Genomic DNA, 144179 nt, shown 5'->3' on the forward strand with positions numbered 1-144179 from the left:
ATGGGGAATGTACCAACTGTATTCCAAGCTTCTTCAGCCAATGCATTTAAACCTACTGCGTAGGTACTCCAGTTTTAGCTCCTCGCAGTGACAAAGACCTATCCTGCCACAGGGTGTTGCTGCAGATCCTTTTCACCCCCAGTTGTAGTTTAAATGTTCCAAAACAAAAGACAATCTGAACAGTCATGAGAATAAAGAAAAAAAAGGCACACACAGCTTCGTTTCACAGGAGGTTCAAGGAATTACGGGATGTTTAATTAGATCCAGAAGTGACTATTTACAGTTAAAAAGAAAACTGTCAGCTCACACGATTTCCACATTCAATTAAAAATGAACTTAGTTTTACACACAAAAACCAAGAAACAAACAAAAAAAACGTACACTTTCATGGTCCCATTCTTGTAGCATTTAATCATAAACTGATATTCTGTACTTAAAAAAATAGCAACCTATAATACCTTTATAATTAAAGTTTCATTTTCAAACGAAAGGAAGACAAGATATACAGAAGCATCAGTTAAACCTATATGAACCTGTACACAGCATAAAGAACCCTGTAAGCTACTGGCCAGACAACAATACAAGATAAAACACTTCTGTAGTTCCAAAAAGGCTTCAGCCAAAATGACTCCCTGTTGACCGTTTATACATTTTCTGTGTTTTTTTGATAAATCCCTGATCTACGCTCACAGCAACATACATGTATCTCTTAGTATACACACCATCAGCACAACCTTATTCAAAATGGCTACAGAATGCATTGCATGTTCGTTCTTTAAAGGGAAGTACAAAAACTCATAAAAAAGTATAAATGAAGAGAGATCATCCAGATCCAATGGCACTGGATTTCGCGTTGGCTCATGCCGTGGGTTGCAGAAAAAACGGTATCCTAAAGTCCTTCAGGCATCGGTTGACATGGCACACATAAAATCACCAACGACCTCCTGACCTGCATCTTATCTCTGTAAGTAGACGGACGCTTAAATGGCCACCTCACATCACAACCACAAATGCAGGCAAAGCCAAGTTTTTAAAAATAATAATGATAATAAAACAAACAAAAACAAAAAAAGCCCAAATAAAAGCGGTCACTACTCATGTGATCAAAATTACAATATAAAATATCTTGTGCATTACAGAATATTTTTGCCATTAGATCTTTCCCAGTTTCATTCTACGGTATGATAGCATTCTGTACAGAGTTAATATAAAACACACTATCCCAGAGATGTCCAGTCCTAAAGCAGAGTATCCCAGTCTTCACCCTCCAGTCCACTCTCGATGCAGCAGTTTGCTTCTATTATCTATTATTACTGTGTATTTTAGGTCATCGTTATCACCATTTTTATTTTATGCTATTACATTAACAAGGTGAGTTAGCGTTTCCATATTACAGTAAAGATGAAAAAAAAAAAAAAGAAGGCAACACATAATGAGGCTCAAGATTGTAACTAGATCCGAGTCCCTGAGGGGTACCACACAGCAGCAGAGTGAGAGTACGCCCCGCACTGTCGGTCCTCTGCCACCTCTCCACTTCATTGGCACGTTGTTCCCCCTGTCGTCCGGGAGAAATACTGCATCTGGTCCTCACCCATCACCACCACCTCAGTTCAGCGAAAGCAATGTAGTGTGAAGGCGATGGAGGGCAAGCGACAAGCATTCTTCTTCTGCGTCAGTTCCCTGATAAACAGTTCAGAGCATTCAGGAAACGTAAAAAGCTGATCTTGTCTGCGTACGGAGCAGCTTCTTTTCACAGAGATCATTAAGTGCTTCATTACCCGAGAGCATGGACGTTAAGGCCGATGAAACCTGAAAAACAGAAATAACTCATGAGACATGAAAATACATTCATTATCCTTTGATAGCCTTCAAAACACACGGTTATTTCTTTCCTTATATCTCACTAACAACTTCCTCGCAGTTTATGGTTCACTACCTCCCCCCAATGACAGAGAAGTCATTAAATATCAATTAGGTTTAATGCATCCATATACAAGTTTAATAGTCCAACACTTCAAATTGGAGTCTCACAGAGGTTTAAGGAGCACATCTGTTGCATTTTTAGACAATTTACCCAATGTTATGGGCTTCAAACAGTTAAAGAAAAAATATATAGATATATGTTTATGTTTATGCATTTAGCAGATGCTTTTATCCAAAGCGACTTACATATGAAGATATAACATTACAGCTAACATCGAAGCTAACAATAAGCTACATATAAGGAAACAACAAGTCAGACTGTCAGAGGTGACAGTGCAGAGATAGAGTGCAGACATAGAGGGAGGTACAGGGTAAGTGCTGGGATAGATAGATATATATATTTAAGCTGGACATGGAGAGAAATGCCTCTTTGGTGGAATAACTCATTGTCAAATCAAAAAGGGAGAGAAAGTCGAATGAGGAAAACGATTTAAACAGCTAAATAGATCAAAGTGACTGTGAGCTGAAAGAAGGATTAAATGTATACCTTGTGTAAATTCTGCTTTCTTCATGAACCTCCATTTCAGTGCTCTTATAATCATTGAGCTCCTTCCGGATGGCTGCCTAGATGGATCAACACTCACAGTTAAAAGTGAAACTTCAAAGGAAAACATGTCAAACATCCCATCTAGAACTAATCTGATGTGAAACACAGTCCACTTCATGAGTATTTGTTGGAAGCCTTTTTTTTTTACATAAAGTAACGACAGCTCTCAAATTGGACTGAATACCTTGTCGGCAGGAGTCAGCTTGGTCCACGGCTTGTCTGCCCTCCTGTCATAGTCTTGGGCATCTGTGACTTCCACATACTCGTGGAAACGCAAGATTTTTCTCGCCTGTAGCTCTGCAACCGTGGGTCTTTGACTCAGCTACAACAAACGCAGAGTTTTATTTATTTATTTATTTTTTTTTTCAGTGAAAAATCCGGCAAATCCACAATATGACACTTGGGTGTTTGTTGTCGATGCTTCACCTTTCTGGTCAGCCGCCGCTTGATCTCTCGAACCTCGGCTTGTCTGTCAGCCTGATTTTTGGCTGAAGAAAGAACAAAGACGAGGGAAGAGCGACAGAGCTTAAATTAGACTTCGACATGAAAGCTCGGTTTGACGGCAGGAAAGGCAAAGAAAAAAAAAAAGGCAGTTTCCAAAATTAGATATCAAGTGTTATTGTTTCAAATAACCTTTTAAAATGCTATTTTTTCCCCCAAACAAGGTCTTTTTTTAACGAAAGATGAAATGGAAAGAAAGAGTTAATACTGACGCTGAAGGATGTTCCTTTGTTCGAGTTCTTCAGCAGTGGGTCTCTGGCTGAGTCGCCTAAATGCAAAAAACCCCCACAGTTTTTACAGTTTCACCACTATGTCAGGTAGGCAGCAAGTAGGACATAGATCCAAGCAACTATCAGTTCAATCAACTGAGAAAAAGACAAACGGATTTTACCGTGAGAGTGCGGTGCCGATCTGTGTGCGAATGGCCTCCCACTGCTCCCTGCTCTGCCAGGTGAGGCCCGTCTGTCCTGGAGGGTGATCGTCTCTGCTGCTCCTGTCCTGGGCGAAGCGGTCCCTGTCGGGGGCGCAGGGACGGCAGCTCAGCTTCAGAGCCAGCGTGTCCTTCCTCTTGACCCTGCTGGCCAGGGCACCTGGAAGAAAGTCAAGCCGAGAGAGAGAAACAAGATGCAGCGGGATGAGACGGAGCACCAGAGCACGGCGCCAAAGAAAACACACTGCAGGATATTTGAAATTATTTTTCCATTCAAAAGTGGCCGCGCTTACTCAGTGGGGGCTCATCCTCCTCATCCTCATCCTCATCCGAGTCTTCCTCTTTATGAATCACCGGACCGTCTGAGTCACTGTCCTCCCCGTGGATGTCACGCTCTTCCTCTTCATCATCATCATCTTCTTCCTCCTCCTCCTCCTCACTGCTATTTCCCCCTGGGATGACACAGATGCCAGCGTCACCAACCAGACACCGCCGACTCCGGGGCTCCAGCTCGGGCTGGGGGATCTCCCCGTCATACTCCTCCTCTTCCTCGTCATCTTCCTCCTCCGAGTAGTCATCTTCAGATCTAACGGAAAGGGGAATATAAGCAGACACATAAACATACTGAAGAGGCATTTGTTGTTATCTAACTCCTTAAAAAAACAAAACATTTTTAAACAAAATTTTTACAGTTTTAAACTAGTTTGATAAAAACAAAATGTATCAAAACATAACCACCCATCCTTTAAGAGTATTGTGCAAAAGGCTGTATAATCTGTCACAAGAGTGTTCTCTTTACTCTCATTATCATCTCATTTTCTGCAGATGTAACTACAGAAATGTGAAATTACATGTCCTTGCAACAGGCCACAAGTAGCCACAACACTCGTTTATTCCTGGAGTCGGGCGATTCATAGTTCAGTTGTAAGTGGCTTAACAAACAAACAAAAAAGCCACACATTCCACTGAAAATGTTCATGGACAAGGGCTGCACTGAAAATGTGTGAAAAAGCAGCCAAAGTCCAAAGAAAACCTTTGAAAGACCTTTAGAAAGCCAACTATTGCTCAAGACAGCTGTAGAAGACTGGCTCCTTGGAAGCAAAATATAAAGAAATGTGGAGCGGCTCAAGACTTTTGTAGAGAACCGTAGCTGTAACTGACTTTAATGGTAAGATTTTCTCCAGCGTTACTCAGGTCAGGCAAACTTTATAAATCTCAGAAGCTATTCATGGACACATGTGAAGCTGGATCCCTGCAGACCAAAAAGACCAAATATTTACACAGCTTTCCCCTTTGTCGTGCAACACGCTTTTGCTCACACTGATATGTGATTCAATCTCGATATAGTGGCTTGTTTTACAAGGTTTTTAAATAAAGCAGGAAACTCACAGTTTCAGCGGTTGGATGCTGACCGGCAGAGGCCGACCCCGATCTCCTTGGTACTCCGGTGGGGTCTCGAAAAGCAGAGTGTGCGCCCGCTGTACCCCGTCTGGATGCGGCTGAGCTGGGCCGGGACTGGACAGGGCTCGCTGGATCATGATGTGCAGGGGGACAGGGGCTGGGCGCTGTGGAGAGTCATTCGTCGGGCTCGGCGGGTCGAACAACATCGGTATTGGTTGGGGCAGTGGGTGGGGGTAGGAGTGCTGATGGTGAAGGTGGTGGGTGTGTATGTGCTGACGGGGTGGAGAGGGTGGTCTGTGAGTTGGCAGAGGTGGAGAAGGAGGAGGAGGGGGAAGCTGGAAGCCAACAGGGAGGCTGCTGTGCTCCTCCATAGAGACAGCGGAGGGGTTGATGGGATGGCTCGAAGAAGAAGAGTCCTCTGTGTTGCGTTTGGTGACTGGGGTGGTCCTCTTCGGAGGCATCGGAGGGGAGGGCTTGGCTGGAACAAGACTGGCACCTCCTGGGGCTTGGGTGAAGTCCCCTGAAAATGGGAGAAAAAAAAAAAAAATGAATCCCAATATTTCCAACAAAGCAGGAAAGCTGTAGCTTTTACAAGTGAGCGAGCGAATAGCAAGTGGGTTTTTTTTCCCGGTGCGGTTTGCCACTGAGACATGAGAGCACAAACATCAGTCATACATGTATGACTGAATACACATGAACAAATAATAGGATCACATGTCTGACTGAGCATTACTGCACACATACAGTAGGTTGGATCACATGACTGAGGCATAAATGCACACACTGCCCTCCCTGATAGAGCAGTGTGCAGCATGTGCCCCGAGTCACAGAGACAAAGAAGATGCGTACAGCCTACATGCTCTTCACAGCCAGATTGTAAACTTGTCATCAAAGCACGCATAATTAGCCTCATGTGGCGCAAAAGCTCCTACACAAAGAAGTCAAATGCACATTTTCTGCTTAACTGCATGCACATTTCTATATATGCTATATAGTCCTTAAAACCCTGCAGAACGGCTGTAAAGCAACACTGATGCTAAAAGCATAGCCGTGCTGCGAAGGCACAGTAAGAGAAGGTTCTGACAGAGTTACAACATGCAGTTTACTATACAGTGATGGAGTATGTCGTCCTTTCAACATTAATTCAAGCTCTTATCTTAGAATGCTTTTGCGCCCACCCCCCATTCATTCATGTCCACCCATCCGGAGCAGAAGCTGACTGGATTAGTGCTATTAAAAAGAGATGCATTGCAGTCCACAGCTGGAACTTGCTGAAGGCTCTCCCTCATTCTCATGTACAGCTTTGAAAACAGTCAACTGCACTCACACAGAGGTTCTCTCTCAAGCACACAAAGCCCGCTCATTATACGCATGCGGCTCCTTATATTACACATCCAGAAAAGCATTTGAGGCCAGTCAATATGTTAAAGGCAGCGTGGGAGAAACATGGTGGCAGCTGGAAAGGACGCGACACGATAACGCAGACTCTGAAGGAGGCATTCCAGACACTGGCACCCTGGTCAAAGAGATACCAGGAGCATCCTTTTACCTGAGCGCAGGCCTCCGGCCCGCCGGCACAGGTAGACAGGCAGGGAGAGGTAGACGTCATAGTCGCATTCTCTCTTCCAGCAGGACCAGTAGAGTGGAAGCTGAGCGTTTTCTCCCCCCTGCAGGGCGGAGACTAACAGGGAGGAGACGGAGGCCTTCAGCTGGAGTGTTTAATGAATGCAGCTACATCAATCTACTGTAGAAACTGTTCATTAGATAATCATAAAGATAGAGTGCACTAAACCAAGTGGTTATTTTAGTTCTACCCTATCAAAACAACATACATTCCCTTATTTATTTTCTTGATAAGAGTTAAAAAAAGAAGATTGTTTGCATCTTTATTTTTTATAAATCGGATGCTTGAATGCAAAAGGAAATGTGAAAGCATTCCGCTTGCTCTGTTTAAATATGACAAGCGTACCAGCACCTCCACAGCTCCACAAATCTGAGCCATCAAAACAAAAAAAAAGGTTGTCTAATTTTCTTGCTTTATCTTTAATAAATAAAAATAAAAAACAACAACCAGGCCTTTAGAACACAGATGGTTGGTTGCTTTGACTTCACTGACAGCCTCAGTAAACTGTCAACAAGAGCATCAAGGACCAGAGGTGCACACATTTATGAAGGGAACCAAATCACCAGATGTGCTGTTAAGATAAAACAAAAAAATCAAAGTAGACAGCTTTCCCCAGGTGGGAATATAAACAAGATCCCCGATGAGACTGATGCACGGTAAACAACAAGAACCGCTTCTGAAGCAGCGACCCACAGCCACAACAATAACCTGCTGGAAATGTTGCTGCTAAAGTAGTTCCGGCATAATAAGTAACTAGCTGGGGAGAAGCTGCTCAAGCTGTTCATGTAACATCATTACCAGGATGTCTGAATGTGTGTGTGTGCGTGTGTGCAGTGTCTCGTGTCCAAGACGTCTTTTCCATCAATTGAGCACCGACATGTAAATGTGCACATTTCCTGTGGGAACACTACAAAGAGATTTTGCTGTAAGTGTGTTCAAAGTGAGCAGACATTTGAGTCTTCATAGTGCACGTTTATGGCTGCTGGTGTAGGCTGCGGGGGAAGAAGTGTCTCCCCTGTATCATCTATTCAGCAGGACTTACCCAGCATGGCGGCATTGTTCCTGTTCACAGGTTTGGGTGGAGGCAGAGGGGGCTGCTTGGTTGTCTGAGAGGTGGAGGTCAGGGCGGTAGCTGTACTTTGCTGAGTGCTGGCACCCGCAGAAGACACGGACCGAACCGGTTTTGACGTCAAAGCCGATGGAGAGGAGTACTGGCTCGTGGGGTGGTTGGATGGCGTCCGAGACGGACCCTCGTTGCCAGGTTCAGGGGTGGAGCTCATGAGCCACTTTGGAGGCATGACCGAATGTTTAGGTGGCAGAGGCTCACGCAGCGTGTCCTGCAGGGCCTCTGAGTCGGGGGCAAAATGGCTGTCTGACTCTGAAAACAAAGTATCACAAGAATATGTGATCAAAGTTAAATACAAAGTTGCACTTTGTACTTTGGGAACATTCCTGTGGTTTTAAAAAAGTTTGCTTTATTATACAAGGCTGCGGTCAGGTTTCCATTCACTACTGAATGTAAACTATCTGAAGTGATATTTTTAAAAGCCACAAAAAAAGAAACGTGAATCGGACACTTTTCCATTGACGGGATTGTGTAGTTTCTCCAGCAGGTGGCGGTAAAGACTATGTTGTGAGTGGTTGTAATTAAGTTGAGGAAGCAAACCCTGAGGAGGTTAAAAAAAAAAAAATTAAAAACAACTGCGGTGAACATCCACAAGAGAAAAGCAGAGAAAGTTGTTTTAATCTCTGTGAATATTTGGTTCATTCATATCTGGGATCTGAATTTACTGAGTGCCGGTTCATTCAGAAACAACTTTGCCAGGCAAAAGTTGTCTTCATTCCTCATACTGCGCATCAAGTCTTCTTTCTAAGTAGGTAATACAGTGTGCAACTCTTTTCACGTTTTAATGAAAGTTTCGTTCCATTATTACCGTTTCCATTCAACTTTTCCTATTCACAAAGGCAAAAGGCTTTTTTTGCTAGTTGCGACAATATTTACAACGATTAATCACCAACTAAAAGTGCACTAACGGGGTGGTCGGGGGCGTAGTGGGTTAAGCAGCCGCCCCATGTACAGAGGCTATAGTCCTCGCTGCAGCTGGCCCCGGTTCGAGTCCCGCACCGGACGGCCCTTTGCTGCATGTCTTCCCCCTCTCTCTGCCCCCTGCTTCCTGTCTCTCTCCAACTGTCCTATCCATTAAAGGCATAAAAAGCCCCAAAAAATATATATATAAAAAAAAAAAAGTGCACTAACGCGACAGACAGAGGCAGGAACAGATGCACTTTCATCTACAATCAAGAAGATATTCATTCATGCTACCTTGTAAAACACCTCTCTGCACTGCTATAAATGTTACAGCTCAGCTCTGAGCAGAGCCATCCTCTGCTGTTCCACCACTCGAAGCGCTCACTTGTTTGAGAATTGCATTATCTAGGGATCAGCTGTGAGGATAAACAGAGTAGGCGGCTGCAATTACCACCAAACCCCCCCACCCCATCCCCATCCCGCACCCCTGAGCGGCCCCCGTGCTCCTGCTGCTCCCACGCCATTCCTCGGAACTCCAGCTCTGAAGTTCAGGGATGTTTATTTACAGATGGACCTTTATCACAGTGACGTCATGCGGCAAATGAGGAAATAATCCAGAGGAAAGCAGGAAGTGAGAATGGAGCACAGAGAGGTGAGAGAGAAAGAAAAGGAGGACAGAAAGCAGGAGACGTGATATAAGTAGAAAGAGAGTGGGAGAGAAAGCAGCATCTGAGAGAGGAAAAAACAAGGTGAGATGGAATTTGGCAGCACAAAGATTTCTCAGTTCTAATGGCCGTTCATTTGTCATTTCATGATGATGCTTTACAACTACTATCCGAGTCGTTCAGAGTACTTCTCGTCTCACTGACACACAGTCAAGTACAGACTTAAGTTAAAAAATAAGTGCAGGTGTCAGATGATGAGTGAGTTATAACTGCACAAAGTGAAGTTTTAAGCGGCACAATTATTTTTCAATCTATATTTTTCAGAGCAATCTATTAGTTGAGGCTCTAAACAATTATCACCGAGCTGACAGTGTGAGCTTTGAGGGGCAATAAATGGGTGTAGTGATCGTGACACATTAATTAGAAGACGAGAAGAGAGGACGAGCTATTCCCTCATGCTCCTGAATAAGAAGCGTAGCTGGAGCAGGACTCCTGGGAGCCGACAGGAGCCTGTCTATATCTGGGAATGAGATATAGAAGAATGAGGGAGAAAAATACACACAGACTGAAAAATCACCTGCAGTCCTCAAACATGTACGAGGTCAACACTGAAGATGTGCTATTTATCTTTGACTTTCTCGCAGAGCCTCACCTCTGCGGGCTCTTCCCTCCTCTGCGGAAGCGTGTCGAGGAAGCGTGGGCTTCCAGTCCGCTTCTGCAGGCCGACTCCTCCTGCCGTCTTCTGATGGGGCCTTCTGCAGCCCGGGCCTCCTCGCTCCGTCCTCAGGGTGGAGTCTGCCACCACGTCTGCCCTCCTCCATCTGGCCGTGGAACTGGCCCTGCCAGGCCAGGTTAGATTTCCACTCACCCTCCCCATGTGCACGTCCCCCCATCCCTCCGCTTCTCCGCCCGTCTTCGTGCAGCCCTGTGCCCCTGGAGCCCAAAGCTCCACGGCGGTCCAGGTCCGAGGGAGAGCGCCCCTTGCGGTCATCTGACTGGGTGAGCCACGCAGGGTTCATCCTAAAGTCTGACTCTGAGGGGAGTGTGCCGTGGTTGCAGGGGCTCCTTCCACTGCTGATGACTCCTCCTCCTCCTCCTCCGAGCGGAAGAGTGTGGCCATTCTTCACGTAGGACTGTTTCACATTCTGTGCATCTCCGTCTGAAAGTGTCACCCAAAAAAAATTTAAATAAAAACAAGTTATAGGTTAAAACACAACTCATAAACGAAAGGAACTGATCCAGCAATCTAGAGAAAATAAGGGAGGTAAGATCTAGTACGCACCCTGATTCTAAACTGCTAAATTATTCAAAATGTTATTATGTACTGATGGTGTCTTGAAATACAAAATAAGTGATCATTAGGCCATCGATTCATTAAATTACCAAACATTTGCTCTTTCCAGCTTCTCAAATGTCATAATTTCATCTTCTAAATGGTTTGCATTTAAAATTGTATTATTTTTTATTATTATTTTAAGGACTACAATTGGAAGAAAAAGGAAGATGCCATCAGCTGTAGCTCCACAGACAAGTGAGGTGCGTTAGCGTGATGAAGGAGCAGCTGTACGTTTAATAAATGGGCTTCCGCAACAGCGGAGCCAGCAGAAAGCCTGTACACACCCCTCCCGAAGCCATTTCGCTGCTGGGCATGATTCGTTCTACTTTTCCTCAGCCCTGGAGAGTGCCGTGTTATTTTAAAGAGATATTGCATTACTATGAAAAACAGCAAGTAAATGTGCCTTCTTTTAACATGTCTCAGACACCTGCTGGATGTTGTCGCTGCCATTGCGCGCTGATGACCTAACTGTAGAGTCTGTATGTGGGTGTGACCGCCTCAGGGCCGCTGCTGTCAGAAACAGGCACTGCTGTGCAAAGACATCAGATGGATCACAGAACTCTTACCGCTGTCTGGGACCTCCTTCAGCACGCCCTGCTCTATGAGCTCCTGCCGCGTGCGCCTGGTCGACATCTTTCTCTCCAACTCTGGCGTCAACAAAAACAGAACTTGCGCTTAGTTGTTTGTCATCTCTGCGACGAAATAAAAACGCAGTGACTTCACGGAGATGTTTTCACTTACAGGCCCTGAAAATATTAGAAGCGCTAAAGTGGATGGTAACGTTTTGGGCAGAAACAAAGACAGTGAGGAATTCTGAAAAAAGAATGAATATAGCTGATAAAGGAGGGGAGGTTCCCGCTCACACTACAAACACAATGAGTGTACAACACAAACCTTCGGAAGTTTCCTTGAACCTCTCGCTGCTTTTCTTCTTCCTCCACTTCCAGGGTTTGAAGATCTTGCCAAGGGTAGAAAACTTGCCTTTTCGCTTCGGGGGAGGGGTGCTGTCCCCCGTGCTGCCCCCCTCTCCCACCATTGTGCTGTGGTGCTGCTCAGTTTCATCATCTAAAAGCAAGAACAGTAATTTGCCATCAGTCCAACAGTTTTACGGCATTAGATTCGTTCTTTCATTAGATTATTTGCAACTTAAAAACACGACACCGGGACCTGGAACAGAAGAGCATAGCTCCATTAGCAGGCGTCACATTCTCAGCAGGTTTCTATACCAACTGAGCTCTGCTAGCTTTGTAAAAGCTGCCTGGTACATTAAGACTGGTATTATCTTTAGCTGCTTGTTCTCACGGACTGAGTGTGCTTTGGTAGGGTGATGCTGAGAGCTCACGGACTCCTCCACACAGCCACAGTTAACAGCAGAGGTCTGACGCTGGCATTTAGCCAGGGTTTCTCAGTGTCAAGTGCTCACATTCCTTAGCTGGATGGAGACTAGTGCCTTATCAGCCTTTCAGCCGTCTCTGTTGAGAAGAGGGGCACAGTAGGATGCAGTTGGAAGTAGCAGAAAAAGGCTGTCAGTCAGGATACATATACACGGCTAACAGCCAGGAAGTGAGGCCTTTTTAACGAACGCTGATCATTACGAGATGCCACTGAGGCTTGAAGTACTCCATTAAATGGCATTCTGCAGCAACGGCTAAATATCCTGGGACGCTTGATTGACAGGCCGATTGACAGAGTGCTGAGCTTGGAGAGAGTTTCGAACATTAGCTCTCTGTACAGGCTGCAGCTGCTGTATTCAGCAGACATAATATTTGCCACTGGAACGAGAACAGCGTCTGATTTAAAACATCCAGACTCAGGCACACACAGGATGTCTTGGCGTCAGCAGTGCCTTGCAGTCTGATTCCCACAACAATATGCTCTCACACAATACTGATGAAGTTTACTTAGCAGGCCAATAAAAAACACAGGAGCACAATAACGATGAGATTATTTTTCTTAGAAAATGACTCCTCGTTTTCACTCCCACACAGCAAGTCGGGGTTAGCCAGGACCCCTGGGGCTGGCAGGGTTTCGGTGTCTTGCGAGGGGACATTTAAGCATGGCTGCTGACACAGGATTCGAGCCCATTTTTATAGCTGAAGGACTCTTTAACCGCTACTCCACACTGCTGGCGGGGTAAAATTTTAACTGAACGCTTACACGGTGTTTAGTTTAGAGGCCTGACTGACTGTACAACCAGAATTCTCCTTATTCATTCCCAAATGCCAGTTCAAAAACTCATTTTATGACAAGTCCTTCAACAAACAGATACTAATCTACCTGGAAGAGGGTTGTTAAGAGTCCAGCTTCCATAGTGGCGGGACCTGAAACAGCATGCCATGGGGAAGCAGGGAGCATTCAGCAAACTTCAACTTTCCTGCTTTTATCCCAGGGGGTCAAATCACAGAGGAAGGAAATCCAGATGACCGAGTTCGAAAGAGAGAAACTTCCAAGAAGATCCGGGTTCGAGGAGACAAGTCCGCACCATGAAAATCCAGCTTATTTTAGCGAGGTGGAAATCTGAGGATTCAGACCTGAATAACATCCAGATTAAGCATTGCTTAAGGCAGCTTCTCTGTGATCTAGAACTGAGGTTCTCAAACACAGCAGATTGCTCTGTCAGAAACGATACAGTGGCTCAGCTGAGCCAGTGAAGCAGAGTAAGAGCTGGCGGTGCCAGGCCTGGAGACACACACACACACACAGCAATGCGGAGATGACGATCAGACGAGTCAGCCCATGCAGCAGGCATCCATTTGAGAGGGATGCCTGATCCTATCCTTAGAATACTTGAATGTTAGCAAAAGAAGCCTGATCATGAAATGTGTCAATCCGGCCTCATGAAAAAAAAAAAAGTACAGGATGTTAAATCATCACTTTCAAGAAGCTGTCGATCCACTCAAAATTATTCCTGACAGTTACAGAGAAAAACATTCAGGCATGTCATTGTCTCTTCGCTAGTGAGAAGAGGTCTGGTGTGTGGTGGCACTACAGCTGTGTGTTTGGGAATGGGAGCACAAAAAAAAAGAGCTACAAAGGGAGAAAAAGTACAGACGTTATATGGGGGGGGGGGGGGGGAACTGGAAACGCAGTCACACAATCAGGGTGGAGTGCAACTTCCTCCCTAAAACAAAGACAGCCTCTTCCCCTCATACTCAATAACACAGTCCACCGTGAGGATCACAGAAACACGGGACTAAAAGGTGCGGCGACACCGGTTAAACTAGCAAACCATGATATGAAGCTTTTCCTCATTCATAACAAGGCCAAAAACAGAATTCCACTCTGTGATCAGAAGCTCTGCTGGGATAAGGCATACCAGTCAGGAAACTAGGAGGTGTGTCATTGTACGAGTGTTCCCTCTGACATAGCCATGTCCTCCTGAAGCCACACCTACAACTCTCTCTAACCCTCTAACCTCATGACTCATTCAGTCACACGAGCCTTGCTCAAGTGAGCTTTTGGACCCCTGACTTTAGAAAGTCTGCAAGCAAAGGCATCATCATCACTTACATATGAGCTCTTGTACACCTAGCTGACGATCGGAATCATCTCGAGCACCTGGGAACATCTGCCTCTGTTGTCTTTTCAGGCCTGTGAAGCACGTCCCGACTGGAAGTTGGACGTAGTCTTTGCAATGAATCAAGTGTCTTTTTTGCCTCCCCCCCACCAACTTGGTGTATAAGAGGACTAAGATACCAGCCTCCACTTGAACAGCTCTCCAACAGTTGGGAAATACCTCTAACCTCATTAGAACCCTCGAGCTTGCCAGGGCAGATTATTAAATTTAATCTACTTAATTGAGCACAGTGGTTATAATCGCTGTGACTGTTTCTTGGCCCGTGTCCCCCCCCTAAATCATTCATCATTTAGCAGTAACAGCGAGTCAAACAAATACCATTAGAGTACGGTGTTTCATTTCGTAATATACTTCTCTGCTCTACTAATTCATTACTCGCTTCTTTGGTGAACCCAAATATAACCTTTAATAACCTCTGGGATTCAAAATTATGCAAAACAACAATGCTGATCTAATTTAACTGAGAAAACAATTTCACAGGACAGGCATGAGTGTGTAAAAAACAAAGTTAAGATTCATCCACGTGATCCAAGTGATTTAACATTCCTTGTGGTCGTGAAAGTGAAGGAGGGGAGGAGAAAGAGAGCAGACTGTGCAAAGTTGATTGCACAATCTCCAGCTCTCCTCTCTCGTAGATGCTTTAGGTCTTGAAACGCTGTCAAATATTTGGATAGTTTTAAGCTGTGCATGTTGGGCATGAAGGAAAAGCCCAAATATGTTAAGCACACCAGGTCTGCTTAAGTGAGTCCAGAAACTCACCGCCATTGTTGTGCTGTTGTGGGTCCTCAGCTGGGATCGCTACACGAAGGCTCTGTCCCATGATCCAGCCCCTGAGGGGCCCCTACCTGTCCTGCACCCAGAAATATGTGCACCTCACTGAACAGCGCAGTTGCTGTTCCTGCTGCCCTCCTTTAAAAAAAAGCTCCCAGAGTTCTCAGATCTTTTCTTCTTTTCCGTCTTTCTCTCGTGAAAGAGAGAAAGACCCCGCCGTCCCTCCCTCTCACAATCTCCTTAAGACCATCCCTCTCTCGCTCCAGGAGCTGGACTCCTTTCTCCCCCTCACTCAGTGACACTCCCTCCTTGGCTCACAGCACCGGTCAGCATTCACTGAAGGATGCCTACCATTCCTGGGAGAAAGACGAGTTATGTTTTCAATTTGATGTGTGCTGCGGTGCGGATCCAGTAATACATGTGTAATGTAAAGAATGTAGTGAATCAAAAAAAAGAAAGAAAAAAAAGAAAGAAAAAGAAAGAAATGCAGAGAAATAATCAACTTGAAACTGCCACACTCAGACCACGATCTCTGTCCATAAAACAGGCAGAGTGTAAAAGAGTCTGTATGTGTGCCTTCCTGGAGCAGAGATGACAGAGTGTGGCGAAGATAGCAACTGTATGAGCATTCCTAAATTAGAAATGCATCTGACCTGACATGCAAAAACCCTCAATTTGTCTGGGTGTGACTGATGGAGGAGGCAGAAACGCAGGAATTTCAGTCAATGCCCTCATTGAGGGGAGACGATGACTTACTGTGTCCCATTGGTTTTAGCAGGACACACAAATCCCAGCAGTATGAGTATACCCAATATCTTTCCAATAGCTTTTGTTTCTGCAATTACTCAGAACTATGGGAGGGTGTTTGTCATGCTGCTCAACACTCCTTACGTCTCTGGACACCTTTTTCATACACATCTCCAAATCTCTTATCGCTATTTCAACAGACCTGGAGGCATTAGCATGACTTTGAAACACACTTGCTCAGAAGAGCCTTCCTGTTAAGGGGGCTTGAATATAGAGAAGCAAAAGAAGCAAGAAAAAGACACCGCTTTCTAAACTAGAATAAAGAAACGAGTGCGAACGGACCCCTTGAATTAGCGCTCTAATTTGTTTTGAGGTTTGAGTGTCTTCAGAAAACCTTGTCCAACTGTGCCTCAGAGGAGTCCAGTGCACCGAGCTGTGTCATTATGCCTGGATAGATCAGAGTTTTCAGAGCGTTTGGCTGCACCTCGAGCTGCTTCTAAAGATGGAGAGCGAGTGTGTTCGGCAGCGTTCCTTTTCTCTCCCCGTGCCCCACATACAGCCTCCACACCGGGCAGGCTTCCAAAGAGAACTGAGCCAATCCACATGAGCCCAGAACCTGTTGGCCTGACCTGGATAGCAGACTGGGACAGGCGACTTCAGCAGGCGGGCAGACTGAGTCAGGTACGGACATATGTACAAATATTTACCAATATGTGCTACATGGGGTGAGTGTGAAACATGCCAGAAAGGACAGCGCTCTAAAGCTCTGTGCTCTTTGCTGAGAAGGTTAAGTGCGTGGTCTTAGAAAACCACTGAGTGTCGCACTAGAGCAGCAGATTCCAACTCCCAAAATAAACTGAGCCAAAACCAAAAGTGAAGCTTAGCCCTAAAAAGATAGCTCATAGGTCCTTGCGTCTATGTATAACACAACTCAGATGGTGTCCCTCTCCTTGTGAAAGTCTTTATAATCAAAGAATGGGCATTATTTGGAGAAGGGAAAGCTAGAAATTGGCTTGAAATTTGAAGCTCAAAATATTGTAAATTGGAACTTAGCACGCTGGGTGCGTTTCCGGCTGGTAGTGCCGCTCCCTGTTTTTGAAATCCATCATGTTCTGCAGGGATGTCATGTTTGAAAAACAGCGAGAACGAGGGAAGAGTGCTAACAATCTGTGGACCCCATCGAAACCCAAGAAGGGAAAAATCTTTGCAAATGTTACAAAAACAATCAACATCCTTGAAAAGTAAAGCAAATAATCTGAAATCACGGAACCACATTTGTGCATTAAATGTAAAATGACATTCATGAGATGAATTAATATGAGCTTCAGTTGCTACAATCCAGGTTTCACCTCTGTTAATCTCTAACTTCTTACATTAAATATTTAAGACTTGTTCTGGTGTAAAATATCTGCCCCTGGTCTTCTTTACATTAAAAAAGCACCATTACAGCAATCAAATGAGTAAAGGCAACAAAAGACCCTAACAACAACAACAAAAAAAGATACATCAAAAGAATAAATCAGATTTTAGAGGGGCTTCAAAGTGGGATGCCATTTTCACAAATCAGCTACGGCTTATCGGTAAAAAAAAATGTAAAAGATGTAACCCACTGCTGTTCCTCTTTGGTAATTCACACGTCAGCCAGAAAGCGGATCAGCCCCACATCAGCGTGTGCTTACAAACATCAAGCCACAATCGCAGAATCAGCCGAGGGGCGACAGCGCTGCAGGTTAGTGGGGGGAGTTTTGCAATGTCGGTTTGCTCTTACACACAAAGTCCGTTTAGCCTCTGTTGCCATTTCCCTTGCCGGTTCAGAGGCAATCAACTTTGACCCCCTCTGTACTTTCAAACATGACACTGATGCACAATGAAGGCGCATCAGTCTCAGCTGAGGACAGATGTTTCAGTAAAGTTATAAACTATTTGAGTTCAATTTATGCTGTAGATTTTTTATTTATTTATTAGGTAGAGTTTTATATTTTAAAGACAGTTAGGTAAATAACCTATCTTATACATAAAGAGGAATATTCTGTAATTCTTTCTCAATTGGATTCTATTTGTACAAGCACCAAAGTCCTGACCAGGATCACCTAGATTTTGAGTGACAGTAAAAAGAACAAGGCCATCTAACTTGGTGCAAATTTGAACAAAAATTGCTGCTGGTGAATCAACACAGGGCTCATTACCTGCTCATTGTATGACACAGCAATGGATTTTTACACAGTTTGAGGATGTGCAGATCAATTAGGCACTGATCATCATCATCAGGTTGTAATCAGTTCGACTGGTAGCCTCTTTAAGGCCCCACCCGATTTTTGTAAAGAAGAACGGACTCCACCCCAACTCCTAAGAGAGTAACGTCACATTATTCTTGCACAAGGCATGCTTCATATCCAGGTCTTTGCACACATGTGATCAAAGCGTCAAAATAAGACACTTCATGGCAGTCCCTACATGCGTGTGTAAGACCCATCAAAATGTTACGAAAAACATCAAAAACAGCTTAAGAGTTAAACAGAGAAGCTGAAACAACGTCGTTACGAGTTCACTCACTCCTTTCAGTGATATCACCTCGTTGCACAGCAGTGCCAAACAGACATATACGCACATTTTTATATAAAGCATTTTATTAAAAACACTTACTTCCATTACTTTTAGTAAGAGTTGAATGAATTATACCAGTTAATACCAGGCTCACAGAATAACTGAGGCATAAAGTCAACTGAGGCAATTAAATATTTCATCGCAGTTACATGTTACGATATTAACAACTGTCTTCTAAAATGTCTCGACTGGAGTTGATGACAACTAATTAGTGAGTGTCAAATAGAAGTCTCCCAACAAGTGTAGATTTGTCCAAAACCAGAGATGGCCAGCCTCAAAATCTGAAAGGTCAGGCAAAAATATCATCCAAACAGAATCTGGCAAAGTGACCAGGATGTGAGAAACTGTGCTTCTGATGGCAGAGAAGCTTGTTGTGAAAATGCTGCCATTTTAAAGGTAGAGGAGTAATAATTGTTATCATAAAAAAATATTCAAAAAGGGCTGAAAATGATCAACTGTAATAACTTTTTTTTAAAGATTTACCTCATTACACATGACAACAGAATCGATTTGGCTTTTCCCAACAGTAAAACGAAGGCAGCTATGGGTTAAGTCGTGTCTCTAGGAGAGAGAGAATGACGCATCTTACGCTGAAATAAACACTTGTTGGTCATCTTAATTCCAATCCATATTATGCAGTGTACTTGGGAATAGTTACATGAATCACAGGATGGGAAGAGGGCAGATGACAGAAAATGATGGAAGGCACGGTGTCAAACTAGTTCCTCTACACAAAATTAACATTTTGTGGGAAAGACTTTCATTTTGAAACGCTCCAGAGATTGTTGAGCTCATCTATAGATGTTGAACCTTTTGGGAAGGTTAGTGTTTATAAAAGGGGGAACAGGTTTTCAATTGTGAATCAACAACCGCCAGCGCACAATATCAACTTCCTTTTCCCCGCACAGTTGCTATGGTTATCAGATGGGGAAGGGTCAGTGTTTCCACATGAGTGTATGAAAGCAGTAAACACAGGGGGATAAAATCAACTCACTCTCATATTCTGAAAGATAAAACTTGGAAAAAAAAACATAAATGTGAATTTGGCACAATGCTGATTAACAGAATCTGACTCTCACGCGGAGAAATATGCAAACCAGGGAAAGCCCTGAGAAACCAATCTTTGGGAGGGGAAGCTGATTCTCAGCCATGTCGAGAGGATGTATGGCTCTAGTCCCGAGTGGCTCATAAAATGTGGAGACACTAGACAAACCCCATAAACACAGTGGATGCACAGCGAGATGAGAGGATCTACGGCTTTCTCCACTGCACTTAACAAACCACAACGAGTCACTCGGTACTCACCGCGATTTTCCATTACAGAGTTCGAGGCACGCCAATCACAGGTTCCTGAAAAACACAAGATTGAGTATCATTCCCAGTTTAAGATTTGAGCCCAAACCGTGTAGTTATCTTCTTCCTCCTTAAATGTCTGGTATCAGAAATCCAAAGCATTCGGCACCGTTCAACTTCAATAAACCCACTGATCAAAATCAAATCACACCCACAACCAAAAACAGTATTGAGTCCCTTCCCTCTGGTTAAATTACAGTCTAATTATTATGTATAGATGTCTTTATTAGAACTAGTCTTTAAATATTTCAGCACCACTTTTAGAAAAGACAAAAAAAACAAAAAACAAAACTGAGTTCTAAACTTCGTTTTTTCCTTTTTGATGAGACAAAATGGGGTTGTTTGACCCTGCGATTTACTTTAGAAGAATAAACTAATAAAAAGACTTACAGTAGAGAAAGTCATGGGTGGGTGGGTGGGTGGTGGTGGGGTGTTTGAGGTCCTCAGCAGGTCGTATTTCTCAAGTCTCCTGCATGCTGATGATGACAGCTCCACCCATCTTCACCCCACTGACAGGAGGAAAACAAAAAAGATCACATCACAGTTAGTCATAAACACAAAAATACAGCCCAGTTGGGGTAAAATGAAAAAGTTTACAAGGCATCACTGGTTCCTGGTCAAACCGCTGTTTGACCACAATGTTCGACCTGAGAATAAAGGCGGCGCAACCTTGTTCCCAAAATGTTTGGACAGCGGATAATCTAAGCAAAAAAAGAATGACTAACATTTCAAATCCAGTTCACAGTTTGCAAGCTCAGACCGAAAACTGTTGGTGAACCACGACACTTTCATCCTTGCCAGGTCAGATCGATTCGCAAAGTTGTTTACATTCCCCTTAACGTGCATCAAACAGCTCAAATTGACCTCAGCCAAGCACATTTTTAGAATTTTTTTTTACATTCTGCCATTCAGCTTTCCTTATTCAAAACAATCTAAACGCATGGTGATGTCAACCAGAAATTAAACACAACAAGAATCAGCAACGTAAAGCGGGGGTCTTTGTGTGTTACATTAGTGGAGGGAGAGCAGTGTCCGGACATAAACTCAGACTTCTGGTTCCTGCTCTATTCACATGTAATTAAACACTGGATGCTTCATAACTTCAGACAAACTCTTAAATGTACCTGAAGTGGGTGACTTATGTACAATGGAAAAAAAATATTTGTCCGTCGATCAAAGCAAATACTAAACAAGTAACATCAGCGTGGGGTATCAGAAATATTCCCTGCTCACGGGCTCCACCCTAATCCAAGCTGCTCCAGCGTACTGCATCTCAATCCAAATGGTGGTTGTCTCGTTCAGCTCTGGCAACCCAGTCAATGCTGGCTGACTTTAAACACGTCGCTACCAATAAACTTGAAATGAAAATAATAATGAGTTGCGGGGTTAGACAGAATGGGATCGATACAGCCTTTCAAAATCTTTGCAAGAAGATAGCTGAAATGTTCTGGAAAATGTTCTGGAGTCCACCCAGACCAAAACTCTTACCGAGGGTGAATTCCTTCAGTGTTTCTCCCAACATTACCGCTGAATTTCACTGCTACACATCCTGCTGGTGAGTCCAGTGTTGCTCCATATCTTCTTACATTTGAGTGAGTTACTGGTCTAACCAAACTGCAGCCTCACTGCCTTGTGGGATAATGTTATTTCACATACCAAGATAGGACAAATGACTTCTTCGACTGAGTCCGGCCCGGTGGCTCTTTGACGAGACTCTTAATCTAATCACTGATCAATGTCTGACCATGAAGTGAAGCTCCATCTCCATCAGGAGCGCCTGTTATCCCGCAGAAGAAAAACCAAACTGGCAAACTCTAAAACTGTCCCCATCTATAGACATTTATTCTGGATGTTTCGGCATCCCTCTCTATTCCTCTTTCGAGGCAATATAACGGCAAGATCAAAGGTGAACTTCCCTATCAAAAGAAGAAGTTAGGCTGGCGATACTGAGACATCAAACAGGCATGTGCGATTGCCTGAAATGACAAAGTGCTGTGATACAAAGTATTGTAGCTGTCATAGCTGTACGAACAAAATGGAGAAGTGCCTTGACACTGTTGGGACGAGGCAGATGCATTCATGGATCGAGATGGATTTTTTTTGTTTTGTTTTTACACTCCCGTCCAGTGCCCGCCACGGCTTTGGCTGTATGACTCAAAATAATCGAGCAGAGTTGTGAATGTTCCACAGAAAGAGAAAATATCTCTGCAGCCTGAGAGTAAAGGCAGTGAGGGGGTAGAACTACAAAAAGGCTTTTTTTGTAGACTTTTCTGACAATTCAGACTCGTATCATACACATACAAACAGAAAAGACTTTAAAGAAGCAAGCAGAGAGATTCTATGATTAAACATTACTCGGCTTTACTTGCTTTTCTCTGTCACGCTCACAGCCAGTAACAGAATGTGCCCATGAAAAAAGGATGTTGATGTCCTAGTTCCCTTTTGAGTCGTTAACCCTATCCCTGCCCTCTGTTATGAGGAGCAGATCAATATGAAAGTCGTGACGCTGCCCAAACTGACCGGGACCTCTGTCACTGAGTCTTCTCCATCATAACCGGCACATTCTCAGAGGACTCCGAAAGCCACCGCAAGTTTGTCTTTAGGGTCGGGGCACACAGATCGAAGTGGACGTGACGCACACAACCGGTCCATGACACCAACTCCCAATTAGAGCCTAATTATTCCGACAGAGCAGAGAAATGAGCCAACCTCGCCTCGTAAATCACCATTTGCGCTACGCTCGACGACAACTCTATAAAACCGGGATGAAGCACCTTGTTTGAAAACTTACATCACCATCCTTCACGTGGATGACACAAGCCGGGATTTTCTCCTCTTCCAAGCTTCCACAAATGCCCTGATGAGGAGCAGGAGGCACCGACTCAGGTAAAGTAGCCGTTTCAGACCGCTGAGAGGTCCTGACTGTGTAATCTTCTGCGGAGAGCACACACCCTCCCTGGCGCGTTCTACTAGCTCTGATTCAATTACGAAGGGAGCGGAAATGGCAGCAGCTGGCTGGGTTATGCCATCTTTAAATAGCAGATTGCTTCTCACTCCGGGGCTCGGGTTTTGGGCGCAAAAAAGCTGCCAAATCAGTGGAAGATGCTCATTAACTCCACACTTGATGACCTATGTCAACTTCCTGACATGAGACCTTCTCACAAACAATAAAAAAAAAAAAGAAGAAGGTACATAACCAATTAAATACCCGTTAGTAACTGTGACAGGAGGACTGAGCCGAAGCATACTTACAGGCCCAGCCAACGACAGGCATCAGTGATACGTTTGTGGACCATATAAAGAGTCCACTAGGTCAGAGCTGCAGTCCTTATCTGCAGAATGTGTGCGAGCTCTGAAACGGATGGACGAGGGCGTCTGTTCCAAATCCGGGCTGGGTGAGCGTCACCACTGAGCCTGCCCCAGAAAAGCACCACTCACCACAGGGACCAGTGGCCCACTTTTACAAGGAGCCCAAAATGCTCCTCGCCTTTGCTAAACTTTTCCTCCTCAGTGTCCCTCCAACTTGTGTGTTGACTGCACTGCAGGGGAGCAGAATGTAACTCGTCACCATATAACGCCAAGCTGAGGTCAACCGATCACGCGCAGCCAACGTTAACATGGTACACGTGTGTGACTTTACGTTCTTTGGGCCTGAAGCCAGGCTGTCCATCTCGGCCTGTGGCTGCTGGCTAAGGAGGGTGGGGGTGGATCGGAGACATTTAGCAGAGTGCAACGAAGGAATCTCAAGCACAGGTCGGCCTCATCTGTGGTCTAACTGAATCAATCAGGCCCAGGTGACAGCTTAACCATCATGGTTGCCTCTTAATGGCCCATTAAAGAGAGGACTTCCAATGGGAAGTGGGATGAGCAGCAACGCAAAGCAGCATTTTTTTTTCTTTCTTTCTTTTCTTGGAAGAGCAAATTAAGTTCAGGAGCTATTAAGCTACAGTCAGATGAAACCAGAGGAAATGCTGCCTGGTGCACAGGAGAGGAGGCACCTGACCAGACCAGTAGCATGGCCCCAAGAGGTCTCATGTCATATGTGATAAATATGTGATATGTATGTGATATACGTCTATCAGTTTCACACTGGAATTAATTCAGTAACAGAGAGGCACACAATAAAAACGCAATTATCAACGCACACCTACACACTATTTCTAGGTTTTCTTAGAAGTGTGCTCACCTGCTCGTGCACTCGGGTTTGTAACATGAACAATGTACTGTATGGTCCTCACAGCTATATCTTGTCCTTGAAGGGAAAAAAGAAAAAGCTCTGCTGGGTTCACAGCAGACTGCGAGAAATTAATATCGACACAGCCTTTCCAGACTGCAAATTCTCGATTACACTACAATATTAAGAGTCACAGAAGCGCAGCTTTCGATGTAAAGATGATGGACCAAGTGCATCTCGTCTTCCATCTTTGCCCTAACGATCTCCTAATCAGAAGGGAAGGGAGCGCAGATTTTTTAATTGTATCCCCGAGCTTACACAAATGTTTGACCGTTTTTTACTTCCTGAGGCAAAGCACACATTACCTTGGAGGCTGGCACGGTCTACCGCGGGGAAAGCGACAAATTGAACCGCTGTAACTCCCGGAGGAACGAGGAGAGGGACACGGAGCCGCGTTTGCTTCCAGGCTTCCAGCACCGATCCTTCCTCGCGCTCCCCGTCCGCGAGCGGATCTCGCGCCGGTGGACTGAAGATGCTGCTGAGCGAGCTCGAGACCAGAGTGAAGCCCACCAAAACGAGTCCCGACGTTTCCGGTCAAACACTTCAAAACAAAAGGACTGTCAGCGAAAGCACTCCGCGACGTTTTGTACAAAACACCAAATGAACCCGTCATACAGACAGATAAGCTACATAGAAACTTAGGCTATAGTTCTTCCAAATATTTCAAACGTGGGCTGTTTACAAAAGCACGAACACAACCCCCGATGTACGCAGCAATATAACTGTAACCACGTCTGAGGGCGCTTACTTTATAAGTTCAAAAGGCAACTGAAATTAGAGCGAAACGAATTTTTTAAACATTTTTTTTCAGTCAGTACAGGGAGACTCTACAGGAGAGGCATTTTCAGAGGCCTAAAGAAATTCTAACATGACAAGATGATGATGATGATGATGCCACACACAGCATCTACATCCTGCTGATCACACGCATCCTTTGTTGAGCATGGACGCCTGAGCAGCGCATCAGTGAAAATGGAGTTTCAGGTGGTGAAACGGCGGAACCGATTCCAGCGGGGACGCGAGCGGGGAAACAATGGCTCTGTCTTTGGCACCCGGTGGTCTGCAGCAGACCAACTCATTTCTGCGCGGCATCCCACTGCAAACGCGCATTTCACTCCCGACATCGGCTTGTTTCGTTTCGGCCAAGTTGCAGCGCAACTTGCAGGTTATTGTCTGCGGAGAACTCTTCAAACCAAAAACAAACCTCACCCAGCTCATTTGCTCCTCCAGGGCCAGCGCTCGTTCATCCCTCCTGACTCACTCCCCTCCTCCGCCGCCTCCTCCTTTGAAATCAGTTACAACCGGTACAAAAATAGCCGCCCAGTCATTTCCTCGCTTCACACTTTCCCCCTTCTTCCAGCACCCGGTCCAAACATTTTTACGCACTTACCGGAAACCATCCCGAGCCGGGCATCTCGGTAGTGGTAGTTCTCAGTGGGAGCCGGAGCCCCAAACACGACCCCACTTTGTGTTGTGAAGACTGCAGTACCCACCAGGCACTGCAGTGCATTGATCTGGGGAGGGGGTGAAGGAGCAGCATGCCGTTATGTTGTCCAGCTTCTCAGTGTGTGGGGAAAGAATAAATAACCTATAAACTCTTTCTCCCCTGTACGTTACGAATTAAACATTTAGACCCCTACATGCAACTTTATCGTGCTCACACCTTTAGTTGGCCAATGCCGCTTTATAAGCTGTGATAATGTAACAAAAAGTACAGTTGATATCTATCACTCAAAGTCGATATAGGAATGTGACGTCTTTTATGACTGCACTCTGAGAATATCATCTTATCAATAATTCCACTTCCTCATTTAATCTCAACACACAACCAGTTTATCTTAAGTGTAAATTAACTATCAATGATATGAAAGTGAAGCACTGTTAAATTTTTTCAGACCACAAACTGCAAGTGTGAAATCATTTATGTTCTCATCTCTTTTTATCCGGCAGGTTTTCGCTCTACAGTTTGAAAATTATTCATGTGAGATTGTGTGTGTGTATATGTAATTGTCAGTTTCCAATCCTTTTACTTTTTGTAAAAAAACGTTTTTTTTTTTTTAAATGGATGAAACTCAAACCACAAGTGAAATGAGACACCTGCTTGCAGGTCATGTGTCATGTAAACTGAAGATGTTCTGATCCACAGATAATTGGACATGCCAAAAGCTTCAGTGGTGTTTGTGTTGCCTCGTTATTGAGGCTTATTTAGAGATCTACTTTGGATTATTTCTCTTATTACAGAAACCGGCTTCTTCTCAGTTTCAGGTATTCATCTGACTTAGCCGATGATTGGTGGAATCTGTTCTTTTCTTTTATCTGTTGATTGTTTTCCCTGCAGAAACTGTCCACCTGCAAAAAAAGATTTTGATCAAATGCTGCTCATCTTCATATGTTTGCCAACTGTGACTTAGTTTGAACATATTTACAAAACGTGTGGAAAAAACTATGCCTATCCAGATGTTAGCTTTGCTGATGAGGTCCCAGGTAAAGTGTCCCTTTCCCCTGTTTGTGCTTCAGAGCTGCGCTGTGAACCAGTGCACCCTCCTGTGGCAGCTTCTCCGCTGCAGCTGGACAGACGTTTCTCCTTTTTTTCCAATTAAATTTTCACTTTTTATCTCTTTGGTATCAACATCTTTTCTTGGCTTTCACTTATCTTCATTACTGTTCAGCGACCTTTGAGATAACTGAAATTGTATCTATCGATTGTCAGCAATCTGCCCTGAGGGGGCATCTGGTTGTTGAGCCTTACCACAGGGTGTGAGGATTCAGAACTTATCCTCACCGGAACTTTCAACAGCTGCAGATTCTCAGTAACGTCAAGGTCTTTATCATAAAGCTTAAGGCATCCATTAAGCCTGATACATTCTGGGAGTCTTTATACAGGAGTATAGACACTAAAACCACTGTCCATTTGTTGGGTGATATCTCATTAGTATAACTGTCTTGTCTACACAAATTCTATCATATAGTAAGAGTAAAATACATTCTCTCTTTTGCATTTGCTATGCCTATAACGGTTTCTTAGTAGATCTATGAGTAAGAGCAGGAAGTCTTGAATCGGAGAATATTTATGTGATCTTATTCCACGCTGAGTATACAGCTTCTAGAGGCCATCTGCTGGCTGACTGTAGTGACCACATGCTTCTCCAGTTATTTGGAAGAGCAGATTCACCCCTCAAACAATAAATCCAGGAGTTATACTTTAGCTTAAGAACATTTGGTGTCTGTGCATGCAGTTATAAAACACGGCTGTTATTTGTGGGAGTGTGCTTGTGAAAGCACACAAAGAATGTACTCACACAATGATATCATGGCATAAAGCCTCAGTGAACACCGCAGCACAAATACAAGGAAGCATCTGGGTCCAAGGGGAAAAACCTAAATTCATGAATTCTCCCCTTCTTTTTTTTTTTTACCTTGTGTGTGAATATTTTATGATGCATTGTACAGCAGCTGTTCCTGGTTCAATAGTTTATCTGCATATTGTCCATAATGTTTGAGAAAATAAATGATTTAAGATAAGATCTTATTGCACTCTATGATACAGTTATTTTTGTTACGTGGATGATACTTTTCAGACCTAAAAAGATTTTTTAGCAGAATTTCAGGCTATTGAAGTAAAGCACCAGACCGAAAGAAAAAAACCCCAAAACATTTGTGATGGAACAATTTCACACAGAGAAGTTACACTATAAGACTACAGCTGTAGTTATACTTATAGTGGCTGATGACTTTCCTCATTGTCATTCAGGTGAGTCAGCTTTGAAGGAAGTTTAGCATTAAGATAGAAAAGCAATCTGCATGAGCAAACTGTTTTCTTGGTCAACTTATCACCACCACACTGGCACCAATTCCCAGAAGGACAAAGTACAACGTCAGTGCTTAAAGTTCATTTTCATCAATGGTGAGACTAAGTAGAAAATACACATGATAGATTACTAATCAATAAATCCGCCCATTGTAAATGAAGAGGAAAATATAGGTAGATACTCTAGATACTAGATCACTTCAATATCCGGTTACCTAGAATACAAGAATATGCTGATAAAATAATTTAACGTAGTTCAGGGGTGAGCAATTTCTTTTTTTCCAGGAGGGCTATAAGTAGTTAAAGTCACAGAAAGGCTGCACACCAGACAACTGAGTTGGAACATGGGTTTATGTTCCTCACCCATGTCATGCACTCCTTCAAAAAAATTCTCCGTCACAGAAAGCCTTGGTCTGTTTCGCAAGCTTGTAGACTACGGCGATTTGTGGATTTTTGACTGCTATGTAAAGGTAATCTGGTGCTTTTTCGTCTTTTTCCTGTAATGACAAGTGTGTAGTTTAGATAGCAAGCTTAGTTGAAAAGCTCCTTCTGATGCTGTGCACTGAAGACAGCAATAATCTGTTGGTAAATCAAACATTTTGTCCTTTAGCTGACACGTGAAAAGCATGCGGGATGCCTGCTCTTGGTTTGAAAGGTAACATATGTAGTCGATATCCCTCTTTGTTGAAGTAATCCTACTCTTGTTTCTGCCTTCACCGCTGCTGACATCACTGACCTGCCACTGGCAGAGTCAACTTGAGATTCATTTTTGGTCCAATTTGAATTGAGATTAAAACTTTTGTATATATTTTTTTTTTTTTATTGAATTCTTATGAAATTAACTGAGACATTAATTCTACTTTTATGGAGTTGTGCATTCACCTGTGAGGTCAAAGTTAGTTGTATTGTATTGGACGGCATTTTAGTGGGTTTGGTTGTCGTGTTTCAACTTTTATTTGCTGTTCTCTTCCTTCAAATCAATATGTACGAGGTGTTCAAAATAATTGTATCACCTCTCAGTATATTACAGTTCAATAAAAACCCTCTGCTGACTACGACCTTAATGATAAACCATACTGATTGAATGACGGTACGACGTCACCAGATAAAGCCGAACAGTATAGACATCCCACAAGTGGATCTTAACGGATGTTCCTCACCAAGAGCGAACGTTTATATCTACAATAGAAAAAGCCTTCAACATTAGCACAATTAAATGCGGCATGGTGCATTGTCAGAGGACTGAAGAGAGAATAAAGCGTTGCACTGTTTATCCAGATCAGCTGTTACTGCTGAGGTCAGATAGGTGTCTCTCAGTGAAATGGATGCCATTGATAAGCTGACCATAAATTAATAATGGAAGCACTTTCTCTCGAACCGCCCTGCAGAATATATAGGAGGTTTTATGACTCTTACTCAAGAGAGTGACAATCTGCTATAACTAATCATGTATAAGATAAGATCCCTCCCTCAGATGGGAGTCATTTTGTCTGGTGTCCTCTTTTCGTCATTGCATTTTTGAGTCAAGTTGAACAAACGGCAAAGGTGGCAACCACATAGTGTTGCGCTGTAAGCATGCTTGCTGCATGGGTTAAGTAGGTTCGATGTTGATGTGAACAGGACAGGCAGCTGTCGCAGCCTCCATTGGGAAACATGATCCTGTGCCCAAAAGATAAAAAAAATCAATGCAACGCACAGTGGATGGTAAAGCACACATAGGGGTTAGTTTAGATTTTTGACTCAAAGATCTGCAATGCAGTCTTTTTGGGAAACAGCTCTAATAGTAAATCTCCAGCAAAACAGGTGTTTGTATGTGTGTACGTCTATTCCTGTGTGTGTGTGTGTGTGTTTGCACTGTTGATGGACAGGAATCTAGGCTTTTGCAGCGCTGTGCATTTTTTTCGGAACAGCTGTGGAATGTTTGAGCATGTCACAGGGACGTTTGAGAGCAGATCTCTTCTTTGACACATTCCTTACGGGTTCCTTTATTGTAACAAATACAGTGTCTGGCCTCCTCTGACATGAAATGAACAAATGGAAAACTAAGTGCTGTTTACAAGCACATTATTTTCAAATTTTTTTTCTCAAATTAAAGATTTTAAGTAATTTTTTTTGGAGAATTATTAAGTGAACTTGATTTTTTTTTTTCAATTCCTTCCAGAGGTCTTAACCTGCTCATTCAGCTGAAAAGATGAATGATACAACACGCCATTTTAGGAGGGGGACATGCTGTTACCCATCATGATCAATGCCAGTTGGCTGTGACCTCAAAATAAGCATTTGGAGCACATCTGATCGCAACATACATGATGGGTAACACCTTTGAAGAATGTTTACTAATCGGTATGAGTCATATCTTTTTTGATGAGCTCATTCAAAACCAAATATTTGGTGGATTCATCGCTCTTCAACTATGCCATGCTCAGAATATCAGTGAATGAGACAATGCAGGCTAAAGCGTATGAGCCCTCCTCCGTCACACTCGAATTCACTGGAATTATAGGGAACAGATGTCAATCAGACCGTGGTTTCTTCCCCTCAGTGATAGATAATGCACGCAGGTGGGTGTCTGGGTTCACTGAGAAAACATCTCTTGTGTTACACATGCATTCGCCCAACCACATTGAACACACGTCTATCAGTTATGTAAAGGATGACAGCTGAAAACACAACGTGCTTTTTTAACATGTAAGTTATAGTAGCAGAAGTACACAGTGTGACCCAGTACAGTGATAGACTTGACCTATATTCCATCAGTGTTATTTACAGAATGAATAACATTTATTAATTAATAAGTAATTAAATACTTATTAAGAAACATTTAAAAGCCAGAGTGTGAAGAGCAAGTGGGAAAAAATAGTAATGTCTCTACAACCCGGACAGGTCACCAGTCCATCACAGGGTCAACACAGAGACAAATAACGAACCATGTATACCCACACTCACTCCTAACATGTATATTTTTGGACTGTGGGAGGACACAGGAGTGCCCTGAGAAACAGGAAGAACATGCAAAGTCGACAGAGGAACCTTCTTGTTGCAAAGCTTCATGGCTAACCACCACATCCACCTGCAGCGCATCTCTGAATCAGTATGTGTTGAAATGTTTGACCTTTCTGGATTCCAAACTCAATTGCTTACAGCAGGAATGGCTGGTCCCTGGCTGGTTGAAAAATCGTTTGAGGAACAGTGACCAAAGTCACGAAAGTCATACAGAAAAAGGGCAAAACTAACTGTGGGAAGTGTAACTCAGGAATATAAAAGATAAAACTCAGTGACAGAGATTATCATTTAATCACAGAAGTGCAGCTACAAAAGTGATTGCAGAACTAAACCACCTGTGGTGACTACTTTCATTTACTCAGTTACTCAGCTGGGTGAGGGATATAGTCTGCTTTTGATGTGTTTCAAATAATGTTCAGAAATCTTCTTGTCTTTTGGGAGAAATCCCCATTTATTCCAACATTCAATGCATAATTTGAAGGATTAGTCCCACCTTGAATGCACTGCTGTCTGCTTAGTTCTGTCTGATTCATAGAGGTTAAAAAGTGCAAATAAACCTACATCCCAACAACTAAACATAGAAGAGTCTCATTTGATGTTGTCACTGTCATTACAGCTCCAGAAAGAGAAGCTGCACACTCGGGGGTGAGGTCTCTGTAGGGTCGTCTCTGCAATTGCATGTTTTAAAACAGTTACGTGATCATTTTTACATTGTCATTGGATATCTTAGATTAGTGTAAGTTTTTCTGAAAAAAAAAGTTGCCAAAGAGTTGCTGGAAACCATCAGACTTCTTCCATCTGTGTTGGCAGTGAACAGTGAGGTGCCATTCCAGCACCATGGACAGAGCTTTTCCACTGAAACGGTATGTCGTCATGTTTTATCGTATCAGTTAATCATTAATCCAAATTTTTTTATTTCTTTATGAGGGTTATCTTCTTTTTTCTTTATCTCTTTTGATGTTTTACAACATAGTCATTGCTTTTGATTCTTTATCATCGTTAGTTCCTCTGGGATGAAGGGATGAATTGCCTCAAATCAAAATGAGCCACAACACTCAACGTCAACCTCCTAACGACTATATAAAGACCTCCTACTATTTCTAGGATCTAAAAAAGTAAATAAACAATACAAGTGATGTGGATTGTCATGGCTGACTGAAGTATTGCAGAGCAGGCTGTTTGTGATGCAGTGTGAAGTCGGCCCGTGGCTGTGCTCAAGCCTGTTTGAAAAAGATGCCTGCAGGGGGTATGTAAGACAAGAATGAAATGAAATGCAGTCAAGCAGGAAAACTGCTTCTTAAATTAGAAGGCACATTAGCACTTGTTGTTTTTGTTCCTCAGTGCTACTTGACAGTAAAAGCAGCTCAGTTCGCCGCAGCTTAATTCATTTGAAGACCAATGAACCATCTCCCACAACTGTTGTCTTTGGTTCCAGCTCTCATCGACCTTCTTGCATATTCAGGTGTGCTTGAACGGTATGTGCAGTGCAAGCAACGGGAGAGGAACAAGGGGTGACAGGGTATTTTGTGCCTCTCTTGCAGCCCCCGACTTACAAAACGCTGCATTCTTTCCACAGATCCTTATGACAACACGGGCTGTGCTGCCTTTGAATAGCAGGTAAACTTATTATTGATGTGAAGCCACAAAATTCCTCAACCATTCAACCATGTCAGGCCTCCTTTTGAACTCAGTTATGTGTTTGTTAGTCACACAATTGAATCACACATGTTGCTTAACATGATTTCTGTTCCCTCGAATGCTTCTTCTCATGTGGCTTATTCAAATAAGCTACTCTATTTAAATCCCTAAAGCAAGCAAAGACGGTTATAAATCAGAAGGGACATAAAAACCAGATTAGGGTCAGAATTTTTGTTTTCATTTCAATCACAACAGAAACTTTTACGGATTGAAAGATTCTTTTATTTTTTTTTTAGCCGATACAGAAATACAATTAACAATGATCCATTCAATTGAATTGAACTGAAGAAATATAATGAACTATTCTAGAAACAACGTCAAACGACTTTAGCTATACCATGATTCAGGCAATTTTGCACGAATCAGATCATGTCAGTGTTTATCCATTAAATACAGGAGAATAATTGTACAAAAGCCAAACGAGCAACAACATTGTGTGCATGTCAGAAATTCTTGTACTTGCATTTATACTATACATGCATCTCTTTCTCCCAGACCTGGCCTGTGTAACACAGTGACGCACAGACAGTCGTTTAAGCTCTTACAGACTAAACAGTCAGAGTCAAACATTAAATGGTATCATATCTTATCAACTCTGGCTTTCCTCCTCTGTTTCCATCATGTGCCTGCAGACCTTTGTCACGTTTTTCACCCTCTAATCGCGGGTACAAACAGACATCTTTGTGGCACTCTGGCCTTCCTCGGTCAGACCCATCTTTCAGCCATCCTTTGTTTCCCTCCTCTCTTTCAAAGGAGTGTCATTTGTTCAGGTGCTCGCTGGCCTCTCTCTTTCTTTGTCACTCTCACTGCTTCAGCAGCCGTTTTGCCCATCAAGCGTTCTTCCTCTGAGCCCTTGAAGATTCCTCCCTGCTTGAAAGGCGCACATCCCGAGCTCTCTGTGACCTGCCAGCAGCAGCAGCAGCTCTGTGGGGCAGACAGTCAGTTAGGAACTCCAAGTATGATCTTTTTCTTAATCTGTTTTATGTTTTCCAAAGCTCACCTCAGGATGCTGACGAGTTGAGCACTTTTCACAGACTTGATTTCAGAGCTGCACACATGAAATAATAAAGTAAGCAAAAATGACCAACAAATAACCTGAACATTGTGCTTCTAACTTTAAATGTTAAATCTATCGAGACTACATAAAGCATCTCATGCTATTTCTATTTGTAAAATGACGTTAGAATCTCTTTACTAACACACTGAATGTTTTATGTCAGATCAAAACAGTCAACCAGTCAGTGTTTTTCTGTCAATGCTTCAGAATGTCACTGTTCAGACTTGCCTTGTCTGCCTTATGTGTTTCCTGTATCTAGCCTGTTGCTCACTGTCTCCTGTTACTAGGTGGTGACGGTACATACTTATCTGCCATTTCTAAGGAAGGTGAATTCTTGGATAAATGTTTCACTCCCTCCACCAGCCTCCTACACACCTCACAAATAAAAAAAACAACCTGTGTGGACTTTGTGCACTTAAATTGTCCTATTCCCTCAGGCCTCGACTGGATTGTTTTGACGTTCACACCCTCGGACAAGTAAGACTTGTGATACACATTTAGGGTAAGAATAGCACGAGCCATTCCCTCACACCTTACCACTCCCTGTCCTCCTTAAAGAGTAATAATACCTGCCAGTACAAAGAGAAGCTCTTCGCTAATGAGAGCCTTTAACTAATGCTTGTAAGTGTGGATGCTCAGCCCTCGACTTACCGGCGATGGCAGAAACTGGAGCAGGTTTGATCCCCAAGGTTGGTGCAGGTGCAGCGGTCGGTGGACCGTTTGCGTCGCAACGAGGCACCTCCCAGACCATAAACCGTCATTTTACTGCAGAGGGACAGACAAACTCAGTGCCATGCTCATGACATAAACAGTCCGCAGACTTTGCTCTTTGGTACTTTGCAGCTGCCCATTTAATGATACAGAGCAGCAATGATAGCAGGGTAAGTCAGCTGTTTCTAGGCTCAAAGTGAGAGGCACTAAACTTTGTGCTGTTATTCGAGTCATTCTGACCGAGAAGTCCTCTTAAGCTCACCTTGGTGTGTTGACCCAGATGATATCCAGGTGGCAGAAGTAATGGCACTCAGAGTCCAGCAGATTACTACAGGCACAGCGTCTGGTCCTCACTTTGTGTGTTTGGACACCCTCACTGGCCTCCACCTCCAGCTGCTTCACAACCGGAAGACCCAAACCTACGGTATTCAGAAACAAAGAGACACTCTGAATCAGCAAAGAAACACAGCATCAACTCCAGCCAAACCAAACAACTTAACAGTAGTGCTGCCTTTATTCCCCCCCCCCCCGAAATGGCTTTCTAAATTAATTATACATCACTGGTCTTCGAGGAGCAGAATTCTAGATTCAACCATATTTTTGTACATTTTTTAAAGATTTGATTTTCTTTCCACAAAAGTTTACTTTTTGCAGTGAACAAATTTAAATGGGTGGCAATATGAATGCTAGATTGAAATCCCAAAGTTTCATAGACTGGTAAAAAAAAAGAAGAAGAAAAAAGAAGAACAATGACACTGATTTCCAGTTACAAAATGTTTGCAGAAAGAAAACAGATCAAATGAGCAGCTGCGGGTTAAATGCAGCCTTTTATATCTAACAAGCTTGTGCTTGCCAAAACATGCATTCGCACTAACATGCAGTGATGACCAAAACTGCTGTATGCACAGTGTGACTGTTATTAATGGGACTGCCACTCACATGAGTCACAGATTAAATGTTTGTCTCAGAGGAACGAAAAGTTAACATGAAATTAAATTGTTTTGATTTAGGAAGTGTTTGACTGAAAAATGTATTTTGATACAAATGTAAAAAAATAAACAAGCTTACCATCTTGAACTGAAGCCCAGAGAGTGATGAGGAGAAAAAGGCTGCTGTGAGAAGACATAGTTAACATCTGATGGATGAGGCTCTGCAGAAACTGCTTGTAGGTGTGGTGTTGATGTGCTGCTGCTGCTGCTACTGCTGTCGTGATTTCCTTCCTGAAGGTCTCTGAACTTTATGCCTCTCCTCTCCTGTGATGTCATGGTGGAAGCTCCCCCCACGCCTGCCTGTCATGGAGCCACAGCTACGACCCCAGGGTGTTCGAACCTGTGATACATTCCAGGAATATCTGCTGCTTTGTAGCCTCTGTGTGGCGGAGATAAATATCATCTGCCAAGTGCTGCTTATGTCTGTGTTTTTTTTTTTTATGTATGAGTAGAAGTCTGGCAATGGGGAAGACGTGATCACTAATGATGAGTTTCATGGATTATTGTACACTGAAACTGATGGGGGAGGACCGGAACAAAAAAAAATCCCAATGACTTTAGGGAAACACATGTGGGAAGAGATGAGAGTGGAGATGAAGCAGTGATATGTTGATATATGTTAGAGACGCTTTATATCAGAATCTCCTGGAACCTCGATGCCAGTTTCGCTGCTGGGACAGATGATAAACAGGAAAATAGAAAAGGTTAATAACTTATGTCCAGACAAAAACTCACAAACAAATAAATACCACAGCAGAGGAAAATCACAGCACAGTAAAGTACATATCAAGGACAAATGTATGTTTCATTCCCTTTACAGGTCAGATAGCAATGTTCATCCTCTCCCTGTTGAAACCAGTGTTGTATAAAGTACTGAAATCTCACACTCAAGTAAAAGTATAGGTACCTCTCCAAAATATGACTTTGGTAAAAGTCCAAGTCACTGACTGAAATGTTACTTGAGTTAAAGTCTTAAAGTATCCGAAACGTCTTGTACTGAAGTATGAGAATTACTGTAAAAATAGATGTACTTAAGTAATGTAATGAAAAGTATAAGTAAAAAGTAAACAAGGCAAATGCAGTTTGAATGACATTTTTTATATTTTGGTAAACTTTGAAGGTCAAATACATTTAAAATCTACACACAACCAAGTGCAGGCAAAATTTAGACCAGGTTTAGACAGAAAATACAAACTTTGTGAACCTTTAAGTTTTTCTTCTTCAAGTAAGGTCAGTGCTGAAAATGAGGCGTACATTACACCATTAAGAAAAAAATGAAACAAAAGAGGCTGCTACTGTTATTGCCATCATTATAAACAAAATTTAAAGAAAAAAATAGGAGAAAACTGAAGCTTATCTGGCATCTGAAGAGGGAGTCCAGTTTGAAACCCCTTTTGTAAACCTTTCTAAAAAAAAAATAAAAATAAATGCGGCCCACATCACCAAGAAAAAAAGCTGTTACGATTACTGTACTTCACAAGCTATAGGAGGTGCACACACAACCGGTCATTATACAAAAGAAAAAAAAAGAATTGGGAGGGAACTGCAGCTTATCTGGCATCTGAAGAGGAAGACCTTTTTTGTAAAACTACCTTAAAACCTAAAAAAGGGGAGTTTCTGTAAGATAGAACTTCCACGTCTTTGGGCAGGCATAACATGCATGGGGTCAAAACACTGTTGCGTTTTTTCTCTCTCTCTCTCTCTCTCTTTTTTGTAACTAAACCGAACAATGAAAATGTATTTGAGTAAAAGTATGCAATTAAGTTCGGAAATATAGTGAAGTAAAAGTGAAAGTTGTCAAAAAATTTAAAACTCGAGGAAAGTACAAAGTATTCCAAAATATACTTAAGTACAGTAGTGAAGTATTTTTACTTCGTTACTATACAACACTGGTTGAAACTGATGATTTGAGATGAGACTTCTTTTATTATTTCAAACTGAACACATTTTTTACAAGTTCTTTTATGATCTGAGAACACTCTCCTACTTCGTAAAAGATATGTGAAGTATCTTTATGGAATACTCTGATATTAGTAGGAAAGACCGGAGCAGAACACGAGGCTGTTTTTTGAGCTAGTAAAAAGTTGTGGTTGTGGTTGTAGCAGGACAATGGCTCCATTCTGCATGATAAATGCTATTACTTTTCATAGCTTATGTAAATTTGGCTGATAACCAGGTTTTGGATAAAGATCTCTTACTGACAGGGAAGTATTTAATATGTAGTACTTAGTGAGACGATACTACTTTTACTTCTGCGAAGGATTTTGGTCTTTCAGAGAATTACAACAGGGCTTGTTTAATAACATTACTTAAGTATAATGATCATATACTTAAGTAATGTTTAACTAACCTCTGGTTCATCCCGGTGCTCTCTGTTAAGAAAAGTTCACTCTTGTCACTTGTTTGCACACAGATATATTGAATGAGTCCTTAGTTAAGATGTTGGTTCACAATTTATTTCAGACTCATGTATTTGCTCATCACCTCTGCTCTGAATCTAAAGCAAAATGGTTTTCAGATGTGATTCAAACACAAAGAGACACTTCTGTGAGTAAACGTTTGTTATAATGACAATGACTAAGCATTATTTTAAATTCTTTGTCTTGGGCAAAATCAGGGAAAACTCAGTGAGTTACTCAGCTGAAAATGTACCTTTTATTGACACAGTGCCATTTTACACGAAGGAACTCACTGGATTTGTAGTAATTCATTTTAATGATATGAAAATGTGAAGATAAATTGAGGATGTGCAGTATGACATGCCATTTTGTTATATTTGACTAAGCTAATGCCTCCATCCATTATTGCTGGTCACACATAATTTGGCAAATCCCTGCCCACACGCATCAGGGATCCTTGTCATGTCACCCCCACATGACCTGCCAAGGCAGGTCAGACACGCCAGATTGATGCTGATAGCCAAATGCCCACCTTCACACATGTAAATGCAGTAAGTACATGTTGAGATGTGCCATGTAGATAAAGCTAGATGGCTGTCATTTTCCAAAGGGGGACAGAAGATTTTTTCTCCCACTCTATTACTCTATTAAGTAATATCACGTGAAGCGGACAGTGTTTTAGGGAAGACAATAGATTGGAGATGGATAGGTAACCACTTAACAGAGCAAGCTGTATGTTTATAGGAGCAGACATAACTTTCCATGAAACCGGACACCTTAACCTATGGAACAAGCAGAGAGCAGATGTTTGTTTTTTTTTTCCTTTGTGTGGCGTGCATGTTGAGGGCTCACAAAAGCACCGGTGACAAAGAAACATGCCGCCAAAAAACACGAGGTGATGATTTTGTGCTACGAACCGTGATATTTTTAACTTTAAATTTTGGACCATTCGTCGTCACCTCAGTTTGTTTGTGGAGCTTGTTTTTCTGCTGCATCCGAGTAGAAACTTCACTGCTGAAATGATCTGTGTCACATATGCAACATGCCAGGCTTCCTGCAGGGAGGCAGAGACATGTTTCCCTTCTGTAAAGATTTGTGTATTTGACCTCAAAACACTTCACAATCCTGTAGATTTTTCGCATTCTTTCACCAGAGGTTGTAAGTTCAGTCTCCTTGGGAGCACAGATGTGCCCCCTCCCCAGGGATCATCACATCATTTTAAGCCGCCCCGTCACTCAGAAATAGATGGCAGCGAGAGGAGAGGGAAACAAGTGAGAAAAAGTCTCTGAATATTGAACCACACTGTAATGTCTGTAAAGGCTTCAGTTCTGGAAGGTGTTTATTTCTTTTTAGTTAAGTTCTTTTGAACATACCATCTCCTGCTTACCAAAAGCTCTCGTAGGACTTTGAAAGGTCTCTGTCCTGCTCTGGAACATTTACTGTGGAAGATCTGACTGAACTACCATCGTATCATCTTTTGGCTCCCTGTCAATAAACTTGAATAACATGCCTGTGTAAGCTTTACATAATCCCCATTTTGCTGTGCTGTGCTTTTTGCATTAGGCCAATGAGGGAGATAAAAAGCACCGCGGGGACTGGATGAGAATGATACGGTTTATGTGAATATTGTTTTGTTTACTGATCCTCTTTTATTCAGTTCGTCATAACATACACCGAGACTTGCAATTGCCAATGTAAGGAGGATGTTACAAATGTGTGTGGAAATGATGATCGTTGTTGGAGGAGTCGAACCCTTCGGATGCGTCTTCATAATGAATAATAAAAAGAGAAAGAGTTTTTTTTAAAAATGATTGACAAAGGGAACCAACAACTGACCCACATAGCCAGCCTTACTTTATGACATGTTATCTAACTCCATGAGGGCTTGGAATTGATAAACTCTATTCCACTGAGGGAGTGTGTCACCCAGTTAGTCTAAACTGAGACTACAGCCAAGAAAGAATGGAGAAGATGACTCCAGTGTTTCTAAGGTTAAGAGAGCATTGTGTTCATAGAATATCAAAGTATCAGCTGTCAATATCAGCTGGATTGTGATTGACCCTAGAGGTTGGCGACATCTAGTGGTAGTCATTAAGTAAAAGAGCACCCTGTGAGATGCAGGCCACGCTGCTAATTCTGGTAATGAAAATACTGAATGTATTACTTTAATGATGAAAGTGCTTTAGAGCTAAATGTGCTAACTTCTGTCAGAATATTGGGTTCAGGTCATTCAACTGAACGACTTGAAACACACATGCAAAAACACTGATGAATGGTTAGAAAAGAAAAAGATAGACCATTTTAAACTGGCCAGCAATGAGCCCTGACTTAATTCCGAGAGTTCAAGAGTTGAAATCTGAAGGGATAAAAGCTGCCATTGCAAAAACGGCTCGCGCAAACTCGTCTCTCTGTATCAATTCACTGTAAAGCAAGAGTTTTCCCTGAAAATCACTATATAAAACAGGTATATAAAACAGTTGGATCTCCCCTATATTTTGACAGAGCCTGTTTCGTACTCTTTCGAACTCTGGAAAAAAAGAAGAAGAAGAAGAAGAAGGACAAGACCTGAAGGGAGTCTGGTGCTGCTTTTAATTTTTTTTTTTCAATGACTAGAAATTTTGCTGTGAGAAATCTGCAGGGCACTTGATCCTCTGGTACCAGCCAAATCAATCCTCCATCTTTGTCACCAGTTAAAGTTACAAGAACATCATGAAAAAGACACAGATGTAACAAAAAAACAAAAAAGGTTTCTCTTTCCAGATAACAAAAATCTTTTAAAAAAAAGAACAAGCTTGAAATAATGATCGTCATTTAATAACAATAAATAAGGAGCTCTCTTCCCTGTACAGACATATACTCTGATCTAAAGTCTTTTGTAATAAAAATAGAACTTCAGTGCATACACACATTTCTCCTCGTTCTACTGGATCTCCACGACACGACTCTCGGTTACTCTGGCTAAAAAGCATTGGCCTTTAGAACAGAAACAATCAAAACACCAAATATTAACCCTCTTAAAGAACATAAAAAAGCATATATAAAAATTCACAGCCTTCTCTTTATTCTATCTGTACTGTACATCTCAAAAAACACAAACCTGGACGGAAAAGGCACAAGTAACTACAATGTGAGTAATACTGAAAAAAAAAAAAAAAAAAAAAAAGGAATTATTTTTTGATGAAAGATTTTGGTCATTTACAAATTTATTCATATTCCATGTACATATATTTAAACAGTTAAGATTACCGGTATCTATTCAGATACAGGAGGGCTATTTTTTTAATAGATATATATATACATATATATATGTATATATATATATATATATATAATTTATATAGAGAGACTTACAGAAACATTATTTTCACACAGAAAAAGTGCATTATTTTTATACCAAACCTGAATATTGCCCAAAAACAAACATTTAAGTTAACAATAGTATTGAAAACTGTATAAAACAAAGCAATAAAAAAACAAGACTAGTGTAGCAACAAATAAAGCAAAATGGGATGCAAGATGCATCAAGGTGTCAACACTGTTAAGTGCTCTGTTCTGTTCTGGCCGAGTCTCCTTTAGCTTCTCCCTCCACCTCATCACTACCTGATGGTAGCTCCTCCCTCTCTTGCTGCTGTCCAATGGCACGCGAGGCTACTGGGGCTGTTAGGCTGAGGCTAAGTGCTCTTGTAAGACTGTCTCTTCTGCTGCGTTCTGTGATCTCAGTAGCAGACCTGTGGGCGTGGACGAAGCTATGTGAGCTGCCATATTGCTTTGAGTCTGTGGTCTCCGAATCCGCTTTGGAAAACGTTAGTGCTGTGCTGAGACCGTGCCGCACTGACTGGCTGGTTCCTGCTGCCTGGTGCTCTGACCAGTTGTCTCCAGGAGTCCTAAGCCCTTGAGTCCTGGGGGTCCCGCCCCAGTATGATTCAAACCGGGCCAGTGATGGCCCCTCCAGTGGGGGAGATGTTGGGGATGAGGGTGTAGTGGGATGGGACCTCGGTCTGGCCTGTACCATTTGGATCCCACCAATTTGAATCATCAGGTAGGGGACCTTGGCTTGTTGGGAGTGCATGGGAAGATGGCTGAATATGTTGTCTGCTGTTTGGAGGCCTGGGTAAGCCTCACAGGTGGAAAGACGAAAAGCAGGTGGAAAAAAGCTGGTTTCTGCCAATGTTCGGCCTTCTTCTGCTGCACCACCTTTCGCCTGTAGAGGGAGCAAACGCATTATTTTTGCAAACCAAATTGCATTGTGACTATACGAAGTACTGTTTACTGAGATCCTTCCAGGAGGGAGGTGCAATTTATAGATAATATATTGGTATTATCAGCTCCCTGTTTAAATGTGTAAGAACACATGTATGATGCACTAATAAAACAGACTGACCGATTTGACGCAACCTCCTTTCGTGTGGGGACTCTCCCAGGGCAGGTATCCAGGGGTTCTGTGCTGTACCCCCTGCGGTAATGGAGGGGTCCGAACTCTTGTTGGCCAGTAGCAGCTGGATGAAGTGGGACGAAGAGGAGAAAGGGGTCTGATGGGAGACGGTCCTTTCTCAGGGGAGGGTGAAACGTGTTGGATGGGGGAGGACAGCTCGGTCCTGGGGGACAGACTACGGATCGGCGAGGAGATCTCCAGACGGGGAGAGAGACTGCGGCTGGGGGAGCAGCTCTCACTGCTGGGCGAGAAGGCTCTCGGAGACGCTTTCCAGCCTCGTCGGGAGAACAGTGCTCTCCTGCTGCCTGGCGAGGCCGCTCGCCTGCTGGACCAGACTCCCCGCTGAGAGGGCTCCCGACCGGGGCTGGGACTGGGCTCAGGATCGGGAGTGCTCTGCTGTGAGCGCCGACTGCAACTGGAGCGTCCCCCAGCAGACGGGTGGGTGTCCGAAGAACAGGAGGATGGTGGGTCTTCATGGGACACAGACTCCTCTTCCTCCTCCTCATCATCTTCATTGTCATCATCATCGTCAGTCTCCTCCACGTCAGAAAACTGATGCTCCTCCTGTTCTTCTGAGCCACGCACACGTTCATCGCTTCCTGCTTTTTGTGCAGACACAGAAAAACACAAACATCTTCCCTTAACATCCGTATTGTAAACGTCAAAACCTCGGCACTCAATGTGGGCCATAGACCTTCACATGAACACAAGGAGTGACCCCAGAACCCTTTTACCTGCCTCCCATCAAACCATTTTATAAAAGGAGAATGTGGCTCGCTCTGTATTCTTAATTTATTTATCTTATGCTTTTTCACATTTCTTTTACAAGGCCAGGGGGAGGAGAATAGAACATGGTGTTGCATAAGCTGTCAGCACTGAGCAGCTACTATTCTTCACAGACAGAAGTTCATCCAGCTGTATATCCATAGTTCTACTTAGTGGAAGGGAAATATGTGAGATGCATCTCCATCCCCTGAAGTACCTGTTTCCTCGCTCTCCGGCTCGTCCAGTGATGACTCAGATACTCCCATTGCCTGGCATTTTTTCCCATGAGCCTTTGACTTCATGTGTTTTGTAAGGTTTCCTAGGAAAGAACAAGAAATGCCCATGAAAACTGCCTTTGACTTGCAGCATAAAAGGAAAAGTAGGATATTTATAACATAGAACTACACTGTGACGACAAGGAAAGAACCAAAATACAGCTCATGTTTTATATAACTTGCAAATTGTCTGTTCACCTTTGGTTTTAAAGGCAAAGTTGCAATGTTTGCAAATGTATGGACGGACATCAGTGTGTGTTCTGATGTGCTTTTTCAGCATGCTAGGCTTTTTGCAGCGAATGCCACACTCTCCGCATATGTACTTCCCCCTGCCGCGACCTCGCACATAGACATACTCTTCATTGGACTTATACCTAAGATAAAGAGAAGAGAAAGAAGAGATATGGTTGCCTGAAAAATATCGAAATTACTTTTAATGCATACCTCTGAGTGTACATGTACAAATATAATAGCCTCTACATCCAACAGATTAAACACACATGCAATTTGTAGAGCTTTGACAGTAGAGTAAAGCTGCAGTGACTAAAGTAACTACATGCAACAAAGTGATGTAATTCATTTGTATTGATTTAATAAGAATTTGGTTTCATGGATGCATCTCCATACGTTTTTTTTTTTTAGATCAAACTGGACACCAAGCTGGAGAGTCAAATACATAGTCTCCAGGGTCAAATATAGAATATAGTCAGACTATAATTACATAGTAGAGTCAACCAACAATCAATTTCTGTCAATCAGACCAGCACTGCATTATCCACATTTGGGCTCTCCACACTACGCCCCTTTCTGGGACAAAAACAATCCTACAAGCAGCATTGACAAACAACCACTAGAGTCCATTATGAATTAGCAACATTACGCAAAACTGTTTTTGTCTAATTGGTTGCACCAATAATAAGTCCAAAATAAAAAAAACTGATCTCTGAACTGTTTTTCCCTGCCAGTCCAAAAAAGGATCCTGGTAGAAGGGTTTCATAATTTCAACAGTGGATGAATGTGCGAAATAAAACAATAATAAATAAATAAAGACAAATCCCACGTTAGTGAAAATAAAAGAACACTCTAATGGCTTCGGACACAGAAAACAAGGAAAAGTGGGTTGATGAAAGATCCTCTTGTCAAGATGCTCCACTTGTGTTTGCTGCTCCACCGCTCTTAAGCTGCCATGCGAGATCAGTCAAGTTAAGATTAGCTTATCTTGGGGGCGACGAGACAAATCATTTTAACTTCTATGAATTTTACATGAAGAGTTGTGACCTTGTGTTAGCAGAGTGTGTTGTGGCCTTGCAGAACAGCACAGAGGAACCAGCCGTGCCCACTTTGCAGATTCAGTGTAACTAATCAAAATACGCAACTTAAATTATATAAAAAATGTATCCTTCATAGTTTACTGATATTTACTGGTACGACCAAAGGACCAGTGTTGACATCTGGTTAGCGTGCTATGCTCTAGTCAGTTGTCAGAGCAGGTGCTACTGCTAGCTAGCATATCATTTCTTGAGCAGGAGTAAAATGTTTTTGTAAAAAAAAAAAACAGTCGTTTGGGTGCGACACTCCCTCCACAACATATTTCATATCAACAGGAATTGTTTTGCAAGCCCAAGCCCCTGAATGACTTGTTCTCAATGTCATGTCACCGTGTGCAGGATGGTGGCTCACTCCTACCTACAGAGTGCAAGTATGGCAACAGGATGGCGACTGGAGCAAAAAACAAAGATCTTCCCAGTGCTTTACTTATAATCTGTCAATTTTTGGGCCCAGGAATCGAGTTGAAAACACAACATTTACATTGCATAATCTTGTGAATATCTTTACACTCAAGTTGTTTCCAAATCCACCACATACAGAAAATATTTGGATTCATCTATAGCTGAATTTTATGACTATCTCATGAATTGAATTCCAAAATTTACCTGCCAACTCCTGAAAAATATTTGTCTCTTTGGTTACTAAATAGGCTACACTCGGATGCACACCATTTCGTTAGCAGGTAGCCCCTGGAAACAGCTGATGGAAACAATGTTCATGACTGCAATCTTAGTCGGACAAAAAAATACGGAACAATGTGCTAAAAGAGGCGCTGAGGGTAAAGCTGCCTGATGATTCTCTGTGGTTTCACTGTTGTGAGTGACCACATTACACAGTCATTTAACCCAATGTCATAATGAAAATATTGATCAGAGCATCAAAATGCACACAAGATGCACACATATAAGAAATGGGGAAACAAGGCTTTCTTTATGGAGGCGGGTTGGGGAAGCCCCACCAAAAGCCCAGCGGCACCGACTCCCTTGGCCGTACCCTTCGCTACACCCTAGGAGCACAAAGAATACCAGCTATTCTGCTGCGATCGGGTGGCCCTGCCAACAACAGCAGCAGTTAAAGAGAGGGAAGGGAAGCCTGGCTATGGCCAACAACCCAAAATAGACACTACATATAAAAAAAAAAAAAAAAAAAAAAGAAATCAAGCAACACATTTAGGTCTAGTCTATAAAAACATTGTTTATGCACAATCTTCTTGTTTACCCGCAGACTATTTGCAGACACAGTGAACCACAGATGTTTTATATCGGAATAAATTGTCCTCTATGAAAAACTCCAGCTCTCCTCTCACTGCTCATGAAGAGAAGCTGAATCCATTCTGAGTTGTAAACACCCAGTGTGTGCTGACTGTGTTTAATTACAGGATATGCACCACTTCTACAATACTCCCTGTTGTATGACAGAAGTAGCAGAACCAAATCACAACAAATTGTTACACAACTGCAAAAACGTCTCAACTGTGACATTTTGCTGTGTTTCGTTTGGGAATTGGCTACTGTTTAACTGGCAAGTATTGTTTGTCACTGCTAAAAATATCCACCCACATCTCAGAAAAAAAAGAAGACCGTCGCACTTCACTTATTGAGCTTTAAATCAGCAGCAAGTCTCTGGTAGATTCAGCTGACAATTCAGAGATAGTTTGCTGGAAATGATAACCCCTCAAACTAGAGAGCGACTGGCTGATAAACCTGATTATTCTATTGAATCTCCACATAGAACCACTGAATCACAATATTAGGTATTACTGCTCATGTGGCCAGATATGGCCCAGACTGATCACCAGTGTGGTTAAAATGTTAGGACAAACCTGCATTGTTTGCCGTTATAACCATGGAAATCAGACTGCATGTTGTCACAGAATCCAGAAGGAGACAGTGCAGCTTGTGCTCACTGAGAGAAACCACAGCTTTTACGGACTTTCCACAAGAAAAGAAAAGCAGACTGTGGATGAGTGTTCAACTCTAGAGATACCTGCATAACTTTCTCAAAGGGATCTCTGACACTGCATGGAAACTCGCAAGTCACTGCAACACAAGCAAAGTTGATGCATATTCATTGAAGAGTGCTCTGGAGTTGCACATAAACATAATTTCAAAGTTTTGAGTGGAGGAAGATATGGATAATGAGTGCTAACAGAGTCAGGGAGCAAACATTCTACTGTGTTGAAGAGTGAGTAGCTGTGTAGCAGCTTTTTTGGATGCATGGCGACAATGCAGAAGGACATCAAGGGACAGAAATACACAGGCAGAGAGAAAAGACTCAGAGGAGGTTGGGAGAGAAAGCCAGAAAAAAAAAATGCTCTGTGTAAGTAAAAGTGGAAGAGCTGCCAGAGTGAAACAGGCTGCTTGAGCAGAGGGAGAAGGGTGGTACAATAGGGACAGAGAAGAGGAAAACAGAAGAAAGCTGTGGGCTGTTTATGGATGAAAATGCACTTCCTGAATGTGTTTAATGTGTGGCTGAAAATGATAAAGACTGGTAATTAGTGCCTTATCTACTGTTAAGCAGAGAACTGCTCCACTCTCAATCTGCTGTGCACTCAAACACAAAACACTGGCCTGAATGTGGAAGTGTTGACACATGTACAAGCAAAAAAAACAACCTTAAAATGTCATATTATTTATCCAATGCCTTTCTAAAATATGCTCCGTGTCAACCAAAAGGAATACTGGAGGCTCCTAAATTTATACAGGAACATTTCACACCTCTCAACTACTCTAGCACTTCCATATTTTTATTTTTTATTTTTTTCCATTCTTATCTGTTTCTAAGATTGCTTCAGTGCAAATAGATCTGTATATATATTCAGCAGCTGGAGAAACTTTTAGCTCTAAACACAGTGAACCGGGGGAAGCGAATGGGCTGCACTGGAAAGGATCTCTGAGACATTTATGAAAGGCACAGTACACTCTCACTATATGTGAGCGTGTACTGGTCTTAAGACAAATACACAGTAACACTGCACACAAAAAAACAACAGCTATGTCTGTGTCATTGCTTGCAGATCAGTTCATACTGTGCCTCTGTGTTTTCACAGTAACTTACAGTAACCATAAAAAGATATTAATGAGTTTCGCAAAGTGAATTCGAAGGCAATCTATTCTCCTTCACGCACACACAGACCCACAGCCATCTCCTCAAATTAACACATCTTAAACACACACATTCATGCCAGCAGTAAGAGGAAAAATCTTGGCTGCAGGTACAAATGAAATCCCTGTGGGCCCCACTGCCTCCCATCTGCTACTCTAATTCTCTGTGCACTCTTGTCAGCTCTCCATAGTTGTTGTTCTGCTGTCATCAGGCAAAATAACTTGTGTAATCAGGCATTGTTGTAACTCAAAAACACTGCATAAAAAGACCAAACAGTCACAGGCTCTAGCAGCTCTTACCCTCCTTCAAAGATGCGAACCCGGGAGGGCTCGCCCTGTTTGGAGGTGGAAGGCCCTTCCTCTTCTCTCATCTCTTTATTTTCCTCCTTTTCATGCTTATGCTGATCCTTTACCTCGGTGAGGGTGCTGGGTGGCGTGGCATGTACCTACACTCAAGACAAATAATGAAAGAAAAAAAAAACTCAAAATAAAATGCTTATCATTTTAATATTCAAGGTACTCTACTGTTATAGAACTGTATTTCTGTAGCATTCCCCTCCAGAGTAAGTCCACCGTAGACTGTAAATGCGCTGTGTTTGCATGGATTAAGGGAGCCCAGAGACACTCTTTTACTTGTTGAAATTTTTATGTTTTTATATGTAAAAACTCTAGAGAAGGTCATTGTCAAAATCTACAGATTTATGATATACTGTGTTTATATTTACCTCTGAAACATTTGGTGTCATGCTGCTTGCAGAGGCCAGCTTTCCTCGAGATGGTGTCGGGGCAGTGGCCATGGTGTATGTCTCAGGACTGTGCTTCTGTTTAGAGCACAGCAGAGACATGGCCACCTTAGTGCTGAGGCCTGGCAGGTTGGGGTTGTGAGCACTGATGCTCCATGTAGAATAAACTGAGGTACGAGGGTCCCTCTGGGCAGATGGGTTGGGTTTGACATACTTCAGGTAGCACCAGTTGACAGAGGTGGAAGTGTGGAGGCTGGGGAATGAAGGGGTGCTTGGTCTCTCAGCCCCCTCTTCCACAGTTGGCACCTTTTCATTTTTTTGACCTGTCTTCTCAGTATACTCCTTCTCTTTCCCCTTATCTTCCTTGTTATTTTTTCTTGGTACTTGGTCCTGTAAGTTCTCTAATTTCACAGTTGCCACTTCCGCCTTATCTGGTTGTTTCTTTTCTCCTTCTTCCAGTTTGTCCCCTGTGGCTTTACTTTCTTCTTCTTGTATTACCTTTGGTTCAACATCCCCCTCATCTTCTGTCTTGTTTTGCTCCTCTTCCTCTTCCTCTTTTACCCTTTTCTGGTGTCGCTGAGCTTCTGTGCTAAGCTCAAGACTAGCTGCAGGTGAAAGCATGCGTTTGCTTCCTCCAGCCCCCAGCTGACCATATTCCTCCCCAGAACCTGAAGCTAGCTCCGTTGGCAGAGACAGCGGAAGGAGGCTTTTGATGTCTGTGGAGGGGACCTTTAGGTAGGTTCTTTGCAGCTTTTCCTGCTCCATCTGGCTCATGATCACCATAGTTGTACAAGAAGTTGGTTCCTGTGAGCGAGTGGAAGCTAAAATCTGGGAGAGGGTGGTATACATAGCACTTGCAAAGGTAGGTCTATGAGTTTGGTGGCGCACTGGCACCACAAGGGACACTACTGGTGCGAGCTGTGCCAGACATGTGGCTATGACCGGCCTGGGGTGGTGGTAGGAGATTGTCACAATGGACTGATTAGTTACGGTAGAGGGTCTGCTCTCTATAGGTGATGGCGAAGAACCATGTGTGGTAAGTCTTGGGGGAACAGGCAGGTACAGAGCCTGGCTTGATCTAGTTCTTGAGGGGAATGTGAGAGGAACTAGAGGAGGAAGCTGATGCAGAGGTATTCTCAATCGTTCTGCCATGGGGGTCTGTGCTGGGTGTATCTGTATAGGTGGAGATGCTGTGTGAGAATGTAAGAAAGCTCTGTGGATAACTTGGTTGGACAGTACTTCAGATATGGCTGAGGTGATTGGGAGTAGCTGTGATAGCGATCCTGGGGGGAATGTATGCTGTCCTCTGGGCTGCAAAGGGAGCAGATCCTGAGAGGATGAAAAGATTTGTGGCGGTAACAGCTGCAAGGCTTTTCCTCTAGCTTCCAAGCTAAACCGGGAGCTTACATCACTTGAATAGAGAGAAGGATGGTTAGAGAAGGAAGGACCAGGCTTGGGACTTTCTACCCTGGACAACTGACTACTGTTGCCCCCCATCTCCTGCTCAGGTTCACCTAAGGTGGCAGGTAAGGTGAGAAGACACTTTCTCCTTTCTTTCCAGGAGGAAGTGGACTGCTGAGTGGACAGGGATCCATAGTCGAAGGACTTACTTCTGGTCTCTGAGGTCTGTTCTGTTTGTTGTGGGCTAGCAGGGGCCTGCTCTGAGGCAGAGCGCCTCATCTCCTTGTGGCTTTGTTGGTGAGAAGCAGATGGCACCATTAACATCTGGGAGCTTTGGCTTCCGGAGGCCCAGACCGCTGACTCTGATCGTGCTGTATCCTCAAAAGAAGCAGAATGGCTTGAGATGTTGCTTTCTTGACTGGGGCTGCGAGGCAGAGACAAAGACTCAAAGCTAGACTCTCCAGAGGACTGGGCAGCTTCTGCCAGGCGGAGTCTTTTCTTCTTCGGTGGAAGCTTCTCTGCAGGGAGCTGGGCAAGAGACTGGCTACGCTGTGGCCAGTGGAACTCCTCTACTTTCTCTGCCTCCTAAGACAGATACAGAAATTATTAACTCTGACTCGTGTAAAATCAGGGACACTGAATCATGCTGCTCATATTTTACAACATTCTTGAATAGAAGAAGTGAAATAAATACAATTCTATCAAATTAAAGTAAAGAAAAGGTCCTTTAAAGGATCATGTACCTTGGATGAAGATCCTGTCACTGAGGGTGTCACAGATGGCATGTCAGCATCAAGCTCCAAAGTAACAAGGATCTCCGGCACTTGGATGTTTGGCTGGCGGATGAGGCGCGATGTGGAGGGGGATGGTTTTGGCTCAGGTTGTTGTGATTGCTGATGCTCTCTTAGGTCTGGTTCCTGGCTTTCCATAGATATACTCTCCTGTTTCTCAAAAGAGCTAGTGTGTTGGATGACAGACACACCCTTCCTGTCCTGCTGCTGCTGTTGGTTTGGCTCAGTCTGTACGGTAACACCTACAGAAAAACACGAGAAAAAACAAGTGCCCTCTCATTGTGTCATATTGCTACAGTCCTTTTGAATAACAACATTTGGCTGTTTCTAATTTTACACGGTTTCTACAGAGTATCATTATTCCACAATATTTGAATTTCTGTTCTTTAACTCTTTCGGTGCCATTGACGTCTATAGACGTCAATTTAAAAAAAAACGTTCACTGCCAAAGACGTCTATAGACGTCAATTGTGTTTTTTAACGGAGCGGGCTGGGGGACAATCTAGCGGAGTTTGTCACTAAATCTTAGGCTTGTATACACTAAACAGAGAATATACTGGCAAAATTACCCGCTAGGTGGCAGCAGTGCCACTATGCACAAAAAAAAGAGCTTGTTTTCTCCATTTTTTGGGTCAAACAGCTGTTTTTGGTGAAACCAACCTATGTTCTACTGTCTATTACTAAAAGACTGAAAATGATAGAAACAAACTTTTTTTTCCTGATCAAAGAAGAGAGTCTACTCTTTCTTTTGGTAATTTCGGTGTGTACATAGTCATAAGACACACTTTTCTGTGGGTCTTGGAAAATCAGTCAAAATACTGAAAAACACTTGGCAGTATGGGTGTCTCTGAACTGAAAATGGCTGGCAGCCAATGAGTTAAGGCCCTTTTATCATCAGCTATAAGATGTGTTGAGTTACCTAACAATAAAAAGGGTCTTAAAGAAAAGGAATGTGTTGCGTACAAGGATAACAGAATTTATTTATTACCATAGGGATACATAAACAAACCTGAGAGGGCCTGGCTGTGTTCTGGTCTGCTTGGAATTGAAATGAGGCCTGCAGAGCTGCCTGACATGGGTACAGATCCAGGGCTGGGAGGATCCTCCTCCAGACTCTCCTCTTTCCTCCTCTTCCTGACAGCCATTGCTAGGGCTCGGAACTTATAGTGCATCATCAGGGGCCGATCCTCCCTGAATGTCTTACTTGCACCCCCAGCCTCTTTCTCCGGTCCTGGGCAGATGCCTTTGTGAGCCTCATAGCCTTCACTGTGTTGGAAGCTGGCCCCACATGCTCCACATTCAAACAAGCCAGGACTTTTTTGATGTTGATGTTGTTGTGGCTGAGTGACTGATTCAGTGCCTCCGGCTAAGGAGGACTCCTCTAACATTAACTCAGCACCCAGGGGAACCTCTATGGCAGGCTGGCGTTTGAGCATACGTTGGGCCCCCCTCATTTCTGCTACCACTGCTTGCTGCTCATCAAATGACTGGCAAAGGCGGTAACCTCTGGGAGACATGGTGCCAGAGGTGCAGGGCTCTGCTTGGCTGGAAGAGGATGGCATTGAGTGGCTTCTAAGAAGAGGCACTGCTGACTGCTCCTGTGCACCTGGTGGATCTGCCTCGGGGTTCTGGAGATGTCTGAAACCACAGGGGCCTGCTGCCTCTCCTTTGGGATCGAATGTATAAGGATCTTTAGGAGTGATGAATTTGGGTGACTCCATGCTGCTCTTCCTGGACAGGGAGGAGCGTCGGGGCTTAACACTGTCAATCTCACTGGTGTCCACCACTGCTTCATTGATAGTGATGAGCTTGGTAATGTGTTCTATTACTTGGGTTTTGGGCACAGCGAAGGAAATGCTTTTCTCCTCAGTTCCTGAGGATGAGGAATAGGAAGAATGAGGCTGCTGCTGGTGGGGACTGCGTTGCTGCCCCCCAAGCCGTCCATACTTCCCAAGAATAATTTCTGCATAAGTTTTGGCACTGGAACTGGGGGGGCTTACTTGGGACAGGTCAGTACTGCCAGATCCAGAGAAGTATCCAGACTCTGTGCTGCCTTTACTACCAGGACCAAGGGAAGAAGATGAAGTGGAGAGGGAGGAGGGAGGGTCATCTGGAGAAGCCATGGGGCCACGTTTCCTTTCACTAAGCCTCAGCGCCAGTCTTTGCTTGACAGCTTGAGAGTCCTCAGGTCTCTGGCTCTCTTCTGAGCCTCCCACCCGCTCCTTACCTCCTTTCTTTTGCTGTCTGAGCATCTCCTTAGAGGAGGATTTTTTATGCTGGCCTGTCTCTTCTTCAGACTCTGTGCTTTCTCCCTCTGTGTGCTCCTCAGGGTCTTCTCCAACACCACTACCCTCTGGTCCACTTAAACTTGGCTCATCACGAGTGGACGCCAGACCTGCTTTAATGCGATGGGCATGGGACTTGCGGTGCTTGTACAGATTGCTCTTGGTCTTAAAAGAAAAGCCACAGGGGGCACAAGGGTAGGGTCTTTCTCCCGTATGGGACCGTATGTGTTTCTGAAGAACGCTTGGTTTGGCACATGGACGTCCGCAATAAGTGCACACATATTTCCCTGGTTTTTGTGGTTTCTTCTCCCCCTTTCTGGGTGAGCTGAAGCCTTCTTGGACCTCTTGGCTTGAGTGAGATGGTACTCCATGACCAGGCTCACCCTGGGTGGAGGAAGTAGAGGGGAGGGATGAGGTCGAAGAGGAAGCTATAGAGAAGAAGCTGCCTCCTGAAGGACCTGTGGTGTCTGAATGCTGCCATGCCGCTGCTTGCTGCTGCTGTAAACGAAGCAGGTCAGTACGTTTGGGTTGGCGATTTTGAAGCCGACCCAAGGCTCTGTGTACAGGGCGGGGATTAGGTGGCTGCTGGGGCTGCTGAGATAGACAAGATCCCAATGAAGATTCAGCTGTCACATGCTGCTGCTGCTCTTGCCTTCCAGAGCGCTCCCCATCAGCCGGACGGCTGGGCTCAGCCTCCATAGAGTGGGGGGAGACCTCACAGACACGTAACGAAGGGCTCTCTGAGCCTCATTGGTCCAACCGCATGGCAGCAGAGAGGTCAGACGCAGGGGAACGTCGACAGACTGAATTGTAAATCAAAATGGAGGACCTTTTTTAGTATGGGCCAAGAGTTATTGAAGAGGACCAAATGAGGCATCATTAAAAGGTGCCCTGGAGCAGCATGGATGCAGGTAAACATAGATGCTCTCTCTGTGCAAAGCAGCTCTCCTTCTGTCTCGCCTGAGCCATTCTAACAGTCCTCCCAAGGTCTTCTCTGCATATCTTTTGTTGGTTCTCAAGAGTGCCAGCTGTTCAGCTTCTGAATGAGTCTAAATTAACACAAAAACACAAAAAGTACAGAGTCACAAAAGAGAAAACCTATCAATGCTGTACATGTTCTTAATGCTCTAAAAAAAAGGTTTATTCACAAAAAGCTATGGTTGAAAGCTGTTAAAATTATCTTTCCGAGCTTTAACTTTTTGCTGTTCATTCATTTGTACTAAAACCAACTACACATGCTATTTCTACATTAAAAACAACAAAACAAAGAGTGATGAGAAAGAAAAGTCCTTCTCTGCACACTGTAGTCAAAGCCAGACCTCATTTGAACAGAAAAGAAACATAGCTGCCCTTACACCTTAGCCATGTTCTTCAAAGCTCTTTACAATGTGTTACTCACTCATCCATGTACACTAACACTAATACAACACTTCTTATTATACAATGCCTGGCCCAGCACATTTAGCTTTGATCACAGCCTGCGTTTGCATGGCATTGTTTTGATGCGCTTACGTACAGTGAAGTCATAACATATTTCTGTCTAGAGTTGTATTCATTTTTCACCAAGATCTTGTATTGTTGATAAAAGAGTGACATAAACTATTCTCCCCTACATCCACAAGATTCTCAATGGGGTTAAAGTCTGGATTCTGTGGAGGACAATCCATGTGTGGAAATGATGTCTCATGCTCCCTGAATAACTATTTTACAATTTGAGTCCAATTAATGGTGTTGTCATCTTGAAATATGTTTGGCCAAATCAAGGAAGAAGAAATTTGTTGATGGAAAAACCTGGTCATTCAATATATTTAGGTAGCCAGCTGACCTAATTTTTGGGGCACAAACCTGAACCTTCACCTGACCAACTGAACAACTTGGACTCATCAGACCACATGACCTTTTCCTACTGCTCAAAAATCCAACTTCTATGCTCCCAAGCCAAGTAAAGCCTTTTTCCTATGATAAGCAACAACAATCTGTGTTTTTCTTTAGCCTATACAGCTTTTTAATCCCAGTACCTTGGGTTGTCTTTGTACTGTGTGTGTGGAAATGCTCTTACTTTTGCTGTCAAACATTGCCATGCGTTCTATTCCTGCTTTTCTTTTCTTTCTGATTTTCTTTAGTCGTTTTGTTTGCTCGACGCAGAAAAATTATTTGACCCTTCTGATACAGAGTTTTCCTTTTCCACAACCACAGGATGCGTCTTCTGATATGGTTATTTAAGGATTAAGAAGCTACTCACAGCATCAGTTAAAGTTAAATAACTTGCTGCCATCTGAAGCACTACTTCTCCAGTCGGAGGCCTATTTTTTTTGGTTAAACCTCCATCCTTCTGGGTTGGCGGACGACAACTGCTGAGCCACGGACGCCTCAAATCAGCACAAGGCCAGACTTAAAAGTGTCTAGTTGACAAACTCTATTAGAAATTGCCAACAGGAATCATATTCTGTCAAACAGGCCTACATTTCTTTGTGTAGCACCGAAAGGGGCCCGTATTGTCTTAGGAACCTTTCCAAGGTAACCGCATTAGCAACATGGTCTTACCCTAATCAGTTCTTGCAGCTCTTATTAAGACAGCAGGCCATGCTTCACGAGACAAAATATTGTCAATCTAAAAATGCACAGATATTAGACTACTCAGACATTAAAAAAAAAAAAAAAAACGGCCCAACGACCTGATAACATGGAAAGTGAAACGTAAAGTACCTCATGTAAACATTTCACAAAAATGAAATACCCTTAAAATCTTCTTGAAAAAAAAGGCACTGGTTCACTCAGCGGGAGTCAGAGCAGCTCAGGGCCAGCCAGGCAACATCCACAGCACGGGGACCAACACACGAGGCCCTCATATCAGGGCGAAGAGTCAAAACAAATGTTGGCCCATGCTTATCTGATCTGGCAGTGAAGCTTGCGGGGGGGGGGGGGGGGGTAAATGGTGTGGGCTGATTTCTAGTATCACAGCAGCTGTGTTTCAGCCTACACTTCTCATACTATATTGCCACCAGGTTGCAAAGTTTACGAGGAGCCAAGACAAGAATCCAAGTCTGTTGTGGCAGGATCCAGTGAAATCTTTCATCAAGATTGATCTATTGTAATATTTCCCACTTACACACTACTAGAAAGCTGTGTTTATGAGGAGCTAAAAATAGCTTATCACGAAGACTTAGAGATGAGGCCACGATGAAATCACATCCTTTATCAAGATGTATCTGCTGTAATAATTCCCGCTTACTACAAAGCATGCACTCAGTCTCAACTTGAGACATGGAATTCTTGTACTGCAGCCAATCGTAGCACATTCTGGGAAAGGACTGAGCCAATCATAACATTTTCAGGGAGCAAACATGCCAGACTGCTGACAACCCCAGCAGCGGCTTATCCAGAGTATCACTCACTATCTGAGACATTGACACTATATTGCAAGTCCCTAACTCTATCAGACTTTAGAAATGTGTGCTAAGTTAAGGAGGACGCCATGTGTGTTCCCTTCACAGCTGGTGCTACACCCAATGGTGTAGCACTGATGAAGAGCAAGTGCAGACATGAAAAAAAAATACAGATTTTCCATAATATACGATATGAGATACAAGATATGCACAAGAAGGAGGTATAAAACCTAGGGGGAAAAGAAATGGCTTATCCAGTGGCTAAATAATCAGACGCAATAGAAAACTGTAGCTTATGGTGCCAGGGGAGGCAATGCAGTAATGACAACTTTTTATAATGAGCAACACTTTGACTCTCTCCATATGTCTGAAAATACCCAGTGCAGTCAGCCTTCATTAGAGCCGGTTTACAGAGGAATAAAAAGGAAAAGAATCACCTTTCCTCTTGGAAACAACTTCACAGATTCTTGTCTCCACATTTCCCCACATCTGCTGAGGGCCAATCATCTGTCCAGTTTGTGTTTCTCTGAGCAGACCAGCGCTTTGATTCCAGCAGACTTTCAGCACAGACACTCAGCAATTACGCAGCGTAACAAAACCAAAACAACACAATTAAAATTCACTTCTCTGTATTCATTTTCCTGTCCTGCATGTTTTGGTGGCAGCTCAAGTTTTTTTTTTTTTCTGTCTTGAGATGTTGAGTCTGAGTCATTGTTCTCCAGAGCAGCAAAAGTTAGGTTGTATGAAACGGTCTTTGCAAATCTTGACAGAAGAGTGTTATTAACTACGTACAAAGACTTAACAAAAATTGTAGCTAAAACATAAGAAAAGGAGTAAGGGGAAAAAAAATTAAAGAAGAGCAGCAACCAAGTTGGTGACGATGGGAAAAAGTATGAGGGACTGGAACTGAAGAAAAGGGAAAACACAAAGGGCAGGACAAATCATTTCCTACACCCCCCCGTATTGAGTTTAAGTTTAATGATCTCAAGGATAGCTGTTAATGCAGCCCTTAAACAGGGCAATTAGAAGGTTTTTAAGGTTTGAGAAGAGCGCTGCTTACATTATTCATTGCAGTCTAGACTGCAAGATCTGAGTGAGGAAACACACAGTCAGGGCTGTGCCAGGAAGATGAGGGAAAGGAATGCCAGAGTCAAGCCTACATTAAGCCAAAGCACACACACCCTAATGCACACATACAGCACACAGTGCTGCGCTTCCCAGACCAAAATGCACAGCAACCCCAAATCAACTCTGACAGATGTGACCAGCCAATCGGTTCCACTGCCCTGAGGTGACCTACCCTGATTTCAGAGGGGTTTTCCTCATAATCCTCATTCCACAGACATGACATACTAACAATTGTGCCTCTTACATGTGATAACATTATTGAGTAGAGGTGAAAAAGATATTGCAACTAGAATTCTGATGAAACCACAAGTTATGTAAAATGAGTCTTGTAACTGTTAAGGGTGGGGCTGGGGTATTCTTTATTCTATATTTATTCCTAGGTGTGAGGCACAAATACACTAATATAACTGCTTTACAGCCTTTACTTCTGTTGACTGGCATTTTCAGAAGAGAAGCAAACTGTGCATTCTGAACCATTTTATGTTAATCCACAGAAAAACAGTCTTATAGTGTATTCGGCGATTTGTTGCGCAAACTAGTTTCTTGTATGCCTAAAATGTAATTAATGACTCGTCCACGAAGATAAGAAGGCAGAATGAGTGAGGAAAGTGAACAGAGTGTGTGTACATGTGAGAGGGCTTTGTCAGCAGAAACGGGCTCTGATGCAGGTACCCAAGGGAGCCCTGACACACAGTGGAGCTCACACTCCGTCTCTTTCACACGCACGTGCCCTCACACACCGTCACGCACTGTCACGCACTGTCACGCACTGTCTCTTTCCATCATCTTTGCAACATCCATTCAGTCCGGCCCTTCTAAAAGTGTAAATCTTATAGACATTAAGCTCGGCTCTGGCTCAATAAGTAGCACTTCAGCTATGCAGCTGTTTTACAGTTAAAACTTTGTTAGGGTCCACAGGAGAGTTTTGCAGGCAGAGGTTATGCTCATTTCCTCATCAATAGTCAGATGGATTCATGCAGCAGCTGTTAATGAGGGATGATAAAAATGATAAATAAATAAATAAATAAATAAATAAATAAAAACTGGGTTCAAGATAAAAACACCTTTAAAAAAAAAAAAAAAAAAAATAAAATTCTGTCACCCCCTAACAAACAAGCACAAACAAACACACATCATTCTCTTCCCCATTCTCTCTTACTGGCAGTAGCCTGGTGCATGTTCCCATGGAAACCATCCTACTCTGTGCAACGGCAGATGGAGAGGGAGCTGGAGGTCTAAATTTATCTCCCAGCATCCTCTCTGACTACAGACTCACACTGGCAGCAGGAAGTGAGGAGGGGAACTGCTTGGCCTCTGCATGTGTTGACAAGCTGGCATGACCCTTGACTTTGAAAATCCCTTTGAGTGGCGATTGGCTGATGTCAAATCAAACCATAGTTACAATGAAACAATTCAACATTTGGTACTGTACAGGTGGTTCTGCAGCATTCCCAAACTGAAAAATGGAAAGTTAAATCGCAATCGCCCTCCTGCCACTACCACCGAAAACAGAGCTGTCATTCAAACCCAGACCCCAAAATCCTAAACAGTCAGATAAATCAATGTCACGGGCAGTAAAAGGAAGAGAACGAAACACCACACGGAGCAGAAAACCTCAAAGGCTGAGACTCTCACCCAACCAGGGATATCACTGCTGTTACTGTGCGCCGAGGAGGACGCCGTCTACAAAGCAGCACATACCAGAGCCCTCAGTCACACTCTCTCAGCTCTGTGCGGGATGCACTGGGCTCACTGTGCCTCCGAGACAAGAGGGATTTCACAGGGCTCTGATAAGACTGGCACTTCACAGCCGTCACAGCTTTCATTTTGATTAACCACAAGCAGGTAAACTGCAGGTCAATACTAGTCATTAAATCGAACAGAAGGAAGCAGAGGTGGGTAATGCAAACACCAATCAAAATAATCCTGGCAGCTTTGGTGGCGGAATTAACTGTTATAACAAAATGGCTAAAACTTGGATTCAATTGCAGATTGCTCAGTTCTCCATCTTTTTTTTTTTTATTCAATTTTTTTGTAGTCAGGTTTACTGATGGAAATCACCTTTTTTTTTTATGTCATCGTGCAAGTTTGCCAGTTTAAGTTATAGGCCAGAATTAATATAGAAAGGAATTGAAGACAAGCTGTACTTTGACAAATTCTACCTCTTTCTGACATCAATTCAAGCTGTGACTGTCAAACCTATTACCAAAATATCTGTGCAGCTCAAGTACTCCTTCTGACATGCTAACAATCTCAGGTATACTTTCAAGCCAGTGAAAAAGACAAGCCAAAATCCTTAAACTCACAAATATGTTCAGATGGCTGCTAAAATACTAGATAATAAAGAAAAAAAACAAAACTTCCAATTATGCAATAATAAACCACTACATGTCTACTCAATTCCAATCTATTGCAGTTGCACTTGGAAGACATATAGCTTAAAATAAGAGACGAAGACAGACTGAGAAAGGCAGAGAGAGAGTGAGTGGGGCGCAGAGAGTCAGAGTTTAGATTACCTGACAGAGCAGTCTGGTCTTCCCCCTCAGAGACGCTTCACAGGCACTGTGAGACAAGCAGGGAGAGCCAGAGAGTGAGAGCGGATATGACTGTTTGAGTGGGTGTGTTGCTGAGAGAGACGGAGAGAGAGGCAAAAAAAAAAAAAAAAAACAACAACAAAAAAACCCCGAAGTGATGGGGAAAGAGGGAGCGAGGAAGACACTGAATGAATGTTTCCCCTGTATAAATTTGAGGGAAGGAGGAAGATGTGGTAGCAGGAGGCAGCCACGGCAGTCGCTGTAGAATAAATATCAGACAAATCACCTGATTTCTAAAACCATAGTTATATCATCACTTGCCATTTATACACATTCAAGACTGGATAATCTGCTGCTGTTACTTTAAATCGAGCACATTTACCAGCTACGGGACACTGCCCACAGACAAGATTACAAACAGGTCTTGCATGGGGTTTTCCCATGCAACACACAACCCTGGAGGGACTTCCTTAAAATGATCACCTCCTTATCAGATAAGTTATCTTACTGTCGTGGCACGTGAGGGAAAACTCAGCAGCCCTCTTCCAAAGAGGCACGCCATACGCCGACGAGAAAACATGTCTGGTTTACATATATCTTCCAGCTGCAGCCAGAGTGCCACTGTGCTGCATCTGTAAACGTATCCCAGAGTGGCATCCATTCAAGCAAGCCCCCGCATTACGCAGGGCTCAGGCTGGGCCTATCAGCAGTGCAAGGCGACGTTAGAGGGAGAGAAACAGAAAGAGAAAGAGAGAATTGAGAATGAGCGGAGGTCCTGCTGTTCCATAGAGCTTTGCCTCACTGGCAGAGCGCAGGAAGTGTGAGTCACACACTTTAAAATAAACACGCTCACACAGCGACGAGCCGGTACTGAGAATGAGCGGATGGCTGGGCTACTGATCAGAAGGCAGGCAGAGGGAACATGGATCCATGCAGGCAAGCAACACGTGGTGGCCTGGTGGGACTCACAGCCAGAGGATGGGATGAGTCAGAAGGAAAAGATGATTCTTTGCTGCTCTAAATGTGCCCTTTATTTGTTCTTTCTCTTCATTCTACTCTACTTGCTTCTTCTCTCTCTCTCTCTCTCTCTCTCTCTCTCTCTATCAAACTTCACATTTTTGCTTTTTTCACCTCTTTCTCCTGTGCTATTCCAGGATTGTCCATGTATCTCCAATCCTTTCTCCTCTGCTTTGTGTTTCTCTTGTTTTATTTGGTTCCAGTCAATAGGAGTGTTGTTCAGAACGTGGCGATTACCCCTGCCTCAGTGTGGCTGAAGGCTGACCGCTGTAGGGAAACTGTGCTGGCCTGATGCTGGGCTACTCTCACAGGCTGCCGGCTTTGCTGGCCAAGGCACTGTATTGTGTTTGCCTGAATGTGCTCATTGTCACCCTTTACAGCGCACACCTTCTATACTGTACTTCCCTGTCAGGGACCTTCACCCATCCGTCATCCCTTTGTCCTCTGTTCCTCAGACTGAGGGGTTCTGACGGGAAGGTGTTGGTGGGGGAGGGCAGAGGCCCGGGAACAAAACTGCCACTGTGGCGATGATTGACAGGAAAGTTGCTCAGCACGGACGTAACGATTAGCGAGGCCAAGGACTGCCCAGCGGATACACAGGCTGGTTAGGAGCTAGACAAGGAGCTAGAATGTGATAAGTTCAACAGCACTGCAAACAACAACAGAGGAAAGAATAATCTTGACGACTGGAGTCAAAATGGGAAGTGCAACTGTTGTGAAGGTGTGAAAGAAAGTTTTCATTATGCTATAATAAACGGTAACCATATGCTACCCACTGGGCCAAAGCATGTCAGACTTACAGTATATGCAAAGCTGTTCTCATTTACAGTAAATGGAAACAAGGGTTCCCCTGTGGTATGGTCACATGACATGATTTTATATGCATTGCACACACCCTATATATCATAATGTAGAGACAAGCAACACCTAAAATGCAAGCATCATGCTTTATAAGAAACTTCATGCTGTTTTGGAGCAGCCACAGACTATAATTTAGACCAAATGAGTGGTTTGCGCATTTACAGACAACCATACAGATGAAATATTTTTGGACTTTCACCCCATAAACTGCAGACACAGGCAGTAAAGTGGGCAAATATGGGAGCATTCAGAGAGAGTTCTCTCTGTTCTGAGGGCAGATTTTTTTCAGACATGTGGTCTTCCCGTAAACTGACCCATTCTGTCCATAAGACTGTGGTATTATGATAGAAATGAGATCCATTTAAAGAGGAAGCCTACCTTGTGTGTTTCAGTCATTGCGTCTCAGTGACAGTGTTACTCTACCTGTTTGTGTTTATCTGACAACAGAAAGGGTACTGAGACAACTGCTTGAGGGGCTGTGTTGGTCCTTTAGGAAAGGGATGTCAACGCATTAAATATTGTCATTACTTGAGTAAATGTGTTTTAACTGTATCATCACTTTCCTCTCACCTCAAATCCAAACCTGCAGAAAACTCAAACACATCTTGTTTGACAAAGTGTTTAGCATCAGCTGTTTTCTCTGATGAAAGACAAGGGAAACACCTGTGTAGTGTGGATCTATGAATATTACGTTTAGATAACATCTGAGCAAAAACACAAATTATTGCATTAGTCTGATCAAAACTGGACTTTTACAATGCTTGTCAGCTTGTTAGTGCAATTTTTATCATGTAAAATCAAGCTTCTCAAAACCAGACTAACACATTTGGATAACACAGTTTGGGATCAGAATTACTCCTGCATGCATACGCCCAACTTGGCTCAAATGGGCCTTGGCGCTCACATGCACAGAAGTTCCATCTTTTTGTGTAATTTTTTTTTTTTTTTGTATAAGCACAAGTGTATGATGATACAGCCAAAATCCCAACCAAGCTGCTCTCATTCACATATTTTTTTTATACCTAGGTCAATAACTCAATCCTCTGCCTGTGCATCTATGTTGAATGTTAAGATAAAACTAAAATTACAAATCTAAATCTTAAATCTGAATGGCCAAGTAAACTACAATTGTCTGGTCTTAAGTCAAAGTAAATGTGCCTTTCAAAGCAGCTGTGAGAATGTTTTGAGGAGAGGGATTCAGAATAACCATTTGACCATCCAACAAGTACTTCCTCTGAGTTAACTGGTACCATCAGGACCTCATGAAATGCCATTTCAAAATAGGAGATTGTTGCACTTGAAATAGACAAAAAAAAGAAAGAAAGAAAGAAAAAAACATCTAAATCAATACAATAAAGGCAGCTATTTATTTTCCCTTTATTCCTTTCATTCTTCTCCCTCTAGAAAACCTGTTGCCAACATTACGCACTATTTGCCACAAGCTGTTCCAACCACAAGCTATTCCGTGATTGAGTAAGTCATACCAGAAGTGGCTGATGTGGCCTCCAGCTGCTAAACAAAATTATGGTTTAAATCAATAAATATCTCATCAAAAAGTAAGACAGGGTAAAAACAAAGTAATCGGTGCCAACTTTCTACACAATTGGTTTTGACATGTCCCGTAGACACAAACTGGTTATCATTCAAAAGGACTGAGGTTGAACACTCAGACCTAGAGGGGGCTTTAGGACAAACTTAAAAAACCCACTGAAGCAAAAAAGACGAGAGGTTGTAGAGAGCAGTCTCCATAAGGCAACCAATAGGCCTACAAATGGAGTTGAGCATGCTGGTCTTGTGTTAAAGCCAATCAATATGTACCCTCAGCAGATGTGATATCTGATCATGTAAAACACTGAAGGACTGGCCACAATCTGTTTTACTCAGCACCTCAGTTTTTTTCTTTTAATTTGAGGGGATTGGTTCTTTTCCTCTCTTTAGGTCTGTTATTCACACTTTCTCTGACACACAAAATTACACTATTCCCTTTTTAGGCTCAATTGTAGCCACACCACACACTCATTATCTTTTCTTTTTCCATGGTGCTATGGTATTAATAAGAGCCCCTGTCTATATATATGGTAGTGTAAACTTTATACTATGAGGAGGGTTACCAGGAAATTGTGTCTCCAGGGCTGCCGTGGGTAGTGACTATGGAAAGTAGCCTGGCCCTTGGTAAGTGATACCATTTATAGAGGTAATCTATCATAAGCAATTTGTGATGCTAGCGTAAACTCAGCTATTATAGTTACATGTTATTACTTTACAGATAGTCTTTAGAAATAGATTTAAATTGTCCCTGAATGGTCAATTGGTCCTCTGACATGCAGCATATTCAGTAAGGACAGCAGCAACAAGCAAAGAGACTGAAGCATCAGAGAGGGAGTAACTGTAACAGAAGTAAAACATATGACAGAGGTGTGTGTCAAAGAGACTTGATCTGTCTTTGGAGAGCTCCGTTTGTGGCTTGCAAATCAAATAAAAGAGTGACAAAGCAATAGTGGAGTTTTTGCGGAGGGTGTGCGAGGATAAATATAGAAAGAGGAACTGACATTTTCAAAAGCTGTCCTCCACATGCCCACAAGTTTCACTGATGCGTGGAAGTCAAGCTCACAGTTCATATTCTCCCACGCAGCTCACTGTGCCCATCGCTCACAGTCGGCTGTTTTGTATTTGCTCTCCGAGACGTGGCGCGAACAAAAGAATGGGTTTGCTGAAACCCTGCAATGAGATGGCTGTGTTCGGCTAGTTAAACAGAGAGGGAACACATGCACAGCTCTGCGGCAAGAACTATATGATGAAAGTACTAGACTAAATGAATGCTATGAATTTTTGGTAAGTTACTTCAGGAAATTTTCAAAAGTGCATTACAATGAAAACATGCTGTTTTCTGTATTCTCTTAAAGCACATCATTCAAAATCTGTGTGGTGATGGAGTGTCAAAAGAAGTTCATCTCATGACAGCAATCATTTTGGTGCGGTTATTTTTGTTTTTGCTGAAGTTATCTATTTTTCTATGAAGTCACCCATGTGGATTCCTCCCCAGTGATGGGAAAGCCTGTGCTAGTTCCTCTTTTTGCAGCTGTTGTGCCGCATCCTGTGTGAAGCTGCAGCAGGTACACCCAAGCCCTCCAGCTCTGTGCATGACCCGGCGCCATGCCTTATCTACACATCTCAGTAACCTGCTACTATGTTGATCTGAGCCGTTGAGCTGGAGCTGCTGGTGCTTTCACTGCTGCCTGCACAAACACGGAAACGAGGGAAGAGTCAACAGGTGGAAGCTCAGCCTGAGTGTGTTCAAACATGAGGACCAGGCCGCAGAACTTATCAACACAGCCTCCTCCCACATTGGCAGAGGGGTAACCTTCTGATCAGGGAGTTTACTCAAAGCCAGTCCAGTCCAAGTAATTGCAAACCACAGTGACAAACAACTCCTTTCAGCCGAGGCGTTCGTTTACAGTTTACTCTCTCCTCTCCGCTGCGAGACCCTGCTGGCCATTCTGTTTGGTGCCACACTGCATTAGAGGCCCGTCAACAGAGGCTCCCCTGGCACATCAACGCCTTGTCAGCGCTCTTCAAACTCAGTTCTTATATACAAACGCCACGTGTTATAATCCATCTGTTGATGTGTTTGTTTCTCTGAAAGTGTTGGTGTTTGTTCGTGAAAGTGTTTATAGAAAGAGGGACAGTGTGAGAGAGAATAACAAGACACTGGAGAAAAACAGTGTGTGCACATGCGTTGAAGGGAGGCAGAGAAAAGAGACGCAGACAGAGGTGGCTCTTATTTGTGGTCATTTCATGTCCTCGGTATCAGCACATGGCTGCAACCTGTGATGGATACTCTCTCCACCCTTAGAGACCATCTGTTAAAAGGCTATTTAAATGGTGCAGCGAGTTCAGAAGAATTCAGCACCGGAGTTGAATGAGGCAGTTCTTCAATCACGCAAGACAACTGAGTCAAAAATAAAAATGGGTGTGTGTTAAATCTGCGGAAAACTTGAAGTATAAACAGCACTGATGGTTGCTTACTGCACAGACATAGGTACTGTGGGTTTTTGAGTCCCTCTCAAAAAAAGTTTGGCTCTTGATTTTGGTTGTTCTGAAAGGTGTTGGCTCCTCATCTCCATGAACATTAACGCTGCCAATATTTCAAATGAATGCAACTTTGAAAGGTCTTGGTTCTGGTGGCATCAAGTGTTATTTTCTTGATATTCTTTGACTTGACTGGCTAAAATTTCGGATATCTGCCTCGAACAACATTTGAAAAACAAATGAGGTGATCCCGAAGCTTATTTATGAAATGTCTAAAAATTCGGCATCATTGAATTATCTTGAACTGTGAATACATTGATGAGAAAAGCTAAAGCTTGAAGCCCTTGTTAAAAAAAATCAAGCAAAAACAAAACAAAACAATGTTCCACAGTTTCTCATTAGTTTCCCCCCACTGACAATGAGAGGTGTCATATTTAAATGGTTGAACCACTAAACATAATGAAAATATTTACGTCCTCGGCTGAATATTTCATCTTAAAATACACGGCCCATTACCAGAAAAGCTGGGAAGCTTTTTGAAAAACCAATAAAAACTTACATCTGTTATTTGCTAATTCAATTTGAACCTTTATTCAATGGACAGAAGTCCAAAGTAATGATTTTCAGTGCCTTCAGTGGCCACAGTTCACTGCATTTAGAAACTTTAAACAAATCTAGGATTTGATGGCAACAATAAACTAAAAACACATTGTGAGAGAGGCAAAGAAAGACAACTAAGAAAAACTAATTGAGGATAAGTGAGGATGACAACTTTTGGTATAAAAGGAACATTCACAAAAGGCTTAGTATTTGCAAGTAAGGATGGGTCATGCCTCATCACTTTGTACCAAACTCAATCAAAGTATCATCGATGAGTTTTTTATCCAAATGATAAACAACATTGCTCTTTCTTCATCGACAGTGCACAGTATTCTAAAAAGATTCAAGGAGTTTGAGGAGATCTCAATGTGTAAAGGCAAAGGACAGAAACCACTGTTGGAAGTTTGTGATCTTCGAGCACTCAGGTAGTACTACCTATGAAAGTGACATGCCACAATACAATTGTACTAGCTCAGGAGTACTTTGGAAAACCATTTTCACTGAACAGTCCACCACTGCATCCAGATATGTAACCTTGACTGTATTACTGAAGGAGGAAGTCATAGATCAACACGACACAGAAACGCTGCTGAGTTTTCTGGATATGAGCTCATTTCAGATGGACGAATAGATAGTGGAGGCGTGTTCTGAGATCAGACGAGTCCACAGTTCAGCTGCTTTTAAGAAAAACTGACGTCTGTTTCTATTTGCCAAAGACCTAAAAGACCATCCAGGCTGTTATGAACGAAAGCTGCAAAAGCCAGCATCTGTGATGGTATTGCGGTGCATCAGTGTCAGTGGTGTGAATGACTTCCATACATGTTAAGGTATCGTTGTTGCATAGGGGTATATTGGAATTTTGGAAACAATTGCTACGGCGGGTACATTTTTATATCAGCAGGACAATGCCAGACCTCAGCCTGCATGACTTCCAACAGCGAGGCTTCAGAGACACCGAGTCTGTGCCTGACTGGCCTGGCTGCACTCCAGATGTGTCTGCATTTGAAAATGTATGGACCATCATGAGCAGGAGAATCAGACAAGAAAAAAAAACAAAACACGTAATGTTGTACACCTGAAATCTTGTAATCAGCAAGAACGGTCATATAATCCTTTTAGTAAAACTGCAATAATTATCCTCATGATGAATATCTTTGGTTACCAAATTATTAAAAAGTGTCATTAGAAGAAAAGCTGATGCAACGTTTTGTCATTTCTCAATACGAGCAAGTTCACACAAGGTCCAGAGGGACTAGGATGTCAAGACAAGTGTCAATCCATGCATCCTGCTAAGTAACACAGTGTTAGTTACAACCAAACACATACTTTGCCCAGCTTCTTAACCACAACTACAGGGCAGCAGAGTTGCTGTAAGTGGAGATTATTTTCTATTGCTCAACAATTTATTCCAATATAAAAATGATGGAAAACCCCAATGAGCCTGTGGTGTGACTAAAATATGCCCTAATCTACTGCAAACCAACTGGCCCACTTTGCACTGGCAGATGTGCAGAAATGTGTCAACGGCTGCTCTCATTGTTTCTGGGAGGTGCAGTCTAATACGGCCACAAGGGATGGCCACACTCAACTCTTGACTGTTTCCAGGGTATCATAGCAAAACACACACTGCTTCTGACTGCAATAAGATCATAGTCTACATGACCCACTCATCACATGAATATTTTTCTCTCCATTGACCACCCAACATGTTCATGTTGCTCTTAAGAGTAATCGAGTCCAAAGGTCACATGATGACCCATGGTAAGTGAATTAGGGGTGCATTCCTCCAGCTGTCATCGCCTCCGAAAAATCTGCTTTTTGGAGAAATCTGACTCCCAAAAGCAGACTCGCTACTCTCCTCCATCCTCTACTACCATCCCACTCATCCTCAAGCCTGCATCCTCCCGCCTCTGAGACAGATAATTTGAATACAAAGCAGAGACAAAGATTTCCTTAAAATAGAGAGGCTGTTTGAAAAGAACACTGCAAGGACAGACCCAGCAGACAAAGAGAAAAAAAGAGAAAGAAAAAGAAGAAGAACTGAAAGACAGAAGGATTAACAGGCTTAAAGAGAGCACAGAGAGCACTGAGACACAGCATTGATGTAGGATAGGTGGCTGTACACATCGATTTCCTGTTAGTTCTTGCCTTGTTATGTGCAGCTGATTTGTCATCCAATACAGGCTGAAGCACTGTCTCTGAACATACCCTAAGCCAGGCTTCGCTGGCTTCCACATATCGATATACACACAGTAGATCATTATGTGTGCTGCCTCTGTGAATGTTCCCCATTGGTCATGTTTACTCAAAGAGCTTTCTGTCCTGCAGGGTCACTAGATAATCTAGCAAGCTCTCTCTTCAGATACATGATTTGCATACCACAGGACTGCAAATTTGGGATCAAAATGCCACATAATGAAGCATATAAGCCACGACAGTTGACAAAGCTCCACATATCAAATTGCATTAGGTGACTTTGCTGTAAAATATCCCCCACCCATTCAAAAAAACTTCAACAAGTCAAGCATACATGCTGTCTGCTCACACCTCTAAATATCACCCATAGCAATGTCCTGTAAAAGTACCCTCCCAGCTCTCCCAAGCGGCAAGAAGGGAATGCAACTTATATTAGCGTATTAACATTGTAGCAGATATCAAATCATATCAAATCTTTTGTTTAAGAAGCCACAAAGTTTAAGCTGTGACTTGAGATTGAAGCCAACGTACCAGTTACGTCAACCACTTATCTACTTCTTAAGAAATACACATTGCAAGGAAAAATATTTCATTGGGTTTCTCATGTGTCTCTGGGCTTGTCACTGCTGCATACCATTGTTTTCAAACTGAATGAGCCACCTGACATTAATTTGACCTTGTTTCAGGAAAGGAAATGCAAACAATGCTCAGCCTCTCACATCTAATTGTTTAAATGCAGTTTGTCAAAGCTGGATGTGAGGTATCAAATTCAAACAGGCAAACAAGGCATAAGGATCAGTGGGGTTAACATGCTAACATTGCTAGACCTACTTTGCTTTGTGTCCTCAGCTCTTTCCAGGCATGACTTATGTAACATTAATGGCTTCATCAATTTGTTAAAGCGTTTAAACATTGGTCACTTCTCTGCACATCTTCATTCAAACAGAACTCTGAAAGGGACAGAGTGCCATGATGCACATGATATTTGCAATTCAAGCATTATTGAACAGTAAGTGAAATGATGTTCTCACATCATGTATTATCGCCATAACAGCTAATATTAGCTGCCAGTCAAGCAGTGGTTATGTAAAACATGACAAGGAAGCAGCTGAAAATATCACTTTTCCACATTTTTAACCGTATTGATGAGAATGTGTATAATTCTTATTCGTGAAGGTTTAATTTCACAACAGTAAAAGCGTAGCTGTTATCAATATGAGAAAAACTAGGATTTTATTTTTACGCAAGGAAACTATCTCTCAAATCATCACTGTATGGGAAGCTGCACCACAACACAAAACTACAGTTAGTTTTTTTACGAAAAAATGCATATCAAGCTGACAAGCACGTCACATTGTGTTAAACAAAATGCCAAGGGATGGGAGCAATAAACGATACTGATATGCAATCAGTCAGAGAGCAGCTTCAATTGAAGCTCAAAATAATTTCGTTCCAGCTCTTTTAGCTCAAACAATAGAAAACAAAAGGATGAGGTGATCTAGCTATGGTTAACACATTGAGTAGAAAAGTTCGGACGGTGTTATTTATTTATCTAACAATGTGATCTGTCGGATTTCTCAAAACATCTGACCAGAAGCCAAATTTCCCCCACTGCTACCGTGGGTGTTTGTCTGCAGCAGTTGAGATATGTGACTCGATATTTGCTGATAGTGATATAGATATGTTACCAGGTCTAACCCGGTAAGAGTGCTTTCACAAAATGCAAAGGAAATTCACCAGAATGCACACCTGACCCAACATGTTCAAGTGCCACCAGATTAATGGAAAGTGGTGGATGTCTGAAAGGGGCTTAATGGAATGACAAAATGTGCTGCGATTGAAATATAGCGGCTTTTAACCGAACACATCAATATTTTTGGACAATCTGGGTGACCACAAGTTTGTGATGAAGGCCAAAGCTTGCTGGAGATGAGAGGCAGATATAGAGAGACAGCGCCATAAATAGCAACCAATTCCTTCAAGGTGCCGTGGACTGGGCCTTGACACTTGTGGTGGTGCAGCGGTGGAGGGATGAAGCTGTGAAGCAGACAGACTGCGATGACAGTTGTGAGAAATGAAGCAAGGATACCTTAAATGCCTTCAGTGAGAGATAAATGTAAAGATGCTAACATCAGTTATTCATTATAGCTAGATGCAAAGAATGGAAACATGGAAATTCCACCCGCAAGCACCTGTAAAGCTTCCCAAATAACCCTTTATACAATGTTTGTTTGGACCATTTAAAAATGGGGCAGATGTTTTGTACTATGCTCAGCTAATTTGGCTAAGACCGGCTAAGCTCAGCGAGCCAGATGCCCACTTTAGCCTTCCAGACTACTTCAGTAACAGACAGATATAAAAGTTCAGTCAATCTTCTCCTTTAACTCTCTACAATCAACACAGGAACACCCCATCATGAATCCCAGAGCAAGCTTTCTGACACAGTTCCAGTTTTCTTGATGGAAGGAATTTCAGTCACTTTAATACTTCGACTTCAATGCCTCGGTCGCCGGTGGACGGACCTCTGTTCACCTTCACTCAGCTGATTCAGCTTTGTCTGGAAAGTGCATCTGTTTTATGGATCTTTTAACCGTCATTTAGTCTGCACAGGCTTGCTGTGTGGTGTAAAAGGATAGTTAATGAAACAAGACTGATGAAGAAAGAGCGATATTGGTTAACAAAGTCTTAATCTGAGATTTTTGTGGTCGGCAACTTTTGATTCAACCTATTTTAGCCAGCTATTTTTTCTTGAGGAGAGAAAATGACAATCTTCAAGATATGTTTGAAAAGGTAAATCTGAGGGAACAGCAGCAATCAAACTGGGGACCGATAGTGTGAAAGTCCTTATCTCTGTCATTAGGCTACTGAAAATTGAGCAGTGCTTTAAATAAACGTGACACTTAAAAAACAAAAATGAAGATACAGCAAAACAATGTATAGCATGAAATAACTGTGCCTCTTCTTATATATGCTTGTCTCTTCTACTGTGGTAAACAACAACCTCCAAACTGACCTACGTGATTTTGATACTTTAATGAAATCACGCTCTCCATTGAATACGCACAGAATATTTGCTGCCCAAAGGGCACATTTTTGTATGCTTGGTCAAGTTGCCCCAAAACTATTTGTAACAATGAATCATGGACATAGGAATTCTCAAAGTGTTTCATCCCCAATACTAGAAAAGACTATGGATAACGTCAGACTATTCTCTAGCACTGACACAACACCGAAGAAGTCTGGCTATGCAAAATTACAAGTGAAGAGGTGGAAAAATTAAACACCTCGAGCAGGTCACCTACTTTGGCCAAATCTAATTCACAACAGATGGACTGACATAAGAATTTTCCAACAAGATAGAAACTCATTTAGAGACCACATGAAAAAGATGATGAGAAAGTCATAAGCCTGGGCCTACAAAATTCAAACAAATGGCAAGATGTGCCCTCCAGAAAGCAGCTAAACTGAGAGCGAAAATCTAATCTAAAGACAGCGAAAATCTAATCTGGTGCCTCGCACGTCGGATAACTTTCAATACCGACACCAAAAACTGACTACAAATATTCAAAGTGTGCACATCATCAAAGTTCAACAGAACCTGAACAAATGCAACAAAGTGAAGGAAATGAACAACAAGCTCCACAGTGAGAACACTGTGAAATTTATGATCAGGCACACACACACACACACACATCATATATACAGTAATACACACAAAGATACTCAAAACACACACTGATTAATGTACAAATGAGATTACAGGACTCAAGCCTTGGCAGATGTTGTCTTGCCAGACGCACAGTTTTCATTTCGCTCAGTGCGGTCTGACACGTCTCAATTGGTGTTTGGTTTGAGAACTGCGAAAAGAAGGATTAACGAGGCATCAGCATAAACCTTTCTTGTCTTTATGGATTCATCTGATTTAATAGAAGGGGTTGATGATTTCAGTGTTCGATATTACAATATCATCACGAGTAAAAATCAGGTCAAAAGTATTTAGTGAAAACTGTCACGCATGGGCTAATCGAGGTAATATTGTAACACTAACAGTCATGGCGGGTGTGTGTATGGAGTGGCGGACCTTTTGCCCGATGGCAGAGTGGATAGGCTCCAGCCCTCCCTGTGACCCTGAACTGGAATGAGCGGGTATAGAAAATTGATGGATGGATGGAAGGTCTTGGCAAACAAACTTAGCAATACATACCGACTTTATGTCTTCATGAGGTACAGACTGACATATAAATAAATAAATAAAATATTAATGGCTTTTCACCTGATGACGATGGATTACATTGCTCTGCCAGATTTGTCTTTATTACTTTTTGTAATTTAATCTGACTTGTTAAAGAACACCCGCTGGAAAACCTGTGAGAGCCAGTGCACCCTTCCTTTTTTTTGCTGACTGTAATGTTTCATATTTGCTCATTTTTTACTTTTTACAAAACTCAATATGAGACAGTTGTTTGATTATTAACACATTTGTTTATGTTGCACCAAACTCACACATATCTATTACCGCCTTAACCAAGTTTTGAGTTATCTTTTTAAAAAGTTATAACGTCAGTCTGCATGGCCTAAAGCAAGTTGGATTCATCACAATGTTTTTTGCAATCAATCCAAAGGAGATATTTCAGTTTTGATTGAAGTGGCCATTTGAGCAATAAGTTAAGAGAATAGTGTTGCTATCCATGGCGAGATTTACTGTCACTATATAGAGCATGAGTGTTAACACATCAGTAGATATCTCCCTGACTTAAGGACTGCTCTGGCTTCTAAGAGACAACATCTTGGTGCCGTTTTTTTTTTTTTTCTCATTATGACAACCAGACAAAAGTATTAAAGACTTGGCAAATGAGAGACACAATACAATGCAACACTGTGTTCACTATGAAAAACTGCACTGAGGATAATATGATAACGCTGTAGTCACACAGAAAAGCAATAAACAGTGCATTACAAGGATTGATGCGATGAAACACTGAAACTTGCTGCAAAGCAACCTGCAGCTTCTGATATCTGTTGTTGCTTTTATTTTTCGGGGGGGGGGGCAAACAGGGAAGACGTTGTTTGAACAAAAAGTCCATTAAACAGCAACCAACCTCTGGCTCGTGGTTTTGTGATGCCAATGACAACATGACCAACTCGGCAGGCAAAAACACACAACTACAAACAATCGGAGACTGCGGCTGGACTTAACCAACAAGCTCTCACAAGGCCAATGAGACCATCCATCTCACAGATTCACAGAGACACATTACACTTCTGCACTGACAAAAGATCTGCCGTGGAATTTAGCTCAAGAACCAAACTGAAGATTTACAGCCTTGCTACAGTAATGGTCATATAGCCAGTTTTGAAATCATGCACTTCACACACCCCTAAAAATAATGTCCTTGTGTGTCTTTTTTTCTTTTGCTCAGAGACAAATTGATTTCTCCGCTCACCACCCCACCCCCCCTCTGTCCTCTTATTCCGCAGCTCTCACCAGGGCTTCCCCTCATCTCCCTCTTCTGTGTAATTTGGGCCACTGTAATGGACACCCCACTCAGGGGCAGTGAGTGGGAATCCAGCCCCACCGCTCCGGCTACTGTACTCACAAAGAATCCCAATGAGCCGTACATACCCACATGCTACCATATTATGGGGGCTCTGTGGGGACAGAGAAAAAGAGAGGGAGAATCCTGGTGAACAGGGAGAAAATAGCTGTTTGGAGGGCTGAACCCTCCGTCTTTGAAACCGAAAAGCATACGACCAGCTATGCACCGCCTGTTGTCCCAATGGATGCAGGTGTCAGAGTGAAAAATGGCATCCTGGCCAGAGCCAAAGATGAGCACCACGTGTCCTCTCCCCTTTACCAACCCCCTCGTCCAGAAACCTGTCAATCAGCTGACACTGGAGCAAGAGCAAAGTCCTCAGAGGACAGAAGCGGTGCCATTAAGCATATTAGAGTCGCAGAGTGTTGATGAAAAATCAAAGTCTGCAGTGACTACGCTGGGGTTGCTCCCTTGCACTGTGCTGACAGTGCAAGGCTGAGGAAAGGGAGGAGGTGGCCGACTACCTGGATGCAAACAGTAGGAGTGCTGACTGAGGTTGTTGAGGACAGCAGGATTACATAATTAAAACCACTGGAACTCCTCACACTGTGGAAGTTTCCTACAGCAAGCTCTGACCTTGCAACAATACACATAAGCCCATTTCTTCTGCAGACCGTTGCCTTTGTTGTGGTTGCAAATCCTTAATTATGATATGATTCATAATACTCGTTAATTCAATTTTAATGCCATGTGCCTCTGGCTGAATATTATGCTGACAAGTGCTGCAAATCCCTTAAATCTACACGGTGTAAATGGGTATAAAACATGCATGGATAGATTTTATGCTTAGGATTTTCAAGTTCCCCCTAACTATTTACCGTATTTCTCCCTTTTCCTCAGTTTCACTCACAATCCACCCCACCTCATCCATCTTTCCTCCCCAGGCAGGGATTGAAAACCTTGATTCAACATCCAGCAGCAGAGGATAAACATGTAGCCCTGTGATGAGCGGCACTCTCTTTTTTCCCCTCATCTGTTTATTTTCTCAATTACGCTGGGTGAGTCTGTGTCAGCAGCTCTGGGGTTTTGCTCTGGCATGAGGTGGGAGGCAGAGAAGGGAGGATCCTCTCCTGGGGAGCAGAAGTTTCTAAAGGAGGCATGGCGTCGACGACAATGTGTGTGTGTGTGTGTGTGTGTGTGTATGTGTGTGGAAATTACCCTGAAAAATACAGTGAGGATTGTGACAAGATACAGGTTGGAGCTAGTGTGCAACAGAACATAGAAAATAAACTGTTTTCTCAGCCTACCAACCTTAAAGCTGAGCAGCCCTTTAACCCAAACAGCCATCTCTGACTGGTAATTGACCCTGACAAGGGTGTGACAAATTTGACGTGAGATTACTTCACTGAGACTACAGAGCATTGTGGAGACAGTTCACCTGCTGTCATTCCTTTTGTTTGACTCTGAGGTTGGTGGATAAAATGTTCTACTCAAAGGATTAAAAGGATTTTCAGACAGACACCCAAAATAAGCAAAGGTGGTTTTGTCTCGACAAAGAATCAGGAAAACATTATGTTATATAACACTGAAACTTGAATTACAGTTGAAGTACACCCCTTTTTTTCTTTTTTTTTGGCACAGATCATAGTTTCCAGTTTCATAGTCCAAGTCCAAAAAAAACAGTATGAGGAGTGTATCTCACTCTGCATCAGATTTCTATTTTGCGTTTGCCAATTTATATTTACTTTGCCTACGTCTACATGTGATTGTCAACATTTTTTAGGAGTCCAAGGTGTCTCTTTGTATTGCTGTGAGGCATTAACTACACAAAGCACAAACACTCCAACAACATGCCATGTGTGCATGATGTATGGGTTTGGATGGCATGGTAACATGCAGCTCTTTCAATCATTCATGTGTTTGTGACGCATGTTCAAGACCATCATATGACAACAGATTTTTCACTTCTGAGTTACGTTCAGTTAAAAAAATAAACAAAAATGTACTAAAACAATTGACCGCTTCCTGGTTGGGTTCAGATAATAATATATCTTTGATAAGGTTAGAAAAAGATTTTGGTTAGGGCTAAAATACATTCTTTTTACAAAGTGACCCTCATGGATGCTATATTGACTTGATCACATGTAAAAATAGCATGGAATGTTAAGACTTTGTACTATATGGTTGGCTTTGGCCAATAACTTCACTACTATTTGCAATGTAACCGTTACCTTCATGGATGCCTTCCAAATCACATGCAGTTACTCTGAGCACAAGAGGAAAGCTCGGACAACAATTGCACTGAACAGTCGTCACAAAGCAGATCTTTCTCCTCTTTGACTTCTTTCTAAGCAAAGCTAAAGGAATATCAACAGTGGCAACACAACCGAGAGCTGCCCCCAGATCAAATTAATCGACATTCTACATTTATTTATGATACCACCGTTATGCACTGATTACTAATTACTAGAACGGTAATATATCAAAAGATGTGCATTGCTGAAATAATACTGGCCGTCTCTTAAATGCTGTTTTTTTCCCCTTTTTTCCCAGTCATGCTTGGCATTTTCAAAGCCCCTTTCTGGAAGATAAAATTGGAAAAGCTAGCATCAAAGAAGGACTTTGCCACACATTTGCTGAATTGTGCGCACATTGGCGCTACATGGTGGTGTCATGGTTAGCACTGTCGCCTCGCAGCAAAAAGGCTGCTGGTTCAACCAGCTGGGACCTTTCTGTGTGGAGTTTGCATGTTCTCCCCGGGGTACGTCCGGGTTCTCTCTGGGTACTCCTGCTTCCTCTCACAGTCCAAAAACATGCATGTTAGGTTAATCGACTATTCTAAATGAAGTAAGTATGAATATGCATGGTTGTTTATCTCATTTGTCTCTGTGTTGGCCCTGCGATGGACTTGCCACCTGTCCAGGATTTACTCTATCTCTCACCCGATGGCAGCTGGGATAGACTCCAGCCCCCTTGCGACCCTGAATTGGCAGGTATAGAGAATGAATGGATGTGCAAACTCTAAATCATTCCCGAGCAATACAGCATGTAAGACTTGGAGTGCTAAAGTTTAAAACATTTGCTTTAGTAAAATGATACAACGAGAAAGTTTCTTTTCTTTCTTTCCTTCTTTCCTTTTTTTTAGCAATCTCTTGCAATGATAACAAGAGCTTTATTTTGCTTTGAAACAGCCCTAAAGCACTGTAGAGAGATACAGTGGGCGTGGCAATGTTAGATTAGAATATGACAGGCACTCTGATTTTACTGAAGTGCAGTAACAGCCTGTCTTCTGTTCAGTCTCTGTATGAAAGCTGTCGGTAGGAACGCTCATGCAAATATTGACCTTCAATTAGGTGAAACAGACGCCCTGGCTGAGGGGCTACGATATGGAGGCATCAGCAAAACATTGCACACATAAACAGTTACAGAATATATTATATAAACATGCATAGAGTACAAAAATACATCATGTCTGAAAATCCACCATTCTTTGCAATGTGATCTTACATCAAACAGAAGCAAAGTGTAAAACGTGGATCCTTCCAAAGGTAGTTTTAACCTCAAACAGGATGTCAGCATAGCATCAGTAGTGTTGCAAAACCACAATAAAAATGCACTTTTCTGTGCAAACACTAAACACAAAACAAACCCATTTCTGTAGAGTTATGTGCCCTTTCGTGACGTGAGAAGCAAATGACCTTCCCTACTGATTGCAGCCGACCACACTTCTGCATAATTAACAGCATATAGCAAGAGGTGTTCTTTGTATGACCTTACCTGACAATGTTAGGGCACAGCTTGCCTGCAGAGACTAGCTGGTAAATAACAAATATACACGCATGTGTGAAATTCACAGCACATGAATAAACGTCTTTTCAAATACTGCACATAGCACAGTATTCAATGGCAGCCATGATATATTAGATCATGCTGCATTGTATGGCCCAAAACATAAAAAGAAGCTTGCCTCAGAGCTCCCTGCAAGCCAGCGCACTTCATAGCATGAGCACACTGAAGGTAAGAGTGTTCCTCAAGGCTGAACAAGGCAAAAAGTAGACTGACAGCACCATGAGACAGACAAAACAAATCTGGATTCTACTGAGGGCTTCACCACAAATTTCTTGGGGCTTTTGAAGAGTACGGCTAAAGAAGGGGTCTGCGGGTTAGTTCAGCCTCTCCGCTTCAGTGGCAGCAGCGTAGCTGGGGAGGATTGTGCCAGAGGATCGCCCGCTGCCTTGATTTGCTCGGCAGATCCGCGGCAGGGTTGGGAGGATTTTCCCCCTCAAAGCCCTCTTACCCTCCCACAGAGCAGAAATCCCCTCCAATCCTCACTTGCAGTTACTGCAGGGATGCCTTGCATGCTGAGACAAAGGGCTCCATAATGGGAGAGGAACTGTTTCTGAAGAGAGAAAACTGTATATGGACTATATATATATATATATATATATATATACACATACATATATATATATATATAATTAGAAAAGTTGGTAAATATCCTATGTTTTCTTTTTCTCTCCTACCTCAAACACATGAATATACATATTTATATGCATATGCATTATCATGCAACTGCCACAAAGGAAAATCCTCATGCATTATATAGCAAACGGAGTTTCAGGAGGAGTTCAACCTCAAGTAAACACCAGTAATTTTTGCAGGTGTTCGGGTAATGAGCACAGATTAGTGTGTTGAAGAGACATCTGGAGATTTTAATCTGTGCAGATGCACTGTGTGCTGTTGGGTGTGGTCAGAGGGGTGTCTTGGGACCTGGGGAGAGAATGCGAGAGATGTAGAGGAGGTAGAGATATCTGGTTCTGAAAAATAATACCTCGACTGCATCATCGATCAATAAAAAACATGAGGCATGCATCTACTAATCTTTCAAGGCAAAGCACAGCCCGACTGAAAAGTCAGGTGGCTGGCCCCCAAAAGCTGTGATTTAATCATTTTATCTTAATATGAATATCCACTAATTGCAACATTACATCTGTTCGTGTGTAGCGTGCATGTGTGTATGTGTTCCTTTTTTTCATCTTGTCATCAGCCTCTCCCCTGTGTTACACGAATCTCACCAGTGATACCGTGACCCTGCCCTTTCCAGACATACCTGCGGTGTTTAGCACAGAAGCTTGTAATCACGCTACAACAATAACTGTTGCACAACACTGGCCTACGTGGAAAGTGAACACATACCAAACAAATGCCCTCAATGTTGATATAAGAAAAAAAACAGAGAGATCACAAGATATACAGATAAGTACAATGCAAGATATAAATCTGGTCAGAATGGAATAATATATGACTAGGTGCAAAGTTGCCGTTGCTGTGATGTAATCAACTTGTGGCCTATTTTGAGAAAGGACTGCCATCACAAATGGCAAATCTGCTAACATTCCTCTTGGCTACCAACTGCAGGAGAAGGTAATGATTAACTTTAAAGAAGGGAGTGTTTGAATGAGTAAACCCCTCTTCTGTGTGCTCTCTTTCTGCAGAACCTGCACTGCCAGCCTGACTGTACATATACATCATCTTCTGCATTTATCATGACATAACTTTGGCAAATGCACCTGGGAGACGGCCAAGCAGCCGCGCGATGGTCCCGGACAAACAAAAGGAAACTTTATCTCCATTTGAAGAGCCAACCAAAACACTGGCCTGAGCAAGAGGCAAGGAAGCTACGCACTGATAGAAAACTGAACCCTGCAACACACACACAAACACACACCCTGACCCAATTGATAGAAAAGGAGAACCACAGACTACAGACCAGGTCACTGAACAACAGAGAGCATGTCTTAATAAAAGATCTATTCAGAGTACAGTATAATTCAACTGATTGCCAGGAATAAAATTATTAGGGTAGTAGGGCATTTGTGAAGTTGCCAGAATGGCACTCCTGGCCTCCATTTTGTACTGTGCGTGCTCGTCTAAAATGCGAATCCAAGATCTTGTTCCTCGTTCAGTGTGGTCTCTCCGCACTACACTGGGTCTATTCTTCCATGGTGCTTCAGAGAACAGAATTAATGGCCAGCAGCAGGAACATGAAAAGGTTGTGTCCACCAGCCACCGGGATTTTACAGCTTGGGTGTGTATCGCAGTGTGTTTGTGTTTTTCTTCATTTTTTTTCTTTACTTTTTCAGTCGCAGGAGTGCCATCGTTTTTCTCAACCAGTTCTCAAGGAAAACCAAACTTGTTCCAATGTGACATTTAACATTTAGCGCAATCCGTCAAACCGCCACTCATGCTTGAAGCAAAACAGACTGCTTGCAAACGCTAACTTTCTCTAAATGTGTTAAGCCATCCTTGTAACACCTGAAGATTTTTGCATCTAACTGTCACTCTTGCTGAAGAAATACAGCTGCTGGTCCTTGACTCCAGCATTGCCGTGGTTATCAATATCTTTTTAATCTATGGGAGTTGTGTCTGAAGGTCTGAGCAACTCCACACAGCCGCCTTTGCTGCTGATTGCATTTCTCTACTACTACTTTAATCCACCTTTCCCCAATTCCAAGTCTGACTCGGTGTGTCAGGGCCAAGCACATTGGGTATTCCAGGTCAATGTGTGAGCACATGACAGCAGGAATATAGCATATAAGGCAGTTATAAATAAAGTGTCTCTGTGATAACTGGCATAAATTGGCTGGTTTCCATGTGGACTACACACAAAAACGTGTTTGGCTAAAAGGCTGAGGTCTTTCAGTAATCTGTCTTAGTGCCGACAGATTTATGTTTTACTTGTAGTGTACCTAAGGCAAGCCATTACGCAAGTCTACAGCAATGATACAGGATGCCAAAGCTTTTTGTAATGATTTGGCGCTGCTAAGCTGTTGACTAGTATAAAAACAGGTTCTATGCAGATAATAACACATTTACTTCCAGCTTAAAAACTGAGCAATTATTCTTAACGAGCCACCCCCTGTCATTTCAGCCAAGTTACAATGTTATAAAGACATGAAAGTAAGTCTGACACAGATGTTATTCCCATCTAAGTTAACTCTAAAGATGGCAGCAATCGCTAAGCGCAGGTTTTTTTTTTAATTTTTAAGGACCAAATGCTTAATGGTGTCAACTAACCTTGGACAATTGCACGGAAAAGGAGAAGTGTTCTCCTTGGATGCCTGCTGAGCTAGTGCCTTTCTTCAGCCAGCACCACAAGTGGGCCTGATCCAGGCCCGAGAGAAGCACTGTAAGGCTGCCTCTTTGTGCTGATTCAACAAGAAATAATTGCATATTGGCTTCTCTCCATTTATCCCCCTTCAACACTTTTCTCTCTTTTTTTTATTTTTTTATTATGGTGCTGAAAGTTAGAGCACGAGTCAAGTAATATTGCCACATGACTGCTATTGGTTTTTTCTTTTTGTCTTTTAAGGTCCACAATCCTGTGGATTGGATGGGGAGGGGTTTTTTCCCAGGAAAAAGTAGCCACTGTGGTCTCTATCTACGAAGAGCAAACACATTTCAAGTCTCATTAAATAAAGTAGTGTCCGAAATGTAAAGAGCGTGCCATGACTTCTTCTTGTGTCACATTTCTTTTGGATTGAGGTCAGTACTTCAACTTGACATTCAAAAATATTCACTTTACTCTTTAATCATTCTTTCATAGAACTACTTGAGAGCTGAGCTTGCTGCGTGACCCACTTTCTCTTGTGATTCAGTTAACAGACGTATGTCCTGATATTTTCCTCTGGAATCCACTGGTCGAATTCTGATTTGAATCTTTCTTCAATGGCTACGTTTAGACTTTCCTCTGAAAAAGAGATGGCCAAACAAACAGCAATTTCTGTTTAATTTAACCCTTATGAGGTCATATTTGGAGTAAGCACTTATTGAATTAAGCTACAGTGGAGTATTCTAATCTTAGTCACATTGTGTACACAGGCCTAGAGTTGCCTGGTCTGTTTATTATATGCAACTTTGAGTTTCCTTCTTTCTTTCTTTTTAAGGAATCTAGATGCTTGTTTTGGGGTTATTCTCATTGATAGGTTTGCTTGTTTCTATCACAAGATCTGGCAACACTGGCAGAGTCAGTGTAGAACAGGCACGGCTGTAGGTAAAAAGAAGTGTATGGGGCGACAAAGAAAGCTGAGTGATGCTCCAGGTTTTGAGGGATATGGCTGCAAAAATTAAGACTTTGGATGGAATATGGCGTGGGGCACCATTGTCCAATTGAACATATAAACTGGAATCATAAAGCATATGTAACTCAGTCTAAATAAGATAATATTCTGATTATGGTGTTGACCAAACCACGATATGACTACCACCATGTTCTGCAGATGGGAAAAAAGGATCTTGGGCTGGAAAACTGTTTCCCTTGCTCCAACACTTCTCATTTAAACCCAAAAATCTCTATTTTGTTCTCATCTGTCCCTTTCTCAGCCCTCTAATTTCTCCATATGACCTTAGACAAACTGCCAAGAGTGGTTTGCTCCTTGCAGCCCTGCCATGCACACCATTGTTCAATGTTTTCTTGATGGTGGACTCATGAACATTTACATGAAACTACCCAGCATTCCTCTGAGACCAAGCAGACTACCCAAGAGGTTCACATACAGGAACTGTTTTCCTAATTAAACGATTAAAAGTAATATTATGTCTCATTTGCTTCTTTGTGGGACTTGTTTTTCAAATCTGATGCTTCCCTCTACAGGATTAATTAACTTTGAAGCAACATTGCGGTTAGTCGTTTGAATCAACCAAGTGTGTATTGAAACGAGGCTTAAAAACTTCGCCGACACTCTTGGAGACGGTTACTTCCTGGGTTAATTTGAATAATAAACAAGTCAGACTTAGTCGTTCTCTTTTTGAGTAGTAGTCTGTGCATTAATGCTGCAGTATCTTGTGGTGTACAAGCAAGGCATGCTGGGGAAGCTTCGCAAATAAACAAATGAAAACAGGCGTTTAACTCCAGGGAAACTGCACAGCCGCCAAAACAAACTGGAGCTGATCATCTCAGCCGATCACAAGCTATAACAGGATCAACTGAGCACAAAGGCATGATGTCATCCTCTAAAAATCTGGCAAGGTTTAGGTGCAGCCCGTTACAAAAAAAACTTCACAGGCTGGATCTTTAATGTAATATCTGTCAGCGGCTCTCTTCAGCCGGGTTGGTGTTGAAGGTGCACGGTGAGGCTGTCAGCTGTGTGCGCAGCGCCCCCGCCGCTACTCCAATGCTGCGAGTGCTGAAGCCGGAGAGCAAGTGTGTCCGAAACCCCCAAGAACTGACTGCTGCTGAGGTCCGCTACATGCAACGCACTCCTAATCAGTCATCAACACAACATGAAGCCTAATCCAGGCAAGTCAACTTCGAGGCACAAGTCATGCTGTGGAAGCACGGGTTGGGATCTGCTCTCAACTTCGCACCGTGCCACTCCTCTCTCTGACAACCGAAACCAAGTCACACGCAGGCAGTAACATTAAGGTTCATATTTACCAGCTTGCTACAGTTTGTGCGCTGCAGCCTTTTATCCCGCAGCGAAAGGGCCAGAAGTCTGCATTTCCTGGATTGAGATGCGCTGGATACAGCGGCTCTGCGCCCGCGTTTGTGTGGAAGGGGAGCCGCGGGGGCTTGGTGTGCTTCCCACTGTTGTGTCAGAGCGGATAGCGATGCCACATTCAGCTGATCGCCACAACAAAACAACATCTCGCCCTACGCGAAACACACTCAGCGTACCCGCACCACCCCGCACGGCAGGTCCGGCGCGCACCGCCCTCCTGCCAGCCTCCACCAGTGGGCTGGCGCGCCTCATGAATAATTTGAGGCAGCGGAGGAAGCCATTGGTTAGAAAAAAACACTTCCTGGTTGATACTATTAATTGCAATTAGCTGGGCAAACTCATGCAGTGAGACAGATTGGGCTGGTTATACTCTCGTTCCTCTTCGGATATCTAATTGTTTCATGGTCAGTTGCCCATTTAATGTCATTTTTTTTACATCACACACACACACACTTCCAACTCACATACTTCATAAAAAAAAAGTAATGCTTCCTGACGGATAACACACACCACATATATGATGACAACAGTCAGACAGCTTCACAGCAGGTCTCCTGGACAGGTGTGGGCTGTTAAGAACAGGAAATGCTGCAAGGTTTCGCATCTCTGCTGATCTAATCTCTCTGTTCTCCTCATACCTAAGGGGGACCTGAGTGGAGCGAGGAGGGCTAGGTACAGGAAACATCACCAAACAGAGGCAGTCCTGGCCACTGCATACCTGGATACTCTGGAGATCAAATGTACTCCTAAAGGCCAGCAGACATCAGAGAGCACAGGTGGTGGTGAGAGCCAGCACACCTCATCAATTCACCCGACTCACCTCTACTACAGAGTGCACAAATGACCCGTGGAAGAATAAAAACCGCTCTCACATATTCTGTGAAGACAGAAAACATCCAGTGTACTGAATAGGAACATGTCGTGATATGTGTAAGAGGAAAGTCTGATGCAGAATTAACCATATGCACGTGAGCATACAGTCAGTCCTGCTCTGGTGGCTCACATTTTCCTGGCAAATCTGCATCCGCATCGAGTGCTCTAACTCTTCGTTCATAGGTGTTGAGAGCAGCGCTGCAGCAGAGAGGAAGGGGAAGGAGAGGAAAGGAAAGGAAAGGAAAAGTAGGAGGGCAGGGTAGAGGTGTGGAAAAAGAGGAGAGGAGAGAAGAGCAAGGGAAGACAGTGGGAGGAAGTGTGAGACGGAGCAGTAGACGGGGGAAGGAGTGCAGGGACACTCTGTGGTGTGAGCGCTCCGTGCTGCTACAATATGACTCTGACAGGCTTATGTAACCAGACTGGCCTGGCATTTGGCTCACAGCAGACGCCGGCTGCACTGACTGTTATATAACTGCATTAGCTGCTCCTCTGAGCTGAGGGATAGCATGCGCATTGGAGAGCTCTACAAGCACACAAACACACTTAGACTTCCAGACTTTTACACATTCAGCTGAGGATGGAGCGCGGCTGCGTTGCGCTGCAGCCTGGATACGCCCAAATGAACAAGATAACAAGTTCATCAGTTCATTAGAAAAAGAGCTGTTAGTGCCCACCTTCAGGCTGTAGAGAATCTGCACAATCAGTCCATCAGGCATCAGCGTATTACCTTCCCATCATCCAGCAACAAGTTTCCCATCATGAAAAGCCTAATTGGGGCTTAATGTTGGGTAAATGTTTCCAGTGCACTTGCAGTATACCAGCAGGGCCCAAACTCAATTAGCTCCCCTGCATGCTGAATATAATTTAATGGGGCTGGAATGGATTCAAGTCTTAAAACCCAATTACACCTCAGACAGGCATTTCCAGTCATCCCGCCGAAGAGGTGGTCAGGGATGCACAATCCTTTCGCAGAGCGACGTGTACCTGAATCAGCATCAGCTGGAAAAGTTATTGTTAATTTATTGCAATGAACAATGACTTGTTCAGTTGAAAATACAGAGATGATCTATTCTTATGTAGAGAGAATGACCTCACTCTTGGCAAATGAATGCAAAATGCAGATAACGCCGGCATTTCCAAGCTAATGTGGGAAAATGGAAGTGGAGATTAAGGTCAGGGCCAACAGTGCAAGTGATAACAATTGTCTCAGTCAATCTGCAATTAAAAATCCCTGGGTGCCTAACCAAGCGTGGCTGCACAGCCACACTAAGTGGCTCATAATCAGCACATTACAGCCTCTGATCTCCTATTACAGCGACAAATTGCTTCTGACGATAACAGAGGAAATGAAGGTGGGATTTATGACACCGGAGCCAATGGCCGAAGACGGAGAGTGTATTAAATCTATCCTCGGAGAAAAAAACGAGCTCACATTTGGACACCCGATGGTTACAGGGGGAAATAAGGGGAGATTTATGACGCTTTTTATCATTTGTTCCCGGATGCTGTTGGCTGTGTTCAGCTGGTTCATTTCAGAAGCAACTAATGGAACTAGCCTCTGCAATTTCTGGAGAAATTGCAGAGGGATCGCTGGAACTCCCATCCCTCGTGTCTTGCTAATTTCTAAATAGTTGAAGTTGACTCTATCTCTGTGTTTAGATGAAGCTCTGTGTACATGTAGAGTCAGGACATCAGCTGGAAGTAAGTTACGAGTGGCTGTTAAGGTTGCAGGGGTGAGAGTGTGGGCAATTTTCTATCTGGCTCAGATTGAAAATTCACTTAAACTTTGTTCTTAAAACCTGCAGTTGAGAAAGAAACCATAACTCCTAATGGCACCGTTTTGCCACCTTGAGCACTGCAGGGCCTTCCTACATAAATCAATGTTGAATCTGTGTTTCTTGTGTACAAAATGAGGATTTATATACAGGCAAGTTAAAAGCAGAGCAACATTTGTTTTTCTATGAAAATTCTGCTCTCTTTTGTATTGAAGTCTCTGGGGCTGCTGGGTGTTTTCCTGTCATTTGGAGACTACAAGGACAAAAAGTTGTACGGAGTATTTTCAAATATCAGGTTACGCTGTGAGACAGAAGCAACTTTTAACAAGGTTTTGTTGGGGAAAAGCTGTGCATGGTCAGTAAAGATTGTGAGTGCTACAGGAAGGGAAAGTCAATTTTTTCAGCTTCACCCGCTCTGTTGAATTTCAGTTAAGCTCCAGTTGTGGACACTGTGGATCTTAATGGGGACTTTTTTTTCCCCAATAAATTGTTGATTTTCTTTTGTAAAATGTAGAAAATAAGCTGGTTGTTTTGCAACAACAACAGGATGGCACATCTGAAAATGTTGACCTGACTAAATTCTAAGCAGATTTCAGGGTTTCAGTAAAATGGCTAAGAAATGTTGTAGAGCTGTATTGTCAAAATTATGTGCTATATTTTTTTTTCATGGCAAAATCATAAGGAAGCTAACGAAGCAATAAATAAATTAATGAATAAACAAAAACAAATGTATATGAAAATGAACTGATACTGGTGTAAATGAACACCGACTTTGTATTAAAAAGTTGAACAGTTTAAAAGATGACTACTCCAATGTACTTCAGTCTTTAAGAAACAGGTTATTTTAGCAAAGAAAAAAAAACGATAGAATTTTGTTTGCGTCATTAATGCACCATAATGTATTTATAACAATGTGTGTGTTTGTTTATGTGTGTTTCATATGAAAAAAATGTGGCATTGTTATTTTGGAGCCAATCTTCACAGGCCAGTTTCTGCCAGATTTAACCACCTGTTCCCTTAAAACTGCACAGATCCTCATGAATGCTTGTTATGAAATAAGAGAATAAATATTAGCTGGATGTCATCAGCAATTCTTCAGATAAGGATTTTCTCATTTTGTAAAAAAAAAAAAGAGTGTTTTTTGTAGCGGTTTGACTCATTTTTGAGGACAAGAAACTGACAAAAATCCCTGTGAACATTTCTGTGGAGTCGTGTTGAACCTTTTTTTGTGAAATCGTCATCAACCCTCTGTAAAAAGGGAATTTAACAATGTACACACCTACCCTTTTGTATATATGCCAGCACTGATTCTGAATCCCCTTAGATGTACTTTGCATTCATTGCACTTGGTAAATGGGGCGGTCAGTTTTAGGCATGAGGTAGGAAAATTTAATGTCAGCCAGTCACAGGCAGGGGTGTTTCATGAATGAAAATAATGGAAAATATTAAACCTGCCACTCAACAATGAAATGTTTAGCCATGAAAGCAGCGAACTGACATGAAGGCTTGCAAAGGGAGAGAACAGTTGTCCAATTTTCACACTCAGGTTTGAAAGCTAGTTTACTCAAAATGTGTAATCATATAGTTGTCTTACCTTACAGTCTTTGTGTCAGTACTGGCCTCAAAATCTGCACCTCCTCTGAGGCTAACCAAGTTCTTTATTAATGACTACTGCCTAAAGTCAAGTGACAATGTGCACATACCACTGGTCCATTCTTGGCTGAACATTCATGGCAGTGTAGTCTTACAGATCACTGCTAACAAGACAGACAGTTAATGAAATCGGAGGGGCGATTATATAATATAGTATATAGTAAATTATATCCACCTTTGCAGGCACTACTGCACCACTGGCCGTAACTTGACAAATAACTCCAACCTGACCCACCAGATGGTTTGTTTCACAGCAACTTCTCCCATGGTCTCGATCTCACAAGAATCAAGCCGCTTCGAGAGTAAAAAATTGTTCCCAGATGGTTCTAATAGTCGGGATTTCTCTATCCTACAGATTCATCTGTTACCCGAAAAAAGAAAAAAAGAAAAAAACTTAAATGAATCTGCTGACTGACGAGAAATATCCCCTTTAGATCTGGCATGATTATTCATCACTATGCAAATGCTAACACTGCTTAAATGTTTTATGGCTCTACAGTTTTGTGCAGTCTTCCCCCGCAGTGTTTTAAGAGCTGTTTGTTTCCCCTTTATGAGAGAGAAGAAATAAGATTTCAGTCACAGCTAAACTGTGACACTAAACACCAACTCAGGGTTGGAATGGATAGGCTGAGCGAGGGGTGGTGATGTGGGAGGGTGCAAGTCCACAGGAGGTAGTGTGTCCTGAACATTTCCATGCACTGCCAACTGGATTGAGTGACAGTGGCAGCCAAAACCAACATGTCCTGTCTACCAGCCAGGCAAGAAGGAAAAAACACAGCAGGGACTGCAAACGCTGGCACCCACGACTCTGCCCCTGCCTGAACCAGCGGAGAGGACAGGTCATAATTTACACCGAGGGGGGGGGGTTTCGACAGAGGAAGTCATGCACTTTCACTTCAGCTACAGAAGCATAACCAGTGAACAATCAGCAGAATGCAAGATATCAAACAGCTGCTGCATAGTAAAAAAAAAAAAAAAAAAAAAAAAAAAAAAAATCACTGAGTCAACCTGATGGTTTGCTTGTTTTCGACTTGCCTTTATACTGTACGTGATGCTTCGCCCAGAGTACAGAACGTGCTGTGATGTGCCTGGTATGAGCCCCTCCCTGGTGGTGTCAAAATGTCTCGTGGCTGAACTTTATCAGGTGATGCGCAGGAAGGAGCCACCACACCGTCTGCACAGCGGTGACTGAGCAGAGATGCAGATATGTTGCGCAATCACACCCACCAAAAAAAGTCTAAATCACCCCGAAATACTCACATTTTAAATGCATTGTCATCATCAAGCGTGAGAAAGAGTCACCCCCCCACCCCCCCGTGCCTTTCCATATACTTGTTTCTGTGGCTGTTAGTAATCACAAGCGAACACAAGCAGAATAAACCTCACAATAACACTCCATCGAGACAGCTTGAGAGAAAGTTTTCATCTTTATTAAAAGTGTTTATACATTTATTACAGTTATACTTCCTGTCAAAGACCAGTGCCTCATGGCATGCAATGACCGACTCACCACAATATAAGGAAAGGCGAATAAGCACATCGGCATCGGTGATACAACGTTTCTGAAACGCAGGACTACAGAAAGGCACTTACATGAAATGGATTACAGCGGCCATTCAGGCTAAATAAAAACCCTTACAGAGATCAAATGTACAACGGTTAAAAAAAAACAAAGAAGACAAGGGTTTTCAATTTATCACAACACTTTTGAAAATCTCCATTCACAATACTCCTATGTAGCCATAGCAACGGAATATCTCATTCATGTAGTTGCCTGTTTAGCTTGATGAAAAAGAACAAAATGACAAAAAGGGACATTATTGTACCAAAGAACTGTTTTCGACATGTGCAAACATACTGATTCATTCTCGTTTGAGTCCTATTGAAATTGAGGTAACTACTATATAATGCATAAGTACTGTACCACCATCACAACCATCACATCACCATGAAAGTCGGCACATTTTAACAGCAATTTATCACCTCTGAAATGCATCATTAGTGTTTTTTGAACAGTGCAACAATTACAATTTTTTTTGCTTCCTTCACTTGACAGACTCCTGAAAATAATGACATTAACAAGAACGCAGGTAGTGTGGAGTTTATGTTCCCCCCCCCCTGTGGAACCTTAGGACTGCACGCGGCATGATGCTGATCTGTTGTGGATCAATACAAGTCTCCCTGCTGCAAACAGACTGCTATAAAGGAAAAGATTGCTGCCCGTGGCTGTCCGACACCACTCACAGTCAGACATGGAAAAAAATTAGCACCGGGTATAAATTGTCTTAAAACTGCAGCGGACATGGAAGAGCTGAGATTAGACTGGCTGTATATTAGGGCTCTCTGGCTCAAGGTGACATGGTCACACGTATAGCTTACAGCACCAGGGAAACCCTGTTATGATCTACAGGGCGTGCCTTATTTGCCTTATCTAGCTCTCACACTCACCTCACTCTGGGGCTCCTGAGCAGGGTTCCCCTCGTCGCCCCCTGTTGTGCAGGAGTCCAGCTAATCAGGGGTATTCCAGATCTAGCCAATCAGAGAGGTCTGATCAGAAAATCCTTCAAAAAGGGAATGAAACATTTCAGGGATCTAACACGGTGTCTTGTTGTTGAGTCCCTGTTAAGAGTCCAGAAGGTAAAATTCAGGCACAAAGATAACGGAGCCTGTAAAAATCACACCACAGAGGGGGATAGTCGCACATCACTCTGAGCCATTGGCAAACAAACAGAAATTCCTATGACTGAAACCTTCATCAAAGAGACAAAAAAACAAACATAATCAACGTAAACTTTCAAACTTATGTCGTGATTATCATTCTCAGTAAAACAACACAAGCACAAAAATAAGACTATTATAATTAGGCTATCATATGAAAAATATATAAAAAGAAAATATTCCCTCTAGATCCTTTTGTAGCATCCTTCAAACTGCCCAATACGCAAGGCAGGAAAAAAAGCCCCCAACAACAACCAGAGGACATGGCCCGCTCAGTTGAACTCTCTGTCAGGGAAGATGAGAGGTGCAATGAGGGTCCAGAGGTAGAGACCGAGGCCCAGCCAGCTGGAGCTCATCTTCACCCACACAGCTGGCATTCTGCTCTGCATGGCCTGCGTGGTGGTGTCTGGTCTGAGGGAGCACACAGAGGGAAAGGCACAACTTAGCTGATGCTACCGCCACCTCCTACATGCACATGAGGTTCATCCAAAACTTCATTCAAGGCACATAAATGTTGGCCGACTCTTTTCCTAAATGGAAACTCAATCTGTGCTCCGAGAAGGTAGAAAATTCTGGGAAGTACGGCGCCCTCTGGTGGCTGGGTTAGGGTTTAAAGACAAATTAAGAACGTTTGGCAACGAACTTAAGCGTCCAACGGTAAGCCGGAACTCTGTTTTATAGCAAATTATTTCCTCACGATAAAAAGGATTGTTTTAACATTCGTAGTAGTCTCACACTCCGTGTGTGGATTTGGTCATTATCAAAACTCTCTAATCAACTTTGTGACAGGAAGGCATGCGGCACAACCACGGCGTTATCAGTTGCTGACTGGGAAACTCCACCGCAGCTAACAGGCAGCTGAAAGAGGTTCATTCACGAGAGGCAAATACTGGACTTTCACTTCCTCCTCGCAGTTCTCCCTTTTGTAAGTTTGAACTGTCTGACATCTGAACACCTTGTTGTCCAATTGTGTACGGGTCACAAACACTTACTGGTACCAGTTGGTAAGAGTCATCATGATGTAAAGGGAGGCCAGACACAGGTGGAAGTGGAAAAAGGAGTAGCTGTAAGAGACTGCCTCCTCCTCGTTGTCGACGGCCCTGCGCATGCCGTCCTCTCCGACGACACCCTCCCCTCCCGACCCGCTGCCCTCCTCTGTCTGCATCAGTTTGTTCACCTGGGTGTTGCTGGATGACCGGATACTACCAGACACGCAGGGAGAAGTAGATTACAAAAGTTAAAAAAAAAAAAAAGAAAAGGTGGTTAAAACTGAAAAATATCTCTGTGGTTTCTGCACTGCTAAACTCACCTGGCATAAAGAGTGCAAAAGAGGAAGATGATCAAACCGACGATGCCCTGAGCATCCCACCACTGCACCTGTCCCGTGCTGCTATCGTGTGTTTCAGACGAGTTGACATTTGTTGAGACCAGACTCAACAAGCTGGGGTTACACTTGCGATCTAAAGTGCGGGGCACACACATTGACACACTCCGTTAGAAATGTGAGATATCACATTAGCCTCTTTTATGCCTGAGCCAGTGAATGTTCGCAATGTTTTACAAAAACAGAAATTGGGCTCTTTGGGGAGAACAGGGATGACTCGTCATTTCAGACAACACGCAGGACCACTTCTGTGTTGGGCTGCTGAGATGCGCTTTCAGTGTCGTGTGTGAACGGAACAAAGATGCCTGCATGTGTAAGGCCTTCAGGTGTTAAGTCCAATTCAACTATCTTAAAATGCACTTCAGAACCCGTATTTCCAAACCTCTGGGAGAAACAGGAATAAGAATTTTAAAAAAAACGTTTTTAAGGGCAATCTTTCATTTTTTCTTATAAATGACCGACTTTGCCCGTAGGCTCGCCAGTATTGGTTGTGCGTATTCAAATGAATAGCAAGAGCTATGTATCTGGCCGGAAGGACTGAAAGGAAGATAAACACACATGCCGTGTTAGATCTAAATGGGTTGAAGAAAACTAACCCTACATCTATTGCAATGCTACCTACGGTTGATATCCACTCGAGAGAGGCGGGTCACACAAACAGACACGAGGCACGAGCTAAATCAGCTGCTGGCTCATGTAGCGTACCGGGTTAAACTCACCTTTACTGTTAAAAAGCTGCAGCAGATTGACAGCAGGTGCATAGACAAAGTGAGTAGAATCCTAACTCAACATGCCATCAAATGTTTTAGAACAGTAATGGAATCGGACTTCAGGCGACTCACTTGGATTGTTGGTCATTGCAGACCAAGTGATGTACATGGTGTAGAGGGAGATGATGGAAGCCTGGAGCAGACCAGAGTGGGGCTGAGCTTCCTGTTTGCAACGGGACAAAAACACTCGGATTTAACCGCCAACCTGCCTTCGAACAACGATTAACTGTGGCGTGTGCGACCCCTCCCAACGCTGTACCTGTATCTTAGGTAATATGGAGACGACGGAGACGATGACGCAGAAGATGAGGTTGAGGCTGATGAAGACTTTGTGTTCTGTGCAGTCGTCCGGCTGCGTGTAGTAAACGTAGAAGAGCACCATGGCAGCAAACGCCAGAGCATAGTGCAGGACGGTGAAAGTCAGCAGTCCTGCAATAAACAAGAAGACACCATGTGTGACACGAGCAGAGAAAGATAGACAGACATCCGATGCCGACTTGGATCAAATATCTGAAAAAAAAAAAAAAAATCTAATGTGGCAATTTCACGATTCCTAAAACTTGGCAGTTGGTATGAAAAAGACAACATTTGGAGGAACTAAATAAATGAGAGCCATTTTAACGGCAGAACTTTCAAATAACAGCAGTAACAGCTTGTTGCTGACATAAAACAACTCTGCCTTTTTTGCTTCTATAAGTTGGATGTCATCATCTGCAGTCTGGCAATTGGTTCTTCATAATTAGCCTCGATCGTTTCACCTCCATACATGAGTCCAGCTTTGATTTTCTTTCACCCACAGTCAACACTATATTCAATTATTCTATTCATATCAAACCATCTTCAAATGTTTAACTCAAAGCAAAGAATCTGTCTTTTAGGATAAACCTTTACCTGCAAACCAGCATTTGTTGTCGGTCTCCTCAGCATTTTCCACCCAGATCTTGTTCCAGGAGTGGGCAAAATCAATGAGAAGAATCAGCTGAATTATAATGAAGATGAAGGATCCCACCAGCCCAAAGTAAAACCACACTGTTTAAAAAGAAAAGGCACAAACACAGAGGTATCCTGTTACTGCTTAACAGTAATAAATATAAATGTATACACACATATTTGACAGAGATACTGTTAAAGGAAAAAAAAAAAACTATGTAGAAGCAAATAGAGCTTGGCAACATGATATCCCATCACAGCTGACCGGCTGATGGATGTGTGCGATAGTATCTGGCAACCGTACTTTTGTTTTGGTAACATCAGAGCTGTCACAGACGCTGGTGTATCAACTTGATCTACGTCTACAGTTGGATCACATCATACTCATACGACCTTCATTGTTCCGTCTAGAAAAGAAGATATGTGCCTCGTTCGGCACGTTAGCAGGATGATTCAAAAAGCTTTTTGTCAGAAATGGGACACGGCCCAATTCAGAAGAGGTCTAGTTCTGATTACGATCCCGGAGTACAAGTTCGCTGAACGTGTGTGGCTCACATTTTCATTTTGGCGCATGTGAAGGTTTAAATCATTTCAGTCTGATTGTTGAAACCAACTTCAGCCGGCATCAGTGCTGTGGTTTGTTAGGAAGTGGTGCAGCGATACATGCCGCTACACCACACACTGTTGGTAAAAACATCGTGAAGCGCGAGTAGGGGTCATGCATTCGTATCCGTTCCCAGCCAGCATGTCCATGTGGGGCCCATAAGGTTTAAATTTGGTCTGCAGATAAGGGTCCCATGTGGGTTTGTCCGCAGTTTCCACGGTGGCCTCACCTGTGTTTGCCCATATGGGTTTCAAAGTGCAACTAGAAGGGTTAGGGTTAGGGTTATGCTAAGCGTTAAATTATTCCAAAGGCAATATAGATAAACACATCACACAAAGTAAAAGAATGTTCACATTCAAATAGGCTAAATGCAAAGTCCAACTAAAGCCACACAGCAACTTAAAACCCATAGGGGCAAACACAGGTGAGGCCACCGTGGAAACTGCGGACAAACCCACATGGGACCCTTATCTGCAGCCCAAATTTAAACCTTGTGGGCCCCACATGGACATGCTGGCTGGGTTTCAGTGCTTCTTAAGCCTCTACACTTCTCGACGGTGTTCAAATTGTTTTGTTCAGGCTGATTTTGACCTTAGTTGGATGGCATGAGCCCTCCGAACAGTTCAAGACTCAGCAACAATCTGTTCTTTTGTTTGGGTTTGTGGTTTCACGTTATGGCAGCGCTGCCCTATTAAAGCACTGCGCCGCGACCTTGGTTGCCAAACTCTACCGCAGCTTCTTCTCACTCAGCAGAGTTGTCAGTACCAGAATGAAATGTTCCGTCGGGGATGAAGAAAGCGCCCACGGTAATCCCAACCAGAATCAGAAATTTAAAGAACCAGAACCTGCAGAGACGAACATCAACAAACACACCGTCAGCACAGACGACAGAGGTAGAGTTTCTAATCCAGCCAATAGCTCGGAACCTCTGTGGAACGATAACAGCCTAATGGAGCTCTTACCCGCTTTGAATAGCTGCACGTGGGTCTTTACTGTTACGGACACGAATCATTATGGCAGAGAACAGAAAGAAGAAGCAGGTCATGGCAAAGCACATGCGGTACACGGACTTGTAGCCCACAATGACATCACAGTTGACCTGGTTGTCAATACCAGGTATAGATGTTCCTCCCTGACAGAATCCTGGGATCTAAGAAAGGGAAGAAAACCAGATAAAACAAGCTGCAAACACGATCAACAGCTTATCAACTGTAGATGGGGAAACACTAATGTCTCTGGCTTCAAGTTATAAAAAAAACCAATGAATCCTACTTTTATAAGGCATATGGAAGAAAAAAAAATTTCTAAGAAGTTATCACAAAGCAATTATTTTTATGTATGATAGGAATATAGCCTTAAGAGCCTCACTTTACGGAGCTGTGTTTCCATTCCAGGAAGGATCATGATGACGGACACCATGGTCCCCAGCAGCAGAAAGAAAGAGAAGACCAGCCGTGTGACTGTGGAGTTATTGGAGGAGGGACAGCAGCCGCACAAAAGACATGGAGCTGAGCCGCACAGACAGGAGGCCTGTGAGGGGACAAGGTTGGGGAAAGGGAATACACACAAAGAGAGTCAAGACTTTGGTTAAGACAGGGTATTAAAAAAGAGATCAACCAAGAGTGAATGAATGCTGTCAGCTGCTCGCTGAGGCATAAAACAAATCATAAGTAGTGAGATGGGCATATATAATGTCAAATAAACCAAAAGGATAACTGGCCCCTGGCTTCTAGGTTGTCACAGTTCATCCACACAGAAAGAGACAGGACTTTTCTGCCCTGTTTTAACTGGCAAAGCAACTTCAGGTCTGAAGCAGCTATGACTGTGGCGTTGCTTCTGAAGCGTCTGAAGGTGTTGATTTATAAGAGCTAATATAATACACTTTGTATTCAGTCCGTTAATTGCTCGAACTGTCTAACATATGGCGTAAATGGCGTTAATGTTTCTCATCAACGCTGTGCAACTGCCCTGCCCAGTTCTGACACTTCCTTAGTCATTATCTATTTATAATGCTGACTAGCTTCACAAGCTCCCTTGGTTTGAATATACATACAAAAGCTACATGTCTAATACAGTTAGAAACGGACCTTGACTCGCTAACTGGCTTGTTTGAGTAAAGGGTTTTTACGTTAATGTTCGCGGTCACGTAGTTAGGACTTAACTAAAAAGGTTAGCACCCTTTTCTGATGTTAGTTTAACCTGACGACAGAACACGAGAGAACAAAAGCCTCTATCTGATAAATAGACTAACAGAACTGTTAACATGAGGTACTTACACAACTAGCTAAAGAACACAAGGCCATGCAAGCCCCCATTTTGACAAAATATTGCTGAGATGTTTAGCTGTTTTCCCGACGTCTCCTTTAGGGCTGCGATACGCTGTCAAAACACAACACAGAACCGGAAGTCAGTCGACAACTTTTCGAAATAAAACTCCACAGTTGACTTGGGTTGAACTGATTACGACAGCGCGCAGCCTCTACACAGCATATTGATCAAAGAACAATGTGTGTTCAGCCAGAGGCTTCTTCAGCTCATTCCTTCCCACAACAGTAACTCCACAGAATTACCTTTTACAATAATCTATGACTGATGAATGAATTATCTGCGTTCCTTATTATAATATCCCTCTTTGAGATTGATCAAGCATTATTCAATTCAATGTAAGGGGAGCACTGGAAAGCAGACAAAACATTTCCGTAGAACCACACGACTTCAGTGTGGGCACCTCGTGTTTTACTAAAAGTAAAAACCATTATAAAAGTAAACTATATTATACTGGAAAAGCATTATACTGGATTTCATTCATTATTGAAATGGCTGCATCCTTCCCCTGCAGCATGCAGCCACATTCTTTGTCCTCAGGAGCCCACGGTTGTTTAACCTCAGGAACCACTTTTCTATTTTTCCTTGTGAAAATCCAGTTGATCAGAGAAAAAGCAGGTGCTCAGTTTCTTTTTAATATAAACCAAGTTCTGTCAGCTCTTGGGCATAACCACTCACAGCTGTGAGTCTTCTGTAATCACCGCGTTGTTCTCATAGTGGCAGTCTAACTTGCCCGGCAGCAGTTGGCAGCTGATATGTGCATCTTTGTCTTATTGTTCATGGGATGAAGCTGCCAGAATCACCACTCTTTCATCACTTACTCCAAGGAATGACTTGTAGTTTTCCCCTTCAGTAAGAGTTGCAACAAAGGAGACATAAAAGACAGGGGAAAAAAAGTTTTCTTGTTTTGGCTCTTTAAAGACTGTTGTTGGATGTTAGAAAGGTGTTAAAAAGGGGTTTCTGGCACAAAAACTTCCAATGTAAGGGGGGCTGCAGGAGTGAAAACTCCTGCAGCATGAAGCAAAAGTATGCAACAACAAACCCAGACTTTAATTACACCATGCCTAGAATAAAAGACTTAAATCTAATGACAAATCAACTGTCTGAGGAATTCTGCTTCCAAAAAAATAATCAGAACGTATAATCAATGTAATGCATGCAAAGGAAACAGCTGGCTGCAGTCTTTTCCCAGAGAACATACATATTAGTTTGAGCTGTTAGTGTAAGAAGAAAGTTTGGCCTACAATTGGGTTTTATGTCTCAGGACATAATAAAGAGGTCAGGTTTACCTTCATCCTTACCAGGTGCTTAAATTTGATAAATACAACTTCAGGAGAACAACGTATTACACCATTTCATAATTTATTCAAAATGAACTTGAAGGCTGAAATGCTGAAGCAGAGTGAAAAACATACTTACTTACACTGGCACTGCTACCATAGGAATTAAGAGGGTAAATAGTCATTGGGTGCTGCTAATCAAACACTTAATCAGTTTGATATGTTTTGTCAGTCTGCTGGTCTGGAGCATTCAGATATGTGTTAACACAATGCCAAGGAGGAAGGACATCAGCAATGATCTTAGCGAAGTAATAGTTGCTACCAAGCAATCTGGGAAAGGTTAAAAGGTCAGAAAATTTGGAGTTCATCTGTCATGGTCTGTGAATTTTGTTGTTTCTGGCTCTGTCTTATCCTATTGTTCTGATTTCCACGATTTTGTGTTTTATGGCTATTTGCTTTTGCTCTCTGTCACACCCGGGGAATGGAGGACGCAGATGCAGGAGTTGTAATTCCAAAGCTTTTATTGTGAGGGCGGAAAGTTTAACAAGCTCCTCCTGAGAGAAACTATTCTAATTTATTCTAATAATATACTTTCCCAAAATGGAAAAGTATATCTATATAAAAATGATCAAAACTCAAAATCACTCCACTAAACGGAGGAACAAACAAAGAACTATGAAACGTTACGGGTAACTAAAGATCACTCCTGCTGTGGAGGAAAAACAAAACACCTCTCCTATAAAACGGAGGAACTACACTATGAGAAATTTACAAACAAAAATCACTCCAACTAGGAGGAAAAAACAAGAAGGATATAAACAAAGCTATCACTGTGTCTCTTACAGGATTTAATTATCATGAAGAAACAAAAACTCTCTTTCGAGGATAAATACCAACTGGTAAATTTGGAAAACGAGGCTTGGACAAAGGCGAGAATGATGCACTACAATCGGACAGATACAACACACTGGCACAGGACAGGGGGAGACCCAGACTCTGCACACCGGGGTAATGGGAAACAGGTGGAATCATTCATACGACAATCAGACTGGAGCACGAGAGGAAGGGCAAGTGACCTGAAACGAGAGGGAAGTTAATCTTTCAAAATAAAACAGGAAATGACGAAACAATACGTGAGACGAGACAAAAACCCAGGTTGACCTCACCGCGGTGACACTCTCATGTTTTGTTTTGTATTATCTTTGAATCTTTTACTCTAGAGCTTATTTTCCTCAGCTGGTGTTGCTTTCTGCAAAAAAGAAAAAAGTATAATCTCAGACTCAGCTCAGTTAGCATGCAAAAGGTAGACATTCATGGCAGTCAGAAAAAACCTGAGCAAGTAAAAGCAAAAAAGTATTTTCTTTCTAAAAAAACAAACAAACAAGAACATGGCAGCACAGCTGCAAAGTTGCGTCTGAACAAACCACAAGACTTCTGTGGTTTTGTTCAGCATCGTGCTATTGTATCATAACGAAAACTGGAATTCAAATCTTTTGTTGCGTTGTATACGATGTGTGACAAGTAGTGACAAAGTTAAACCGAACAATTTGGACAGACAAGAGCAAAGTGAAGATGTTTTACCATACTGCACAGTGCCACGTTTGAAAAGGAAAAAAAACAACAACCAAAGAAACAAACACAGTATATCAGCTCAAACGCCTCATACCAACTCAAGCACGGTGGTGGAGGCGTTGTCATTTGAGCTTGTTTTACAGCCACAGGACCCAGGCACCTTGCATGCACTGAGTTGCACATGAACGCCTCTGTGCATTCATGCTGTATTTTGTGCAAGTCATGAGACAGAAAGGAAAGATGAACACAGTAACACTGTTTGATCTTCTAATTATCCATGTCTCAATTTCAAAATCCCTTTTAACATTACGTTATCACTATCATTACAATTAATGACTTGATGGGGAACCTTCATTAAGTTATTAAATCCCCATGAACAATGAAGTTGCACCACTCTATCTGATCCCAAACACAAGTAACATTGCAAAAACAATATATGCAACACAGATTTGTGATATGTTACTTTTTTAATAATATTTCGAGTTTTAGTTTGTTTAGAGCAAAAGAAAACATACTTAATTCATAGATCATATCAAGGAAATCTTTCGATCTTATTGGTTTTACACAGTATGATATACATAACTGTGAAGATTTAAAGCCAGTCTCAAGAAATGTAATGTAAATGCTGCATTCATCTTCACATGGATACATATATATATAAGTTAAGTTTTACACAGTAAAACACAGACCAACATAGTTATAACGTCAGTAGTATAACTTAACAATAAGTCTTGCTCACCACTGCTACCTGCACTGAAAATGTATCACCGTTTAAAAAAGCTAATGTGTTTGATTTCGCGAACATTTACACTATATTGACGTCAGGGTGCCAGCTTGGGTGACTGGCGTATAAGAGCAGGCTCCTTCCACCTTCCTTCTCGCGCTCACAGCTTCAACGCCTGCTGTGATTGGTGGATTTGGACCAATGACAACAGATATCACTAGTGACGTTGTGGGTCAGTGGGTTTGTGCGCGAAGGTGCAGATGTTGGCGGTTTGAATAGAGAGAAGAAGAAGGTAGAATAGGTCTGCTGCTCTTCAGGCTGAACTGCACTTGACGGTGAGAACAATACCCTCACGCAAATTAATAAACTGGCTCTCTGACCGCTCGGAAAAGGCGTTTTAGTCGTGTTAAAACTCGTTTTGCACCTTTTTTTCCCTCAGCATTCAGGGGTCTGCTCCAGGTATCTGAAGTCAGTTTCAGTAATTAACAGTTAATTGTTATGGCCGCTGTTCAGCAAAAGCCTTTCAGTGCATTAAAAAATATACATACACTTAGATATACACCTGAAAATACAAGTTTAAAAGCTATACTGCATGCTTCCTTAAACATCTTTCGGTCAATTAAGTCATTTCCAGCAGATTTGGCTGACTCATATTGTTTTTGTTTCATTGTTATGTCACGCTAAGACGTGCTTTTACTCGTGGAATCACATCACGTTGAACTGTTTGTAGTTAAGTTCCGTGTTTCGTCATTTTTGTCTCCATTTTCGATATCGTATGTTCTTAATTAGGCTTTAGAAATGACGCCTCCGTTTCCAAGAGTTTGTGTATCTAAGGAGGACTTGTGCAGCAGTTCAGTTTCCCCTCCCCCGCCATTTTTGTAACTCTTGCAGAGGTGTTATGCTCAACCTCGAGCAGAGGGGACAGAGTCAAAAAGTCTTACCGCACGACCATATTCCGGCTTTGTCTGGGGTACGTCGGACAAGTGGAGAACTTGTTTTGCCAGACATGTCCTATCAGGTTGTGACTGGTAACTAAAACTGATTTGTAACTTTATAACTCACTTTTACCTTTTTTTTGTGAGACAGTACCTAATATCTTGTCTTTTCTTCTATTAAGAAGGTTAATCGTGATATCCACACACGTGGCTAATCTTGCCTTCAAAACGTTTCTTACTGACATCTTAAAAAGGGAAAAACAATCGCACACCTACATTTATGTAACCATAAATATATATATATATATATATATATATATATATATATATAGATGTGTTTATTAAACTGCATTTGTCCAGTGGGCATTTATGCAAATCAAGTTATATCCAAGCAGAAAATGCTTTATTTGCATATGGAAATATAAAAGCTCAGAGGACGAAAAAAAAAAAAAAAACGTCTTGAGACGATTATAATTATTTGTATTTTCGTTCTCATACTTAGTCAGAAATCTCAACACGCCAAATGTCTGTGTGTATTTTTTCCCGATGTCTCCTTACGATTCAAAGCCTAAATAAGTGAATATTTTATTCCTAAACGGGGTGAATATTTCTTGTAAATATTTTTTAAAGCTGTTGGCAGTCTGTTTTTATAGGTGTAAAAATATAATCTGTGATTTTTAAACTTTGTTTTATGCAATGTCCAGATTGCCTGTTATATCTACAATATGCTGCTTTCTTTTTGTAAAGAAATTCATGTATGAGTCTGATTTTTATTTCTGTTTTTCCTGCAGTGGAATTAAAGACAACGTTTCTACTGAAATGGAAAGCTGCGCTGGTAAGTGCAAACTGTAGCAATTCAGTAGTTACTCTTCAGCCTTTGGACTCTCTTGTGATTCCAGCAGCTTTTTTTTAATGCGTCTTTTGAATATTCTCTTCTAATATTGATACGCTGATAACAAATTCACAATGCCGCAGCATGCATTATTGTTCCGTCTTTCTTTTTCCCTTGACCACTTTGACAAAGATTGACTAAATAAATAAATTAATAAATAAATAGATAAATAAGTATATAGTTTATCCTGGCAAACTACAAATCTCCAGAGAAACACTTGCACTTCACTGCTTTCTCAAGACAATTGTGCTATTCTACTAAAAGCTAACAATGCGTGAGCTCAGGAGACGGGCGTAATGCTCCGATTCGAGTCCTGATTGGTTGAAAGTTATCTCAAGCCGGCTACAGCTGGGAGGGGCCAGCAACATAAACCATAAATAGCAAAGAATCACAAGTGAATTGCTCAGACAACAGCTGCACAGTGCAGTCTTTATTATTAATCGCTTAGTGTCACTGCATCACGAAGCAGGTCTTTGTCCACTGTGGCTTCTGCCTTTTCAACAGCAGAGCAAAGCTAAAGGACCAGCAACAGCTCCACCGCATCTTCAAGCAGTCCGCAGCTCAGATCGCTCCACTTGTTTTTTTGAGGCTACAAAACGCTATAACGGGCAGATGTGCTTTTGCAAGGCAACAACATTGAGAACTTTGAGGAGCCGCTCGACCCTCAACTGTTTATAGTCCAAAACATCTCGACACAGTGTTGATAATCGGCCCATCATCATTCACTGCCAATCATAGTTGATTGAATTTATTTCAAATATTACAATACAATCTTTCCCCTTGTAGATATGCAGTAAAGTAATTGCACCAGAGAGCACTAAACTCATTTTCTATTGTGCAGACATCCAAGTGAAGGAGCTGAACAAGCGAGCATCAGGTCAAGCATTCGAGGTCATCCTGAGCCCCTCAACTCCAGATGCTAAAGTGGAATTTCTGTTGTCCCCCAATAAGAAAAGGGAAACATCACTTGATGAGATTAAGAAGAAACTGATGGCTGCAGAGGAAAGACGCAGGGTATCTTGAGAGGCAACGTTAATTGTTGTGGAAAAATGCATTAAGTGCAGGATTTAAAGTTCACGCTGTGCTAATAAACTGAAAAGAGGATCTTTTTTGTGTTTTTTTTTTTTTTTTTGTTTGTTTGTTTGTTTGTTTTTTGTCAGAGCCACGAGGCCGAAGTGCTGAAACATCTAGCAGAGAAACGAGAGCATGAGAAGGAGGTGATCCAGAAGGCCATGGAGGAAAGCTGCAACTTCAGCAAGCTGGCACAGGAGAAGCTCAATCAGAAGATGGAGGCAAACAAAGAGAACCGCACTGCCCGCCTGGCAGCTCTGAACGAAAAGTTCAAGGAGAAGGTGAGGTCTTAGTCAATAAATCGAAATTTGAAATTGAGAAAATACTAATGCTACGATTTTTCCTTTTCCTTTTTTTTTAAAAACAGGACAAGAAGATTCAAGAAGTGAAGAAGAACAAGGAGGCAATGAAAGATACTGATAACTAATTTGTTCATGGTATTGAAAGCTGTCTTTACGTGTCCAAAGATAAGCTATATTTTCTGGAATCCTCCTCAAATCATTATGCTGTTGAATATACTGTTAGATTTAGTGTTGCTGTAGCCTGACTTTTTTTTTTATTATCCTACATTTCTCTTTGGCAGCTGATTACTCTGTATCTTTTTATTGAGGCATTTGCTTTTGTTAAATTGGTTTTTATACTTACCAGAGTTGAAATACACAATGTTGGTAATGCTGTAAGATTGAACTGACTGTAAGATTGAGACGACTTCCCCAATCCGGCTCATTTCCAAAATTCTGTCTGCTGAATACAGATTGTTGAATATGTTTGCCTTCTCTCGGTTTCGGAAGAAATGTTGTTTGTGAGTCATTTTTGACGAGCAACATTATAAGAATTGAGCGTGTTGTAACATCTTCGTGTGACAAGCTGTATGCTGCTGCTCGTCTTGTTAATAAATACTTCAACACTGCTGAAAAACATCTTTTTGAATGGGATAAAAGAATCCGTGCGAGAGGTCTCACTATTATAGACACAAAACAGATTGTGGCATTTATTTATACTCATACATTCCAGTGTTTAGAAATCATTTATGTAAGCGTTGTGATCAATGTCTGTTTGCCTGTTTTTTTTTTAATGAATTGCTGATGTGTGATTGTGCAGGCATGACCACGTCGAACAAACTTACGCTTACACATAGGTTTCCATTTAAAAGGTCTTTAGTTTGACAAAAAAAAATTAGGTGAGCTTTTACAAAGACAAGTTTTATGTGACATGTACTTCCTGTTTCTCCTGTTGTGTTTGCCACAAACGCCTGCAGATGGAGCCAAGACTTCACTTCCTTTTTGTAAAAATAGCAGAAACGTTTGAAAGATTAAGAAAAACTATGTAGGATAAATTATCAGTCTCCACTTTGATTATTAGTTAAATGTTTTGCCTGTTGATAGTAAAACAAGGAGTGTTAGGTTAGTCCAGGGATTCATTCATCATAAGTCATAAATGTTCCTCGGCTTATTGGCCGTTAGATACGAACATATCAGACCTGTGATGGCTCACAGGTAGAGTTCTTTTACATACACTGATATTCAAAACAGTCATATCAACACTGAGCGGCTCGGTAGTTGCAGCACTCTGTTTTAAGGCGTCGGGTGAAAACATATTGTCAAATTCTTATGATTCCCTCTAAAATAGTTTTTGCTCTGTTGGATCTGATGAATCCTTTGACTCCCTTGGTGTTTGAGCTGGACGTATTTTTAAGAAAAGCTGTACACATCTTTCCAAAAAACACTTCCATGCTACTTCTCAGAGAACCCGCCTGCGTGTCGTGCGATCTGTGTTGGGTTTGTTCACCCTTGGTTGCATCTTGCCCAGGCTTGCAGTTACTGGCAAGCCTGTCACCCAAGTTTGAAAAGGCAACGCGCGTTAAAAAATGTCGCGTGTGGGCGCTCAACGATTTCTCCAGAGCAGTTTGGCAAGTTTGATTAGTTCACATCTTTGTTGTCTGTTATATTCATAGGAATCACGTTCTAAGCAGTGTACAAACTAAAAAAAATGACAGTAATGGTAAGTTTTTGTTTATTTTGACAGTTTAGCGTATTTGAATTTCATTAGGTGGAAGTTCAAAGTAACGATAAGCTCTAGTCGTAAACCACAATGTGAACCTGTACTATTATTTTTTTCTTTTTCCGTAACAAAGAGGAGAAAACACCTCTCTTATGCTTAAATGCAAATGATGGAAATGTTGATATTTTGAGGAACTTTCCATTAAAACATGCACACACATGTCCCAGGTAATCTGAGCACACATGACCATCCTTTTCACACAAGTTTAGCCTGTTTTCCAATTTAACACAATGTGCTCTCCGTAAGATTGTTTGCAGGACTATTGTTTGTGTTTGAGGCTGCCCTGCTTAACAAACCCTCGCAGTACGATACAATCCCTCTTTGTCATGTGTTTGGAGGAAACTGCTGGGCTCATCAGCCCAGAATGATATCCCATGGCGCTGCGTTCCTTGCCTGTCTGGCCACACGGGACCAAAGCTGGCTCCGTTTCAGCAACCTTTTCTCAGCCTTTTCTGGATGTTTGGAATGACTTTTTCCTCCAAGATGTACTGTACGCGGCATCAGTTTACAACTTGTGCTATCCAAAGCTGACTGTTTTCAGGTCAAGACGCAGATGATCCCAGTGTGGGCCAACACACAGATTCGTTGTACTCACAGGCACAGCCTGAATCCACGTCTTGTCAGAAAATATACACTGAGTAGGATGGCTCGAGTAGAAAAAAAACAACGAAAAACAATAGAGATCTTTCACCAACACACAGACTAACAGAGGGAACTTTGTTACAGAATGCTAAAGGAGAGGAAGGCACAGGCCTTAAAGATGATGTGAGCGCACCAGCCGTGAAAGTGCTTGTTTTGCAAAGTGAGACTCCCATTGTGGTTTAGAAAGTAACCTCTGAATTACAAAACTTTTAATAATGCAGCCTAATTAAGACTACTCATGCTTCAGATTCTTGCTCTGTCACAAGCACGAAGGACGATTCCCACATTCAATTTGGGAGTAACTACAGCATTGTGCTGCTATTTCCTTATCCCTGGGGACGTGTTCACAGGCCTCTTGCTTCACGTGGTTTTGAAGGAAAGTGATGCGCATTGAAAGAAATAGAATCCGATAGACGACGCGTCCTTTTGACTTGTGCTGAACACATTGCAGGTGTTCGTGTCACCTGCCCGCACCCAACTGCGGGCAGGTGTGGTATGTGCACATGGGAGCAGGAACGATGACATGTGAAAAGGTCAGGGTTACATAAAGCCCCTAGTGATGACAATTGTCAACTCAAGATGAGCATAAACGGAGGCTTGAGGAACAGACTGCTAATTAGCTGACTGACACTTCAAAATCTACAGACTGTTAAACTACATGCAGGCCAGAGACAGGGCAGCCGAATGTGATCCGAACTGAAAGATAACCAGTGGCTTAAGCACCCAGTAAGACCTTATCTGACAGAGAGGCCGTGTGTCATTGGAAGAATTTCAGTTGAGAGTGGGCGGGCCGGGTTTTTGTGGAGCGGTGGCTGTGATTGGTCGAGATGACAAACGCGTCGGCGAGGAAGAGCAGCGTCGTGTGAGCCGATTGGCCGGAAGAGCCGTCCCTCAAATTGCCCGGCGTCCTCCCAGTAGCTGCACCGTGAGATCCACCCGGCGCTGCTGCTCCCATCACGGTCATCCTTTCCCACTCAAGCCCATCGAATAATGTTGTCCATGTTCTGTACGGCTCCAGTTATTTCTTCGACTGCTTTGTTTAAGACTCTGGATTGATCCCATCACCTACAGGTAGGAGCGTTTTTTTTCTTCGTTTCGGGCTTTATAATTGGCATTCATGGCATTTTATCGCTGTAATGTTAAGATGGCATACCGGGGGAGAGGTTCAGCAGCGCAGCCCTGTCAGGTTTCATCAGTGTGTGGCGGCATTTCGTGAGCTGATTCTACAGCAGTAGAGGGTTGTTGTGCATCAAAAATTCTAAATGACTGATTCAAATTTGGTTGGACGTTTTTTTTTTATTATTATTATCTCGAACGTGTCAAATTTGAACGGCCATGCCTAGCAGGTGCAGATGAGCTTTAGGCAGTTCGCAGCAACAGGCCCGGTTAGGCCCCTGTTTAACACGCATCGGTTCCACCCCCCCCCCCCCCCCCCCCCCCGCCCCCCCCGGTTATAGCCAGGCATTATCCATTATCTCCGGATCTATTCATATTTTATAGGACTTCATCGTTTGTTGGAAGCCGAGGGTGTGGACGTCGGATGGAGTTCTATTACATAATCTCCCATTCCTTACTCACGCTCTCCTCCTTATCCTCTGCACATGTTCATCCCAATGATCTATCTCTCTCCGTCTCCCTCTCCGAGGCTGCCGCCTCAGCTCTCCGCCTTCCTCACATCTCAGGGAGGTAAAGCGCAAGAACTCAAAACGATCCTGACATCGGATTAATGAAATGTCTGGTTTTTGACCCAGGTTTCCTTATATGTAGAGGAAACCCGTGTGGGCTCGGTTAGAGCCACACCAGCAGCATGAAGATGCCCCATCTCTGCCTATCAGATGATTTAAAAAAATGCTACAAGTAATTACTTAGTATTTTTAAAAGATTATAAACTTGATGTATAAAATGCACAATTTGAGCATTGAAAATGATGTTGAAAAAATGGGTTAGTTTCTAAAGGGAAAAAAAAGAAAAAAAGCCTATTTCAAAGTAATGATTCATTTACATCTGTTTTTATCTTATGCTCCAAAGCAACAGAAGCATGCAGGTGAAGCAAAATTTACTGAACACAGACCCCAATAGATGAAGAAGCCATAGCCGAGGACTGCACATGTTCACATCGACCACGGCAAAGACCACAAGCTGCTTTGGTGCTCCAAAATGGTCTTCCTCTCATGGTCAGACCAGGCTGAGAGAGACTTCCTTATTTTAAGATGCAAACTAAATGCCTGTGTTAAGGAAATGTCAGAGTATTTAGAACATGCCAAGTCTTCAGCTTGACAGAAATGCCTTCACTCGAATGCAAAGATATTACTTTTAGAAAGTGTCTCCTAAAAATGACTTCTGGGACGTTGGATTAATCGCAACACGAAACAAATTTAATCTATCGTCTGTATGTAATGTTTCCTCTTATAGTTGACCTCAGTTTATTTTGAGATGGTAATTTAGCTAGATATGAAAACAAAAAAAACTCAAATAAATGAGCAGATTCTGATCTGGCTAAGCCCGGCCCCGCCGAACTCTCGAGCACATTCTACCAATCAGAATCACTGTAGGCCCCTACGTAGCATAATATCATGTAACATTTAGCGCGCCTGTATATATGCTATTGGGGCAGGTGTATGATCTGCCCTGGACATGGAAAGGACTCAAAGGGTTTAAGAAATATATTACTCCGCCCATCTAGCCAGTGGGAACTTCAGTGCCGCCAAATTCCCCTACAAACTTGTTGGATAAAACGGATAACTATGTCGGATTTGGTGAAGGATATTGGCTGTTTAATCCGGATTCACGTTTGTGGTAGGTTAAGATTTTACTTTATAGTTGCTATCTTACAAAGTTTAAGTGATTGTGAACGAAGTCTTTGCAAAGTGGGAAACTGGGAGTGATTTAATGAAATATCTTAGCTTGATGAGCAAAGCAATGTTGAGACAGTAAACAATGTGTTGACAGCTTCGTACATGTACAGTAGGTTACTTGTCTGCTAGCTTAGGTTGGAGCACTGTCGGTGTGTGTGACATGAAGCATTTTTCGGAAAAGGCAAAAAAACACGAGTCCAGCAAGGCGCATCTGAATTGTGCCATGAAATTAGCCATGCAATGCTTTGCGACAAGTTTCCCTCTAATTGAAACGTAGGCAGTATTAATTCCTTTCACAAACTGTCTCTTCGCTCATTTTCACGTGGCTTTTGTGTTTGTTGTATGGCAGACTTTTATGCGAAATCTAGGGGTAATGTTGGACTCAGACCTGAACTTTAACAGCCACATTAAATCAATAACATCGGGCTCTGAGAAAATCAGGGAGGGGTCTCTTGCTGGTGCCCAGAGTCGGGACTAAACAAGGTGAGGCTGCGTTTCAGTTTTATGCTCCTAAAATCTGGAACAGTCTTCCAGAAGATGTGAGACAGGCCTCAACTCTGACAATGTTTAAATCCAGGCTGAAAACACTTCTTTTTGGCTGTGCATATGACAACTGAAAGTATTTTATCTGCACTCATCGCTTTTAATTTAATTAATTAATTGCCTTGTGTACGAACTGTGCTCTACAAATAAACTTTCCTTGCCTACATATGCAAAGCATCTGGGATCATTTAGCCATTGGTAATGGTAACGCCATTGGAAGCAGGAGTCTGGCAAATGGGGTTTATCCATTACGTGGTAGTGTACTGTACCGTGGATGACAGGTGACACATGTTTTTTTGTGTGTCCTCTGTTCTTAAGAAAATATTTCCTAACCCTCGCTAACCCATAGGTGCTATTTGGGGAAAACAGAAAAAAAAAAAGATCCTATGTCAAGTTGTGGTCTTTTCAGGAAAGTAATTTCCCTCTTGCAATCACCATCAAGCACGAACAAGGGTAGCTAAAGTCAGGGCCTTAATGCACCCGAGGGGCCAGCTGTATGCAAACATCTTCGAACTGAGGCTTTATGTGGTGGAATAGCCTAATACTCTGACACACACCAGTCAAATGATCAACCAAGCAAACGAAAACATTTTGAGTCAGTTACTTCTCCAAATAGAAACACTTAAAGCCACATTAATCCACGCTTTTGTTAAGAATGGATCAATTTGCTCGTGCGAAATGGGAAAGTGTTCCCTTTGAACCCAGCTAAACAATGCAGCCCATGCCTATGGGGCCGTTTACCAGTCTATGGGTAATTGCGGGTCCACTCTGGCCCATAATTGCATTTTCATCAACCTCTGTTTCAATTACTCCAGGCGGCTTTATTTTTTTTCTTTCCAACCACTTCTCACCAAACGGCAGACTCTGTGATTAAATTGCCGGCGAACATAATCGAGTACTTGGCTGCTTTGGAGCCATGAATGTTTATTCTTTTTTGATAACAAATTAAAAACATAACAAGGCACTGTTGTTTTCCAATTGTTTTCCTGCCCCAAGTGGCCTTAAAGGAGAAGTCAATTACTGCAGCTTAAGGGCGGGAGGGAAAAAAATCCTTTGATTGACGTGTTGAGACTTTAAGAAGAAAAATTTTGCCTTCACCCAAAATCAAAAATATTTAAATGATGGTGTTATAAAGCAGAAACCCACAAACTCTGGAGAATGTTTGAAGTTTGTTCCATAGTTGTCTTAATGTAACTGATTTCTGTCCATTGACCATCTGTAGTGCTGCACTACTTGTTTGTTTTGTGTTAAAAGTAGTACTGCAGCAGTACACCAAAAGTAATATTTATACACACCTACAGACCTGGAAATGGATGTGGCTCAAAGCCAGATACTGACATGCTCTTCATTCATTCTCTCCACCCTCTTTTGTAGTCTCTAGTTTGCCATGGCAACGGTAGTGATGGAGCAGATCGGCCGGCTGTTTATCAACGCGCAGCAGCTGCGACAGATCCCTCAGCTGCTGGAGTCGGCCTTTCCCACGCTGCCTTGCACCGTGAAGGTGTCCGACGTTCCCAAGGTGTTCCAGGAGCGTCACATCCTCACCGGCTACAGGCAGACGGACCACAGCTGGCGTTACTACTTCCTCACTCTCTTTCAGAGGCACAACGAAACGCTCAACGTGTGGACCCATCTGCTGGCTGCCCTCATCATCTTGGTGAAGTGGCAGGAGATCTCGGAGACGGTGGATTTTTTGCGTGACCCTCATGCCCAGCCCCTCTTCATTGTCCTCCTGGCAGCCTTCACCTACCTCTCCTTCAGTGCTCTCGCTCATCTCCTCTCTGCCAAGTCGGAGCTCTCCTACTACACCTTCTACTTCCTCGACTACATCGGGGTGGCTGTCTACCAGTATGGGAGTGCTCTGGCACACTACTACTACGCCATAGAGAAGGATCTGCACACCACAGTGCAGGGCTTCTTTTTACCAGCGGCAGCGTTCCTGGCTTGGCTCACTTGCTTCGGGTGCTGCTATGGCAAGTACGCCGGTCCTGAGCTGCCCAAGTTCGCCCACAAGCTCTTCCAAGTGGTGCCCTCAGCCTTGGCTTACTGTTTAGACATAAGCCCTGTGGTTCATCGCATATACAGCTGCTATCGGGAGGGCTGCTCCGACCCAATCGTGGCGTACCACGTCTACCACGTGCTCTTTTTCCTAATCGGCGCCTACTTCTTCTGCTGCCCGCACCCAGAGAGTTTGTTACCTGGGAAGTGTGACTTCATCGGGCAGGGCCACCAGATCTTTCACATCTTCGTGGTGGTGTGCACCCTGACGCAGCTGGAAGCGCTGCGAACAGACTTCACAGAGCGCCGCTCCTTCTACGAGCGACTCCACGGAGACCTCGCGCACGACGCCGTCGCACTTTTCATCTTCACCACCTGCTGCTGCGCTCTCACGGCTTTCTATGTGCGCAAGCGTGTGCGCTCCTCTCTTCACGAGAAGGAGGAGTGAGGATCGGGATTTTTTTTTTTTTTTTTTTTTAAAGATGAGGGTTGATTTATGTTACTCTGTGGTGATGGTTTTAAAACAGTGGAAACGCTTTCTTGTCAATGAAAAATATCAGTTTGTGACAGTGACTTATGAATATTTCTCCTATGTGATCTGCCAAACTACAGTGAAGTAAAGTGATTGAGGATGTGTTTTTGTGACTAACAGTGAGGGAAAGGGAATCTTCTAACCTGTCTTTAGCAATGCAGGTTGCACTCAAACATTACAACCATCCCTTGTGTCTTCACTCCTCATATTTATCTACAGGGTTGCTCACAGTCGTGGTATAAAAGATTGTCTTTTTGTGCAGGTAAGCCTAACAGTTCAGAGGCTCTTCATTTGTATTTGGAATAATCTTCCTGTCTTAATCAAATTGTAGCATTTCAAGTTATGCAAGCATTTATTTTACCACTTTAATCAGGCGAGACTTTATTTATTGGACTCTGTTCATATTTCTAACCCACTTTTAATTATTTATTTTTCCTCCTGATTTTGTGTGGCTATCAAAGTGGAAATTATTATTATTACTTTTTTGAAAGCACTGACCCAGTGCCACAAAAGTGTTTAAACAAAGTTGAGGAAAGTTTAGAAACCAATCTGAAGACCAAATATTGTACCTACACTTATCGAAAGAAGGCCTTTTTGTTTGGACTATAGAATTCTGTTGGAAATGAGGCTGGCACTCTTTGTAGGTTTTGGGATGGCTGCGACATCACTCGTGCGGCTTTGTTGCGACGATATTAATCTTTATTATTCAAAGGGCTGGAACTTCAGCTTTTGCCTTTTCACATCCCATGATGTCAGTGCTTTGCGTGCATGCTTTCATAGAGGACCGAACAGAGTTGAGTCACAAAAGCCGAATCAGAGTCTGAGCGTTCTGCTTTCAGTGTGTTTCCTTTTTTTTTGTACGATGAATATTTCTGTGCCTCTACGCATGTCTTTTGGTATATACTGTGGATATTAGGTGTGTGAATGTCAATGAACGCTTAGCCTTGCACTTATTTCTTACCCTGTGCATTACTTGTGTTTATCTAGAATGTTCTCTCTCCATCTCGCAGCATATAGAGCTGGTTTTCTTTTTCAAGTGGAATACAGTGCATACCGACTTTGTCACCTGTTCTGAGCGTGTGTTGTGTTCAGTGTCCTCCTGCCTGTCAGACTTAACGGGTGTGAATACATCATTTCCCACCCCTGCACTGTCACTCTGACGAATACGTCCGTTTCCCGTCTTTGGTTGATGACCCTTCTTATGAAACTATCCCACCAATTCATTGAAAAAGGTTGCTTAGATTTTTATCACGGTATCTGAAATGTCAGAAATGCTCAACGTTCATTACCTCACTCTCTGTTCATGACGGTGTTTAATGTGCCAATGAATCTGTTTTTGCTTCAGCGATGGTACTACTGACAGATGAATCTAGAGGCAGACTGTCAGATGAGTCAATTTAATTTTTGTCTACAGACATGTTAGTCATGAGATTCAACCGTGATGCTCTGAAGTATGAACCTTGGATCGTTAATTTTGGCGATTCTGACTCGGTTTCTTTATGCACTGCCTGCATCAACACTGTATATACATATATATATATATATTATATATATATATATGTAGCCTGACAGCACTGGCCATGTTTACATGCATGGAACCTGTTCTACGTGTTTTTTTGTTTTTGTTTTTTTAAACAATTTATTTTGTGTGGATCCTTTAAAATTGTCATAACTCAGAGTAAGCTTGTATTTTAGTTCAGAAAAGCTTGTCTTTTGATGTGCAGGTATAGACTGGTGGGCAACAAGACTGAGGTCTTCTTGAATAAGATGAATTTGGCTTATGCAGTCGCTTTACTTGGCTTCATTGTAGGCAAATGATTTATGGTTGGCAAATGATGTCTGTTAACGTCTCACCAGCTCTACCTGTAAGGTAACTCCAGATCAAAAGGACCAGTATCATTCACAGAGATTGTTATTTATCTGCCGCTTATTAAGAGGGAGCTTGTTGAAAATGAGAAGAAGCAGCATTATTATTTTCTGAAATGGGGCGTTTCTTGCAACGTGAATATTCTGTCACTCGTGATCTGAGTTGTTTGCTGGTGCAATCTGGCGGATGTTTTGTGGAATATGGCCAGCGTTTCGTGTGCGAGTTTGTGTAAACAGCCTCTGACGCCACCCAAGGTTTCCCTTTATCCCCCTCAGAAAAGCAGAGTCAGAGGGATCAGAATGTCTGCCTCTAAAAACATCTGTAACTGACTGTACTAATATTCTGTGGTATTTAAGAAAATAAAGTGTTATTGTAAATCCCAAAACGAGATGTTGTTCCTTGTGTTTTCAACCGTTTTTTTCCCCCTTACACATGGAAAATTAAACTTTAATTTGAAGCTAAATAGCAAACAAAGTCTTACTTGCATACTTTGTTCTGATATTAGATGAACTGATCAAATTTAAATATCTACCACCTGTGGTACCAAAGCCGATTATGGTCTCCACCTAGGGATTCTGTGTCTGTCGCCATGGAGATATGTTCTCCTGGTGTCTTGTGTTGTAGTACAATAGAGAGCTGAAGGTGTCACAGTGGAGCATATTACTGCTATGAGATTTAAATGATGTGAAGTTGAGGTAAAAAAAATTAGCTCGAGAAAAGGCGTGTTCTCCACGCCAGGGTTGCTGAGTAATGTATGTATATACTATGTACCTGATGTGACACATTTAATGGTGGGTATTGAAGCTGGTGTGATCCCCATTCACTTCCGCTGCCAGAATCTATACCCCTTTACTCCACACTCATAGGTCAGCCCGTACCCATGTTAAAGTTCGAACATCATTTTGCTCTCTAATACACACTTGTAACGTTTTGGGTGTGTCATGAATTGGTGCAACCAGTCCACAGACATCCACACACCTCGCAGAGGACTTAAAACTGCCTTGGTGGTTTATCCAACCACAGTAGGCGTCTCTAGGACCGCATTACACTGCAGTGACGCACGCTTGCATGGTGAAAACAGTACGTACAAGTTTCATGGTTGATTTTGATATGAGAGACACGTGGCACCAAATTGCGTTAATGGGATAGTTCGCCTATTTTGACATGAAGCTGTATGACATCCCATACTAGCAATATCGTTTATGAACATTGACTTACCCCCTGCTGCGTACTGTGAGCCGAGTTCCGTCCTCGTTTTGGTGTTGACGAACGTAGTCCGGCTAGTTGGCTGGGGCCACAAAAATAAAGCGTTTTGCTTCTCAAAACAATATGCGTTCAAAAGAGTAATACATTTGCATCACAAAATCGTTGTTCAGGAAAAAGTCAAACCTCACAATCGCTTGGCGCTATTTTCTCTTCCTTCGTATCACTGCGTGCTTCCGCCTGCCGCGCCTCTTTCACAGTGTAGACCGTGCAGACCGAGCAGTCCCCTGCTTCCCAGCAGTAAGCTAGCAAGCTAGTATGGGATGTCATACAGCTTCATGTCAAAAGAGGGGAACTATCCCTTTCACCCAACCTATAACCTAACATGGTGTTTTTTGTTAAAAAATGTAATACTCAATTTACCAAGATCTTGATTTTGATTCCTCAAAATGAAGAGCAGGTTCATGTCAGCACAACTGGAGTAAAAGAAAAGCACATTTTCATTCAATCAACAAACCTGAGTCAGTTGACTTTTGGTAAAATAGAACAGAGAGATTTTGATGAAAAAAGGAAATATTTTTTAAACTGCAATACCAACAGTTCAATCTGTATTTTGCTTTGTGAGTGTCACTGACATCTAGAGTGAAGCGAGTGAACTACCTGATTTTCCACCCACGAATGAAGAACTTTTTCTTCAGCTGAAAAGGTCTTCGAGAAATAAAAGAACACATTTGAGTTCATAATGCTCGGCTTTTCCTCAAGACGGTGAGCTATAAATGCAGAATGAGGGAACTGTTTGTTTGGACCAGGATTGTGCAGCTCCCGTGCAAAATTCAAAGCTTGTCCATTGTTGGATCTTGAAAATTTTCAATGCAAAATTGAGACAATCTAAATTCCTATAGATGGGTCACAGACTGAAATATTCACTGGCTTTCTTCAGTGGTATTACTATTTTAAGATATTTTGATTGTTAAAGCCAACATCGATAACTTTCACCTATAAATTAATATTTTATTTCCAATATTTATATTCGAGCATTTGTCAAACAAGTTGACGTGGTTGGGATGTTGCCTGTCAGTGCTGGGTAAATATAAAAGAATGATGAATTTAGATGAAGAAATCTCCAATCGTACGCATCACTTCATCAACTACAGCTATTCAATAAACTTTAAAACATATTTCCCAATAAATACCATCCTGCATTCAACAATCATATTTTAGGAAACTGGAATCAATAATTATTCCCTTTCTCTGGCAAAACAAAGTAGCACAGATAAACAAAAACAAACAAAAAAAACCCTCTGTAAATCTAAACAGGAAGATGGCTTCAGACGTCAAATGTTACTAATGGGCAGCACATTTAAGCACATGGCTTTTTGGAGAAGCCCAAACCGCGCTGAGGATGCAACCAAACCAACCTGGCCTTCTTCAGAGCAGGCAGCATGTGAGGGGACCTCTCTCATAGCCCGATTGAACGGCCCCACAACGGTAACTTCATCATACACAACTCAATAAAAATCTTAAAAAATGTGAAACAGGGATACGCCAACCAAATGTGTCAAACATGCTTTCGGGCCTTTTAATACAGATGGCTAATACAGAAAAACAAAGGTCACAATCCTCACTCGTTTAGGTCTTCAATATTGGATTTTTACTCAAAGGCCTTTAATAGGCTGTGCAAACTCTGCCCCTTGGTGGCCATTCTGGGAGCAGCAGGTGACTCGAATCAGCACACGAACAGTACAAAACGGCCTGTATATTTTGTGCTATTTAGGCCAAAAGACTTATTCTAAGGCACTGGAAGTCAGATATTGTTTCGTCATTTGAAATGTGGATGAGGGAGCTCAGTAATGCCCTTTGCCTGGAGAAACTTTTAATTATATATATATAAATATGTAATTATGCAGGTAGAGGGACAACTTTTGATAAAGTACGGGAGCCGGTCTTAAAATACTTGAAGGCAACTCTATGATAATACTGGTCGTAAGCAGATTTTTTTGTCCTGTCTTGTGCTATTTTATTTCATTTGTTGCCAGAGACACAACTTCTATTTTACTTTTTCTTCGCCGTCGGTGCCCTAGTTATTTCCACTTTAGGCTTGCATTCTCTCTGTTTAGCTACAGTACCTTTCTCATCTTGTGTAGAAATCCGTCAAATGATTATTTTCAATCTTAAAATGTTGTTGCTGCCTTTTTTTCTTTTCATACCTTAATTTTTTTTTACCTGTTGTGTACAACTTGTAAGGCTATGATTGCATTGTTAGTAACAATTATTTCAGTCTGTATGTAACTTGCAATAAAAACATTTTTAAGAAAGAAAAAAAGCACTTAATATACCTAATCTAATACAGCATTGTGTTGTAATATGGATGCCTTGTCATATATATAATATTAGTATGAAAAGAATATAAAATGCTATGAACAAAGTCAGTAGTTAAGAAAGGAAAGGAAAATGCACACATAATCAGATATGCTGTCACAGGCTGTCACATTCACCTTCATACCCTCGTATCTTCCCACACAAATCACAGTTTGTCAATTGGATGAAAATGATTAAGCATTGCTTTGAAAGGAACTGGAATGGAATTAAAATAAAGAAAACGAAGAAGGCTCCAGTGTATCTATCTGTGTTAAAGGACGCCGTAAAGGATGCATCAAAGCTCCTTAACAGAGAATTCAAACAGCTCTTATCATGGCTGCCACTGAGATACACCCAGATCATTTCATTCAGATCGGAACCTTCCTAAGCAAAAAGAGACAATACAATCAGACCCTAGGTCTAGTTTCACATCTAAATCTCTTTCAGAAATTCACTTTTATCTCTTTTAACGGCATTATAATAGCTTTAAGTCTACTCAAACTTAAATGGAAAGATTGATGCGTCACTTCCAACCGGCCACAAGTCTGGACTGCATTTTATTCTATTAATTAACATTCACGCACAAGATTACGATGAACTGAAGGAAGACAATGTACCAAGTAGACCCTGATACCAAGCAGCATTTCCTCCCCTTCTGCTTCCTCAGTGTTAATATTTTCAAAACAATTCTTGAAGCTAGCAATCGACATACCAACAAACAATGGAACGATTTAACAGGGATATGCAATGCACAGAAGGATAGGCTTGCCTATTTCTTTCGGTGACTCTATAAATATCTCCAACATTTGCTGACAGTGAAGTTGTGTGTTTGCCTGCCTGTTCCTCTGCAAGAGTTTCCCTGTGAAACTTTTCAACACGGGATGTGTCGCTGTATTCTGGGCCTAACACTACGCAAGGAGATCGTGATTGAAAAAAAAAAATCAAGTACAATGTGCAGCTTTCTGCTGACACATGCTCACAGCTGTATGCCATGTCGAGGTAAAAAAAAAAAAACAAAATACCTCTGACCTCATACATAACACATCACTTGACATGCTGTCCAACAACAAATAGGGTTTGCATATGGTGGTCTCTGCTGGGTATGTTTGTATGAAGCCTTGAGGAGCATTAACACAAAAGTGATATGTGGACTGAAAGCTGCATGTGCTGTAACAGACTGCTGAAGCTAGCAATGCTGACCATACATACACTATGTCTATATAAGGTGAACAAAAACGTCTGTTTTTCAGATTACTTTAGCTTAGCAGCGATTGTATATCTCATGGATGTGTTTAGGCTGATAAGGAGAAAAACTGAAATTGAAAATGAAATCAAAATCACATTTCTGTTTATGAAGACCAGCTTCAAGTAGGTGTCACCGCAAATCCTTCCTATCAAATCTTCTTTTTATGTCCCTACATACGGTAGAAGTCAAGATGCCAGAGTGGTTAATGCCTTGGCGAAAACTACAGTCTGTAACTGATATGCTGTAACTGTCCTGGAAACACACTGTATTTAACCCATAGCTTCAGCCGTAATGCTACATGGATTCAGTTTAATTTTTGGATCCCTTACTGTTCCACTTGTGAGGTGAATACCTCAGTTCTACTATTAGTTGGTGTTTATCACCACTAGAGTGCAGCCTTGTTGTTTGGTAAGACAGCCACAGTTACACAGCAAAAGCATCATGAACAGGATTGTTTGGGTAAAAGTGATACTGAATTGGTGTATTTGTTCAAAAATTAAACATAAAATCTGCCACAAATGTGTGTATATTCTAAATGGTCTGATGATAATCAAAATTGTTTTTTTTTCCTCAAGAAAATATTGATATATACACTGTGGACCAAGTAAAGGCTTCCCATATTTACTGTTGCACATTGAAAAAAAGAGAGGCTTAGAGAGTGGCAGAAGATTCAGCAATTACGATAAGTGAGATGTTGCATAACTCATTCCCGACAACTGACAACTTATATATGTGTTGAAACTAGAATGAAGATAAACCACCATGATGATGTGTATAGGGCATAAGAACCCATATGTTGGTCCTACTGTGGTAACAGTATTGAAAATGTAAAGCAGATTATCTGTCTTAGCAGTGCAATATACAGGTTGTATACACAGTGCACAACTATAAAAGGCAATGAATGATTGCTGGGGGGAAATAATTTATCGTTTGGCGTTCAAACTAAAGAACTCTTAAATGATTCATTTTATTTGAAAAAAAAAAAAAAAATTGACATTTACAAGGCTGAATCCTTCCATTAGGGGGCACAAATGATCTGTGTGTATTTCCGGATATAGTCAGCTTACATTACTGATGTATCACCGCCCTTTATAGTGAACTCGCGGGTCGATTAAGATAGTTTTTCAGAACTAATTTATCGTAACACTGATGTCCTGCTGTTGTAGCAAATCAAAAATATTCATTACAGGCCATCTTTAGCCTTGATTGCCAAACAACACAAAGTATGCTGTTCCCCGACATGACTTCCACCTTCAGTGGAAATGAATAAATTGTAATTATTCTTGCAAACATTAGCTTAATAGACAAAGAAAAATATTAAATGACTGATTCCAATGTTTCCCCTGCAAACACTTGGAATGATAGCTGGAGTGTGTCCTGCAGTTTGTGGGTGGCACATACATATGACTTGTATAAGCATATATGCATGTTCTGTATGTGTGGTTGAATTGGCTCGGGAGTTGCCACCTGTTTTGGTTTACATATGTCTGAATTTCCTTTTTTACACTTTGAAAGCTTGTGTGGGTTTGAAGAGCCTCTTGCCTTTTTCGTTTATATTTGTGAGAAGCCTTGCTTACAATTATAAAGTTTCCTTTTGAACTGTGCATTCATATGGTAAATCTCACCCTAACACATTGGCATGCTCATTACATTTTTGACCCTGTGTGATTGGAGTTTCATATTTGGTGCTAATTGGAACATCGCCAAAGTACATTTCCCTTTGATGGAAAAGGATGATTGGAATTTAAGGCAGAAATGGGCTCTTGATATATCTACCTTGGATGTGATTAATTTGCAGTATTACACACTCAGTCAGTCTTAAATCAAATGGCAGAGATAGTGATAATTGCCTTACAGCCTGCTTCCTGTCCTCTAACTATCAGTTGCTTCCCCAGACTCCATCAATTTTCATACTCCTGCGTTGGCGGCTGCTCAGTGCCCCTCTACTCCCGTCTTCACTCGTCTCCTCTCCCCCCGTCTGGTCCCTCTGTCTGCGAGTTGCTCCCCATAGCCATTGCTCTCTCGATTCCCTTTTAACGCTTCATTTGCTGCGTATGATTTGTATCAAGGTTACAGAGAAGGTAATATTGGCTGGCCGTTGTCTCGTATCGTGTTTTGTAATTAAAGATTTGAATTGCTGGAGGGACCTGCTTTGTTCAGAGTTATTTAATCACCTTCTTTTTTTTGCCAGGTGACACACAGCCAGTCAACTTCTTCTCTGACTTTTTTTTAAGAAACTCCTCTTTGCTCCCAGGTATTTTGTGGCATGTTGTGTTTCTTTTGTTATTACTTGGAGGAAAGCTATGGGTAAATCCCAGCATTATGAGGAATGTAATTACATGAAGAATGGGACAGTGCTTTATCCAAGGGACATTAGCATTGAGCCAGTATAGAAGAAGTGGCACTTGCTTCGGTCCTTGTAATGTACTTAATGTAATGTATGCACGGCTAGATGTATTCATTAATTTGTCTGACTGTTTTGCTCTGTTCTCTGACTTTGAGTTAAGTCACATGTTACAGTGTTTTGAAATGATTTTTTTGCACTTGTTTAACAGTTGAGAGTCCAAAAAAGGACCAAAAAAGAAGAAAATGAAAAAAACAAACAACAAAGATCACATGACTCAGGCTGGAAATTTAGGCAACTTGCTACGCTGTCATCGTGATGGATCACATACTCACTGATGTTCTATGCCTGTTAGTGGAGGGTTCAACTCAGAGATGTACCAGCTCACTCACAGCAAACTCACTCACCCTCGTACAACAATCTTTGGATTTGTGGTATATAAATGATGAATATGGAGAGAATGAAATAAATTATTACTTGATCCATGTTAAGATCATGGCAAAACAAACTTGCTGCTTAAAATTGCTGCTGTAACCATCGATAGCATTTAAATCCTGTCAATCAAGGACCCGATCTATATGGTCACATCTGAGCCCCGTACTGCCTCCACAGGTTGGTTACTTGCATGTTACATCATGCATATTTATTTCAGAGAGTGTGGACAAACAGTGCCCTAAACAAATGCAGCATTCATAAGGTAGCCATCACAAACATACAAATTCGTAATTAAAAGCAAGTCTATTAATGGCCTAAAAATAAATTCATAGTCATAGCAGGTATGTGGTAAATGCCTTGGCTGTTAGGCCACTTAACATCCCAAGCTTGTTACTGATTCCAGAATTTGCACCATCAAGCAACTAATTCTAAATTCTAAGTTCAAGTAACTCCTTACCTTGGTAGGTGGTGAAACTATTACCTGATTAACGACTTTCTACTGAAATAAATTACCACTGTTTTGATTTACAATGACCCATTTTCAGCTCTGAACCACCCTGGGTATTGCTCCCAATTATCTGTTAGCACGTGTCATAAACAACAATTGATCGCCCACATCTCACTACTTTAAATACTTCAAGTTAGAATGGCAGAATATTTTACCAGAAGAATGCAGGGGGAATCTAAGGTGTGTTTACACAGTACAAAAGACGGGGTAAAAGAGGCTAACTTCTTGTCCGTACGGATGACTGTTTTTGCCATGACGTCAGTACAATCTGTATCGGGACACACGGATGATATTGATGAAACAGTGGGAAGCAATATTCTGGCAAGCGGAGAAATGCGTGTTGCAGAAAACCTCATTTTCATGCTGGTAAATTCCACACAAAGCCTGCTCCAGCTGATTTGGACACGTGGATTCTCGCATAAAGCTCCTCTGAGTAATGTAAAGCAAATTTAAAGGCTGCAGACCATGTGTGAAAATTGTTATTCTATTCCTGTACTCTGCTGAAAGCCATTGTTTCCCAGAGTCGCATTTGGCAACTCATATTGGGTATTGTACTTGTACAGTGTTTATTCTGGTACAGAACCCTGCAGTGTTTCTCATCAGACATCCCACTGTGTACTGTTAAGCAGACTGCAGTGGACAGATAAAGGCTAAAGGAATTAAAAGCATAAAATATAGATAACAGGGCTGATGAAACAGACTACCAAGGCAGTCTTATGATCCCTCTAAAGTCATATACTAAGTATATGCCTGGCTTTAAAAAAGCTAATAATGAGGCACTACAATAATGTTAATACCATATAAAGCAGGCCCAGCATGAAAAGAATGAGCCACTGTTTTCAGTCTCACATACATTGCGCTGTCTTTGGTAGCATTGATATGAATTGTTGTTTTGCAACACTGTCAGAATTTAATTATAACCTAATACATTCAGCCTCTTCTAAAAGAGACATTTCTTACCTCCTCTTCATCTTTGCGGTTACCTTGATGTTGCTTGCTCCACCAATCAGTACGCCCACTGATCGGGCCTATTCATCATGAGCTGGTTGAGGAGATACTGGGGGCTGGCAGAGGTGAAGAGAAGGCATGCATGTCCTATCTGAAGGTCTTTCTTTTTTTATGCCAAAGTCCGGAACCATTCAAGGATAATGAATTCCCTCCTCCTTCCCCTTTAACCTCTCCATATAGGCAGGGGGCAGTCTCCCACACATTATGCTCACTTAACTGGAAAGTAGGAAACTTGGAGATGCATGGACATACATTTTCTCCCAGCTGATCTGTCCAGCACCGCTGAGGGTGTAGATGGATTTATTTTTTTGGGGTGCTGTGGTTTGAATAACCTTTTGATTAGAGTTGAGATAAGACAGTCATTCTGTACCGTCTGATATACCGATGCTGTGTCCCAGTTGTGATCACTTGATTTAGTTACTTTGAAGAGATATTTTGGTGTTTCGAAGTGCAGCTGCATGCAGTATTTATGAGTAGCTAGGGTCTTACCTGCAGGAGACAGCAGTCACAGCGCTCTACAAGAATCAGAGGAGTTCTGAAGAGGGAGCTAAGCTAACAGCTACTCACAGTGGAGCCACAAAGAACAAGTTAGAACTCAAACCCTAGAAATTCCACAGTGGTTTAAGCAGGCAGATGTAGAGAATTTTAAAAGGCACATCTTTTGAACCAGTTTTTTACTTTTCAAGCAAAGAATGTCCTTGTTGTTCTGTGTTACTGCATGCACTGTGACTGTCCAATATGTCCTGCAGCAGAGTCCATCGGGGGATGGCTTACTGCTGTCTACTACATTTGCAAAGATTTAAAAGATACTAAGTATTTGAGCTTTCCCAGGTTTTTCACCCATTTCACTGTCTGGTAGTTATCATTTAGGGATTAGACCAGCAGAATTTGATGTCACAGCTAATCAGTAGTTAGGTCTGTTGAGCAGCCACAGCAGGGTTGCCAACCTTTCCAAAAACCTTGGAGTGAGATTTCAGCGGGTAGGTTCGCGACACGCATCTCAGAAGTTGTTCCACAGTACGGATATATATATATATATCTGTGTAGATATGATGTAGATACATGTATACATTTTATGAATATGCAATAGTGCAGAGTGTGGGGCCTTCCTCTAGAAACATTTGCATTTCTTAAATGCAATTTCTTCCATTCTAGTCGAGTTTAGGGTGACTAGTTAGACATGGCAAATCCTAAATTCACTTGAATCGAATAACACTACATTGCTGTAGTGAGACAGCGCTGCTTTACCAATCAGATTTCGCCTTGGCAGACCGACGTCACTGACGTACCGACTGACGTAATGACAAGCCGTTTCCAGCGAATCAACAATCAGAGAGGGATTAGACACTCTGCTGTGGTCCAATCATGAGTTTACGCATTCGGAAATTATAGAACGAGAGTGAAAAAAATCAACACAGAAAGAAAAAATTATCTAGCGTGAGATTTCTTTGTTAAGTGTGAGAGCGTGACACTAAGTCTGAAAGAGTGAGTGTCACGGCAGATGCGTGAGAGTTGGCAACCCTGGCCACAGTGACAGTGACACATTCCCACATGGACACGGGATTTTAGAAAATTTGTGACAAAGTACACAGCCGTCGAATGCAAAAGTGATGTGTGTAAAAATCACTACACAACGTACCGTCATTTGACCAAGTATGAAATATGTCAGGTTTGATTTGAGTTTATCAGTTAATGAAAATTTGCTCCTCTTTGGCCCTGTTGTGAGCGGCTGTTAGCTTAGCTCATCCATCAGAATTCCTTTCTGATGCTCCAAACTAAGAGTACCCTGACCGCTGTCTACTGCAGGTAAAACACAGAGTGCTCCTGAGTGCTTCACACAACCCACACAAAACTTTAAGGCTTGATATGGACTTGGGAAAGTATGGATCAACAGTACGGCTTGTTCAAATGTTGAAAATTTAATGCGTGAATGGTTATGTACTTGACAAAATGTCAAGTCTCGACCCAACTTGCCACTTTCCTTCCTTTCACCAAATAGTCTATATGTTCCAATTCTGAGAATCTATCACCTGCTGAAGAGTTTCCTCCCCCTCCTCCTCCTCCTCCCCCTCCTTTACCGCCACAGTATGAGTTTTTTCAGAAGACTCCAGATGGCTCAGGCAGCTTTTGTTGGGGCCCATCTGCATGCTTTTTCTGCTGATCTCCGTTCCTTCATACACACTATTTGATTACCGGTGCACCTGCAGTTTCAATTTTTAGATGGAAGGGTTTGAACAAGCCTTTCATTCTTGTTGCTATAGAAAATGAGAGGCCATTTCACATCTCCTTACAATCACCACCGTTTATGTGGTTACATTTTCCCACACAGCGAAGCAGTACTGAGTAAAGTCTTTAATAAGTCTTATATGAGTAAAATAACTTTCAGTTAATGATGAAAATCTTGAGCAACACAGAACAATGCTCACAGTAGACGCTCTGTGTTATCTGTTTTCAATTATAATTCTGAATGCAAGTCTTGGGTTGTGCAATTGGATGGGCTCAGTTATTGTGACTTTTTCAGGGATTACATCCACATTGAGGATTAGTACAGAAATTGTTAAATTGAATTTTGGGGAGGTACAGAGATGATAAAGGTGCTACGTGGTTTATTGACTCAGCTTTGCTCACTAGACTTGCTCTTCTTCAAAGGTCAGAAAACCTATGAGCTGCTTGAAACTGGCAACACTCTCAAATCCTCCTCTTTACAGTCTAAACCTGCTTATTCAGTTAAACAGTTGAGGATCTGAGGTTGGGGTTTGGGGTTTTGAATGTTGCAATAAATCTATTGCTAAACTTTTCAAGGAAACGTTGCACCCCATGACTCTTAAATTGCTTTAAAACAAGTAAAGTGGTTTTCGAACTGAATCCATCAACAGTTTTATGTTTCAAGTTTTATTTTAGCTGTGCATCCAATGACTCTGCAGCCACACGGCATCGAATTCCTCTCAGTCCTATGAAGTGTTTAGGATCTATCAGCTTATTGCTTTGGTTGTATGCCATTCTGTCGATGATCTCTTCAGTAAATCATATACAAATGCTCATTGGAGCAGGCACATAAAAGCACAACAGCTTTGCCCTTCTAAAATAAACACTTAATGCTATATTGAAAAACTGTGTAAGCAATTCACAGTCGAAGGCTTCTCACCAAATCAAATGCAAGCAGTTCTGTCAGTCCATTACTTGGAAATAAAATTCAAATAATCTATCAAGATATGAAGTTTTTTTTGTTACCCTCTAAGTGCCATACTGTATGTTTAGTAAATCCATTTCTTCACTCCATCTCCAAGACACGAATTGATGCATTTAAAAACGGAACAGTTGAATCGACCCAGCCCAGGGCCCATAACAAAGTGTTCACTGACACCAGTTTTATTCTGAAGAACCGATAGCTCATGTGACACTCATCATTCATTATCACTCTGGGTATCATTGTGTGCAGTCACACATGATAAAATCGGGAGAAAGAATTAAAGAGTTGAGTGCTGAATAAGTATTATCTAAACATCTTATAAGATATAAGATACGGAATTAAGGAGCCCAAACTTTTAAACATGACTGGAAAAAGTCACTTAGGTCTTAATTCCTCATCATCCCGTAGGTTGACGCCATATTTTATGTGTTTTGATGAATCAGTTCTCATGATAGATTTTCATTTAGCAGGATAGCTGCGCAGTGCAAATGAATCCAATATAACTTTTAGGAAGCATCTTAGGAAGACTTAAATCACAGTGGGTTAACCAGGTGATCTAGGCTGGTTATGTATCGCAGTATCGCATGTATTGCAGCTCAGGGCATTCTGCATTTGCAAATAATAAGTCTTTTGTTGTTATACAGTATGTCGTTGTAACTTAGTATGTTGTGTATCAACAGCCTAATCAGCATGTGAGTGAAATGGATTGACGTAATAATGTGATAGTGAGTGATGGGGAAATTTTGAAGCAACAGATGGTGTTTGGCACAAACATGGAAACGTTTGTGCCATAATATAACATTTGTTATATATATAACAAATGTGGCTTTGTTATATATATAACAAAGCCACATTGTTTTTTTTCTTTATATAAGTCTTGAAAATGCAGAAAAAGATGCCTTTGTTAGATGGCCCACAATAAACCTAAAACTAACATATCCATTTTCTTATCAGCCCAGGAGGTGGGTTTGGAGGATTAACAAAAGAACTGTGACGATATATATCAAGAACCACTCTGAAACAATACATTTCACGTGATGAGTGTATCTTGACAAAATCTAAATGAAGTGTCCGAGGGACAACAAGGGATAGTTGGAGGCAGTCGCTGTGGTTTGGATCTCCCTGCTCTGAGAATCGACACAAGCTGATAGATGGCGCTCGGCCTGAGAGCACCGGCACAGTGACTTAATCACAGAGAAGAGGGGCAGGGCTGATAAAAACTCTGTGGGACTGTCACGCTGTTTCTGATTAAGGTTTCTTCCTGCCTTTCCATTGTGGGAAAGAAGTACCTTTACACTTAGTTTTAGAGTTTTACGAGATGCCAGGGGGAAAGCGAAGAACCCCTTTCCTATCCTAAACAACTGTTAACTTAGTGGGAGTGGGGTAGAGTATGGAGAATGATGCGCAACATGTTTTCCATTTAATAGTTGGGATTTTGGCAAATACTCTGGTGACACTGATGACTTAATTTCAGGAGTGCTTATTGCTCAGGGGCTAATTACTAGCTAAATATGTTTAACAGACTGTTGTGTAACTGCTTACACAATACCATGAAATGTTTCTGTGCAGACAAATCAGCTGTAGATTTGATAAAAAGGCAGTTGACATTTCAAATAAATTCATGCTTAGAAACTTACAGCGGTTTTAAAAGTTGCTGAAGACACAAAAGTCCTTTTAGAATTTCTCCCTCTGCTTCTGTAGACAGCTGTCTCAACAACTAATATGGAGCATCAAACAAGTAATCTCATCGTTTTGAAACTTGATTTGGCAACAAATTTAACCTGTTTGTACCTGTAAGCGTAGAGAAGAAAACCTTTTTGCAATTCTTAACTAATTTGACGCAAATTTTGAAAAAGCAAAGCAAGAGGGTCTTTCCAGAAATCACTGATTTAACAACAAGGGATGCCAGGAAAGTTCAATAACAGCTGGTGGTGTGACTCCAGTCTTATAGAGCTGAAGTGAAACCTGAAATGCTCTGGTTCTATCAGTATCTGTGCACCGCTGTGCATCTCAGTGTTTTCAACAGCTCAAAGGAAACATGTGCCTTTTTTTCCACACGCTAACACAGGTTTCCTGAGGTCTTAATAAAACGTCTGTCTTGTTATTTGGTCAAAATACTACACGATTTCGATATCACTACACTCTTCTCAGCCCTGTCTTCAGAACTGTTCGTAGCAGCTGGTTATAAAGGAGTAAAGTAGGCCATTGAATTTTGCTTTTCAAAGCAAGGGTGAACTGGCCTTTGGAAGTCACCAGTTTTCCCGGCGAGTAGCGGGAGAGCTGGACCAATAAACCACAGGGTATTAAAATAAGGAAGCAATATTAATGCCGTTTTAAATCAATATGCATATGCTTTGAAAAACTGTCTTGTAGTGTTTGGTTTACTGGTCCAGATATGCCTAAATATGGGGTATGCTTAAGAACTGGTTAAGAATTGGCTAATTTCAGGATGTTGTGTATTTGCATAAAAAAAGTTTCCAAAGACATGGAACCATTGTTTAGATTAGACAGAGCCTTTCTACCTGGTTCGCAAATTTTCTTCTCTGTCACTGTTGGAGATGGTGAACCCTGCTGCTTTAGAGGACTTGTGTTCATCACTGTATGTGCAATAAATCCTTAATGAGTACGAAGCCAGGGGTAATTCATCACACCACCTATTCAAGAAATTTAAACATCTAGAAAAGCTGCTTCTTTAATCTGCCTCCATCCACCATCCGTAAGTTCCACACAACTGATATCAATATGGATGATGTTGTTTGTCAATGCAGCATGATATATAGTAGCAAGTAAACTCTGACTTCATGCTTTTTACCTTACCATAGGCTCTGTGCAATCATGTTGTGTGCACAGCATTTTACCAGTTTCATTTTAAAATGTGTGGTAGCTGCTAACTGAGAAGCACTCTGCACATGACAAGTGTTGGAACTCAAGTGTTACCACTTGTCTAACAACCAGTCTTCGCCACTTATTCCTCCTCCGATGTAAGATTTCATTGTAATAGAATTCATAACGTTTGGTTTAGTTGTGGTACCTTTACAACATTGATGATTACGGAATTTGATATTTTTTAAATGTAAAAGTGGATATTGACCTAAACTGAGAACAAAAAACATTGCCCCAAACTTGTTATAAATTAAAACCGAACAAAACTGCAAAAAATCATCTTTCAGTTTTGCCAGTGAGGTTGAGAATTGTGTCATTCTCTAGCTTCCCTGCCTCTGTTTCTTCTGCAATCTGCTTTTTATTTAAAGAGCAGAACACAGTGTGTACTTTTTACACCATAATGCATTTCTCTAATAGATCCTTGCATATGTTTGAGATGTTTAAGAGCAGTTAATTTCAGCCAGCATTACATTTCAAGTTTTAAAAGGCATGTGACCTATAAAGGTGTCAGTCTTTATGTCACCTTTCGCATTTACACCAGGATTCAAATTTCGCTTATTGCCATTATATAAGAAGTGAAACCATTAACTGGAGGCTGATTCAGCTCCGAATAAGGGGGCTTTGGAAGTTGTTATCTGCATTATGTATCAATTCCTGTTGCACAATGATGTCTCTGCTCTGTGATTTCTGCCACACCTTGTGAAGACTAAAGAAAATGATTATGTAAAATGGAAATGGTGGTGACATTACACCGAACAATGACTCCAATGTTGACATTTCATAGAAGATGGTTTGATAATGTAGACAACAGCACTTCTGAAATGACTGTTTTTTTTCTCCCTCACAATATCTCTGTCATCCATGTGCACACAGCGGCTGAGTCTAAGACAGGAAAGAAGTTGTTACGAGGGAATAAGGAAAAAGCCATTGGAGAGAAAAATCTGATATAGCCCAGTCTGTGATATTCTCATATCACAATGTGCAGCTGTAAAGGAAGTTTTTGTTTTGCATGTTGCGTGCTTTCAGATGGCTTTTTATTTTCAGCTCTCTGCCTGCAGTGCTCTATATTGTGGGACAAATATGCCATGTTTTTTGTCTGAAAACCCTGGACGCTGCTCCAAGGAAAATAAAAGTTTGTAAAAAATCCCTCTTGACCTTTGCCAAAATGCTTTAGGGTATCCCTTTAATGGCTTTGAAATGTTATTGTCCCATCAATACAAACTGGTGTTTGATTAAATACTCTGCTTAAATACCCCTGTGTTATCATGAATAAACCCCTACTCCTTATCACCTCGTGCCAGTCCCCTCTATAAATATTTACCACAGAAAGTTGTGCCTGCAGAAGAATGCCAATTCAATGTCAGCAGGCCTTCGTGCCGACAGACAGGAATGTGTGCCATGCCGCTGAGTATTGGATTAACAGCAAGTAAATGATTACAGCATCTGCTCTTCCTCTCTATCACTTGGTTTAATATGTTTTTATTTAATCTGTATATGTGTTCCAGCTGCATTGCCATCTGTGTTCTCTGTGCTGTCTTTTAGGCGGTGGCTGTGGTGCTCCAGACACAGACCGAACTATCCACAATCAGAAATATTTTACAGCATCCGGATTTCACCCACAAAAAAAATTATAGTATATATAGAAAAGCATCCAGGGTGCTTAGAGAAATCTGAAGACGACACATTCAGCTGTCTGCCAGTGCCATGGGCGAGACAAACCCAGTTGACAAGCTGTGTGCCAGAACATGGAGATCTTAAACAGTACTGCTTGCTTAGCCTCCTCACACTCATGGTATAACTACTGAGCAACAAACAAAGGAAAACTCCCGACAGTTCTATTTTGCCAGGCTTTCAAAAAGCCTAGTGAAGGGAAAGTAAAGAATGAAAAGTATAGTTTTGGCTTTGACTAAATCTAGCTGTAAAATTTCAACAGTGAGATTCAGTTCTTCACTCAACTTCTATTCATTTGCATTTACAATAGACTGTAACTGCACTGTAGTAATATAGGAACTGACCCTCTCTCAATTGTTTTTTTGAAGATAAATGTCCTCCCCTGGGTTAGATACTTTTAAGCATCATTCATTACTGCTAACTGGTGCTTGATGCTAATTGGTTGACACCAATTTGTTGGCATCAAGCATGACATGTAAATAATTTAAATTATGGAAAATGGAACTCCGGCTTCCTCCCACTGTCCAAAAACATGGATGTTCGGTTAATTGGTGTCTCTAAAGTTGTCCCTAGGAGTGAGTGTGAGCGTGTGTGTGGTTGTTTGTCTTGTTTATCTCTGTGTGGCCCTGTGATGGACTGGTGGCCTGTCCAGGGTGTACCCCGCCTCTCGCCAAATGACCGCTGGGATAGGCTCCAGCCCCCTCGCGACCTGACCGACGGATTAAGCGGGTATAGAAAATGGATGGATGGAAAATGGAAAAAATACTTTATTAATCCCAAAGGGACATTATAATGTTGCAATGACTTTTTTATTTATTTTTCTTTACTTTTCTCTGTGTTGCAGAAGAGATGAAGAAGCCTCTGGCTGAACACAGTTTCTTGCTTCAGCACTGTGTTGGGTAGAGGATATGCAGTATTTTCCACTATGTTCATCAACTTGTGCAGGATTCTTATCGGCAAAAATCTGTTCCAGAGCAGTCGCCAGCACAGAGCCAGCACTCTTTATTAGTTTATTTGCTGCCCCAACAGGTGGCAAAGCAAGCTGCATAATATCTGGAAAATATCTTCTTGTTAGCTGACATAGGCTAACACATTGGACAGCAATAATTATAGTCACCTGATTTTGTCATATTATCATGCTTGAAATGAACTTAAAAAGCTAAAACAACCAAATGAGGTACTTGGTTTTGCTCTTTTAACAATATATTTTCCTGTGATTGAGGGTAGTAGAATACTGCTCATTAAATCATCAGGATATAGATTTTTACATCTACAAATTTCAAAAGAATACGACAGCGGATACTATCAGTGCTAGTACACGTGAGGATGAATGTAAAAAAGAATAAGTATGTGGGCTGCTTTATTACGGGGGATTTGCATAAGTGGTGGAACTAACAGAGAAATAGTTTACCCATGAAAGTGTTGAATGTGAGACAGTGTGAGCTTTTAAATCTTTTCAAAAGAAATGCTTGGCAGCAAGTACCCAACTGTGACAGATGGCTGAGGGAGGTAAGGGAATAGAGGAGTGCAGCAGATCAGACCTGACTCAGGATTGAAGGATTGGCGGATGAGAGTTGTTTTTGGAACCCAAGAGGAAAACTGGGTGCTGCGAGGAGGTATTGCTGGATGGAATCTAACAGGAATCATACAACTTTAATGACAGTTTGGAGTGTTCTGACCCATGGGAGCCTTTCTAGTGGTTTCAACAAGTTTCACAAACACGAGGCGTGCCATGAAGACGCTCTCAGTGAAGTACATTGTTATGCTTAATTTTGCTCTCATGTTGAGCTCCGTGATGAGCCAGTTTTATTGCTTTACATCTTGAACCCAGGTCGTTTTTATTTGCATGCAATTAAAAATTCAGCTGTGCGGAGAATTTGGCTGCTCGATATTGCATAGGCTAATGGGAGACTCACTGCAAATGTTGTGGGTAGACTGAGCAACGTGGAGCCATTTGCTGGCTTAATTAACCCTGATCATGCTCATATTGTGTTGTGGTTTGTGCAAATGGCATGGCTGGGAAAAAGCCTGCATGTACAAATGTGATGAAAACTTCATGATGAGTAGATGCTTGGATGGTGGCGATGCATGATAATGAATGTGGAGAGGGGAAAGTGTTGAAAAAGACAACTTTAACAGTGATTTTTCCAGAGACAGAAGAAGTCTTGTGCTCAAGCTTCCAGAAATGTTATTGTTCGGGGCTTGATTCTCTCTCCCTCTTGGCGTGGTGCTCTTGACCCAGGAGCCATGCTGAACGAGTTTAGTGCTTCATCTGTTTTCCAACATCCAACACTTAATACCATCTGTTGTGCTCAAGTGCAACCCACCACACAGGTCCAAGTCTCACCACCTGATTATCAAATTGTGCCACACTGCCCCAATATCCTCTTATCCTCTTGCTCTTCCTGAGGGAGTCTGTGTTTTTAAGCCTCCACGTTCGCGGGCAGAAAAAGTCCAATCTTTCTAGAGAACTGGGTATTCAATCTTGTCTTTCCTCTCTCCCTCTTTGATGATCTCTGCGGCCTCCCTGAGCTTTATCTTTCAGAGAGAAGCAACTATCTGCATCGCCTCCCTCCCTTTGTAAATTGTTTTTACTCACCTCCTCTGACTTGTTGTAAGCTATCTGTATGACTTAGAGAGTGATGCTTTACTGATTCTAGTATCTCTGTGGCGAATCAAAAGAGGGCAGCGACATGTATATGTCTTTTCCTCCTCTAAAAAATATGGGATACTGCTGTTGTAGTTCTGATAAAAAGAAGGACTGGATCCTGTTTATGCAGTGTTTGTGCAGCAAGTTTGAAAATGGGCTCAGTACTTAAAAACACAGGCGCTTCAACACTTCATGTGAAATGTGTATGTTTCAGTGTATCTATAGATTGTGACTTGTCTATAAAACTGAACTATGAGAAGCAGCACTAACCTCCAGCATTAAACCAACATCAATTACTTGTACATCATTGCTCTATCTATCGGAGAGGCTAGCAGTTATTTGTGTATTATTAATTTGGCTTATTATAAAATTGTATTCATGTTATGAACATGTCTCATGTCCCATGGTGTACAGGTCATGTCTGAGCTAATTTGGCTCAAAGAGAGTGCACCATCTTCTTTCTTTTCACTGCTGTTCTTTTGAATTAACAAAGACTTAAATAACCTGAAATAAAGGAATGTAGTAACCTGAGTAGGAGTTTTTTTTAAAGCAAATAAAACTGTTTCCTGTTGCCTCCACTGACCTCTTGAGGCAGACTCTCAGGTGGAGTCAGATCCAACCTGTCGGGCTGAAATACATGTATTATGGAGGAAATCTATAGTTACATGGAAAAGTTTGGTCAAAAAACCTGCTGTGAACAGCTAAGTGGGTCAGTCCTAAAATGCCTGAATAGAGGGCAACCAGACCTCTTTTCTTGAAAGTCCGGTTTCCCTTTTTTGAAGCATTTAGGATTACGGTGACCTGGATGGCCGAGAACCTACACAAACACAAGGCGGATCAAGTTTGTTCGTAAGGCATGGAGTTTAAAATGACAAATACTTTTTTTTACACTTTTTACATCTTTTACACTTTCACAATGACCAAAAATAAGAAGCGTCCAAATCTGCCAGAGGTCTCTGAACTGCTGATCAAATGCTGCATTTCCTTATTTGTTCATTTGATTGCGGCACTTCAGACTTGGTCACACCTTGTACGGTTTTCATCACAAAAAAAAACAACAAAAGGACAAAGTTGTTCACTCAAACATGGCATCGGCCCATTCATATGCCGCCAGATTAACGGAAAGTCTGAATATGCTGGTCTGAAAGGATTTTTAAGAGTGAAATTGGCATCAAATAGTTATTGTGGAAAAACCATGAGCCTAACTTTTACTAGTCACCGAAATGCTTAAAATGTTGAAAATGATGTTTAATCTGCAACCCAACACCTTTCAATTGACATTAATTCATTCATTTAAAAAAAAAAAAATCATATTTAGAACAGAAAACATCTTTTAGCAACTGCACATGCAGATTTTTCTTTTTTAATAATTTCTGTTTTTCAAAAAAGGTGATTAGAGCATATTCTAGTGTCTTCGGGTCCTGGCAGTTTTTGAGTCTGTATTCACGAGTCTTGTTGGAGAGTAGCCTGGCTGACGCGTCCACAATCTCGATGAGATGGTGGTCTGGGAACTAGGTGTGCATTTTCTCGTATTTGAGGCGTGGTTTACGAATGCCTAGAGCCGTTTATTTTCGCTACAAATGTCTATCAAATGACGTCAGGTTCTTCCCATGCTGCTTTGCGCGCGATTCATAGCCAATTGTATCACTTATACCAGATGATGACAGAAATTCGACGAGGAAGAAGAAAAAAAAGTAAAATAAAAGTAAACTGGCGCTCTAAGCTACTTAAATTGACAACAAAGTAGGCCTATATGCTATATTCTACATGAATTTTTATGTTGTAGAGTTGTGAATTTATTTTAATAATGGAGAAATTGAGCAGCCTTCCTTTGTTGTCTACAGTAGTAGATCAACCCTCATCTTACTTTGAAGCTCCCAGCTCCCAGAAGTGACGTCGACGCAGCTTTAGCAGCAGAAAAGCTATCAGGCTTGTGTTGATAATAATAAACTCCTGGACTATGTACAAACTTCAAAATGCATCGTTTTGTGAGTACAGACCACATTTGTACCACTGTAGAAGTTTGGTGTCATGGCATGTGATTTTAGTGTGGTAATTTTGGAGATACTGCCAGGGTCCGTTAACCCTTGTACGAAGCTATTCGGGATAACTCAGCTGATGTTCAGCCAATATCGGAAAAACTTCGGGTGGGCTACTTGGCTGGATGTCACGGTTCAAATGACCCTAGGGTGAATCTACTCCGAAACACTTTCTAAGGCTGCATCGAACAGTAACGTTGTGTCCGCTGTCATGTTGGATTAACACTCTACAAGCTTCGGTGTAGCGCATAGACGTCGTCATCGTCTTGCTGCCCCCCCCCATCAAGTTCCAGCCTGGTCTCATGAAATAACACATGAAAAACACTACTACTCCAGTAGTGCAACCTTTCACTATCTAAAACAATTCAAACCTCAAAAATTTCATAGGTGTTCGAGCTAACACTATATCGTGGATTTTCACGCTATTTTACCTTTGCATTAGTTACATGGAATGGGCCTGCGTAACAAATGTTTAACAGTGACAAAATCCTAAGAAAAAGTAAACAACTCTACTAGCTACAGTAAAAATGATGTGATGTAAAACCCATACAGCATTTGCTTGAACTGTTGTTAAATTCTGAGTTGTTGTAGCTGTCAGAAAGTTTACTCTTACCTGTCTCCGTTCTGAGACCCCACTCAAAACAAACAAAACAACAGAATATTTCCTCAAAATTACAAAAAAACAACAAAAAAAACAACAACACATGCCTGAAGTGGTGTTCTCAAGTGGTGCCAAGAGTTTATCTATCAGCCGTGGATCCAAATAACTTTCTTTAAAATTGCAAGATACAGTTGGAGACTAACCTTGGTGCAGATCTGGCTTTGCTTGCTTGCACAACTTTTCTGTTTACCATGGGCTTCTTAACAAGCAGAATAAGTGGTCGTACTTATGCGCTTCCCATTTTCTTGTCTAAATTTGCTTCACTCTGTAATGTAGCACAGAGTTGCTCATAACAGCTGATTTAACATTGAGTCTAACTTTTTTTTCTACTTTTCCGTCTCAAGGCCCTCGTTTAGCTCTTCTGTAATTACCTCTGACAAACAACTCACATACAGTTACATCATTGCAGTGCAAAGCATTCACGGTGTTGTGCTGTGCTGCCATAGCAATGCAGAGCAATGCAGAGGTCATCCGTTGATCACAAGTGTTTTCTTCCTGCCATAATCTGAAAGTCTTCATTTGGTGCTGTATCGCAAATCATCATTTATTTGATGATAATAGTCTTTATTATTAATCCGATTATCATCAAATTAGATTAAAAGAATTCAACTAAAATATATCACCAAGCTTGACTTTACATTTACCTTCCACATGCATTTTGTGACATATTCTTTCATTTAACGGGATTTTAGCCCAAGAAGTAAACAAAGACAAAAAGTGAAGTAGATGTGGAGCTGTTGTCTCTTCGTTCTGTGTTGACAGTTTACAGTACTCTCTGAAAGCTCAAATCTCCAAGGTTGTGTAACGGATTTGTCTGTTGTCATTAAGTCGCTCCTGTTTGTTCCTTCATTCTAATCCGTCTTCTCATTCCTTGGTTTGTATATACTTGAAAATAAGCCCCGCTTCCTCCTCTCGTGTCTTCGTCTCTCCCACTGGAGATCTGAGCAAAGGAGGCGAGGAACAGACAAAAGGAGCGGTGCAGAGGCATTTTCAAAATGAGAAATCCTTGTTTCATAGCTGTCATTTTGAACAAGCATCAGTTAGTGTGGTGCAGCTGCATCATTTACCTCTGTCAGATGAGCGTAACAGTGCTCATGACAGCTTTTAGCTATATTTGCATTCATTTCAGTTCACAATGGAGAGTGTCTTTACATTCCTTTTATACATTGTTGCTTTTAAGGAGACTTCCACCAAGGACACACCTGTGCATCCTCGCTCATTGCTCCTCCAACCATCATCTCTCCTCACACTTCTATGAGCCAGATGCATTCAAGGGGCTTAGAAAAATTCCTCAAGAATTTGTGCAGGTCAGGGACAAGGAAACAAAGGAGAGGAGACAAGATGATGCGAAACAGAGAAATGAGAAGAGCTTTAACAATGAGAATTGACCCTTTCGTCTTGGGCGTGGTCAAAACAAATGTGTCTCATTCTAAACACCTTCTCTTGATTTTAGCTGGAAATGTCATGGCAGCAAAGAAGAAATGTTAAGGAGATTCCAAAAGGACAATTCTCACATTACAAAAATAGATATTTGCTCTTGGCATTTTCACTGTTGTTTGATAGTTGCTATATTTTATAAATGGGGTGAACCGGGTGCAAACATTTCTTAAAATAGATCTAAAAAGGAAAAAAGGGTTGTTACATTGGGAATGACTGCTCACCTTCACCCTTTTGCCCCATCATATTGATCCCATTTAGTACGACTGCATGAGGGGTAAAGGTTCAAGGCGAGGCGTCACTCCTTTGGAGTAGATGCTGTAGACTGATACTCAGGCAGCAAGTCATGCGTGATAATAACATGAAATGACTTTGGCTGTTACTCATGCGCTTTTTCATCAGACTTGCCTGCACCCGAGGCTCCTCCAGTATTTGTTTTTAATATTTGTGGGTTGACACAAGGTTCTCTAAATCCCATTTCAATCTCAACAAGGTATCTTAAGCCGTTCTCATAGTTGATAATCCTGGTGTAATTCCAACTACATCCAGCATGTTAGATATAACAGATATCAACATTTTACAAGTTATGGTTTTGCAAGAGCTCCAAAATATGACATCTTCAGAAATATTTCTCAGGTATTGTCAAGGACTGAACATATAGATGTTCCACACAACACTTTTTTTTCTCTCCATTAGTTTAATCATATCTTAGTTTGTACTCTTCAAATCTGGTGTAACCAATGTTCCCTCTAATTTTTCATGTGTCTGGGCAAACACACAAGCTCCCTGAGCACACTGAGGACCACTGTGAGCAACATCAGATGTGCACGCTGTGGCCACATATCAGTATCACACCTGTTCAAAACCTTGGATCATAGCAAGTTACATGGCTTATTAAAAGAATCAAATCCCAGCAGCAATTATTTTCATTAGTTTACTTTTAATACAAGTGATTTGGCCCACTTAAAAAAGAAAAAGACAAAAATCTTGTTGTTCATGAGATGTGTAGTATGTTATAGAGTCATGCTTTGGCCATGGGAAGAGTCATGCATGTTTTGAAGAGTAGACCTTTCTCACTCGAAAAAGAAAAAACTATCAGCCAGTTTCACTGCTTGTTCTTCTGTTTGCACATACTCAGACAGCCATTCCATCCTAAAAGAACCGCATTTCTTTTTTACTTTGGCTTGGTGAGTGGATGTGTCGCTGGCGCTGCGGGGTTGCGTCTCTTAAAGGCGGGGTAGGGGATCTTTTTCTGGAACATTTTTTTACATATTGCTTGAAATACTCTTCACACCCCCATTGCAACCAATTAATTAAAAGTTTTGACACAAATATGAAAAGTTTTAGTGGCCTCTAGAACGTACAATCTAGGAAAAACACTATCCAATCATTGTGAACGGACCGTTCACAATGATTGGACTGATGCCGTCTATCAAACTGCAATCTGCTCCTCCCTCCCCTCCTTCCCCCTGTGCGCGTACCCTGCTCCGTGAACGAATTACGCCTCCAGAAGCTTGGCAGGAAGCTAAACTAGAGCCAGCTTGGCTAGCACCTAGCAATATTAAACATATAGTTATCATATACTAAATACTAAATACTAAATACGGCAACGATCGATGCTTGCTGTCAGAACAGCGCTCGTGCACATTCGTGCTCGTGCGCGTTCATGTACTCTAGAGGCGTGCCTTCGGGGAGAAAGTGAAGAAAAGGTTTGGGACTTTTTACCTGTGTATTTTCAAAATGCAGCTTCGCTGGACTCAAAATCCAGGATCTCCTACCCTACCTTTAACTCCGCCACACTGTAGTTAGCTAGCTAACCTGCATGGCGTATGGGCAGAGCACATTAATGCAAGCACTATCAATGCTCTGATTGGCTGCATAGCGTAAAGTTAGCGTTAAGTAAACTCGTATCATTGGCTGAACACCTGTCACTCATTGCGTTACATTGAAAAATGGTACAGAAAAACATTACGCCTGGTATTAGATATTAATTAGTATGTTTATGGTGAATTTTATTTTATGCGCTGCATAGATTTTCTTGTGCGTTGAGAATGTGCGAGCAGTGCACGATTGCGCAGGCGCGCAGCTTAGAGGGAACATTGGGTGTAACAATATTAAATCTCTCATAATCAATTAACAGAGGCAACTTTCAGCTCGTTCAGATACACTGGAGATGTAAAAGATATGAGGGAGACGATGGAACATGCATAAATGTGATATAAAGGTGAAAGCCTTCAACTGTAATGCATCCCACTTTTCCTCTGCTAACAGAAGATTCTCCTACTTCAGACTGCTATAGACCTAAGAACTCCTGGTCCCCAAGAAAATCCTCCAACTTTAATGTCAAATGGGTTGTTTAAAAAAAAAGAAAAAAAAAAGTGCAGTGCAGTGAGTATCAAACAGAATATTCAGCAAATCTCCCTGCATAACCTGAGCAAGGGCTTCCATGAGGACTTTTCTTTTTGGCTTAGAGACACATTGCGACCAACTTAGTTAGTCTGTTGCTGAAAAGAACCGAAAGTCAGAAAGATGGCGATGCCAAAGCAAAGTAATAAAAAAAAAGACATCTATGGGACTGACTGAAACAGTAAAAATTCAAAAGTCATTTCCACCCTTAACCCTACTCACAAGCCTGCCTCAGTTTATGTAATACGTTAAATTGTTTTTTTTTTTAGTGTTTGTTGTCGAGCTAAAGTGGCTGTTTCAACACCGTTGACATTGCTCTGAAGCCTTCTGTTATTCATCTCAGCAATACAGACTTTAACTTGTACAGATTTTACAGAGATCACAGGCAGCAGAGGTTTTGTTTCTTGTTAATATCAACAGGAAGTGGAGTCAGGTGGCAGGGCAGAGGCAAGTCACTGAAGCACTACTTATTACAGACAGCGAGGAAAGCAATTTAACTCGGAGGGGCAGAAGATAGGGGGATTGCTGAGCTTTAAAGAGATGAGAGGTAGGGGAAGAAGGTCATGTTCTAAGAAAATTGGGATGAAGATGACCAGGTGACCGTCGAGATGTAGATTCAAAGGAAAGTTGAGAGATGGTATGATATGCTCCACTGACAGAAAATCCTGCTTCACAAAGATGGAAGCAGAGTGCTATGGTGGAATGGAACATTATCTCTTCATTGAGATAGTGTAAATTTGAGACTGAGGGCTTGGTATAAAATCCATTTTGTTTGACAGGAACACTGAAACCCTCCCAGGGTTTGATGTTTTTGTTAAAAAAAAAAAAAAAAAAAGGGAAATTGAGAAAATAATTTTTGCTTTTGAGGGATCACCAGACTAACGCAAACAAATTGCTGCTTATTTTCCAATTTCCAACGATTTCCTTTCTGGCAGAGTGCATGGTTGGAATAATTGAGGTGCTCACACTGTGCTCAAGAAAAGTGTTTCTTCACTATGAAGTTTGCAGGTGTGCAGCCAGCTGGCAGAGAGTACAGTAAATATGCTGTAATTAAAGGCAGTAGATTCAAACAGGGGCTGCAAAAAACTTTCTCCAGCATACCTAGTCACATCTCCGCTCCAGAGGAACGGCAGTAAACCAATCCTCAACTGCTTAAAAAAAAAAAGAAAAGTAGCGCAATCTTAAGGTAATACACTTTCATTAGCAAATGTTTACATTTATAAGACCGTGTGACATGGCTCTCAGGTAGTTCAATATTCTTTGAGCCACAGGGACTGAATTTGGAAAGATCTTTGTGTGTGACATTTAAAGGATTAAAGGCCAAAACAAATGTGACACATTTGGAGCATTATTAGGTTTAGAGGCAAATGAGTTGAGGAGGTGCCAGGCCTTTCTTCACACTTTGATATTTGGTTATTACATTGTCATTTTGTTTACTCTGTGTGTGTGTGTGATGATTCCTGCTTGTGCTACTGTTTTCAATAACACTGAAGGTTTTTGCTGTTTTTTTTTTCAATTTTGTACCTCAGACTGTAATAATACTCTTTGTGAGGTTATTAGGTTTCCACAGAACATTAGTTTCTTCTGTCAACAATCTTGTCGGCAGGAACACTCTCATATCACATTATCTCACTTTTTTAGCCATTTCGTTGGCTCTTGAGAAGGAAAAGAGAACCACTTATGTTTATTATTATCATTACTATAATTCTAATTCTAATAATTATTAATATTATTGTTAATGAAGGAGTCTGTCCTTTGTGGAGTTTGCATATTCTACCTGTGGGTTCTCTCCGGGTACTCCGGCTTCCACCCACTGTCCAAAAACATGCATGTTAGGTTAATTGGTGCCTCTAAAATTGTTCTTCGGAGTGAGTGTGAGCGTGTGCGTGGTTGTTCACCTCGTTTGTCTCTGTGTGGCCCTGTGTTGGACTGGCGACCTGTCCAGGGTGGACCCCGCCTCTCGCCCGATGGTTGCTGGGATAGGCTCCAGCCCAACCCACGACCCGACCGACGGATTCAGCGGGTATAGAAAATGGATGGATGTATTGTTAATGACGGAGTACTCTTAGGGGCTGGGGCCTCTGACTTGGTTGATACTTAAAGTTTTTAGCAATACCTGCCAGATCATTGTGCTCTACTGTTATTTATGTGAGATGCTTACTTTTAGGGCTAAATGCCTCCTAGCTATCAACTTCAGCCAACCAACAGTCATCAGTCATCATTCATTCATTAGTTGTACTGCAACCTATGAGCGCCACAAAGAGGCCCCAGTATGTTCCAAACCAGATCCTTTTTGCCGTAAAACAACTGCACTCCACCACTTATCCGTTACAGTATATATGTAAAACGTTATAATCTAAGCCTTATTAATATGAACTTAAGTGCATACTGGCATTAGCGTTTTGTTCTGGGATATCGTAGAGTAAAATGACTCCAGTTTCAGCTATTCTAAAGCTCTCTTGGTTATAACTCCCAAGTGCGTTTACACCAGTGACATTAATGTCTAACATATAGTATATCTGCTAAACATTAGTATCTTAATATTTGGGGATTCGGGAAAGTGCATTTCCCCTTAACTACTCTACATAAGAGCAAGCTTTTACGTTTTCAAAATTCATCACATTAATCAAGACGCATCAAGTCAATCTGTTTAACCACTGGTGTCCTCCAAAAAGCAGTCAAAGTAACATTTCAGATGTCTGGAATTGTTAATATGTATACCAAATAGTGATTATTTCAAATAAAATTCTCCAGGATGATGTAATCTATATTTGATTATGTCCAACATAGTCTCATGGAAGTTTGTGAAACTGGCTGGAAAACACGATCAACCGATTCCTGCTCAGACAGATTTCTTGTTCTCTTCTCTTCTCTCTGTCTTTCTTTCTTTCTTTCTTTCTTTCTTTCTTTCTTTCTTTCTTTCTATCGTGCAATTAAATATTGTCATACATTCTCAAGGCATTCAGTTTTCACAGAATAACTGCTCATCACACTTTATAAAAAGTTGGAAGAGATTGGTGGTGCAACCACAAATATTACTGTCAAGCTTGAGTATTAACTGCATGAAAATATCCTGACTTACCTTGCCTGACTCTGTTGATAAAAGACGAAAAACTACTATGAGGCATGAACCAAACCTCACACAGAAATACTTTACTTTGAAGTCATATATAGTGTGCCATGAGGAGAAAAAAAACCACCACTTTAAAAAAGCCTGAATGTTACACATGGACTTTTTGGAGGAATCCGCATCAAGCAATCTTGACTATTGACTGGATGGGGCTCAAGTTATAGGAGAAGCTAGCACAAACGAGGTTGAAAAACAGATTGGTGTGTTTTCCTCTGGCTGCTAAAATGGTGGATGTGACAGGAAGCTGCAGCAGGGCTGACTCACTAGCTAAGCCTTTTGCACTCAACACACGCAAATCAGAAAGCAAACGCCTTGAAACCAAATTCTTATTTGTTGCATTTTCAATTGCAAAAAAAAAAAAAGGAACTTAAATCTAGAGTTTTCCATAAAAACAAACTGAAATATGGTGTAGGTCAAAAGGCTGCTGCTCCGAGGTCCAGTGGCTTCTCATCTACTTTGCTGGTGATTGTTTATTTAGCTCAGTCTAATAACCAATCAAAATGCAGACAGATTTTCTATCTGTCATAAGCCACTGGTCAACATTCCTATGTTCTGCACACATTTGCAACACAGAACTATTTCAGCCTAGAAAATAACTCACTCACATCACAAAACTAGAATGAACTGAAAATGAAATCATATTCATAGAAAATAACTACAACAAGTCCGATCTGTAGGTCTTCATGTCTCATCCAAAAGACGGATGGATTTAGTTTATTTGGAGACAGTCCAGTGTCCCATCAACAATACCAGGTCTGCAGTCTTTATTTTTCAGAAATTGGTATTACAAACTTGACCTATAAACAGCTTGGTCTTGCAACTAAACTTATTACAAAGTGACGCTATTTCGACCATTAATCTTAAGAGTCACCATGAGCACGAGCAGGTATAGCTGATAAGTACATTTCTCTCAAGGTGCCGGGGCAGATAGCCCTCTGCCAGTCAGGGTTCCCTACTGCAGCTGCTGGGGGCAAATTGAGAGACAGAACGCTCTTGCATAGGGCTGCGACTCCACTCTACATCACTTTCAAATTTGACTGCTGAGCTTTCCAATAAACTCATTATGTAGACTGACTTTATTCCAGCCATTCATCTGGGAGACAACGTGCTAGTGAAAGGGCATGCTGGTAAGTTTATCTTATCGATGTGTTTTCTCTCCGTTCCACTCTTGTTCGCAATTCATGCCATCGTGGGTAAAAGCTACGAGCAATGCCATGAGCAGCCCGGCTGCAAAACAGCTGTTTTTTCAGGCTGTGTCCGCACATTTCCAATGTAATCTGTGTGTGTCTTTGGGGAAGCAGGCTTTTCCCTGATTCTCACACAGCTGCCCCTTGAGCAAGCAAGACCCGTGGAGCTGTACTGATGTATCGCTGAAATAAAAACTAAGTGCAAGAAGGGGTTGCATTCTATGTGATTTCCACATGATTTTGGCACTTGGTCAGTGAAATTTAGCAGCCCCATATCATTATTCTAACGCTGTTTGTTCTGTACAAAATGAGTGCAGCAGAGTGAGTTTTGTGGTGATTGTAGCATATATATAATATAGTATAGTGCACTTATGATGTGCAGCTCCATTGGATTTTTATGCACTTTTGCAGAGGAGGTATTAAAAAACATAATGGGAAGCTT

The 144179-nt window shown here is 42.0% G+C and overlaps 6 protein-coding genes across 21 annotated transcripts; 2 read left to right on the forward strand and 4 right to left on the reverse strand.

Annotated features, from left to right (window-relative positions):
- Positions 1-221: 221 nt before the first annotated feature.
- phactr4b (phosphatase and actin regulator 4b) lies at positions 222-25167 on the reverse strand. 13 transcript variants are annotated; one of them, XM_075465204.1, is made up of 17 exons: positions 25012-25167; positions 23755-23820; positions 19959-20077; positions 19521-19565; positions 11411-11581; positions 11083-11163; positions 9833-10339; positions 7529-7864; positions 6412-6543; positions 4851-5382; positions 3755-4047; positions 3423-3621; positions 3244-3299; positions 2957-3018; positions 2715-2852; positions 2471-2547; positions 222-1809 (listed from the first exon to the last, which is right to left on the reverse strand). In XM_075465204.1, the coding sequence occupies exons 4-17, from the start codon at positions 19531-19533 to the stop codon at positions 1794-1796; spliced, it is 2613 nt and encodes an 870-aa protein (XP_075321319.1). In that variant the 5' UTR covers positions 19534-19565; positions 19959-20077; positions 23755-23820; positions 25012-25167; the 3' UTR covers positions 222-1793. The 13 variants fall into 13 exon arrangements, with proteins under 13 accessions (XP_075321319.1, XP_075321318.1, XP_075321317.1 ...); XM_075465203.1 differs by lacking the exon at positions 25012-25167 and adding an exon at positions 24108-24368; XM_075465202.1 differs by lacking the exon at positions 25012-25167 and adding an exon at positions 24108-24368 and having other exon boundaries at positions 23755-23844.
- A 7383-nt stretch (positions 25168-32550) lies between these two features.
- Positions 32551-35256, reverse strand: LOC142380725 (uncharacterized). Its single transcript, XM_075466626.1, has 5 exons — positions 35148-35256; positions 34342-34498; positions 34020-34133; positions 33312-33359; positions 32551-33235 (listed from the first exon to the last, which is right to left on the reverse strand). The coding sequence occupies exons 1-5, from the start codon at positions 35212-35214 to the stop codon at positions 33142-33144; spliced, it is 480 nt and encodes a 159-aa protein (XP_075322741.1). The 5' UTR covers positions 35215-35256; the 3' UTR covers positions 32551-33141.
- Positions 35257-40038: 4782 nt separating this feature from the next.
- On the reverse strand, positions 40039-83575 carry hivep3b (HIVEP zinc finger 3b). Of its 4 annotated transcripts, XM_075465213.1 has the most exons (10): positions 83314-83575; positions 59623-59668; positions 51317-53641; positions 50260-50549; positions 48098-50101; positions 47673-47818; positions 43138-43313; positions 42882-42983; positions 41849-42501; positions 40039-41668 (listed from the first exon to the last, which is right to left on the reverse strand). In XM_075465213.1, exons 3-10 carry the CDS (start codon positions 53289-53291, stop codon positions 41006-41008), a joined length of 6009 nt encoding a protein of 2002 aa, XP_075321328.1. In that variant the 5' UTR covers positions 53292-53641; positions 59623-59668; positions 83314-83575; the 3' UTR covers positions 40039-41005. The 4 variants fall into 4 exon arrangements, with proteins under 4 accessions (XP_075321328.1, XP_075321330.1, XP_075321327.1 ...); XM_075465215.1 differs by lacking the exon at positions 59623-59668 and having other exon boundaries at positions 41849-42498; XM_075465212.1 differs by lacking the exon at positions 59623-59668.
- A 5511-nt stretch (positions 83576-89086) lies between these two features.
- Positions 89087-96480, reverse strand: serinc2l (serine incorporator 2, like). The gene is made up of 10 exons (XM_075465216.1): positions 96361-96480; positions 95453-95614; positions 95047-95234; positions 94850-94929; positions 93442-93579; positions 92810-92979; positions 92623-92713; positions 91706-91856; positions 91389-91598; positions 89087-90807 (listed from the first exon to the last, which is right to left on the reverse strand). Exons 1-10 carry the CDS (start codon positions 96397-96399, stop codon positions 90669-90671), a joined length of 1368 nt encoding a protein of 455 aa, XP_075321331.1. The 5' UTR covers positions 96400-96480; the 3' UTR covers positions 89087-90668.
- Positions 96481-100230: 3750 nt separating this feature from the next.
- On the forward strand, positions 100231-103801 carry stmn1b (stathmin 1b). The gene is made up of 5 exons (XM_075466628.1): positions 100231-100320; positions 101712-101755; positions 102654-102826; positions 102973-103164; positions 103251-103801. Exons 2-5 carry the CDS (start codon positions 101740-101742, stop codon positions 103308-103310), a joined length of 441 nt encoding a protein of 146 aa, XP_075322743.1. The 5' UTR covers positions 100231-100320; positions 101712-101739; the 3' UTR covers positions 103311-103801.
- Positions 103802-106503: 2702 nt separating this feature from the next.
- paqr7b (progestin and adipoQ receptor family member VII, b) lies at positions 106504-113766 on the forward strand. Its single transcript, XM_075465217.1, has 2 exons — positions 106504-106657; positions 110359-113766. The coding sequence occupies exon 2, from the start codon at positions 110372-110374 to the stop codon at positions 111428-111430; it is 1059 nt and encodes a 352-aa protein (XP_075321332.1). The 5' UTR covers positions 106504-106657; positions 110359-110371; the 3' UTR covers positions 111431-113766.
- The last annotated feature ends 30413 nt before the right edge of the window (positions 113767-144179 follow it).

This window comes from Odontesthes bonariensis, chromosome 5 (genome assembly GCF_027942865.1).
Source record: "Odontesthes bonariensis isolate fOdoBon6 chromosome 5, fOdoBon6.hap1, whole genome shotgun sequence".
Classification (NCBI taxonomy): Eukaryota; Metazoa; Chordata; class Actinopteri; order Atheriniformes; family Atherinopsidae; genus Odontesthes; species Odontesthes bonariensis.

What these genes read in the sequence shown, in the direction of transcription:
- stmn1b (XM_075466628.1), top strand. An exon ending in CTGCAGAGGAAAGACGCAGG is followed by an intron (nt 102,827 to 102,972) that starts GTATCTTGAGAG and finishes GTTTTTTGTCAG; the next exon opens with AGCCACGAGGCCGAAGTGCT. An exon ending in ACGAAAAGTTCAAGGAGAAG is followed by an intron (nt 103,165 to 103,250) that starts GTGAGGTCTTAG and finishes TTTTAAAAACAG; the next exon opens with GACAAGAAGATTCAAGAAGT.
- hivep3b (XM_075465212.1), bottom strand. Translation starts at nt 53,291, where the DNA reads ATGGAGGCTGAGCCCAGCCGTCCGGCTGATGGGGAGCGCTCTGGAAGG. An exon ending in TGACAGGATCTTCATCCAAG is followed by an intron (nt 50,102 to 50,259) that starts GTACATGATCCT and finishes TATCTGTCTTAG; the next exon opens with GAGGCAGAGAAAGTAGAGGA. An exon ending in GCCGGAGAGCGAGGAAACAG is followed by an intron (nt 42,502 to 42,881) that starts GTACTTCAGGGG and finishes CTGCACAAAAAG; the next exon opens with CAGGAAGCGATGAACGTGTG.
- LOC142380725 (XM_075466626.1), bottom strand. Translation starts at nt 35,214, where the DNA reads ATGTTAACTATGTCTTCTCACAGCAGCCTTTTTCTCCTCATCACTCTC. An exon ending in ATCTGGGTCAACACACCAAG is followed by an intron (nt 34,134 to 34,341) that starts GTGAGCTTAAGA and finishes GTCCCTCTGCAG; the next exon opens with TAAAATGACGGTTTATGGTC. An exon ending in CAACTCGTCAGCATCCTGAG is followed by an intron (nt 33,236 to 33,311) that starts GTGAGCTTTGGA and finishes TCTGCCCCACAG; the next exon opens with AGCTGCTGCTGCTGCTGGCA.
- phactr4b (XM_075465199.1), bottom strand. Translation starts at nt 14,913, where the DNA reads ATGGGACAGAGCCTTCGTGTAGCGATCCCAGCTGAGGACCCACAACAG. An exon ending in AGCATCCAACCGCTGAAACT is followed by an intron (nt 4,048 to 4,850) that starts GTGAGTTTCCTG and finishes CCTTTCCGTTAG; the next exon opens with ATCTGAAGATGACTACTCGG. An exon ending in AGCGGCGGCTGACCAGAAAG is followed by an intron (nt 2,853 to 2,956) that starts GTGAAGCATCGA and finishes CGTTTGTTGTAG; the next exon opens with CTGAGTCAAAGACCCACGGT.
- serinc2l (XM_075465216.1), bottom strand. Translation starts at nt 96,399, where the DNA reads ATGGGGGCTTGCATGGCCTTGTGTTCTTTAGCTAGTTGT. An exon ending in TGTGTTCTTTAGCTAGTTGT is followed by an intron (nt 95,615 to 96,360) that starts GTAAGTACCTCA and finishes GTCCCCTCACAG; the next exon opens with GCCTCCTGTCTGTGCGGCTC. An exon ending in TGGAAACACAGCTCCGTAAA is followed by an intron (nt 95,235 to 95,452) that starts GTGAGGCTCTTA and finishes TCCCTTTCTTAG; the next exon opens with ATCCCAGGATTCTGTCAGGG.
- paqr7b (XM_075465217.1), top strand. Translation starts at nt 110,372, where the DNA reads ATGGCAACGGTAGTGATGGAGCAGATCGGCCGGCTGTTTATCAACGCG.